We start from the raw sequence: 137,743 nt of genomic DNA, 5'->3' as shown, positions 1-137,743 counted from the left end.
ATCTAGGAGATAAGAATTTTATCAAAATCGGTATATGATAATTTTATGATGAATCATGTTGGTATTTGGGATATATGGTTATGGCAGGTTAATTGATGTTGATTATTGGTGGATTTTGATATTTGAGGATAGCTAAAATTAAGGGGAAACTCTGTCAAAATTTCCCCAAATGTCTAAGATAAATCTAATGCTCGATCTAGGTGGTTTAAGGCGTTTTAGGCATGTTTTGGGTATGAAAGTTGATATGATGTTTTATGGGTATTTTTAAATGATATTTCAATGTCTTACTGCCTTCATTGTGATGAGAAATCCATGTCATTGTCAGGATAAGCATATCAACACCTAAGACATCACTTGTTACACGGTGAAATATATTGTGGACAAAAGGTAAGTAAAGTACTCAACTGCAACACAAGAATTATGTGTTATGTGAAAGTATGCATTATATGAATATTTTGTGAGTAAGTGGTATTAACATACAGTGACACTTCATCATAAATTTGTATGCATGGCATAATAGTGATATGGTAAATTATTATATGATATAAGACCATGCATGATATTATGATGATTAATTATATGATGCATTTGCAAGTTTTGTGCAACATAAAAGAAAGTTGTAATAAGAAGTTTAAGTTCAGTGCCACTGTTTTGAAAAGGCAAATGAAAGTGTTAATAAGTGTAAACGGAGGCCTATAGTAGGCTTATAGTGGCTGCCCAATAATTTGGGCTAGGTTTAGTGAACCAATTATATTGTTTGCCATATTTCCGTTTTTATTTCTCCTCCATATGAGTTATTGTTATATGTATTGACACCACAGTGTGTGGCCGCCTTAACTCTTGAGCCTGACGGGGCAACGATGGAATAAGGTTTTTAATGTGCCCTACTATGGTGATGGCTAGCCGGAGGAGAACCCATGGGATTTTATATTGTACGTGTAACAAGCCCTGCAGGCATTGACCAATTCAAACAGTGTGCACAATATTAAGGGGCCCAAAATTTAAAAAGAAGTTGTGTATGTCCATTGATATTGGGTAATCATTAGCATTGCATGCATTACTTTGCTTACTGAGCTTTAGGCTCACAATTGTCTTGTGTTGCAGGTAGAGAAAGAAATGTGTGAATGACATGAGGAGAACTGAAGCATGGTCCTGACCCTGATTTGTACATATGAACATATCGACCTTTTGTGGGTTATTTCAGTTATCAGTGAGATGTTTGTAATAAAGTGTGAAGTTATGTTTTGAAAATAAATTGGGTTATTTAATACTTATGTATAATATGTTTGAGACCCACTTTATGTTTAATGTAAATAATGTGAAATAAGTTTTCAAGTTTTAAAAAAAAAATGTCCAAACTTTTGCAGTAATAAATTATGATATAGTTTTAAAACGTAACACCTCAAATATGGTTTTAACTAAAATAAGTGAGGGTGTTACAGTTATAAACTTGGAAACTTTAGTTACAAATTTGTAAATTTTGGTTTAAAAAAATGAATTGTTACAAATTTGTAAACTTTGCTTACAAATTTATTTTTCCATATTTAGGATTATAACCCTCCGTATTTATATATATATTTTTAGTATTTATTTAAATCTTAAGTATTTTTTGTAATCTTCTCATTTTCTAAAGAAAAGATCTTAATTGAAATTTTGATTAAAGGCATAGAACTAAAATGGTATTATCCCATAAATAAATAAAAAGCTATAGAGTGATTTTTATCCACACTTTTTTCCTTAACCATTTCTAAATACACTCATATAACAATTCAAATTTATTTTCACATATGCTATAAGTTTTTCATTTAGTATAAAATTACTTATTAATTAAAAAAAAATTGAAAATCTTTCTTTGTCACCCTTATATTTTATTTTATTTTTAATTTTCTAATCGATATTTATATCATCAACTAATATAATGAACACATATTATTATTTTATATTGTACAATTTTAATTTAAACACAATTTTCAAATAAATCACGTTTAATGTTTTCATGAACACATATTATTATTTTATCCCGAAGAAAATTTATTTAGTTTAATTTTTTCATATTATTTTATTTTAGCCTTTCAATTGTATTGTGTATTAAAAAAGAGAAAAAGAATAATGTTCAAAATAGTGTAGAAAAAATTAGAGTCTTTACTTAAATACATATATATATTTTTGTTTTTTTTAATTATTTCTAATTTTTTTCATTCAAAAATAAGTACTCAAGATTTTAAAAACACAAAATAAATCAACAAAAAATAACTAAAATAAAACAATATATATTATAATAACTAAACATCAACTTAAAAATAACAAAGAAAAAAGCAAAACCCTAAAAATATAAAATTTTACTTAAAATGTAACATTGAAGAAAAAAAAAAATTGATCCTAAAAATGTAATTTTTTTTTTAGCAAAATTGAGTGTTTTAAGTAACTATCTAAAAAAAAACCCATTAAAATGGTCCCATAAAATCTAATTATTTAACTTTATTGAATACAGCATAATTAATATTTAATTACACTAATTTTATTTTTAAATTCAGTATTTCCTCAATATTTAATTAGTATTACTGTTAATATCATATAAAGAAACGAAGCCCTCATTCCTCAACGCCCAAGCCCCCACTGCCGAAAACGCATCATAATTCCAAATCCAATTGAATGAGATTGAAGATTACTTCGGCCATGGCCATGGCCTTTCGATTTCCAGGTAATCCTTCTTCTTTGAGTTCTCTCTTACGACCTCAAACTTGTTCTTACTATCATTACACTAATACCAACACTAGAACTAGCGATCATGGTCACTTCGAGAAATCCATCTACAAACTCTGTGGATCTGGAAATCTCGATCTGAACGAAGCTCTGGGATTATTCCATTCCATGATTCAAATGCGACCACTTCCTTCTATTTGGGCAATTGATCACTTGCTTGGTGCTCTCTCCAAGAATCACCACTATTCAACTGTTGTTTCTATGTACACTCAGCTCACGATGATGGGGACTGTTCGTTTTCGACCTCGAGTCGGTACTCTGAATGTTGTCATCAAATGTCTATGTCGTTTGCGGAAAGTGGATTTGGGTTTTTCTGTTTTGGCAGTTATCTATAAATATGGCTTTTCCCCAAATGATCGTACACTAACTACACTTCTTCACGGGCTTTGCAGACAAGGCTCCATGGTTGAAGCCATGGAGTTGTTTGGTTTAATAGTGGAGAAGGGGTTCCCGTGTGATGAGTATACTTATGGAACCATCATTAATGGGCTTTGTAAAGCCGGGAAAACTAGCAAGGCATTTGAGTTGCTTGAGCAAATTCAACATCATGAGAAGCTTAATCCAACTGTTGAATGTTTTGGTCCAATAATTGATGGTTTTGGTAAAGAAGGGCAGATAGATAAGGCTGTGAGCCTATTTCAAGAGATGAACAGTTGTGGTGTTCGACCAAATGTTGTAATTTATAATTCATTGATTAATGGATTATGCAAATTTGGTAGTTTTGAAGAAGCCCATAGACTCCTAATCAACATGATTGATTCTGGAATTTCAGCTGATGTATATACATATAGTATTGTAATTGATTCTCTTTGCAAAGTAGAGAAAACTGATGAAGCAATCTTAATATTTGAGTTGATGACTAGAGAAGGTGTGGAACCTGATGTTGTTGCATTTACTTCGCTCATTTCTGCGTTGTCGAAGGAAGGAAGAACTATTGAGTCACTTTCTCTCATGGAGAGAATGAAGAACAGAGGTCTAAAGCCTGATGTCATTGCCTACAGCTCTTTAATTCATGGATTTTGTCATTCAAACCAATGGAGGGAAGCCATGGAGTTGTTGAAAGAAATGAAGGAGCAAGAGATTTCACCTGATGTGGTAACATTCAATATTATAGTGGATGCATTTTGTAAAGAGGGAAAGATGAAGGAAGCTCTTGATGTGTTTGGTCTGATGACTCAATGGGATATAAGACCAGACATTGTCACATATAACTCCTTACTATACGGATTGTCTCAGGCTGGTCATTTGGAAGAAACTGGTAAAGTTTTTGACAGCATGGTGCATCAGAATATCTATCCTGACATTATAACTCTAGATAGACTTTTGGATGCTTATTCTAAAAGAGGTATGATGGACAAAGCTCAAAAGATGTTTGATGTAATGATTCGATATGGTCAAGCGCCTGAGACAACAACTTATAGCATAATGATTAAAGGATACTTTTTGCAAGGACAAACAAATAAGATGAAAGAGTTATATGAACTGATGTTATCGAACGGGGTTCTACCAGATTCGAAGGCTATATGAAAGTTGAAAAAACAAGAGTTGCTGTCAATTTTATGAAAGAATTGATTGAGAAAGGTGTGGTTCTCGATCGTGTCAGAGAAAATATTTTGGGAAAGATTCTAACCAAAAGGCTTTAATTATGTGTGGTGGAATCTTGAATCTATTCTAACTATGTAAATATTTTATTGACAGTGAGCACGGAGTTCTCATCATATAGTTTATGTTCCACAATTAGCATTGTACAAATTAGCTAATAAGTGGCTGCATTACCCAGTTTGATTGTGTTGTGCGTACCAAGACATGAGAAACCAAGTACAATAAAGGATCGCATATATACTTCAATCAGAAAGGTACTTCAGTAAGTTGTGATTCGCTTAAATCATGCAATTGTCTTTGCTTTGCTTTGCAGTATCAATAAGCTTCTAATTCCTAGTAGTTTGAAATTCTTTGCATTGCTTTGTCTTAGGTTTTGTTTTGTGGAGAAATTCTTAACTTAGATCAACAAAATTAGTCCTTAGTTCATTTCATTATTTTTGTTAGGGGGCCATACTCGCATGTTTGAATGTAGATCGAAGCTGGCCATTTAAACTCAACTGTGCAATTTTCAGGTCGAACTCCCATGTAAGTAATAGTCCAGGTCCTCTAAATAATACTCTATTGAATTCTGTTCTCTATAGATTAGCTTGTGTACAAGAATGAAAGACAGCAGATTATGAAATATATTTAGGTACAATTCCAGTAGGTTAATGAAATTTTTAATATATCTTATGATTTTTAATTAAGAACTGAATTACTTTGTCCCAAATAGGTTTGCCTCTTTTGAAAAAAAGCTGCAGTGCAATATGCAACTATTAATAATCTAAAGTATATTACATTAATGTAAATTCTCACAGTAACACAAGTTTGTACTCTACAAATGCTAGTAATTTACTTATGTATTCTCTCTTAATCTTTTATTAGGAGTAACTCTACATATCGCGGGTTGCAGAGATGCTATTGCCGAATTCGATAGCAAGATCATGCCTCACTCGGGGGACTTCAAATTGTGGCTTGCAGAGAAGCTCCTGTCTTGTGTATTGGGTAAGAAGTAAGCCTGATAACCTTGAGTCTTCACCTGGTCACATGGTTCTACAAGAACAAATATAGAGAAAATATTGTCCATTCATTAGAGACATAAGTGGAGAATTTTGGGACACAACATATATCATAATTTTCAGTGTTTATCTTCTTTACACAATCTTGTGATTTTTTTTTCAAGTCAATTTTCTCAAGCTTCTTGATCTGTTCTAAAAGGACATTGACTTGAGAATACTTGAGAGTTGGGAAGGTAGAAATGTAATATTTTTTACCAACTATCAAAAATAACAATGAATATTAGAATTAGCTTCCAATTGAATGGAAACTAATGCCACTGAGAAACCCATGTGGATTTAAATATATAAAGAAAAAGTGGTGCATTTTATTTTTATTTTTGGCTGGAAATGGAAGAGCATTAGCTAGATGGGTACCACACTTACCTTACTTTAGGTACACTAAAAGCACCACAATGATGAAGAAGTACAGCCTTTGTTGTGACTATGTTTTTGCAGAGTTTCTGCTTACAAACCAAGAATGGCCCTTTCACACTAAGGCACCACTATTTATAATGGTGAAGTCCTAAACAACCTTTCCTAAATTCCAGCCTATGTGCATAAGGTATATTAGAGATTTAAACTATGGAATCTGAATCTGTAATCATTGTAAGAAGTGCTAGCTAGATTTTTTTTGAGGGGAAAATCAAAGTATTATTCAAGAAAGAAACCAAGGACTAAGTTCATTACATTTACAAACCCTCACGGAGAAGTCAAAATGGCAAATTATTCTCCAAAGAGACGAGCAAACGGTAACAAAGCCAATAGACCGAGAAAACGAGGCACACACGATATTCGTAGTTATAGTCGTTAGCAAGTACCACATTATCATAGACAGTAGGTAAACAAACAAAACAATGATACTAACCCCCAAATCCCTAACCATGGAATATCTAAAACTGGAACGAACAACTAAACTAAACCGAGAAAATACAAAACCAGCAAACAACAATAGTAATATAAATGTTAGATCCAAGACAAAACAAAATAAAACATAGACTTAGTCAGGAGAACCACGCGAGTAGAGGAGCAAAGCAACCACAAGCACCACCCAAACGGCGCTGGAGAAGCCACAAACCTAAGGCATGGAGAAGATGACAAAAAACTCACAGATCCAACACCCAAGATATTCATGATCTAAACTATTCCCTCATCTTGGAATTAATGTTTGGAAACTTGAAAGTGGCTGGCTTTGAATTTCTAGTCTCCAAAGTTTGTAATGTCATTTTAATCATTTTGAACTAGAACACATTCAGAGTTAGACTTCAGCTTCCTTGTCCTATAGTCCCATATTAAGATAGACGACTACTTGTGTGAATACATGATGGGCTTGAGAGGTATATTGTGAATAATGATGACTAAATTAAGTTAGTGTTAATCACGCGTGTTTTTTTAAGACTTAAACTTTTATTACTTGCAAATTTTTCAAAATTTTGTGACATTTACCTTGGTCTCTTTAGTTGTAACCAAACCCCTTATTAACATTCACAATGACCTCTACCAAAGGAAATGAAACCATTGCTTTTGCTTCATTACGATGGACTAATATAATCGCAAACATAATTCCATAATCACAATTATTAATTGGAGTGCTTACTAATTATTAATAATCATAATGAGATGATTAACATTTATTAATTGTATTTGAGGCACATCGTAGCATCCTAATGATTATAGATTAACTCATTAAATCATAGTTCACCATCTCTAACAATATGAGCCCAATAAACCAATATACCCCTCGGGTAGAAAAACACAAGGTACATATAATGCATATGTGTAGCCAAACAAAATTAAATATTATTTTTTGTTTCTCTCTCATCCATGTGACATTTTTTAAAATAAAAAAAGATTAGCAAAGTTGCCACTGCCAAGCAACGTTGCCTATCAAAGTTCCACTTTACAATGCCACTTGACAATAAGACTGAAAAAATCTGTCAAGCAATAAAAGTGGCTACTGCATTGTTGATGCTCTAAGGTGGTTCTTGGTAAGAGTTTGCTCTTCATAATTCATCTTTTGCATTTTGCATTTGATCTTGTGTATCGTTGTTGTTTTGGACAGATTAAAACTGATCAAGATGAGTATTAGAGACTCAATGTCAAGCTTAGGAGATATGTTTATCATTATGTAATTAATGTTCTAAATAAAATGCGATCTTGTTCGTTAGATGAGCATTGATAGTTGTTGTTAGATGTGATTAAGGATTCTATAATGGTGATAGTTTGTTTCTAAAACTATCATTTTTTTTATATAAAAAATTATATATATTTCTTTAATTAAACTAAGTTTTTTTGAAGTCAAATTTGGGTCAAACGTGATATTATTTGTCCAATGTTTGATCTAAAAACTTGCCAAACACAGTATATTGGATTCTATATAATCATATCTATATATAATTCTCAATTTAGTGTGTAGATTAGCCAATTCTTTTTTTTTCACCTTGAAGTACTCATACAATCCAAATTAGTTCTTTAAATAGTAATTTCACAAAGCGCATCATAAATACTCATCCCATAAATCCTAATCTTAACATAGTCCATTAATCTTCTCAAGATAATTCATTTGAAATAATTTTTATTTTTATTTTTCTTTAATGTTTAGAATTTTTTTAGTTTTCTTTCTATATTTTTTAAATTAAAGTGTTTTAATATTTTTCTACAAAACTAACTAATTAATGTGACACTTTGTCAAAAAAAAAAATTACATCAACAACAAAAAAAAATTATTAGAACATAATAAAATATGAGGATTTTTTAGTTTTTACACTAATATCCCAAAATAAGAAATATATTTTTTTTCAAAAACTTTATTTCTTTTTGGAAAGGGAGACATTAAAACATAATTAAATAAGAGGATTTTTTTTACACTTGAAAAATCCAATTCTTATATATATGAAATTAGTTTGGGAGGATTCTATGGTAGGGTTTCAAAAAGAGCCCACTGATAAGGTCCTTTTGTATTTCTGACTCGTTAACAGTTTTCGATACGAATTTTTTTATGATCGTATATATTGTAGTTATTTACAATGCCCTGAAATTTTCAGAAAATTCCGAATAATTTATAGTATTAAAAACTAGATTCAAACATGTTATTTTCCACTGACTTAACAAAAATTAGTCACGAATGCTACAACTTATTTTTAAACTAGTTTTTGATACTATAAATTATTTGGAATTTTATAAAAATTTGTAGAATGCTCTAAATAACTATAATATACATAGTCATACAAAAAAATCACGCCGAAAATTGTTTACGGGTTAAAAACACAAAAAAACCCACCGTTAAAATCTTTTTAAAGTCTTACGCCGAAAATTGTTCACATTGAAAACACAAATAAGTCCCACCAACATGATCTTTTTGAAACCCTATAAATTTCCATTAGTTTTTATAAAAAATATAAATAAATAAATAAAAAAAATTAAATTTCAAAAAATATTTTCTCAATTTTTTTTTTTTTTGGGAAGACACATTATTGATTTACACTATACATTTCCGGCAACGATTAAACCCTTCATTTCTCTTACAGTATCTTCTCTTGTCTCTTTCGGATTTTGTAGTTTGATTACAATCATTGCTGTATTTCGCTAATTTTCTTTGATACTCTTTTTCTCTTTTCTCTTTTCTTTCCATGAAAAGAGCATATTATATCATCAAATGACCAGAAATCTTTATCTTTGCCTATTATCGCTTGACCCTTCGCAGACAAGGTTGCGGCGGTCCCTTCCTTAGATCTTAAATCTTCCAACATCGCCATTTTCTAACTCTCTTCTCATGTGAGCCGAACAATTCGGGTCTTCTTCTTCTTCCAACTTCTCAGGTAAGAAGGTTGTGCTGATCCAACACTCTTTTTCTTTTTGGGCTAACGTTGTATGAATCTTCAGAACTTGTTCCCCACTGTTTTAATCAAAATCATTTTCTGGGTTTTCTTCCGAAGCTCGAATAATTGTTGGGTCCTTTTGCTTTGTCTCATATTTTGGTTTGTCTTTCAGTAGTAGTGTATTATTTTGGAGATTTTCTGATTATATTACTCGGATTTTTACTTACTAATTATAAATCTGTGATGGGTTTTTATATAATCTTTAAGTAGTATTGTGCCTATGTTGAGTAGATGTTGGCCTCGAATTTTTGTTGCTTATGTGCGGGTGCTTTTGATTATTAAGGGTGTTTGTTTTGATTACTGGTCTCATTCGTAGAGTTTTGTTGTAATTTGATTTTGTTTTAGGTAGTGATGGGGAAGAAAGTTAAGAAGAAGAGTCGAACTCCTCAAAAGGAGAAAAAAGTTACAATTAATTCCCAGAAAAATGTATCTCAACCAAGTGAGCAAAGTGCTGAGAATGTAGATAGTGCAGCTACAGTAGTTAGAGAAAGCAAACCTTGTCCTCATCTTGGTAAGGGTATTAATCTTGATAAACTGTCTGCTAAAATTGGGTTAGCAGAACCTGTTAGGTGTGAAGATTGTAGGGAAGGCGCAGTTGATCGAAGGGCAAGTAAGGGAAAGGCTAAACATGGGAAGAAGAAAGGGGGTTCTTCTGCAGATTCAAAATCTGATTCAAAAGCCACTTGGATTTGTCTGGAATGTGGGCATTATGCATGTGGAGGGGTTGGACTGCCAACAAACCCTCAATGTCATGCGCTTAGACATACCCGGCAGACTCGTCATCCATTGGTTATTCAGTTTGAAAAACCTCAGCTGCGATGGTGTTTCCCCTGCAACACGCTTGTACCAGCTGAAAAGATTGAGGAAAATGGTGAACAAAAGGATGCATTTTCAGATGTTGTGAAATTGATAAAAGGGCATACAACAGAGGGGGCAGCTGTAAATGTTGAGAATGTATGGTTTGGGAGTGGCAGTGTTACAACGGAAATCAAATCTATTGCTGTGTCAGGTGATTTAGATGGACAAGGTGGTTATGTAGTAAGGGGTTTAGTTAATCTTGGCAATACTTGCTTCTTCAATTCAGTTTTACAAAACCTTATTGCTATGGATAAGTTGCGGGATTTCTTTTTCAAGTTGGAGGCATCTGTTGGACCTCTCACTATTGCCCTGAAGAAGATCTATAATGAAACAAAACCAGAGGCAGGCTTCAAAAATGTGATAAATCCTAGAGCATTTTTTGGGTCTCTTTGTTCCAAGGCTCCTCAATTTAGGGGGTATCAACAACATGATAGTCATGAGTTGCTTCGTTGCTTACTAGATGGACTATCTTCAGAGGAGTTGGGAGTGAGGAAGCAAAGTAATTCTTCCAAGGAAAATGGTCATTCTTCTAGCCCAGGTCCTACTTTTGTGGATGCTGTATTTGGAGGTCAAGTATCAAGTACTGTTTGCTGTACTGAATGCGGACATTCTTCAACTGTATATGAGCCATTTTTAGATCTCTCCCTGCCTGTGCCAACTAAGAAACCCACGAGTAAGAAGGCCCAGCAGTTCTCCCGTACAAAAAAAGCTAAATTGCCTCCAAAGAGAGGTGGAAAACCCCGGCCAAAAGTCAGTAGAGGTCCAGATTTGATTTCAGATGCTTCAACTAGCAAAGAACTTTCTTGCCAGCCACAATCTGGTACAGCTGGCCCTACTACATTGGCTGAAGAAAACAGTTCAGTTGGACAGAATTCCTCAGCTGTTGAGCAAAGTGGAAATAAACAAGTGGTTGAGGATGCAGCTGAGCAAACATCAGCTGCAATTGATATTTTTTCGTGGTTGGATTACCTTGAGCCAGAAGCTCCATTGGATGACTATAATATGACTTCAAATGATTTTGTGGGACCAACTCTTCAAGATTCAGAAAACAAAGATACATTTATAAATGCTGAACCAGGACAAAGTGGTTTTGAATCTAGTGCGCTGGTTCTACCACTTAGTGAGGAGCCAGACACAAAAGCCCAGTTTTCTAATGTTAATCCTTGGGAGGATGAGATCCCTGTACAAGTTCAAAGTTCTCAGGTTTTATTGCTTCCATATAAAGAGGAGGACTCTACTGCTGTGGAGTTTGAAGTAGGAGAAGGTTCTTCATCAGTTTTTGCGGGTGTTCAGGAAGATTTTGAGGGCTTTGGTGGCTTATTTGACGAGCCTGAAGTATCTGCAGGGCCTTTCATTGGTCCATCTCTTGGCAATGATGTCGCAAAAACTGGGTTTGTGGCAAGCAGTGAGTCTGATCCCGATGAAGTTGACGATTCGGATTCCCCAGTTTCCGTGGAGACTTGTTTGGTTCATTACACAAAGCCGGAGCTCCTCTCCTATGAAAATGCTTGGCATTGCGAAAATTGTTCCAAAGCTCTTGTACGCCAAAAATTGGTATCTCATAAGCAGTTAAATTCTGCACCCAAAGCTTTGGTAAATGGATGTGGAACTGCAATCCAAAGTGATATAGAGTATTCCAATAAGGACCCCTGTCCTAAAGAAGCCAGACAACATGATGACAATAGTCAATGTGTTTCTAATTTGAACAAGTTTGATGCAACAATAGACTGCTCTAGTCAAAAGCACACAAAAAAGGAGAATGGTCATGCAGATGAGTTGGCTTCTTTAGTTACTCAAACGGGAGAAGGGAAGGTTGTGATGAAATATGCACAAGAGCAATCAGGTTCTTCAGGCTCTTTTCACACTTGCAAGCAAGAAAGTTTAATTGGTCAAGCAATAGATTCATGCTGTGTTGACGAAGCTAGTAGTGCTGGATCTATCGGCAATAAAGTTCAGCAGAGCGAGTCTAAGATATCAGCCCCGAACCCTGAAACTGAGGAAAATGGTGATGATGAATTAAATTCTGAATCGGTGAAGGTCAAGAGGGATGCTACCAAGAGGGTCCTTATTAATAAAGCTCCGCCTATTTTGACCATTCATCTTAAGAGGTTCAGCCAAGATGCTCGGGGTCGCTTAAGTAAATTGAATGGCCATGTTACTTTCAGAGAAATAATTGATCTTAAACCATATATGGATGCCAGGTACTTTTCTGACATTTATATTGTTTTCATTAATTGTAAAAGTCATAACAGCATAATTGTTTGATCATTATCATCATCATCTTGTTCCTAGCCCTTTTGTTCTCTTTACTAATTTTAAGTGCATAGCATAACTGCATGTGAATTTAAGTTTTAGCTTGCGATATTCGTTATCCGGAGCCTCTGTCTTGAAAAACTGTATCTTTCTAACAATTGATTGAAAGAAAACAAAAATTGACATAGGAACGTTTTATTTTTCTTTTTTGTGGAAAATGTTGGTATTCTGCTCAAGTATGTATTCACTGCATTCCTCATTTGTTAGCATCAGATGAATATGCATTTGGATCCCTAGTTTGTGTTGTTTCTGCTCTTGCTTTTCAGGGTTGATTTCCTTCATTGTTTTGGCCTTGTGCCACATAAAAAACTTTGATGCATATATTATGCTCAATGAACTAAAATAAACTCAGTTTAAGCAAAAATGTGATTGCAGGCATAACTTGGTGATAATCTCTGAGGATCCTAAGTTGAAAAAAATTCAAGGAATCAAAAAAATAATATTAGATAACGATTTCTTTTGGATCATTTGGATTGTTACAAGTTCCTTACAAGTATCCATATATTATATGATTTTAACTCCTATCTGAAGTGCGTGTCTGAAGAATAAGATAAAACTATAACTTGAAGACAGATTATCATTGCTTTTCTCTTCTCTGCTCAACTTTCGAAGCAATGTGAGCTTTTACTTATATAGCTGCTCAACTTCTTTTCATTTAGATCCACTATTATGTCTAGCTCGTTGGAATTTTTTTTTTCATATTTCATTAACAGTTTTTTGACACGTGTATTTCTTTTTGCATTTACAGTTGCACAGATGAAGGAAGATACGATTTCCGCCTCATTGGGGTTGTGGAACACCAGGGGAGCATGAGAGGCGGCCACTACATTGCATATGTGAGAGGGCATGAAAATAGCAGCAAAGGGAAAGAAAATGGCGGTTCTGTGTGGTTTCATGCGAGTGATGCTTATGTGCGCCAGACGTCCTTAGATGAGGTTCTTCGCTCCGAAGCCTATATCTTATTCTATGAAAGACTTTGAGCAGCGGATCCATTTTTCGCAGTTGATGTTTTTTCTGTCCAATAGATGCACAGTTTCGGGTTCATTAGAACATTTCTTCAAGACGAGAGAGAGAGAGGGAGGCCGAGAGAGTTTGTGACAGAGGTAAATGGAGGAGGAGGTGAGTGTACAACAAATACCTTACATTTTTATACCATTCTTTTAACATTTGACGATTTCAAAGATTGATGTATACCCTTAAAATTAGATAATCAGAAAATGGGTTTTCTTTTTGAGTTCCATTTTAACCTTTCACCATATGTTTGAGATTTTTTTAGAGGAATGCCTCTTGTGCTGCTGGGCTTGGACCAAAATTGACCTTTCTTACAATATTAGTAAGAATTTTTGTGAAACTAATGTGTGCTTTGTCTCCTATTCCCTTGCAGTGTTGGAGAGTTATATTGCTTTGTTGACACAACATACTTTTGAATATTGAGTGCAAAACACACAAATGTGAGGCTTATGATGATATTATTCTAACAAGGTTAAAGAAAATCACCCAAAGAACACCAAAATACAAGATTAATGAAATGGAACTTAAAGATTTAAGAGGGTTAGCAATGCAAACTAGATCACAGATCAACAAGCATGTCTCTAGAATTCCCAATATCTATTCCAGTTAACTCTCTTCATGGTAAAAAATATAGAACATATAAATGAAATCTCAACCAACAAATATCAACTTTACAAATTGTAATAAAGCCATGTTAACGAGTTCAATGGAATTATGGGAAAATTAATGTCATTATTTTTTTTAAAAATGGGAATTTACTTATTTGGTACCCTTTGTTTTTGCAAAGTATCGTTCTGGTATCTTCTGGTTTCAATAATGCTCATATGGTACTCCGTATTTTGAAAACATAGATATTTGGTATCGTAATTGATAAAATTTTGTCAATATAATCAAAATGTCAGTAGTTATATATAATTTATAGCTTGTATGATTGATTTAATTTGATTAAAATGGTAAAATTTTATTAATTAAATTTGAGTTTAGGGTACTAAATATGTACAATTTTAAAATACAAGACCAAATATGTACGATTTTAAAATAAAAATACAAGGCACTAAATTGTTACCTACCCAAAATTGACAATCATTCAAGTTGAAGAAATGTGGCTATTAGATATTAAATCTACATTATTAGTTTTTGTGATTAAAAAAGAGATATGAATAGTTATCATCATCCTCTCCTTCAATAATGTTTCTTTTCCTTCTAAAGAATTCCTAACATTTTTCTAATATGTTTCTAACCTTTTTCCAACAATTGTCAAAGTATTTTCTAACAAATTTCTAACATTTTTCTAATCTTGTTCTAACCTTTTTTCTAACAATTATCAAACCATTACATGAGTATTTTCTAACCTAGGAGTGCTATGATTGATAGATGTTGCTATCTCTTAGAACTAGGATTGAAATCCGTTAGAAAAATGTAAGAAAATGGTATGAAAATTGTTAGATAAAGGTTAGAACCGAGTTAGAAAAAAAAACTAAATCGTGATTTCAATTGAAAATTATTTTTTTATTGGCAAGTTTCTTATATTAGAATAGTTTGAAAAACATATATGTAAACTATTGGGGAGTTCTTTGGTTTAACCCCAAAAAGGGGCACACCGGTGCACCTCCTGGTGTTTTTGGCTCAGGAAGTATTTTCGGCGATTTTCTTTCATGACCGTGCACATTGTAGTTATTTAGAGCATCTTGCAAATTTTCATAAAATTCTAAATAGTTTACAGTGCCGAAAACTAGGTTCAAAACAAGTTGTTGCATGCATGACTAATTTTTTTATGCGCGTGTAAGGTAACATGTTTGAACCTTATTTTCGGTAATGTAAATTATTCAAAATTTTCTGAAAATTTGCAAGATGCTCTAAATAACTACAATGTACACGGTCATAAAAAAAAAATTCACCGAAAATACTGGATGAGCCAAAAACACCAAGGGTGCACCAATGTGCCCTTTTAAGGGGTGCACCCAAGAATTTACATAAACTATTATATAACACACCTATAACCTATTAATAACAATAAAACTTGCCCATTCTCAATTGCTTCACCATTAATTAAAGGTCTTCTCATAGGAGTACTTTTGTGAGGAAAAAAACATGGTATATACTTAGTATTGTAGAGATTCTCTTTTTCTATTGCATACCAACTATAGATGCATTCAATCCCATTTGCCAAATACATTTTAAGGATTATGGTACGCTTACTTACTTTTGTAAATTTAAATTCACAACATATTCTAAACCGTCCGATCCTCATCACACAGCTGAAACTCTTTGATCTCCAATCCATTTACCAAGGAATTTCCCAAAAAATAACATTCCAATCAAACAAGTTATTAAATTATAAATAAATCAAAACCCAATGCAAAACACCTATGAAAAAGAGAAATGGTAATAACACAAGTTGGGATATCATTATCAGTATTATTTAATTTTATGTCTAGTATATTTAAATTTAGTGGTGTTTACCTTGACAAATATTACTTCTATAAAAAATGAGTGTTGTTATTTGTTACTTTAAGATACTCAACAACACATGAAATAATACCATATGTTTGGTTAACTATATTTTATAATATTTATTAAATTAAAATGTGCGGGACCGATATTATATTTCACCAATATCAATACACTAGGTGTGAGACAGTAGTGGTGCCCCTTAGGTCAGCTCCAACCGGACTCCAAAACAACAAATATAATGCTAAAAATGCATAAAATCAAATCCAACCCAACTCCATTTATCCCACTGTTATGCTGTCAAGCTACAAATATGGTGGAGTATTGTAACAACGGCAAAAACAAAAGACAATACTATTTTGCTTTTTATATTAGTATTTAATAGTAAATGTGTATGTATATTATTTTATACATTAGATAAAATAATAAAATAATAAATAATATATGTTTTGGTGTAATTCTTGTGTTGTAGTTGGAATGAAAAAAAAATACGGTAACAAGATTCTTTAGTTTTGGTGTTGGTGCAACACCACATATGTTGTTATGGGTTGGAGATGACCTTAGCAATATCTCATAATATTTATTAAATTCAAACATGTGTACCCGATACTGAATCACACCAATATTAGTACCACAACTCTAGTGGGTCATTAGCAATTGATTGACACCTTAAGGTGCCTAACACCACATGAGGTGTCGCCTTATGATTGGTTAGCGATACCCCATAATCATTATTAAATTCAAATAAGTGTGACCCGATATTAGATTGCACCAATAACAGTATGTCATCTACTTATGGTGTTGGGCACCAGTGTGCGGTTAGCAATTTCATAAAAAAATATATAAAAGAGAACCAAACCAAAACACACAAATGTGAGGCTTATGATGATATTATTATAACAAGGTTAAAGAAAATCACCCAAAGAACACCAAAATACAACATTAATGAAATGGAACTTAAAGATTTAAGAGGGTTAGCAATGCAAACTAGATCACAGATCAACAAGCATATCTCTAGAATTCCCAATATCTATTCCAGTTAACTTTCTTCATGGTAAAAGTTATAGAACACATAAATGAAATCTCAGCCAACAAATATCAACTTTACAAATTGTAATAAAGCCATGTTAACGAGTTCAATGGAATTATGGTAAAATTAATGTCATTATTTTTTTAAAAAAATTGACATTCATTCAAGTTGAAGAAGTGTGACTTAAGTATTAAATCTACATTATTAGTTTTTGTGATACAAAATGAGATATGAATAGTTATCATCATCCTCTCCTTCAATAATGTTTCTTTTCCTTCTAAAGAATTCCTAACATTTTTCCAATATGTTTCCAACCTTTTTCCAACAATTGTCAAAGTATTTTCTAACATTTTTCTAATCTTGTTCTAACCTTTTTTCTAACAATTATCAAATCATTACATGAGCATTTTCTAACCTAGGAGTGCTATGATTGATAGATGTTGCTATCTCTTAGAACCAGGATAGAAATTAGTTAGAAAAATGTTGGAAAATGGTATGAAAATTGTTAGATAAAGGTTAGAACTGAGTTAGAAAAAAAAAAACTAAATTGTCGTTTCAATGGAAAATTAATTTTTTCTTGGCAAGTTTCTCATACTAGAATAGTTTGAAAAACACATATATAAACTATTGGGGAATTCTCTGGTGCAACCCCAAAAAGGGGCACACCGTGCACCCTCGGGTGATTTTGGCTCAGGAAGTATTTTCAGCAATTTTTTTATGACTGTGTGCATTGTAGTTATTTAGAGCATCCTGCAAAATTTCATAAAATTCCAAATAATTTACAGTGCCGAAAACTAGGTTCAAAACAGGTTGTTGCACGCGTGGCTAATTTTTTTATGCCCGTGTAAGGTAACATGTTTGAACCTTATTTTCGACAATGTAAATTATTCAAAATTTTCTAAATATTTGCAGGATGCTCTAAATAACTACAATGTACACGATCATAAAAAATAAATTCGCCAAAAATACTTTCCGAACCAAAAATACCAGGGGATGCACCAATATACCCTTTTAGGGGATGCACCGAGAATTTACCTAAACTATTATATAACACTTATAACCTATTAATAACAATAACACTTGCACATTCTCAATTGCTTCACCATTAATTAAAGGTCTTCTCATAAGGGGTATTTTTGTGAGGAAAAAAACATGGTATATACTTAGTAATGTAGAGATTCTCTTTTTCCATTGCATACCAACTATAGAAGCATTCAATCCCATTTGCCAAATACATTTACCTAAACTTTTTCCATTGCATACGCTTACATACTTTTTTTAAAATTTAAATTCGCAACATATTCTACACCGTCCGATCCTCATCACACAGCTGAAACTCTTTGATCTCCAATCCATTTACCAAGGAATTGCCAAAAAAAAAAAAAAACATTCCAATCAAACAAGTTATTAAATTATAAATAATTCAAAACCCAATGCAAAACACCAACATATCAAAAAGAGAATTAGTAATATCTTGTTATACCGTTATTAGTGTAATATAACTTTATGTCTCACATATTTGAATTTAATAAGTATAATGATACCGAGTAACAACTGATGTGGTGGTGTTTACCTTGACAAATATTAGTTCTATAAAAAATACGTGTTGTTATTTATTACCTTAAGATACCCAACAACATATGAGATAACACCCTATATTTGGTTAGCTATATCCCATAATATTTATTAAATTAAAATGTGCGAGACCGATATTATATTTCACCAATATCAATACACTAGGTGTGAGACATTAGTAGTGTCCCTTAGGGCAGCTCCAACCGAACTGTAAAACAGTAAATATAGTGCTGAAAAGGCACAAAATCAAATCCAACCCAACCCCATATATCCCACTATTATACAGTCAAGCTACAGTACCCCACCAAATATAATGGAGTATTGTAGCAACGACAAAAACAAAAGGCAATACTATTTTGCTTTTTATATTAATATTTAATAATAAATATATATGTATATTATTTTATATATAAGATTAAATAATAAATATTATACTTTTTGGTGTTGTGATTGTAATGGAAAAAAAATATAGTATTAGGGCAGCTCCAATCGAACTACAAAACAGCAAATATAATGCTAAAAAATCACAAAATCAAATCAAATCCAACCCAACTCTATTTATTCCACTATCATGCTATGTTACAGTACTCCACCAAATAACCGCAAAATCAAAACGCACTACTATTTTACTATTTATATTAATATTTAATAACAAATATATATGTATATTATTTTATATATAAGATAAAATAATAGAAAAAAAATATGATGCTAAAATTATTTAGTTTTAATGTAGTGCAATACCATATATAGCGTTATGGATTGAAAATAATTTTACCGATATCTCATAATATTTATTAAATTTAAACATATACTCAATACTAAATTGCATCAATAACACACCTCGAGTCCCCATTAGCAATTCTCATAAAAAAAAATATATATATATATATATATAAGAGAACAAAACCAACACACAGAAAAAGCTCTCTCTCTCTTTCTCATTCTCTCTTTCCATATCAAGATAATACTCTGTCAAGACATCTCTCTCTCCTCCTTTACCAACTCAGTGACCTACCAACTCACTCAGCCTTACTACTATATTCAACTCAAGCCCTTTAGTTTTCTTTTGACCCTTTTCTTCTCCATCCATGGCAGCATCACCAACACTCTCACAGTCACAAACCTCCTTCTCCATCACCCTAACAACTCTCTTCCTCTCCCTACTCCTCCACACCACTATCGTCGGTGCGGCGTCGACTTGGTGCGTGGCGAGGAGCGACGCCACCATCCCGGCGCTGCAGACGGCTCTGGACTACGCCTGCGGAGCCGGAGCCGACTGCATTCCGCTACAGTCGAATGGCCTGTGTTTTCTGCCGAACACCATCCAAGCTCACGCTTCGTATGCTTTCAATAGCTTTTATCAGCGCAAGGCCATGGCTCCCGGTAGCTGCGACTTCTCCGGCACCGCCACTGTAGCTCAGTCCGATCCAAGTACGATTTTTTTTTTCTTTTTTCTTATTTTTTTTGTTGGGTTTGGAAAAAACTTAATCTTTTGTTGTTTTTATATGTTGGTATTATTGTAGGTTATGGATCTTGTGTGTATCCATCTTCTTTAAGGTATGTTTTTTTTTTTTTTTGTTTTGTTTGTTTAATATTCAAAATCTTGGAAAAAGTGATGATCTTGTTGGAAAACATGAGTGTTTGTCTGTTGATTTTCGAATATAGTAAAGTCCTTATTAGGTAGTTTGTAGCACAAAAAATAACATATAATATTATTATGTATTTTTCTTGCCGAGGTAGGGTTTCTTATTCTTCACGCAAAATTGTTTTTTTTTTTTAAAAACTAAAGTATAATGGGATTAATATAAGAAGGGGCCATACTAGCTTGTCTTTCTATTTTTTCTCCAAATATGCGATTAATGTGTTTTGAAAAATAATAATGAGAAATTGGTAAAAATAATAGGGTCATTTGGTAAAACTTTTGTTTTGAATTTTTTAAATATAAAAATGTAAATATTATTTTATTTTTAAAGAATAAAAATATGTTTAGTAATTATTTTTTATTTTTGTTTTTAGAAACAAAAAATAATAAGGTTATTGATAACTTTTAATAAGGTTATTGATAGCTTTTATTTTTATTTTTTGTTTAACTGTTTAAAAAAAATTTGAAATTGAAAAAAATTCTATTTTCAAAATTTTAATTAAAATTTTATTAAATAATAAATAAAAATATAATTACCAAACATATTTTATGTTTAATTATAAAATTTTTAATTAATTAAATAAAAAATTATTTTTGTAAGTATTACCAAATAATATAAATATTTTTTTTAAGTAATTTTGTATTCTGAACTAGTTTTAGTAATTATTTATAAAATAGTCTTAATCTAAAATTTGATTTGCTGTGTAAATTTTTCGACCAACTGTCTAATATTTTCGACCGTTTGTTTGAATTTTTGGCCTACTGTTTAAATTTTTGACCAGCTATCTAAATTATGAAAGTATTTTACAAAAAATTATTAAAATTAAGCTAAAGTATAAAAAGAATTTACCCAATAATAATTTGTACACTGTGTTTTATAAAATAAATCAAAATTATATATTTTTTTAATTTTAATAAAAAAAAATTCAAATATAATTTTTCTAATATTATTAACCCATAGCATCATTAATGACTTAAAAATTAATTTTATAATTAAAATTTTGTATACAATTTGTAAAATTTAGAAAACCAATCTCTTATTAGGGAAAAAAACAGATCAACAATGTTGTTTTTCCTTATTATAATATCTAAGAAAGACAGTTTAAAACTTTAAAGCAGAGAGCTTCATATCTCTCCATTCCTCTATGTTTGTTCATGAGTGTTTGTGGAACCGTTGGATACATCACACGTGCCCAAACTGCATGGGACATCGTTGATGGTATCTAATCTGACCGTTGATTCTCTCTTCTTTCAAAACCTGGGTAGTCTCGCTAGCTTTGGTTGTCCAATTTGAGCACATTTTTCTTTTTCTTTTCTTTTCTTTTCTGTCCTTTGAATATACTGGTCCATGGTACTATTTGTTTTAGACCGTTGGATAAGTTTTTTGGGATGGTAGCCCTGAAAAATCAACGGTCAGATGTTCATGTTTGTATCTTAGAAAGTCAGGGTACGATGACTGATTTGGTCAGTAGACAGCATTTGGTGTAATGATGAGTGTGACCAGTGATAATAGGACTACTTAGCCAGGCACTTTCTAATCAATCTGAATCTATGTTCAGTTCACCCATATTATCATAATTATATTAATGGTCCACACACACATACTCTGAAACCTGTTGTTGTCAGACTTTTTAGTTTGACTTTAACTCAAGATTAACACTGATAATTAGAGAAATTATGTTGTATTAGTTTAAGGACAAATAGCAATTTTTTCTTCTGAACTAAAGACCTAGTAGAGTTTTGATTCTGAACTATTTTTTACCATAGAAATCATTTCAAAATGTCTCTTTTGTTATATTCTATTCATATTTTAAGCAGGTTGCTATGTAGCCACATGTCACGTGCATAGTTACAGTTCATGCATAGTTACAGTTTGAGAGACTAATGAGCTAACTGAAATTAGTCGAAATCGAGTTTATTGTTGCTAAATATGCAAAATTTAGTATTAAAAATGCACATACATATTTTCAAAATTTGTTATTATATCACTATGTATGTATATATTTGTCTATTTCGACTATCAAATTATGTCATATTAGCACAACATTAGTATTACATGAACAAATTGTTTTAAAAAATGAACGAAATGCAATATAAAAGTCACATTTACAATAGTTGTTATAGTTTATGAGAGAGTTTTACTACGAAAAAAAATTCAAGCGGCAAAACTCTATAGAGGCCATAGTTTATGGAAAATTTTTCCTATTTATTTTTAGGGGTGTTTGTTTTGAGTAGTTGAGTGACCTTGAGAAATGAATGTAATATTAACAAAATAGTTTACTCTACTATTAAAATACATATGGACCTTTACTTCCTAAAAATTTGAACAAAATATGAAAATTGTTTTAGATTCTCATTCCCACCATCACTTTACCCCATACCAAACACCCCATTAGTTTAACGTGAAAATATACAAATAATAATGTCAGCTTATTATTCTGTGACCCCACATGCATTTTTTTTAACTTGGTTTTGTAGTAGTTGGTATCTGGAAGTTTTTTTATTACAAATGAGATTCATCAACGCTTATAATTTAATTGACTGTTCTTAATAGTTATTAGTGTTAATCAGAACTAGTAGCATTAAACTAAAGCAAGTGTTATTGTCTTGTGTGATATTATATAGATCAAAGAAAGAACTATATTCTCAAGTTTTTTTTTTAATATTTTAGTCAAGAACATTCATCATCATCATCATAACATGCATCTGCAATAAATGTTTTCAAGCATGTGCTTGACAGCATAATAAACATTTTCTTAGTCTGTATCAAGCTAAAAGAGAGATATAATGACTGTTTTTATTCTCAAGGTTGATTAGAAAACTTCTTATTTATTCCATCTTAGTTTGTCACTTCTTATAATTTCTTACATTTGACAAAACTACATTTTTACTTGGAAGAGAATTTGTTCAATAATTCATAAGAAAGCAAGTGATGTTGGAAAAGCACTTGAAAATGCTACTATTAAATCTTCAATCTAAAGACTCTACTTTTTCTTAAGTGGTCCTTTTATTTGGTAGTTTTTCCTCAGATTTTGTTCAAGTTGGAGAAAAAGATAAGTAATAATAATAGAAATTTAAAGGGATTTTTTTTTAAAGTAAGTGTTGTCATCTTATTTCGATCCATAAATTACTTGAACCATACGTTTTGTATAAATCTAGTCTATTGTGTTTTATATGTACATTAGAGTATCTATGAACCCTTTTATTAATTAGTAGAACTTCTTAGTGAATTGGGGCAAGTTGAAATTGGAAATAATGAAGAAGATTTCACTAGCTCCCAAGTTATATGAAATAGGATAATCTTGGAGAGAATAAAATGCCTTATTTTATGTGCTTTTCTCCAAAGTGTATCAACCACAAAATAATTAACAATTAATATAAACCATTCTTTGATTTAGTTTGGATAAATACTTATTTAGTGCTCTGTGTTTTATCGAAATACTTACTTGATGCCTTATGTTTTCAATAATACTCATTTGGTACCCTGTATCTTGAAATCGTACATATTTGGTATCCCGAACTTGCATTTTATCAATATAACCAAACTGTCCTCAATTATATGAATGTCAAATTCAAATTTAATTAGTTAGTTACATATAACTGAAGGTAATTTGGTCGTATTGATAAAATTTTATTATTCAAATTTGAGTTTAGGGTATCAAATATGTACAATTTTAAATTATAGAGTACCATTATTGAAAACATAAGATATCAAGTCTCTATTTCAATAAAACACACAGTACTAACTCGTTATATTAAACATGACTTTACTTTTCTAGTAGAACTAACAAATTGTTTTTGCAGCACTGCTGGAGGGACTAGTACAACCACATCATCCACAAACAACCCTACCACAGTGACTCCTACCACAACCACACCGGGCTTTGGCAATGGCGGCACAGGTGGATTAACTCCGGGAATGACCCCAACAATCCCGGACAACGTTGACAATTCAAGAGCGTCGTCCGATCTTGTGATCCCGACATTCTTCACTATGCTCATGTTCTTATTAGTTCTCACAGTCACCTTAAAACCCATTTATGTCTTCTCTTATTAATTCATGGCAGTCAATGTACCCTAGCATGGAGAAGAGGCTTGCAAATTTTTGTTAGAAGTTGAAGCTTAAGCCATCAAGCTTATACCGAATAGGGCTTCATCTTTTGTGCTGTTTTCTATTGCTAGTGTGAGGAAAAAGCTTGTGACAAGGCTCAGATTATATTATTGGCTGATAGAAGCTTATTTAGCAAGGGTTAATCTAGGCCTTAATTAAGTTTTTTTTCTTTTCACTTTGTAGGTCAAACAGTCAAATTTTATTAATAGTTGCAAGCTTGCTTGGTCATTACACTTGACACTTTGCTTGAATTCAGCTGATTTTGTAACAAATCTTTTTCTTTTTCTCTTCTTTTAGTTGTTAAAAAATTTCTAGCTTTACTTGTATGATTTTTTATGCATTTGGAAATCTTGGGCTAAATTCTTGCTGAGCATAGAAATGATAGAATTTATTGCTTTGAGCATAGACTAGGTCAGAGGAATTGCTCTGGCTAATTTTTCCATTTTATTAAACAAAAATTTCTGTATGATAATTTTTTTTCTTCTTTTGGTTAAGAATAACTTATTTTTATTTATTGTGCTATTTTTATCTTTTGCTATATCACTCCTGTCCAACAGTACATTTCTCAGGCTCTCTCACTATGTAAATCACATCTCCAGAAACTCTGTACATATCTCTATTACGGTGCCAAGTCCATAGAGCATGAGTCTCATTTTTCACCTGCAACAGGCAAAACACAGCTCTTAAAAACATAATCACTGATTAACCTGATTAACCTCGTCACAAACATAATCACTTCGATAACAAATTATTTCATTGGAATGTCATTTCGGTGGAACGACTATCCTTTTAAAAAAAAAAATTAAAAGAAATGCCATTTCAGTGCGTTCTCTAATCGTGCTTAGCACAAAAAAGGAAACAACATAATCACTGATTAACCTCATCACAAACATAATCGCTTCGATAACAAATTATTTCATTGGAATGTCATTTCGGTGGAACGATTATTCTTTCAAAAAAAAAAATTAGAAGAAATGCCATTTCAGTGCATTCTCTATGTTGTTTCCTTTTTCGTGCTAAGCACGATTGGATTACTGAAGCCAAAACTCTCACAATCAAAACAAACTTAGCAGATACCATTAGTGTTCTTGAGACAACATGATATGTGTTAAAGAAATATAGGTATCATTTATATATCCCAAAAACAAAAAGAAGAAAAGCTTTTGAGAGAATTTTTTTGAGAAAAATTATTTAGTATAACTGGGGTGTGGGTTGTGAGAAGTGTTGTAAACACTTTGTGTATTTTTGTTTCTCAGTTTCAGTAAAAGAATTGCAGCAGATTTAGACATTTTTGTATGTGTTATTTCCGCTATTATTTTTATTCTCACTAATCTGATTCATAAAGAAATTCGCGTAATTTTCCCAACAATATGTTCATATCAAATTGTCATCATGAGTGAGTTATTTACCTCTAAAATTCCATGGCCAAAACTGCTTTCTCTGTATGCACTATATTCAGGCTGCTCATCCCAACAGAACTTTCCTGCTGCAGGACCTGAAGTGAAGTTAAAAGCACAGAAGCCACCCATGAATGGATCTGGTGTTTCTGATGGTTTTGGACAGTTGCCGGGTTCATCGGCATGCGTGATCGCCATCTTCTCCCTATTCCCACCATCACCAATTGTTATATGAACAGGACCACAAGGATCCAAATTGTAGTTGTACACTCGATTCGATCTTTCGTATGCATGAACCTGTTGATCAGTCCAAACACAACATTTTTCAGGCATTATAGACCATGTCAACACCATACATGTACTTAGGTTTTTGCATAGAACTTGTAGGGAAAAAATGATTTTTGCTCTCGAACTATTAAAACTATCTACTTTTATCCCTTATCATTGAATCCCCAAATTAATTGAACTAGCAAAAATGGATCTTTCAAGGAGCACAATACTATATAGTAGGGTTGAGCATCGATCGGTTTGGGCAATTTTTTCATATTATAAAATCCAGAATTCGATTTTCGGTCCAGATTGGTGCGATCCAAAAACCGATCGACCAAACCAATTAAAGAAAAAAAACCGACCGTTTTGGACTGCAGCAAACCGAAGTTCATTTTTATAGTATAAAGCAATAATAATTCGAAGGGTGGAACTCTACAATAAACAATATTTCAGAGGATGAAAATCTTAAATGACAATTTCTCACCACGCTATGTTAAGTTTTTAGACAGAGGATCTATTTTTGGTAGCTTAGTTAGTTTGGGGTAAAATTCCCAAGTAAGAGTAGGTAGCGTCAATAGTCAATAGTTCGAGGGGCAAAAATCATTTTTGTCCGAACTTAAATATAGCAAACTAATTAGTGACTTGGGTATGGAGTTTGTACTTACATGTCCATTGAAGACTATGTCAACTCCATACTTGTACAATATGTCTTCCATTGATACTCTCATACACTCTGCTCCTCTATAGTGTGATGTGTAGGTACTATACCAAGGAGCATGCCAAGAAGCTACCAACCATGGAGTCACTTCTCGGTCGACACTAGCCAGGTCGTCCTCCAGCCACTTGTACTGATCCGCTGTTTGAAAAGAGAGAATAAAAGTATGAACAATGTGATTTCTGATTCATCCACACGAATGACAAAGATGAAAAAGTATTGGAGACAGAGGAAAAGGACTGATGCTTGAGCTCACATGTTCGATCGTATGGAGTGTAGGCGCCAAGCATTATGAAGTGCACTCCTCCAGCATTGAAAGAATAGTAGAGTGTAGATGATGATCCACACTCTTCCGAGGGGAATGCGAATCGAGAGCTGTAAGCAACAAATGTTTGATTTTCAGCCTGTTCTTCTATGTCATGGTTCCCTTCTATCACCATTATTGGAACATTTGAAATTAGAGGCTGCATGTACCTACAAACAAAGAAAAATCTCATGTTAATGGTAAGTTGCCAAATAGGTCAAGAGTGTCAAATGAAACTAGATTGTTAGAGTGAATCACTCCCTTCTAACTTACCTCTCCTATTAGAAGAGGAATGTTATGTTTTATAATGCAAATTTTCACACCTTACTTCATCGTTGACAAAAACAAAACAAAAACGAAGAAAAAATCATTGACACTTTGATCTTAAACTCGAGGATAGTAGTAGATATTGTGGAATCATATTGAATATCTGATGATACATTCCGTACCTTACTAAAAAACTGATTATTGTTTTCCAACCACACATTGTCTAAATAAATCTAATCCTAATTTTGAATTTCGAATACATGCTATAAAAGATGAAGAGAATTGTATTCACTTTCATACACAAATTAGAGAAGTTATTCTCGGAAACTAATACAATCAGAATATCCACAACTAACCTAATTGACATCTAAAAAACTGATTCTCGTTTTCCAACCACACATTGTCTAACTAAATCTAATCCTAATTTTGAATTTCGAATACCAATCTAAGAAATCTACGATACCATGCTATAAAAGATGAAGAGAATTGTATTCACTTTCATACACAAATTAGAGAAGTTATTCTCGAAAACTAATACAATCAGAATGACACTATACATCCACACTGTAACATATCCAATTCGTATAGATTCTCCTCCCAACTAAAGAAGAGATCTTGGCAGAATCGCCACATATGAAACTGAGCACAATTTTGCAATCCATGTTTTTTCAAGCACTTTTTTACACAACAGAGCTTCCGTATCATTTTGTGTAATGTTTGATCGTATCAGACACAACAAATAAGGTTTGAGAAAAGAAGAGAAGAGCACAACTTTACCTTCCCCAGAAATCCCAACGAGGTTGGTAAGTTTCATGAATGGGAGTGTCAGGAAAAGAGCAGGTGTAACAATCAGTTCCAGTTCCATTTGTGAGGTACATATTAGCATAAGAAGCATCACCAACCAATAGAATAAGATCTGGATGATTACTTGTCAAGTGTTCAATGGTTGATGTGGTGTTGTATGTAAGCCCTAGGTCTCCCACCACTGCTATTCTGCTTGGGTAGCTCTTGGGGCCACTCTCTGGCATGGTCTTGAAGTAATAGAGATTATTACTTATTCCTTCTTCAACATCCCCACATTGGTATTGATATAATGTGTTTGGTTTTAGTCCTGCAAATGTGAATTTATCACCAAATAAGGTCTAGTTGAATTGAATTGGTTTTTATAGAAATTCATATGGATATAATGTGTTTGGTTTTAGTCCTGTAGATGTGCATTTATCACCAAATAAGTTCTAGTTGAATTGAATTGGTTTATAGAAATTCATATGGATATAATGTGTTTGGTTTGGTTTTAGTCCTGCAAATTTGAATTTATCACCAAATAAGTTCTAGTTGAATTGAATTGGTTTTTTAGAAATTCATATGGATATAATGTGTTTGGTTTGGTTTTAGTCCTGTAAATGTGCATTCATCACCAAATAAGTTCTAGTTGAATTGAATTGGTTTTTATAGAAATTCATTTGGATATAATGAGTTTGGTTTTAGTCCTGCAAGTGTGCATTTATCACCAAATAAGTTCTAGTTGAATTGAATTGGTTTATAGAAATTCATATGGATATAATGTGTTTGGTTTTAGTCCTGCAAATTTGAATTTATCACCAAATAAGTTCTAATTGAATTGAGTTGGTTTATAGAAATTCATATGGATATAATGTGTTTTGTTTGGTTTTAGTCCTGCAAATTTGAATTTATCACCAAATAAGTTCTACTTGAATTGAATTGGTTTATAGAAATTCATATGGATATAATGTGTTTGGTTTGGTTTTAGTCCTGCAAATTTGAATTTATCACCAAATAAGGTCTAGTTGAATTGAATTGGTTTATAGAAATTGATATGAATATAATGTGTTTGGTTTTAGTCCTGCAAATGTGAATTTATCACCAAATAAGTTCTAGTTGAATTGAATTGGTTTATAGAAATTCATATGGATATAATGTGTTTGGTTTGGTTTTAGTCCTACAAATTTGAATTTATCACCAAATAAGTTCTAGTTGATTTGAATTGGTTTTTATAGAAATTCATATGGATATAATGTGTTTGGTTTGGTTTTAGTCCTGCAAATTTGAATTTATCACCAAGTAAGTTCTAGTTGAATTGAATTGGTTTATAGAAACACAAACCTTAGAATGACTAGGTTTAAGACAAGACCACAAGAAGACATATCAATCAACTTTGTAAATAAGAGCCCTAGCAATGAATTATCTAAAATAGATATTACTTCAAAACATATAGAAAAAAAAAAAAAAAAAAGACTGCATCAGAATTTTTTTTTACATATTGTAATATTACTATTCACCCTTTAATTTTTTTTATAATGTTTTTCTTCTCTCATTATTTTATATTTGAGTTGAATAAAAAACATAAATATAATATTTATAAGTTATAATAAAAAAGTTTATGTATGGTGATAATCGGTGACGACTCTAGGATTTTTGTTCAACGGGGATTAAAATAAAAATTATAATTATTTTTACAAATTCTATGTATTTTATGGGTGCTTAATTGTTATAAAAATTATTTATGAAGGCTTTTTATTAATATTTGTTAAAGAAATAATAAATTAAAATATCTAATATATATTTTTCAATGTGTTTTTTTTCGATGGGGGGCTTAAGCCTCTAATGGCACCCAATTGGATCCATCCCGAGGGGCTTGAGCCTCCACCAGCACTCAATTGGGTCCATCCCTAGTGATAGTGTAATATAAAAATTAAATTGGAAAAAATAAGTTATTTCAATAATTATTTGTAAAATGACTTCTTATAATTTAGACAGCTAGTCGAAAATTTAGACAGGTGGTCGAAAAATTTAAACAACCGGTCGAAAATTTTAGACAGCTGGTCGAAAAATTTAGACAATTAGTCGAAATTTAGACAGATACAATTTTGCAAAAAAATATTAAAAGTAGGCCAGAATGCAAAACTACTTAAAAAAAAAAAAAACTATTTTCACAAATTTCTCTTTAAATAATAGAGTAAGAGTATATATACCGGTGAGTCGAACATGGTGTATAATTCCAGAAGTATAGTTTTGAAGACCTTCAAAAGGGTAGAGTTGATTGTAGACAAGAGAGTAGCCTCTTGCTCTCTTAGAGAGTGATTTTCCATAAACTCCATAGAAAACAAGGCTATCTACTCTATTAGGATCCAATGGACTTATATCCTCACCAATTTGATATTCCCCTAAAAAAAAAAAAAAGTACAAACAATATCAATAATAGAAGACAACATACTATAATACAGAAAAAAAAAACAAATATTTGTTTATTTTAAGGTCTCTTCTTATAATAAAATAAAATAAATAATTTACATTCTAATAATAACATACAGAGCACTGTTCAGAATGACATTATTAGCTTTTCCATGAATCCAAAATTGTTTTGTCATTTCATGGGCCCTATTCTTCTTCATGTCCTTACCAACTCTCCCAACTTAAAATAAAAGATTTTTAACATAAATGTTCTCTTAAGTTTTTTCTTTTTAACAATTTAGTCCTTGAAAAAAATTAATAATTAAGTCCTTGAATTTTAAAAATAATAACAATTAAACTGTTTTAGTTACTTTTTATTATAAACAAAATTCTACATTTTTAATGAGTAATTTTGACATTTTCTGAAAATACAGTTTATAACAGCAGAGACCCTAATTTAAAAAAAAAAGTATCACTTAGGTGCTTAAATTTTATTTTATATCACTTAGATTTTTAAACTTACTAAATGTTTATTATAATTGTTAGAAAACAATTTTCAAAATATACATTGAAAAATGATTTATAACCCAATTAGCTTTTATGTAATTAACTCAGGCATAAATAAGTTTGTGCTGTAAATTCTATAAATCATTTTCCAAACAATCTATGTGATACAAATTTAATAAATTTTGGGGCCTAAATGATGTAAAATAAAATTTAAGTACTGAAGTGATATTTTTAAAAAAAATTATGACTACTGTTTATATAATTCCGAAAATATAACACCTCCAAATATTTTCAAATCATATTGAATAAAAACTTAATTGCTGGTGTACATAAATATCAAGTATTTAATCGTCAAAACAAATATTTGGACACTGAATTGCCAAAGTGGTGAAACTTTGGAGGTATTTATGCAAAAATTTCTAAAATACATAAAAACTAAGAGAGAGAGACCTGTAATCCCAACTTAAAATAAAAGATTTTTAACATAAATATTCTCTTAAGTTTTTCCTTTTTAACAATTTAGTCCTTAAAAAAATTAATAATTAAGTCCTTGAATTTTAAAAATAATAACAACTAAACTCTTTTAGTTTAGTTGATATAAAATAAATGATACAAAATAAAGTTTAAAGACTGAAGTGATACTTAAAAAAATTATGACTGCTGTTTATATAATTCCGAAAATATAACACCTTCAAATATTTTCAAAAAAAAAAAAAAAAAAAAAACAATCATTCAAGACAAATTTTTTTGTAAAATAATAAAAACGTAATTGCTGTTGTATATAAATATCAAGTATTTAATCGTCCAAAAAAAAATTGGACACTGAACTGCCAAAGTGGTAAAAGTTTGGGGGCATTTATGCAAAAATTTATAAAATAAATAAAAACTAAGATATAGAGAGAGAGAGAGACCTGTAATCCAAGATATCCAAACAGAGTGGTAAGACGAAGAAAGAGAAACAGAGATTTGCTCAGGCTCGAAACCTCGAACCAATCTCTGAACACGAGGGTCAGACTCCGGCAAGTCCACGGCATGACCTCGAAAGCTTTTATCGAGACCAACGGTGATGGGCTTGAACGGCCCATCAAGGGTGGTCGGGATTGTCCCTCCTCCATTGACGAACAAGCTGGTGAAGAAGGAGAAGAAGAAGAAGCTCAACCTCAACCTCAATGGAATAAGAAGCTCAGAAGAAGAAAGTACATTGAAAATGGAGAACGATACCAAACTCATTTCTCCGGAGAACTTACGTTTGAGAACAAACAAAACACTGCAGATATCAATGGCTTTAGCAGTGGCTGTTTTTGTCTGTCACGGGTGAGCTTTGAAAAAACAAAGAAAAAAAGCAGATTACGAGTGAGAAAGACAAAGAATAAGCATGATATATAAACGCATATACACATATATATATTGTATAGTGGTGTTACAGGTGTCTGAGAACCTAGTGACGTGGCATTTTTTTTGTCTGAAATTTTATTGGGATTTTATTATTTGAGTGTGGATGGGACTCTTCTGACATTGGTAGAGTGTTAGGCTTATTTATATTGTAATTTTATTATTATTTATATTTTTAATATAAATGTTATTAAAAATATAATATAATAATTTATATCAAAGGATAATTTTATGGTAGGACATTAAAAAAGAGCCCTACCGTAGGGCTCTTTTGTGTTCTCAATCCGTGAATAGTTTTCGGCGCGATTTTTTTTTATGACCATGTATATTGTAGTTATTTAGAGCATCCTGCAAACTTTTAGAAAATACCGAATAATTTACAGTGCCGAAAACAGATTATTGCATGCGTGACTAATTTTTTTATGCGCGTGGAAAATAGCATGTTTGAACTTAGTTTTCGGCACTGTAAATTATTCAGAATTTTCTGAAAATTTGTAGGATGCTCTAAATAATTACAATATACATGGTCATAAAAAAAAATTGCGCCGAAAACTGTTTAAAGGTTGAGAACATGAAGGCCCTACTAAAAAATTTTCCTATATAAAAATATATATTTGATATAATTTATTGTTTTTTAATTATTTTATATTAAAACATATTAATTATTTTAATTTATTTTATCATTTGTGGAAACAAAATTAAATATTTTTATTAAATAGGTACCTGATTGCGCCCCGACCCTCAGACTGGGTGGGGACGGGGGAGTCATCCCTGACTGCGTCTCACCACATTTACATTTCTATACAAATTTGTAACAATACAGTTTGTAACAATATAGTTTTTTTATAACCAAAGTTTACAAATTTGTAATTTACAAGTTTGTAATTATATGATACAATTTTGCAAACAACATTTACAAATTAAATAGAAAATTGTAATAGGCGATTACAGAACCACAATAAACTGTTGTATGTAATTTTGTAATTTTTGCAAAATTCTATATTTTTCAATTTTTTTAAATTTACAGTCCTATCTGTAATTTTTTTTTTCAATATCTTTATTCACCATTTGCATATGGGGTAACATTTGTTTTTTTAAAACCCATAGGTTGTGTTTTTTTTTTCTTTTTAATATATTCTCACAACAATTTTCTTTTGACATGTTTTGTCAAGTACTGTGCATTCAAATAATTAAATCTATTATGAATATATATTATATATACATGAGTTCTTTTGGTTTCTCATATAAAATTTTATGTCTATAAATTTCGGAAGTATCTCATTCTCATGTTCTCGGTGTAATTTATATATTAAGAATTATGTGTTGGTTTAGCATGCTTTTATGTTAGACGATAAACTTTTTTGGATGAAAGAAATCTCTCTTTTGCGGGACAATATGTGTGCTAAATTACAATCTTAATCTATTTCGATATTTTTTACAAAAAATATAAATATACATAATATTTTCAAAATTTTATAACTCAAATAATTATACTTGTGTTAGAAAGATTCTAGATTAGATTATATTCAAAACAATATTAATTATTGATATACTCTTGCAAAAAGCAAATAATTTTTATTATAAATGTCTTTTGAGATTTTTATTATTTGGCAACTCAGTTCTTAAGAAAGAAATTGATAAGAGTTTTAAAAACAATAATAATTTAAAATTTTTGGATAATTTGAAATAAAATTATAATTTTTTTATAGATAATATTAACACTTTTCTTAAATATTATATACACTTCTAAATATTTTACACATTGTATTATATAGAAGAATCTAAAAACTAAATTTTATGAAAATAAATAATTAATTTTTACTACTTTGTAAAACTCAAAAAATTGAATGTCAAAAAAAGTAAAAAAAAAATTTTTTGACAAAAGCTTTTTGTCAAGGACTATAAGGTAAAACTTTGAGGATAGTTCTCTAGTGCACCTTAAAAAGCAGCCCATCAGTGTAGTTTTCTAGTTTTTTGCTCGAGAAGTATTTTCGGCGCAATTTTTTTATAGACATGTATATTATAGTTATTTAGAGCATCCTGCAAGTTTTTCGGAAAATTCTGAATAATTTATAATGTGAAAATAAAGTTTAAATAGTTTGTTGCACGTGTGACTGCTTTTTTTATGCGCGTAGAATGTAACATATTTTAACTTTATTTTTGGTACTGTAAAATATTTTTAAAAAATTTATATGATACTCTAAATAATTATAATATATACGATCATAAATAATTACAATTTAAAATAATAGGGTTTATACATTTTTAGACCTTATATTTTGTCTCATTACCTGTTTGGACCCTGTGTTTTGATAAATTACTTTTTGGACCCTATATTTTGTAAAGTGGTTAAAATAGAACCTTAAACTCGATTTTGGTCAATGTTTTCTTAACTAAAATCACAAATAATTTACCAAACTAACAATCCAGAACAAAAATAAAATCATTCTGCTTAAAAACTGTGTTGTTATATTCAATTTTTTCTTCATCAAAATTGAGTTTAAGATTTTATTTTAATAATTTTACAAAACATATGATTCAAAAAATAATTTGTTAAAATACAGAGTCCAAACAAATAATGAGACAAAACACAAAGTACAAAAAGCCGAACCGAATAATTTGGGAAGTGCACTATAAAATCTCCAAACTTTGATTACCTTTACATAAGTGCCATGTCACGAGGTTCAAGGTTCGAGGCTCACGAGGTTTGATAGCTAAATATGAACACTTGTAAGGAACGGTTACTATGTTTACAAGCCAAAACAAAACAAAAATAGAAGTGATGACGTCACTCAAATCCATACTTGTTTCTTTTCTTTTCTTTTGGCTTTTCTTTCATGTAAAGTAAATCGTTTACTTCTACTTTCTTCCTTGGGTGGTCCTTTTAGAGTAAATACCAACTGTCCAAACATTTAAAAAAAACATACCAAATGGGTCTACAATTTTAATAATGATGATGATATTTTTTATAAAAAAAAAACATATTAAATTAAAGTTTGCATTTTTATTAATTGATGGTTGATTTATTTACATTGAAATCATAAGTTTTTTTATTTACTTTGGTGTAAGAATGAAATGAAATAAATAGTGAATTATCGAAAATATATTTACTTTAATATTTTTTAAAAGTAAATTTAAGTTTTTTATACTTAATGAGGTTTTTTAAATTAAAAAAGTATTAGGTATTCTAATCATTTTAAAAAAATATCAATTTTTTTTAAAATACTCAAAATAACATTCTCGTAATTTTTCTCATTCACTTTCTCTTTTTTCTTCCCTCTCTCTCCCTCAACCCATTCCTCTCGACTTTCTCTAGAAAAAAATCCATGAATAAGGTAAAATATAAGAGAACTCAATGTAATGGCAAATATTCATCACTTAGGACACTAAAATACTACATTTCGAACAAATCTGAAGATGAATTTTTAGTATTTTTTTTTTTTTTGCAATTTTTTTGAATCTGAAACTTTGAAATTTGTAAAAAAATCGACGTGGTGCGATGGTGCTCGATGCCAGCTCGATGGGGCCTTCAAAATCAAGATTTTCATGAAAAAATCGATGTTGCTCAATTGTGTTCGATGCGATTCTTACAAGATACGTAATTTTTCACTCGGGTATCCGTTTGAGATTATTTTTTTTTTGGATATTTTTTCAAGATCTACATGTGTTGAGATGTGTAAATCTTAAAAATTTGGGAAGGAAATTTCAAAATAGTCATTTTACTTGGTATTTATTGTACCTTTTAAGATTACTTAGAAAATAATTTCCATAAGTTTCCAATGAAAAAATAAATAAAAAAAATTGCATTCCATTCCCTAGCCATATTTTATGACAAGTGGCATATTATTATTATTTTATCTAAATATGGTGGGTCTAACATTTAAATTATAGTGGTTGAAAATAATATTACATAATTTGGTGTGCCAACGGTGTCTCCTACTCTACCACACAAATACTTTTTAGTATTTCCTAAATTTTAATTTTAAATTTTACTAGCATTAATATTAAAATATGTGTTGATACTGATTATTAAAATTTTGGAAACGTCTTAACCTCTGTGCTTTTTTTAAATTAGTGGCAAAAGTTATTTATTAATGGTGAAAATTGCACTTAATATTTTTTGAGAGGGAGAGGACTATTATGTATCCTAAACCAAAATAACATACGATTTATAAGATATATTTTTTAAATATGTAATATTAGAATATTATTTAACATTTTTATTATTATTTAAATACTTTTTTATTTGATAAAATTATTATTATATTAAAATAATTATTTTAGGATTTATACATTTTTAGACCTTAAACTTGATTTTGATGAATAAAAAATTAAATATAACAACACAGATTTTAAGCAAAATGACTGTATTTTTGTTCTGAGTTGTTAGTTTGATGAATTATTTGTGATTTTAGTTTAAAAAACTTTTATCAAAATCGGGTTTAGGGATCTATTTGAATTATTTTAGAAAACACAGGGTCCAAAAAATAATTTATCAAAACACAGAGTCCAAACAGATAATAAGACAAAATACAGAGTCTAAAAATGTATAAACCCATTATTTTATACTTTATAGTACTAAATTATACCAAACACAATACACTAATATAATCCAATCCTAACTAATAAATACCAGTTAAAAGAGCATTATGTTACCAATGCCCCCAAGAACTCTAAACCCAACATTTTCCAACTCCTAAAACCTAATACAAATCATACTAATATTACATATGTATCTACATGTAACAAAAATACAAAAGTTTGACAAGAAAATAAATGATAGTACAATAATTTTAATTTCCAGAGAATATTTTCCATCATTCTAAGGTATTTTGAGCTACAAGATCTAATGAAGTCTTCTGTTAATATAATGGTATAACTGGTTAATTCTACATTGAGAATCATAACCATTTTTCTTTTTCATGAAAAAACAAGCCTGCTAAGGTACAATTGGTGGAGAAAACTCACTGAGAAACTGAATCCAAATCACCGGTCACGCTATATAACTCGCACGCTTCGGCAAATCTCAAGCCGGTAGCTCGAGTTTAACATTGTTCTTCCAACTGCATAATGTGGGAGAAGTCTCTAAACCATTTTAAGCAATTATAAACATTTATTTGAGAACTGTATTTATGACATGGAATCTTACCTCTGGAAGTAATAATAGAAGAAATCACCATAGAGCAATGTCTGGATAAGCCCGGCTATCCAAGCTGAAAAGGCCGAACCATGACATAATATGTTATACAGATGAGCTCACAATGATCAAACAAATGAGAACAAAATAAATCCATGTGAGTAGGCAACAAGGAAAAGAAAGCAGCAGCGAACGAAAGGATCATACTTATCCAATGGACATAGTGTTCCTCGGTAAAGTAGCGATAAATCCAGTTTAAGATGTACAATGCTCGATACGCACTGCAACAAGAAAAACAAATAAGTACACTAGTTCCAACCTACTACAATGATCAAGTAATCTGGATACAGAAAAATTTGTTTGATTCGGCAGGCAAGAAAAGCATTGCGTAAGGATGTCCATAAGTATTCTAAACAGCTCATCCATGGCAACCCCATTGTGTTATGCAAATGCAATCTAAAACCGCCATGTTGATTAGTGAACTATCTTTCCAGATATATTCAAATGATACTTTGAAAACATAAAATAAAATATCAGGATTGCATTCTAACTGATATCCATCAAAGCACAGAACAAAAAAATTATTGAATAAGTAAAGGTGCCAGCCCATCGTACATGATATCTAGGTCTAGGATGAGAGAAATCAAGACACAGAAGTTGTTCAGCTAAGAAAGATGGGGTCAGTTTGCATCAGACTTGTTCAAAATTCATAAACAACCAAATAAAAAGAGCCCTTTTTGCAAAATTCTTTGATGTAAATAGTCATTTGGTCATAATTCTTTGCATCTTATCTTACCAATATGTATTCCAAAATGTCTACCATATGTACTTTGAGTAAAATAGAAGCACCTCTAGACTCTTCCAATGGTCCTTTCTCACTAGTTCTCAGTTCCTTTAAAAAACTCCAATTGAGTTTATGAAACGTTGTAGGATCTTTGGAGAGTCCTCTTGTTCTGTGGATTCTCTGTTGGATAAAATTAGGTTCTGGGTTGCTACGTGGGTGTATAGATCGAAAGGTTTTGAGGGAGTTTTCTTTTTGGACCTATGTAGGGAGTGGGTGTATTTGTGGTCGTAATCTTTCTGGGTCAGGTTTTTTTCCAGGCTTTGTATCTTTCTTCATTTTTGTTACCACGGTATTCCTCCGCCAAAAGAGAGAGTTCTCATTGTTATTGAGAGGAGGTCTCTTTTGACCTCTGTCTCTTTTTCAAGAAAAAATTTTATGAAACGTTGTTGTCCCCCGCCTTTTATGGATAGATCTAGTTTTTTCTTTCCCTTGATTGCATCAAAATACCAACCAGATTCACCAGGTTCACAACATCATCCTTATGATGTACTCAATTTTTTGTTCATCTTGTCCCATTGCCAAAAATAAATATGAAGAGAACTCGTAAATAATTTGCAGGAGCAATTTGAAAGACACGTACGAATAAAAAAGGTTTCATGCTTCTAGTGTAAGACAATCTCAGTGTATACATCTATCTAACGCCAAATGATCGAAATGAGAGGAGGGGATTAAAATTAAAAAGGTAAATAATGACAGAAAAACTGTCTGGAAAAAGGGGGAAATGATGGAAATGAAGTACGATGAGCAATTTAAATTGACGATAGCTGCTTACCCGAGGAGGAAAACATATTGCCCTGTCAAGTTGTCAATGTTTCTTGTTCTTTGCAACAGAACCAATTGCGGAAGTATAGCAACAGCTTCCAAATATACGGAAAACGTCCACATTATCTGCTCAATCAAATTTGGTGAGGTGAAACTACATAAAAGTAGATAACGGGACAACAATGATCTATGCTTAGTTAAAAATAAACATAAAAATGCCAAACTATATGAACTTAGAAAAATTAAAAACAAAAAATAAACGAAAAAGCTAGCTAGCTATGATGATATGATACCAAATTGATTAATAACAAAATTACAAAGTGAAATTACATACCTCTTTGAAAGTAAACTTCTCATTTATACACATGGCAAAAATCAGGCAAGGCCAGATGAGGAAAACATAACGAAAAGTGTCTTGGTCCCTATCATATGATCTACGAACTATCTTGTGGCGTCTCATATACCAAACAATAGAGAAGGAGCTCCCGAGAAATATCAACTTCATTACGGTATTATAGACTGAGATGAAATTAGTAAATATATCCAAATATCGCGCGGCAAAGACAATAGCATAAAGTTCCTGAGTCTTCAAGGAAATTCCTACAAATTCAAAAAAGAAAAAAAAAATGTTAGAGAAAATAAGTTTGAAAGAATCACTAGAAATAAACACTGATAAGAGAGCAGAAATCATTTTCAACTATTCATGAAGTAATATATTTAAAGAACTAAAAGTACAATAGTCAGTTTTTTCAAATTGAATAGGTATATGGGACACTGGGAATCAAAGGAATCCAACAATTCCTTCAATTATATAGGTTGGTAACTCGAACAAAAAATCAAACTTAATAAAGATTTCTTCATTTTTATAATGCATCTCTGAATTAGACTTGGACTGCGTTTCAAAACCTGTCAGCTCCTTTACCAAATTAAAGCAAAGACGAGGAACGACAGAAAATGGATAGGCACTGAAAGAAAACTTATGCTCGAGCTACCATCTAAAATAAAGCAATTTGCTTGTTAAACTAATGGACTGGTAAAACTCAAATGAAAATTTATTATCATTCCAACTCCTACAGAACTCAGTTACAAAACATAGGATAATCGCTCAGAGTTCAAACCGTAGAATATGATTTAAATGCACAACCAACCAGCCATGGGATATCCATTACAAAGCAACAGTTGAATATTTTAGTGATAAAGAGCTCAATTACAAAGCATATTATCGATACTCGTTCAGAGTTCTTCAGAGCATAGAATGTGATCTGGAAACACAACCAACCAGCCACAGGATTTCAAATCAGAATATGATTAATGTTTGACAAGACCCACTAAAGTTTTCTTCTTCGAATTCAGACCTCCAACCTTTTTGCTACTGAAAGGCAGTTAGTTAGTACTCCTACAGGGTATCTTAATTCACATACAAAAAATCTAAATAAAATTTCTAACATTGTAAACAAAAAGAACACACCCAATTATCTCTCTTGGGATCATGTAATAACTGAGAATACATTGCAAAATAACAGGAAAAAATAGAGGCACAACTGTCTTTTTCTAATCCACTAAGCTAATTCTAGTGTTATAAGTTGTACAATAAAATTGAATCAGAATTACCACTAAGAATATTCTGCTTAACGATAATTCTCAAGTACCCAAAGCTTCAAGTAAGCCATTTACTCTACAGAAAAGCACAATTGAAATTTCACCAAAACCCATAAAGCCAAAAACTTTAATCATCAAATTATATACTTCAATGTCCCACCAAAGCTTATATACAAAATTCATGCCATAAATCTAACAACCCAACTTTTCTACAAGAAATTGTCGGCTCAAACATATAAATAAAAACCACAAATTCAACATCATTTCCCTTCAAAGTCCTCTCATTTTCAGCATTATTAAAATTTACAAGAGAAAAAAGAGGTGAAAATGGAGAAAGACAAACCAGCGCAGGATTTGATAGTATGGATCTTAAGAAGCAGAACAAGGACGCTGGCCAAATGGAACATGTCCCCTGCTAATCTGAATATATTCATTTTTCTTTTCGGTTAAAAGGGTGTTTGGATCTACCGGAATATACTTTCCTGGAAAGGTTCTTCAGCGGGCTTTCCCACCTTTCAGATCTCTCCGATTGATACCAGGAGAGCTTCTTTTTTTCTTTTGGGTTGTTTTCTTCCCTTTCTTTCTACGTTTCTTTTTTTCTTTTTTTAGATAGTGTTTTATTAATTTCATAACAATTCACGTGTTTGGCGTGGAAAGTTGAAAAACGACAAAAAAAGAAAGTAAAACGACAGTAAAGGGAAGATGTGACAATGAATTAAACGACAATACGAGTGTTCGTAACTAACCAAACTAATTCTGACGAATGGACAAAATCCTTTAAATATTATAGGGAAATTTGATAAATCATGCTTACATTAGCTTAATAATTAAAATTTGAACCAAAGTTAACCACCCTATGATACAAATGCTTATCTTTCATTTAATACCAAAAATACCCCTCTCATAACAAAATCCCATACCTTTCCTCTCTAAAATCTTGCAAAAAAGATACACATGGGTAAGTAATTTTCTTTGATTCTTGTTGTTGTTGGTTGTTTTTATGATTTAGATTGCTGTTTAGATGTTGGATCTGTAGTTTGTTGGTATTTTTTGCTGTTTTTTTGGTGAAAATCGTGGTCTGTGAAAATCTGCGTTTTTTTGGGTTCCTTGAATTTTTTTCTAAATGCCCGATAGTGTCCGATATAGGCCCGATGCAGGGACGATAGTTGTTGGGTTTCAAGGTTAGTGATGAGGTCCGATGGCCACCCGATGCTTGCCCGATATGTTTTGGTTACCCGATGGTCATTAAGGTTCGATGGCTACCCGATGGTTGCCCGATATTTATTTTCATTCTACAAACCCTTTAAGTACGATAATGGATCGATACGAGTCCGATGCATGCCCGATAGTTGTTATTAAGTTAATGCAGACCTATTAGTACGATTGTACACGATGGTACCCGATAAGTGCCCGATGCTTGCCCAATAGTACGATGGTACACGATTGTACCCGATGGTACACGATAGTGATAAAAAAAACTTGATAAAAACCGTACCTTTCGGCTTTTCCCCTGCCCATTTCCCGTTCCCTCCCAAATCCCAACTCTTCACTCCCACAAAACCATCGAGCAACATAAGTACTCACACCCGACGCTTCTCTCTCCCTCACCCACCATCACCCGACGCTGCTCTCTCCCTCACCCGACGGTCGGAAAAACCCCCACCGGAGACGTAGAAAAACCAAGCCCCAACCCCCACTGGAGACGAAGAAAAACCAAGCCCCAACCCCCACCGGAGACGAAGAAAAACCAAGCTCCAACCCCTCACCGGAGAAGAAAAACCGACACCCCATTGCGCAAAAATGTCTAGGGTATGTGTTTTTTTTAATCTCTTCTCCATTAAAAAATGTTATAGTATGTATTGTTGAATTTGACTGTGTTAAATCTGACTGTGTGACATCTGATAAACCGTAAAATTTTGAAAAAAATTTCTGGGTTTTTTTAGAGGTACGATAAGGTACGATAGTGGGTCGATATGGGTACGATAGTATTTGTGTTTCTCATAACTTCAGGTTGAAGATGAGTGTACGATAGGGGTACGATAGTGGTTCGATGGTGGTACGATAGGTTGTGTTTTCTGATAACTTGAGGTTGAAGATGGAGGTACGATAGGGTACGATGTTGGGTACGATGTGTGCCCGATAGTGGGAACAAATTGTTGTGTATGTTATAATACGATGGTGTACGATGTGAGGTACGATTGTGCACGATAATGTTATAGTTCCAGTTTTCCATTGGTGTCCGATATGGTGCGATAGATTCCGATAGTTGCTCGATAGTATATTGCAGAATATAAAATTTGATGTTTTTTTTTGTTATTCTATTTAATTGGGTATTTATTTGTTTTATGCAGAACTTAAGACCTCCACAACTGATAGTTCCAGTAGAGGAACATTTTACGGGACGTATCACTTGGCGCGGCAGTTGGTACTTTCCAAAGATTAAAGCAAAATTTATACAGTGTGGTTTATTGGATAGGGTGAAGGAATCCCCTTTCAAACAGTTCTTCATGGCGGAACCATTAAATTTTTCTGGTGCCTTAGTCCATCAATTGTTGTTGCACAAATTCAGAGGGGAGAAGACTGACGAAGTCCAGTTTTATATTGGGAAAAAAAGATGTAGATTTAGCCAATTGGAGTTCGCTTTAGTTACTGGTTTAAATTTTGAGGCCGGACCGTCTGAAGCTGAGATTAAAGCGAAGACCACTTCGGATCGGTTAATTCTTGAGTACTTCAATGGTCATTCCCAAGTGAGCATAGGGCAACTGCGCAGAACTTTTGAGAGTTGTCAAATAGTTGATGATGTGTACAAGATGGGTTTGTGCTTATTAGTTGAGGGTGTTTTGAAAGGTCGTGAGGAGAAGTTGATGGTTTGGACTGACATGCTGAAGATGGTAGACGATGTTGACTTCTTTTTCCAGTACCCGTGGGGGAAGATATCATACCAGAAGTTGTTACAAACTTGTCAAAAAGACTTTGTTGAAATGAAGAAGCATTTACAGAAGAAGATTGAGAAAGGAAAGACTCAAAAGGAGGCCAAGTACTCTATTTATGGGTATGCTGCAGCATTGCAGTATTGGGCTTTTGAGTCCATCATTGAGTTGGGTCAGGATCATGCTGTGAGATTGGGCCAAGGCATACCAAGAATGATCAACTGGCAGAGCAAGGAGAAAGTAGAGATACACAAAGAGCAACTTATTAAGTTGTTTGCCAAAAAGGTGAGCTTTTACTTTACTTTTGAATGTTCTATATTTTTTTCTAGATATGCAATTTTATGGGTACTGCACGATAGGAATACGATAGAGTACGATTTGAGTACGATTATGGGGTTATTTTGTGGTTTTTTGTCAACTGTTTGAAAACTGACTAAGTGGTACGATTTGGTACGATGATGGTCCGATGGGGGTACGATATGTATTCTTTGTTAATGTAGTAGTAGTGGTACGATATTGGTACGATGTTGTACGATGATGGTACGATAGTTAGCAAGCAATTCTCACTTACGGGTACGATATTGTTATGTTATGGGTACGATATGGGTACGATAATTGCATGATGTGGGTACGATATGGGTACGATTGGGGTACGATAGTTTACCAATTGACATGATATATTGTTTTACTTTCCAATCTAAATATGCATTGTTTTTTGTGGCAGTTGACAGTATACCCCTACCTGTGTGCCCGACCTGCTGAAGAACAGTATGTGAGGACCCTTACAGACAATGAAGCCCCATTGTATGTGGACATGGGGTTAGAGGAACTAGAGGTGGGTCCCGATGGACAGCCTACACAGGAAGCCTTACAGAGCCAGGCTGAAAAGCTTGCTGAAAAGTTAGCTGAGCAAGCAGAAGCAGCAAATATTTTTAAGGAGGTTCCACCAGCTCAACCTGAGGCACCTGAGGTTCCCCCATCAACACCTCATGCCAGCACCTCCTCCCAAGCTGAGCAACCAGGCTACTCTATGATTTTGGCCAGGTTGGAAAAGGTTGAAGGGCAACAAAGTGCCCTTATTAAAGGTCAGTCCGAGATCTTGGGTCAATTGCAGAAGCTTATGACAATGATGGAAGATCTTAGTAGGCCAGTTCCAGATCCACACCCTCAGTCCACTGAAGAAGGCCCTCAGTCTCCTGTAGATGAAGACATTCTCCCTAACGATTACAGACCTGATGATGTAGATGATCACATTTTTCGCACACCAGAGGATATGCAAATTACTGTAATCGGAGATACTGAAGATTCTGAAGTACAATTCTTAAACATAGCTCCACCAGCACCGGAGAAGAGGAGAGAAAGAAAGAGGCCTAGGTGGTTCGATGAGTACACTGCAATGAGGAAAAGGAATAAGAAATCGAAGACAGCAGTGAATGTGGATCCATTGAGGGTTGTTGATGGTAAATTACTTATGACCTTTCACAAGTGGTTGCTTGGCACCATTGGGAATAAATATCCGAGGGAATGCTTCTCAGGGACACACGATGCTGCTTGGTTCCTGAAACTGCATACTCCGAGGACATGGCTTTCTGACTCTGTAAGTTTTCTATAACTTCATAATTAAATAATGTTGAAAATTTATTTAAATGTTTCTATATATAGTGGTACGATATGGGTACGATATGGTACGAAAGTAGTACGATAATTATAAGTGTCAAATTATAAACTGTTTATGTCAATGGTACGATGGTGGTACGACATTAGCACGATAGTGGTACGATATAATTTGTTAAGTAGTTACTATTACCATCATAAATTTAGAATTTGTAGTGGGACAATTTAGGTACGATGGTAGTACGATAATGTACGATGATGGTACGACAGTGGGACGCTAGTGGGTACGATGGTGTATAATACTAGTTTTTGCCATAAAGGTACGATGATGGTACGACATTAACACGATATTGGTACGATAGAAGGTTTTATTGTTAATATATTCATGTACGATTGGGGTACGATAATTGTACGATTGGGGTACGATAGTTACTATATTCATGTCTGATAGTTTTTTTGTTTGTTTATTTTGGTACGATATTGTGGTTACTGACTTAATTTTCCTTTAATGTAGCATTTAGATGCAGCATTTCATCTCATGAGGAGGCGTCTAGAATTTTATCCTAACGTGTACCCTCAGAAATGTGTTGTTATGCCTACAATTTTTCCCGAATCATTGAAGGGTCGGTGGGACGCTTTTCCAGGTTCTGACTACTCTAGATTTAGTTGGGATGACAGTATATTGGACCTGGTTAGGGGTGATGCAGTCCAGTTCTTACCGAGTTGGCAGAACAAGGAGTTCATTTATTTTGCCCTCTTCTTGAAAGACCAAATGCATTGGGTAGCTGTAGAGGCAGACCTGAATGGGTGGATGCTCAACATCTTTGACTCCAGTATTGGATCAATTTCCGAAAACGATTTGATCAGCTTGATGGTTGACTGGTGTACCATTTTCCCGTCGGTCTTGCGACAGTCCGGTTTATTTGAGAACCATGACGTTATACTCGCGCCTCAGTTGACAGCATCAGAGAGTCAGGTCAGACCCTTCGATTGGAAACTCATTCCACGTGAATTCGTACCGCAAACAAAATCCAGGTGAACTTTATTAAATATCACATATTAATTATTATTTCTTAATTACAAAACTTTATTAAATTATTGTTTATTTTCTAATGCAGTGGCGATTGCGGATGTTACGTAATTGAGCATATTGAACATAAGCTTCTACAACTACCATTTGATAATGTAACTGACAATAATATGAAACTTTTTAGGCAAAGGTGGTGTGTAGACTTATTCTACCAAAACTTATGTTGAACGGTCTTAATTTTTTTGAATTGTATAATTTTTTTGATTGCTCTTTTTGTAATTACTACATTTTAATGTGCTTAATCTTTGCATCGTACTATCATCGATCACTATCGTACTCTATCGTACCCTCACTTGCCTCACAAATTTCACGAACAGTCCTGAAACCATACCATCGTACCATTATCGGACAAATATCGTACATTATCGTACCCTAATGTCGTACATTAACTATCGTACTACATCGAGCAACGTCGTACCATATTGTAAGATACATTTAAATAATCCTACAACAAACAATATCGTGCATTGTCGTACCGGCATCGTGCACTATCGAACCAACACTGGATTATTACATATTTAAGAGTTTCATAATGGAGAAAAAAATAGAAAAAAACCTGCAAAATCCAGCACATAACAAATATTACTAGTTCAAGCAGAAATAAAACATAATAGGTCAACTAGAATACAAACAAAACAAGTTAACCTCGGTACTTGCAAGACGCTTTGTTGTGCCCTTTACCACCACACTTGCTACAACATCGTTGTATCACAACCTTGTCTCCATTAGAAGGATATCGATTTTTCCTAATTCGTCCGACCTTTTGCTTCTTCGGTCGGCCTACAGGTTTCTTCTCAATCGGTACTCCAACTTGGATGTTCTTAATGTCTTCAGGCAATTCCCAATCATCCTCATCACCAACTGGCATAATTGTCCCCTCATATGTGCTCTTCCAACTCTCTCTTGTGTAATATTGAGAGCACAATGCGTACATGCTAATATTTCGTTCTTGAGCAGCAGCACATGCATGTGGACAAGGAATCTTCATGATTTGGAATAGGCCGCAACTGCATTGTCGTGCCTCCAAATCAACTATACCACCGCTCTGAACTGTTCCTCCGGGGTGGACATTAAATGTATAAGGTCCAGCTCTGTCGACGCTTAAGAACCGAGATTTCTCAAATTGACATGACAAGTCCCCCTCCATAACTGGTGATAGAGTCGTGCTACACTTTTCAGCGTTTTCCTTTCGAGTAGCAAACCATGTTTGAATAGTAAACCTGATGAATTCAACAAAAGCAGTGATCGGGAAGGCTCTTGCGTCCTTAGTTTTGCTGTTGAAACTTTCAGCCCAATTACTTGTCATTACATTGTAACGGTCCCCTGGAAAGTACGCACGAACCCATCTTTCAAATCCAATGCCCTCAAGATATAGTGCAACTCGAACATCCATTGCTTTTATCTTTTCAAATTCTCTTTCAAAATCTGTCTTCTTATACGAGTATGCACAACTGTAAATATGATCCGTGAAGCAATCAGTCTTGAACTTGCTAGCCACGTTCATAATAATGTGGTGGTAGCATGCGCCATGGGGTGCATCAGGGAAGACAAGTTCCAAAGCATGAACAATGCTTTGATGCCTATCCGATACGAATGCTAAGTTCTCAACATCACCAATCGCTTGTTTCAACTTCCTCATGAAATAGGTCCAAGAGTCGTGGTTCTCACTGTCAACCATTGCGAAAGCAATCGGAAATATGTGGCTGTCTGAATCCAATGCCACGGCACACAACATTTGGCCACCATACCTAGTTTTCAAGAAGGACCCATCAATACATATAACAGGTCGACAAAACTTGAATCCCCGCCTACAAGCACCCAGAGAAAAAAAGCAATACTTGAAGCGACCCTCGTCTACCTTGAAATCAGTAATGGAATCGGGATTGTTCAACCGCAGCATGTGCAAGTACCCAGGTAACTTCGAATATGAAGCTTCAGGCGTACCCCTAACTATGTGGAGTGCTTTCTCTCTGCATCTCCAAGCCTTCTCATAACTCATTTCGATCCCGAAAGAATTCTTCATATCTTCTCTTATTTTGGAGGCTAAATAATCTGAACCGTTAACTGAGAATTTATCCTTGATCAGTTCGGCAATACCAAAGGTGATGCTTGACGGTTATCTTTTTTTCGAACATCGAGGGAACATGTGTGTACATTTTCAAATGCTGTCACCTCGAACATGTTAGAAAGTTGCTTCTTCTTCCCTCTTAACCTCCACCCACAATCAGGATCCTTGCATGTAATATACCAAACATCAGTACCAGACTTCTTAACTATAAAGTCGAATCCCTTCTTCATTGCAAACAAGCCAGCAACCTTTTTTAAATGTTCCTTGTCTCTGAAAAACTTTCCTAAATGAATCTCCCCGCCCGATGTGCCACCCATAGATATATAGTGACTATTATCCTCAATGTCTTCTCTTGTAAACATCTGAGCTTTGAATTTACTATAATATGTCGAAGAAGAGAGTGGATCACTAAATTCTCTAGCATCATTTGTTCCGTCTGGACGACTACTACTAGTACCAGGTGTTTGGCGATCTTCTCTACGGGGTCTACTTCTACATGTTGTTTGCCTCGGTATTTGGTACGACAGTGGACTCAGGCTCAAAGCTTGAGAACGGACCTCTGTTTCTTGGTCGTCATTGCCCTCAAAATCATTTTCAGGGTCAGGACAATCAGGAAAATCATCATGAAATGGCATCTGTGCTACATGGTCAACTGTTGGTATGAAAGGGTTTGATTCAGGTACAGCAGTGGCTACCAGCACCTCCGGATTTGTTTCTGGAACATAAGTCCCAACCTCACTACGAGTATCCTTAACAGTACTTGGTGGAGGATTACGATAAACAATGATATTCTTCTCCACCAAAGTCACAAAAAGGGGAACAAATTCATCTGGCTTCTTCAAAAGCATTGACAAATATAAGCTTACACCCTTGTCATTCCTTATAAGTTCAGGCCGATACATTAACCCTTTCATGTACTTATAATTCACTTCTAATTTCAGGTCATACTGCACTTTGTCAACCTCCAGCTCTGAGTACAGAAGTTCAACAAGTTGTGAGTAAGTTATGTCCTTCTCCAACTCGAACGTTAAATTTTCGGCTCCATTAAAAACCCAATCTCTACCTTCACGCTCCCAAACACCATTATACATTAAGTACGCGAACAAAGTTGACCCTATCATGTACAAAGAAAAAAAATCAGTAAATGGCAACAAAATGTCGAAATTTAGTTCAAATGTTTGGGAATCGTACCAGTATCGGGCCATATCGGGCGGTATCGGGCAAAGTTTTATTTATGTTTTTTGATCACTTAAAACACTAATATCGGGCAAGTATCGGGTAACATCGAGTACCATCGTACTATTAGGTCAGCAATAACTTAATAATAACTATCGGGCATATATCGGACTACTATCGATCCATTATCGTACTTAAAAGGATGTGTAGATTTAAAATAATAATCGGGGCAACCATCGGGTAGCCATCGTACCCTTATAACCATCGGGTAACCAAACTATCGGGCAACCATCGGGTTGCCATCGGACCTTCATCCCTAACCTTGAAACTCAACAAATATCGTGCCTGTATCGGGTCTCTATCGGACACTATCGGGCATTTAGAAAAAAACTCAGGGAACCCAAGAAAACACAGATTTTCACATGACACGATTTTCACCCAAAAAAACAGCAAAAAATACCAACAAACTATAGATCCAACATATAAACAGCATTATGAATCATAAAAGCAACCAACAACAACAAGAATCAAAGAAAATCACTTACCCATTTAATATCTTCACTATGAGCAAAAATAACACAAAGCTTGGTGTTTCTCCTCAAACAATCCACAATGTCCGAATGTGTATCTTTCTTGCAAGATTTTAGTATAAAAATTTTGTGTGTAAAACGTATGGTGAAGAGAGAGTGAGAGAGAATGTATGGTGAAGAGAGGTATGGTGAAGAGAGGTAGAGAGGAAGAGGGAGAATAGAGAGGAAAGGTGTTATGAGAGGGGTATTTTTGGTATTAAATGAAAGATGAGCATTGATATCATATGGTGGTTAACTTTAGTTCAAATTTTAATTATTAAGCTAATGTAAGTATGATTAATCAAATTTCCCATATTATATTGTATTTTCTATGTCTCATTATCAATTAAACTTTAGACATATATGCCTTATTTTTTTTTTACAAAGGAAGGCTTTTTTTTATACGGTTAAAAAAAAGAGAAATTGGTGAAATTTTTTTTTTTTTGTAATTTTATACTCTTGTCTATTTTTTATAATTTTTTGCAAAATAACATCGGTCTAAAATTTGATAGGTTGTCTAAATTTTTTGACTAGCTATTTAAAATTTTCGACCAAATGTTTGAATTTTTCCATTTCGACCAGCTATTTGAATTTTTCGACCATTTATCTAAATTTTTAACTAGCTGTCTAATTATGAGAGGTTATTTTACAAAAAAATTATTATAATTAGGCTAGAATACAAAATAACTTTAAAAACTATGTTATTTTGCGAAGGATGCTTTAAAAAAAACGTAAATTAATAAATTATATGCACAAAAGTATATAATATGGTTTTTAAATGATATATTTTTTTTATTACCTTATAACTTTTTTTATAATTATATATATACAAAAATTGAGCCCCATAATTTATTATTGTATATGTAACTTAAAAATAAAAATTTTGCAGCAAAAGTAATAATATTTTTGTAACAATTACACTTGTATATCCATTCAAATATTTCCGTTAAGTTTCAATTGTCAACTTTTTGCCAGTTCTTAAGTCAACAATAAATTAAGTTCTTCTGAATAGTTAAACAAAAACTTATATAATAAATTTTAAGGAATAAAACAATGTTAAGAATCTAAAAAAACTTAAAATATATCTAAAATCTCATTAAAAAAAATAATTTCTTACACGATTTGGAGTTGAAGTTGAAAAAAATTTCATTAATCATTCTATGGTGGAGATTTTCAACAAATCCTCTAAGCTTATATTTTGTGGTCGAAAACTCTCTGTTGCCCTCTTTTTTACATTTTCTTTCATCCATAATTTTTAATATTTTAATATATTTTAAAATCACTAGTAGAATTGACATGTCATTCATTGATTAAAGTGAATGTAATATAGAGTGTATTTAACATTGTTGTGGAACTTTATTTCACAATCAGGTCTTGCTAGATGATTCACTTTTGAATTTGATTATTGGTACTACTTTTCCAAGCAAAAATCTTACAGCAATATATGAGTATCACTCATCATATTAAAGGTAAAAAAAAAAAAGTGCCACCAAAGAAACAATTTGCATTAATCACAACATTATTAGTACAAATCTTTGTGGCAAGGTGCTCCCCTAAAAAATTTGCACCCGTGTAAAAAGTGTAAGAACTATAAACAATTATTGTATTTGGTTCAACTGGGCATTCGAGATTCGGTTCACGTATCAATATAATCTGCAGATTGAATAGTCCTTACAAGCTCCTTCAAATTAGCTAGTACATGGCTTGGTCCTAAACTATTGACACCAATGTAATTTAAAAGCTCCTCTAAATCCTACAAGCACACAAAAAAAAAAAAAAGCAAAGAAAATGTTAAGGTCATTAAGATATCGAAAACCATTACTTTCTTTAATAATAAGAAACACACTAGCTAAATCCTCTTTTTTAGCTAAAATAGTTAAAAAAGTAACCTATTTTGTATTTTTAATCACTCCAAGAGGCTAGCTATAATTTAGCAAAAAAAAAAATAACTTTTACCTTTTCCACTCTCCAAATATAGAGAGCCTATTTTATTTTATTATTGTTATTTAATTATTATTATTATTAATAACAAGTATATTTATTGAATCATGTGATTGGAAGTGTTAAGTTAAAAGTGACTCCTAAAATAACTTTTTATTCATTTTGACTAAAATTTAACTAAAAATTAGAGAGCATGATTGGAGTTACTCTTAGTAGTTACCCATTTGACCTCTAACACCTTTCCACTAGAGCTTGCCTCGAGTGGCTATCAAAAACCATTTCAATGTCCTCATTTCTTTTTAGGGTATAAGAAACAAGTTTATTAAGTTTATGAACACCCCCCCAAAGAAAAGGGCAAGCAAAAAAGGAGGCTTAAGATTTTTAATAACCAACTAATACATGAAAGCGAACATCAAAAGCAAAATCTTATGGAGAATAGCGCACCTTGTTCAGTAAGAATACAGCATAAGCAGTTCTTGTTGTGTCATTGCCATCTAAAAAAAGGGGGAATTCAACTTGCTTTATGTTTGTCGAAGGAGATGTATTTGACTGCAAACCAGACGATGTAGAAGATGTAGGCTCTGCTGATGGTGCATAGTCAATAATATATGAACGAGAGCCACCAAAGCGCACAGGGTACCGTAGTGGAACTTTCAAGTACGAAGCTATAAGTTGAACAGCCTGCAATAGTTCAGGGATAATACAACACGTCATGGCGAGTTGGAACAACAGGTGCCAGAACTAATAAACCAACAAACCAGGGGACCCTAATGCAATGGCATTTATTAACAAGGAGACGATGATCAAACTTTGTTTAAATGCAAGGAATTGATAACTTATTAGTTTGGTTCAAATATGCAATTTCCCAATCAAATGGCTAGACAGATAAACTAGTTAAAGAAAAAATTATGATCCAACTAATCCTGAAGTAGGGGGGAAAATAGTTAATATCTTTATCGAAAGTGAAGAAGAACGCACATGACCAACATATCCCAGAGCACTTGAAGTCTTCTGAGCCTCTTTCTTGTCTGAGAAAAGAGACATCGTTTTAAAAGGAACCATTGTCAACTGCAGACCCAAAATTGCCAAAGATCCAGGATTCACAGGCTTAGTTCCAGCAGAAAGCCCTGGTAAAAAGATTTAAAAATATCAACAGAACACAATTTTAAATAACAAAATCAAAGAAGGTACATTAAATTATGCTAGTGGCAATAGCTAAAACACAGTTCACAGATTATACATTGAGTACTTTAGTGATTAGTGCAGTAATTGGATTATTTACAAAATAATTTCAATATAGGGTCATTTAGTAGATTAAAAATCCAAAAGTGGGTTATTCACTCTATCCCTGCCCGTAAAAATTATGCCAAACTTCGTCTCAAAAAATTTCTCATACTACAAAGTACATACTGGCTTTGAGATGAGGGGAAAAAAAATATAATAAATATATTTAGTTGGACTTTGACTCATGGAGCACAACTGAAACTTAAAACTAAATGGGAGCCATGGTAGAAATCTTGAATTTTAATGGTCGCAGTCAGAACTGTAAAGAAAATTTAGGGAAAATACAGAAAAAACACCATTGAGGGCCACTGCCTCCATCGTTGCAGAAGAAAAACTAGATACATAAAAGCCTTTCAACTTTAGACTGAAGTACTACCAACTGCTTATGAAATCTAAAGATGTTAAGTGAACAATTGTATTCCACACGTATAACAGTAAAAACTTTCAAACAGAAGTCAAACTCGTATCAATTAAAACTGAACTGAAGGACATATAACATCTAAAGTCATGCAGACCACTATAATGCATTTGACTCAACATAATCCAAAAACAACTGATAGAGGATACAAGAAAAAGAAATAAGAGAGAGAGAGAGAGAGAAGACAAGTGAAGAAGAACAGCTAAAATGCCTAAAACAAGAAGACATAATACATACATAATGTTCATAGAAAGGTTCACATAACATTAGCATGTACACAAATACATACATAATTGCATAACACAACTTCTCATGACAGAGGTCAGCAAATTTGACACACAAACATCTACTAACGTAGCATCCAACTATTCACAAAAAGTGCTACATAAAAGAGAGGACATCCAATCGCAAAGAAATAAATTATGGAATTGGTTGAGAGTGGCAAAGTATATACCTAGTTTGCTACTGTTAGGAAATGAATCAAGCTCCTGGTCCTGTGTAGCTCCTGCAGAGATTTTTACAGGATAGAGCAATGCAACTTGTGACACCATATGCTGCTGTCTCATTCTTAGCTTCTTTTCCACTTTTTTAAGACGAATATACCCCTTTCCTCCAGAAAGAAACTCATTTGATTCCTGTACTCGCACAGTTAGAGCTTCTAGTCCACCAGCATATATAGTGGCCTACTAATTACTCAAACCAGGCAAAAGGCACATAAAGAAGAAAATTCAAATCTTTTCTATAAAAATTGCATAGAAGACTTTTATACTAAGCCTGTTGAAAATCAAAATGAAGGAAACAAGATAAAAATACGGTTACAAAATCTCACTCAAGGGTCTACGACAGTATGAGCCTAGAAGGACAAGTGAAAGAAAATCAATGAAGAATCATGTAGAATGTAGAAACAGCCATTACCTGCAACCGGTTCCGAACAGCAGAAAGAGCAGTCCCACGAAATAATAGTGAATTAACATCACCATTTAGCTGCTCCTCTTTCTTTTTAACATTCTCCGCAGCTTTTTTATGGCACGTTGACAAGTTTTCCAACATCTTTTTCCTTAATTCCAGTTTCTCACGCATTTCCTCAAGCTCATTTGATCTATTTAGTGACTCAGCTTCAACCTGCCCACCATGTTGCCACCCGCTAATACGCGGGCTAATCAATTAAAGCTCAAGAATTTTAGGAAAAGAACATAAAAACAACATGCATCTATCAGCATCCAAATTATGATGGCACGAAAATCTAAGAAGTTACTAATCTAAAGTGGGTGTGTACATATATATACATGTGCTTGCTGGTGGGTGATTGCATGCATAAATGCTGTTTTCCATCCCTTTTAATCCAATCCATTAATTTCTTTTTTAAGCGAGTGAAAACTGAATAATTGTTTTCTTTAGTTACTTGGTTTCGTTATATAATTCTCACTCGAACCAAACTAGAACAGAAGAAAACATAAAGCTGTAAAAGAAAAATCATCTCTTCAACTAATTTCTGAAGAACAGCATCACCTGTCAAAATTATTATTTGGACAACGATTATCCTTATTGTGAAATAAATTTAATCCAATGAGGAAAAAGATTAAAGAACAACCCAGCTAGAAGTCATTGCAGCTATTTTAAATGTTCAACACTATCCTTCAAGAAGATTCATCTAAAGACGAAATGTGCAACAAGAATCTCTTTGGATTAGTTGCACTCTCTTATTATATTACGAATTCTCCATATTAAAGTTTTAATTACTTCTTTCCTTAATTCTACAAAGACCTTGAGTAACGACATCGAGAACCATAAGAAAAAGACCCTTCTAATCTTCTTGTTGTTTTTTTTTTTTTTTTTTAAAGGAATTCTAAACTAAGCAATTAAGAATACACAAAATCTTCAGCATTAAACTGAAACACAATTCAAATTCATAATAATATTTTTGAAATAAAAATCTTTCAGTTGACTTAAAGTTTTCAATACAGATAACACAAATGTATCAGAAAAAGAATAAAAACGCACAAATTTCTGCAACAATCCAAATCCCTACCTGAATAAGGGGATCGAGCTTCTGGTGAAGGCTCTGTTTCTTTTCCTTAGCTTCAGTGAGAGCAGAAGAAAGACTCCATAGTCGCGCAAGCTCTTGCTGGAAATCTTCCCAGTTTATTACTTCCCCATTTTCCGGATCCACTTTCTTCGTGTTCGAAGAAATCTTGGCTCGCTCTCCTTCCATCACAGATCAAAGAGAAATCTTTGTATGTTCTCAAAGACTTAGCAAGGTTCGACCTCATCGTCCCTGGACTGACCGGTTTAGGGCTCGGGATCACTGAACCATAATTCGTTTCGCGCTTTGTTCAATTTTCTCGAGAAAGTTAATTTTCTCTCGCGAAAATCAGTTGGGAATTTCTTTTATTTCGCGAGTGAAGAGGAAATGTTATTTTATTTTTATTTTTATTTTTTACAAATATTATTACAAAATACGAAGTCAAGGCACGTGCCCAAATTGTAAGTTATGAGGATTTTTTTGTATAATATATTTGTTATTTATTATATTACTCTAAAGGATGTCCTATTTTATTTTTTAAAATACTTTCCTAAACCATATATTTTATTATATTATACCATACATCAGCTTCTCTATATATTTATCTACATCATAAATAAATAAAAATGATAATATTAAATTATTATATAAAGGATATGTAAATGTTATGTAAATATAGATATGGATTAATTGGAGTTTGTGTATAGCTATTATAAATATATGTATAAAAGAGCAGATGAAATATGTTTTTGTAAGTTTTAACTAAATATTATAGAGAAAGTGTATTACAAAATACATCACCAAAACATATTTTTTTTATAATTTACCTCAAACTTTTACATTATACCACACATCAACTTCTCTATTTTTTCTCTACATCATTTAAATATTATATATTTTAAAAATATTTTATTCATTTTAAGAAATAAAATAATTAAATATAATAGTATCACACTCGTATATATACAAAAGTTTATAAAAAAATAAAAAAATATTTATAGCTTGATGAATAGTGTTTCACTACATATAGAAAAATACTATTCATTTAGGTCAAAAATATAACTTTACATCACCCATTTAAAACTATTTAACATTTTTTTCTCTATAATATAAAGAATTAGATATTTTACTTCATCCATTGGAAGTGCTCTTACTTGTTTAGACACTTTCTTTTATAAAATAGTTTAAATATATCTCTAAATTTAATTTGAATGAACACAAAATTGAATATAACAACTTAAACATAATGGTTGTAATTTTGTTCTAAGTTGTTAGTAAATTTTGAACAAAATCATGTTTGGGAGTCTATTTGACTCATTTCACAAAATACATAGTCCAAAAAGTAATTTGACAAAACACAAAATCCAAATAAATAATGAGACAAAATACAAAATAAAAAAATAAATAAATTAAATAAGTTATGACCATTAATTATAAAACTCAAGATGGTGTTTGGTTGAATAGATTGGTAGGAGAATGGTAATAGGAAGAGTAAATATCATTTTGGACTTTGTGTTTTGCAAAAGTTGTTTATCCAAAATGGAACAAAAGATACCATGTACCAGATTTTAATCACTTTTTTAATTAGATCAAAATTCCCTCATATTTTATTAATTAATGAATGAAATATATAATAAAAAATATATTCTAAAATAAAAAATAATTAAAAAAACTATTTAAGTCATAAAAAATTAACATAAATAGTTTTCTAAAAATTAACAAAAACATTTAGATTTAATTAAAAAACATTAAACATTTTTTTAATTAAACCTTAATGTTTTTGTTAATTTTTAGAAAACTATTTATGCTAATTTTTTCTTATTTAAAATAGTTTTTTTAATTATTTTTATTTAAAAACAATTTAATTTATTTTTTTTACTTTAAAATATACATTTTTATAATTTATTTAATTCATTAATTAATAAAATATGAGAGTATTTTGGTCATATTAAAAAAAATTAACAGAAATCTGGTCTAGGGCATTTTTTTATTACATTTTGCAAAATACATGGTCCAAATTATCATTTAACAAAATACAGGGTATGATCGGTAACTTTTGTAAAACAGAGGTTCCAAATAGTATTTACCCTAATAAGAATGATATTATGGTGTTTAATTTAATTTTAGAATGAATATTGGAATGAAAATTATTTTGGTTAGTTTTGTGTAGGAATGAAATAAGTGGTGTATCAACAAAAATATTCTACTTTATTTTATTTTTAAATATTCAATAAAAAGATTTACAACAAAATAGTCATTCCATTTTTTTCTAATATTATTTTGGAAAAGTTTCTTTCCAATAATTTCTAATGGTGTGGCATTCCAATGAAAATTTCACTAAACAAATGAATTATTATTCCGATCAAATTTCATTATCAAGCTTCAAACTCCAAATTAAACATTCGAATAGAATCTTCATTCCATTTCATTCTAACCTCTTTCCATGTAAACCAAACATGTAATTACTTGTGAAAAAAAAATATAGATAAATATCAAATTTAATTGTATATTTTTTATCTTTTTAACCATAAATAAATATTAAGGCATTTATCTATCAAAAAAAATGAGAAGGCATTCACTTACCATAGAATGAGTTTATATGGTCCACGGTGAATTGTGTACATAATATTAATTTTACAATACTGTGAATAATTTAGAAGTAATTTTGAATGGCTCGAAAAATAAAGGGGCAGAATAATGTATTAGTGATAGTTCGAGAGGCAAAAATCATAAATAGCCTTTAAAAAATCATAAACAATGTTTTAGTTTAATTTTTCATTAAATATATTTATGTTGTTTTTCATATATATATATATAATATTGTTTATTTATTTAAAATTTATATCACAAATAATATAAATAAATTGTATAAATAAAACAAAGTAAGCACATTTTTTACACATAATATTTGAATTTGAAGCATGATTTGAGTAACATAAAATATTTGGCAATTTCTATAAAAAAAAAATTGGATTATATTAATTGAGATGACAAAAATTATATAGGCTTTCCTTTCCAAGAAGAATATATATATAGAGGATATTATTAAAAGGTATGCATCAGTGCATATTTTTTGTGTTTTTTGATTCGTGAACAATTTTCGTCAAGATTTTTTTTTATGATCGTATATATTGTAGTTATTTAGAGCATTCTAAAAATTTTCAATAAATTCTGAATAATTTACAATGCCGAAAGTTAAGTTTAAACATGTTGTTTTCCACGTGCATAAAAAAAATTAGTCACGCGTGCAACAATCTATTTGAACCTAATTTTTAATACTGTAAATTATTCAAAATTTCCAGAAAATTTATAGTATGCTCTAAATCTTCTATATAAAAAATGTGTAAATAATGGAAATTTTTTGTTTTAACGGTTTTTTATTTTTTTAATGTTAGCTTTAACATAATATTCTTATATTTAATATAATATTAGTTTGTAAACAATACTTAAATTTAAATAAAATAAAATAAATAATTAAAAAAAGATATTTTTGAGATATTTTACAATAATAATTATTTAAAATTAATAAATAATTAAACAAATTAAAATAAGATACTTTTGAGATATTTTATAATGATATTTATTTAAAAATAATAAAATTATACATTTTATAAATTAAATAAAATTTAAACTCATTTATTATAATAATTTCATATTAAACGTATGATATAATCTACTATCACAAATTACTTTTTTTTTTTAAATTAGTTATGTATAATATTTAATATTCCATTAAACATATATTATATAATATTTTGTTATCACTCATAAATTCAAAAATTAAAAATAAATTTAAACAAAAATAAATAATTTATATAATTAAAATAAAATATTTATTTAAAATTTATATCACATTAATAAAACCAAAAATAAAAAAATCGAGCATAAAAATATTCATTAGACATGAATGCAGTTGCACCATTGAAATATAGTGTATATATATTTTATAATAACAAAATAAATATTTCGTGATTTATTATTAACAAATAATTATGATAAAAATCGTGATTCAGTAAAAATAAAACATTTAAAAAAAAAAAAAAATCGTGTATATATACGTCGATCCACTTACCGAACGAACACGTTTCAGCTCTTATTCCTTTGTCGCTCGCTCGCTCCTTGGCAAGGAGAGGGCATTTCTTGATTTGCAAAGACAAAGCTTTTCACCGTCATCAATGGCGGGCGTTTCTCTCAAGTGTGGGGATTGTGGTGCTCTCCTCAGGTCAGTAGAGGAAGCCCAAGAACACGCCGAGCTTACTTCTCACTCAAACTTCGCTGAGTCGACCGAGGCCGTCCTCAACCTCGTCTGCTCTACTTGCGGCAAACCTTGCCGATCCAAGACTGTATAATTCTTTTTCACATTCTCTTTAGCATATTCGATTTCAATTCCTCTTAGTGCTGCTTGGTGAAAATTTAGTTTATTTTTTTCTTTTTTGGGTTTATTGTGTTTGATCATATTGGTACCCACTACCCAGATTAGCAGAATTTGGAATGTTCTTTAGAGCATTCGTAATATTCCTGCATCTAGCGAAATTCGGAATATTCTTTTTATTTATTTTTTAATTTTTACTTCTATAGTTGAAAAGATGAAGACTTGTGTTGTTAAATTGGCTCTTAAAAATGTAAAATTGATGATTATTTGGGGTTTGATTTGTTTGATCTTGAAGGAAAGTGATTTACACACCAAACGAACTGGGCACACCGAGTTTGCTGATAAGACATCTGAGGCAGCAAAGCCAATAAGTTTGGAGGTCCCAAAGGCTGCTTCCGAGGTAGGAGAAGCGGGCGCAAGTTCTAGCCAGTCAGAAGGTAGCTTATTGTTTTCTTCTATGCATTGAATCTAGTTCATATAGTGGAGTATTTGATTCTTGTTTTGCTGTTTTATGTATTTGTCAAGTATTGTTCTTGAGTTGAATCATGGCTTTCCCCTTGGTCCCATCCCATCTACATTTTGGCATTTTACTGATGTTAATGGGAAATTTAAACAACTGCGTAGGGCTTTATTTTCTAAGGAATGGAGTGTCGAATTCTTTTTTGTTTTGGTTGGCATTATGTGATATTTGATGCAGCATATCATGGTTTAAAATCTTCTGCTGGCATTTAGAAATAGGTGTAGTAAAATGTAGTTATTTAGTAAGGTTGTCAGTAGAAGCCAGACTTTGATGCTGTGTATCAATGATTCCCCTTGTATTACCTTGGAAGTTGTCAACCAAAAGAAATTGACAGCCATTTGGCTTCAACGGCTTCTAGTGTTACTGGTTTCTAAAGTTGAACTGAAAATGAAGTGATTAGTGATGGAAATAAATTGAAGCAATGATATAATGTGACATGATCTTTTCTCTTTTCCTGGCTACTCTTTTTATGATAATTCCTTAATTATTGGAGTTCCATTTTCTTCTTCTTCTTGTTTAGAAATGATTGTTCCCGAGGTCGACAAAAAGCTACTTGAGGAACTTGAAGCAATGGGTTTTCCAACTGCTCGAGCAACCCGTGCACTTCATTTTTCTGGTGAGCTCATTACAACTATATAAGCATATTGAAAGTTTTATGAATTTTGATGATTCTTAGGAACCATTCATGTTTGTGGTTGAACATTTTCTATTGTTGTTCATGATCTTTTTGAGTGATTTACATGTATAGGGGTTAGCTCAGGCCTCAGGGTGTATGCTTTGACTTGGTTTTTGGATATTAGAAGAACCAAATTTTTATTGACTCTAATTTTGTAGGATTTTTTCTGTGTAGTATGTTCTTATATGTCTGTCATGAGAAAAAAAAATAATGATTGTTGGATTTTAAAAAAATTGATGATATTCGCCGGCTAGTGGTCTTCTGAAATTTTGTATTATATGCTCAAAATGTAATATTTATACATGAATCCTATTTCTTATTAAAATAATTTGGTCAGGTAATGGCAGCTTGGAGGCTGCGATAAATTGGGTAGTGGAACATGAGAATGATTCTGATATAGACCAGATGCCAATGGTATGGTACTTCATTTAATGTTTCTTGGGCATTTTGTCTTCCTCTTTTTTTGACTTTACTTTTATCTTCTTTACGTCTAAATACTCTTGTATAAGGAGCAGAATATGTTCGAAATAGAAAGGTTATATTGTAATGTATTATGCACTGATGAAATATGTGGTAATAAAACTAAACATATAGGCTTATGGGAGATTCGTGGAAGGATAAGTAGTATTAATAATAATTGTTGAACATCTCTTCTCAAGCCTTTTTTCCCCAATTATTTGTGTTTCATCCTTTGGTGAACCTGTAGTTGTCTCTTTTGCTTGATTGAAGGGTTTTTCTAAAGTTCACGTCATTATCTTAGAAACAATTTCACTTTGTTACTAACAACCTTTTTTCTTAGAACTGTAATGTCTGTCTCAAATACAGAACTCCTCAAAAAATTATTTGAATGTCTCTGGATGTCTAGTCATTTGTTTTTGTCTTGCTGCTTCTTGCATTTAGATACATAGAAAGGTAGAATTATCAAGAAGATAGAAAAAAATATAGAAACTTAGTTGAGATGTGCTGATGACCTCATTATGGATGAATTTTTACCTGCTTTTGTATTTTCAGGTACCAGCCAATACCAAAGTTGAGGCTCCAAAACCTTCCCTTACACCAGAGCAATTGAAAGCCAAGCAACAAGAGCTAAGGTGTTTAACTATTGATAGTGACTGTTATTGTTTAGTGTTTGTGTTTTATCATTGTGATCTTCTCTAGTTATTTTGATTTGAAGTTTTTTTAGGTTTTTTATACCATGCATCATATATATATATTGTTCTATGGTTTCAATATCTTTGGAACTAAAAGTTACATTTAAGGAAGGCTTATTTAATATTCATCATATTTTGCTGACTTTGATATTTACTCACCTTAAGGGAGAAGGCTCGCAAGAAGAAAGAAGAGGAAGAGAAGAGAACGGAAAGAGAAAGAGAAAAGGTTGTTACTGATGCCCTTTGGTTTTCAAAACTGTTAAGTTTTCTGTGTGTGTACTATTTGTATTGTTTTCATCTCAAATTATTTTTTGTGTGTTCAATTATTGGCATGCTGTGTCTTTGCTTTGTTGCTGACATTATTTGCATTCTGCTTGTTGGAAACGATCCAACATTTTATGTATTTAATTTGAAGCAAATTTCTACGAATATCTCTCTTACTACTTTCTTTGATTTTAAGCAGATTAGCTACTTTGTAACATTAAAATGAGGTGTATTCTGGAGAAAAGTTTCTAAAATGTATTGTGTGTGTGATTTATATAGTAGGGTGGTTTGAATCCAAATTTGGGAGTTGTTTTTCCAATGAATAACACGTTCTTCCTTATTTTCTTTTCACTACTGTAGGAGAGGATCCGAGTGGGAAGAGAACTGTTGGAAGCAAAAAGAATTGAAGAAGATAATGAAAGAAAGCGGTATGCTCTCACCTATTTTTATGTCTTTTGCTTCCATTTATACCTGTAGGACATCAAAAGGCCTTTTACCATCAATACTTTAACCATTTTTCCATTGGGTTGTGAATCTATTTTTATCTGACAGAATAATGGCCTTACGCAAAGCTGAGAAAGAGGAAGAGAAAAGAGCTAGGGAAAAAATTCGTCAAAAATTGGAAGAAGACAAGGTATAGATATTAACACCTTTTGATAATTTTCATTGCTGTCTATTTCATATAATTTATTTTCTTTCTCTGAAAGGGTTGTCCAAATGATTGTCTAATGAGCGCATGCCAAAATATTGTCTTATTTTTGTAAGCACTTGTTTATTAGTCAACTGTAACATCTTTTTTTTTTGGTAACATCTGATATTCTTTGGGTAATTTGTTCTACTATAATTATTATATAACATACGGTTGGGAAATCAGTTGAACATCACAGTTTTACGCTGATACTGCAATGGAAGTGTTGTAGTTTCAGTGTACATGTATAGGCAATGCCATTTAATACCACACATCTATTTGTGACATCCTTTTGGTTTTCTATTAATTCTGCTGTTTGAAGTAGCCTTGCCTATATATGCAATATTTTTATCGTCAATGTCGCTTCCTCATCTAGTATCGGAGTTCTAGTTTACCACAAGTAATTGGACTTTATATTTATTCTAGATCTACTTATAGATTGTATTCACTAGTTTGCTTATTAGATTCTGTAAGCTCTAGTTTGCTTATTAGATTGTGTAAGCCCTGGTTTGCTTATTAGATTGTGTAAGCTCTATACATATGCAGTAAATCGCATAGCATATATTCTCAATTCATTTTTTTTTTAAGTTAAGTCAGCCGGCTTCATTTGCTTATCTTCACAGGCTGAAAGAAGGCGGAGACTTGGACTGCCACCGGAAGATCCTTCAACTGCAAAACCTCCTCCACCAGTTGTAGAAGAGAAAAAGGTATGGTATCGTGTGGATGAATTATCTGTCCAATTGAATGTCAGTTGAGTTTCATGCATGAATATCTTCTCTTTGATTTCGAACTGCAGACCATGTTGCCTATTAAGCCTGTCACCAAAGTGGAGCGAATGAGGGAGTGTTTGCGTTCTCTCAAGCAGAATCACAAGGTAAAATACATAACTAAACATCACTAACATGTAACAAACCAAATGATCCTGTTCAATATCAGAGCAACTTGAAGATTTTTTGTTGCAGGGTTGATAGTTATTGCATTATTGTTCTTTAGCGTTTTAAAATAATGAATTTCCTGATTGTATCTTGTGCTTGGATAGAGTGTTGGTCAGAAAGTAGTTTAAAATGTTGCAACTTGAAAAGAAACATTGAACTGTGAACTTCATATGTTTCAACAATGGATGAAACCCATTGATGACCTGATGTTTCCCATATATCTTTAAGAAGGTTTTATTTGGAATGACCTGATGTTTCTTTCTTATGGAACGAACTAGGAGGATGATGCCAAAGTAAAGAAAGCTTTCCAGACGCTTCTAACTTATCTAGGGAATGTTGTCAAAAGTCCCGATGAGGAGAAATTCAGAAAAATAAGACTCAGCAACCAATCGTTTCAGGTAATGAAGGGTTTTTATTCCACATTGCTTGATGAAATAACCATTTTTTTTAGTCCTAACTATCACGCTGAGTCTTCATTTTAATCGTGGAGTTGCATTATTTTTAAAACACAAGCACTGTTGTAATATTTTTCTTTTTCAAAATTTCTCGAAACAAAATGTAAAATATACCGATTGTTTACCTATCATCGCAGTCCTTTCCAGGAATGTTTGGAAGTCCAAAAGAGTTGATGTTTCCTTGGTTAGTTCTCATCGGTATTGCTTGACCGAACCCCCTCACTTAAACAGGAATAGGGAAATAGATTATGCTTATCAGTTAAAGCTTAATTTAGTTTATTTTAGATAAAACCTCCGGATTGGCACCAAAAACACCACTGAAAAAGAGTTACATTTCCTAATTCATGATCCACATTGACCAATGGTGCTCATATTAAGAGCTATTTTCCTCTGCTTTCTGGGATTTTGTTTTGTTTTGTGATGTTGATTTTGTTGGGTTTAACAGGAAAGAGTTGGAGCAGTGAAAGGGGGCATAGAGTTTCTTGAGCTGTGTGGGTTTGAAAAAATTGAAGGTGGTGAGTTCTTGTTTCTCCCCAGGGACAAGGTTGACTTTCCAGTTCTTCGTTCTGCTGGTTCTGAGCTTGACTCTGCTATAAAAAACCCCTTTTTTGGAGTTCTTTAACTAGAAAAGACACTCCTTAATTATGAAATGCTACTTTCCAACTTTCAATTACAGGAAAAAAAAAAAAAAAAAAGGAAAGAAAAAAAAAAACTGTGTAATTCTCAGTCTACTATAGACCTTTTTTTTTTTAATTATGTGGTTGGAAATTGAGGTATCTTTTGATGGCCATATATTTTTCATTCTGACTAAATCGCTCTATACCTGTCCCTGTCTTTTTTTGGACCCTTAATTTAAGCTATAAATGTATCTTTTTATTTCAGGTTTTGATGTTTAATAAATGGCTTGTTCATGTGTATCAGTTTATTAATTTGGGGGTTAATTATAATATATATTAAAAATTCAAATGTGAGTTGTTTTGTTTTTAATATAATGAATAAATATAATTAGATTTAATTTTGAAACAAGATAAAATATTTCAATTTCGCAAAGTGGGTTTTTTTTAAAAAAAAAAAATCAAATATATATTTTGATTTTTGTATCCAAACCAATATCTAATCACTAATATCAGGATTAAATTTTAAAACTTGGATGTTAATTGGATTGGTTGGTTGGTGGAAATGATTATCAAATCAAATCCCAACTAAATCAGTCTAACCTAAATAAAAAATTTATATTTCAGTTGTACTTGGTGCATTACCACTGAATGGTGATATTAATAATTTTTGTTATTTTCTTTTATGTAAGATTAAAAACTGATTAAAATAATGAACCAATTTCAATTAGTGATTGGATTAGATGTTGAAGCTAAATTAGATTACTAATGTTCCTTCATCTCACATGATGTAAGAATTTTATCATGATACATGTGTGTGTGTGAGATAGTGTACTTTTATGTATGTTAAATGTGTATAACAAGTTTGAACTTAGCCCTACCGGATTTAAAGTAAAGCCCCCATAGAAAAAATACCATATATATATATATTATGATATTTCTTATATAGAGACTTCACTTAAAGTCTTACCAATAGGGCTCTCAGTGTTTTTCGACCCGTGAACAGTTTTCGGCGCGACTTTTTTTTATGACCATGTATATTGTAGCTATTTAGAGCATCCTGCAAATTTTCAGAAAATTCTGAATAATTTACAGTACCGAAAACTAGGTTCAAACATGTTGTTGCACGCGTGACTAATTTTTTTTATGTGCATAGAAAACAACATGTTTGAATCTAATTTTCGGTACTGTAAACTATTCAGAATTTTCTAAAAATTTGAAGATGGCTCTAAATAGCTACAATATACACGGTCATAAAAAAAATCGCGCCGAAAACTGTTCACGGATCGAGAAACACTGAGAATCCTACCGGTAAGGCTTAAAGTGAAGCCCTATAAAATTGTCCTATATATATATTGTTACATGTTTTATTTTTTTTTGTGCAATCAACTGATTTATTATTTGTTTGTTACACATCATTTTCGGATGTGTTGTCGCAGTATCCTCAAATTAGAGTTAAATTTCTCCCCACGTGTGTTTGAAGAACGAAGGGTCAAAGCGTAGCTTGTAGATTGAGAACGTAATGCAAGTGCGATCTGTATCCAATTCACTTTGTGGATTTTAAAGGGGTTGAGTTGAGTTGAGATTGTTTGGCCTGGATAGATAGCATGTTTATATGCAAGTTGACAAATTGCAGAATTCTTTTCTGCTCACAGAGGCTAGTTACTTGTTATCTCAAGGGCCTAGCCGGCTGTTCTAATATTACTATTGTTTAAAGGTTTTATACATTTTTGGACTCTGTGTTTTTCCCTATTACCTGTTTGGATCTTGTGTTTTGATAAATTATTTTTCGGATCTTATATTTTGTAAAATGATTAAAATAGAACCCTAAACTCAATTTTGATGAAGAAAAAATTGAATATAACAACACAGTTTTTAAGCAGAATGATTTTATTTTTGTTCTGAATTGTTAGTTTGGTAAATTATTTGTGATTTTAGTTGATAAAATATTGAAAAAAATCGGGTTTAGGGTTCTATTTTAACTATTCTACAAAACATAGAGTCTAAAAAGTAATTTGTCAAAACACAGAGTCCAAACAGATAATGAAAAAAAAATACCCTTGTTAGTTTGTCTTCTGATGTGTAATAACCTTTGAGAAGCAGATAATGTTATACCACTGTCAACCCTAGTGTTAAAATTGCTTGTAATTTCAAACATTCTCTACTAATTTAAGGATTTGCCAAATTGAATTGAACCCAGTTTTTCTTCTTTCATCTACATGAATTAATTAATGTTCATGGGAATGTAATTAAACTCGTTATTTTGCTCATCAACAATTCAAATTGCAAGTCTTCCTATGAATGAGGTCTGATCTATCCATAAACACACCAGGCATGGCATCATATCATATGAAAGAAATTCTAGTAGTACCTTGAATTCATGGATTAAATTTAAAACCATCACTAAACATACAGATGTGATTTGTATAATATTTCTCGGTTGTTATCAGGGAAAAAAACGAAAACAATTACCAAAGAAGATATAAAGTTGCATGAGTTAAACCCATTAAACAAAATTGTCGAAATTCCCTTGTAAAATGGGAGAAAGAAAACTGACCAAAAGAGTTGGAAGGAAGAGTTCCCTCCCATAGCTATAAGAGAAAAAATCTAATCAAATCAAATCAAATCTTCATCATCCTCCAGATATTCACTTTTTTCAAAATACTTCAATTGGTACACGCAAGAAAAAGGCCAATTCAGCAGATTTCTGTTCAATTTCTCATAGAGTCAAATTCTCATCGGTACGAGTCAAGGGAATGGACCCCTGTCCTTTGATTTCCATATAAAGAACACCACGAGCGTAACTACCCTCTTTAACTTCTATTCTGATCTTAATAGAGAAATAATACCCTGTATTTCTAGCAAAGAATGTTGTACCCGAATCTCCTCATCCACAGAACGCTTGAGGTTTCTAATATGATGACCATTTAAAGGCCCAGAGGCTTTAATGTCCTCACTTCTCAGCTCAAGAACCTTCTTAGTCAACCCCATTAACAATGCCGAGTAAATTGGTACAGTCGAATACCTTTGCAAAAACATCAACAGAGATCCAAGCTCCTCCGAATCCAAATTCAAAACGCATTTCAACAACTTCTTTCTCGCCACCAATTCCTCCATTACTCCCACGACATTATCTGGATGCTTACTCCCCAATAATGCCCGTTTTATTTTTTAAAAAATATATATATATATATATATTTGAATCATAAGAGGGTTATATTGTTAAAGTGTTCGGTGAAGAAGGTTATATAACTCAAAACTAGCTTAGCTCATCAAAAGCTTAAAAAGAGTGGATGAAAAAAAATGAATGAAAATAATCAAAATTGGTAGTAGACACCTATCCAATTAAGTCTCAAAATTGTTTTTATGCAAACTAAAACTGAGTCCTATATATGCATGACTCTTGTTGGGAATCATCATCCTATATGCATAAAGATGTTTAACATGTTTAAGGTATGTAGTCCCTCAAATCAGAGAGCAATAATATATTATTTATTATTTTATAAATCTCTTTGGACCGAGGGTGTGAATCATCCCCAGCCAAAAATTCATGGAATTCACCCTCTATTTCTATCAAGCTACGACCAGGACTCTTCTTGACCCCCATCTCTCTCATCTTGCTCCTAACCATCCTCACATCAGCCCATCTTTTGTTATTAGCTAAGGTATTAGCCAGCAATACATAGATACCACTGTCTTGGGGATCCATTTCTAAAAGTTTATGAGCTGAAAGCTTAGCCAGCTCAACATTTCCATGCATCCTACAAGCACTAAGAAGAGCACCCCAAGCTGATTCACATGGTAACATTGGCATATTTGTGATCAAATGATAAGCTTCGTCCAGCAGTCCGATTCGACCAAGTAAATCAATCATGCAAGCATAATGTTCTTCTTTGGGCTCTAATTTATAATCCCTTATCATGCTTTTGAAGTACTCTCTACCTTCAGAGACTAATCCACCATGGCTACAGGCTGACAAGACAGCTACGAATGTGATAGAGTCGGGCTCAAATCCTGCTCTTTTCATTTGCTCGAAGAGGATAAGTGCTTGCTTGGCATAACCATGTGAAGCATATCCCCCAATCATAGTATTCCAAGAAACCAAATTTCTCAGTGGCATTTCATTAAAGAGACTTGCAGCTGTATGAATACCCCCACTTTTGGCATACATGTCTATAAGTGCATTACTTAATATGACACTTTGTTGAACCCCTTTAGGGTTGATGCAACACCGGTGAACCCACTGGCCCAAATCCAGGCAACCCAGTTGGCCACACGCAGAGAGAACACACACTAAAGTATTCTCTATTGGAAACAAACCTGCTTTCATCATGTCCTGAAACAATTTCAGGGCTTCCTTTGGTTGATTATTTTGAGAATAGCCTGCAATCATTGCAGTCCAAGATATCACATTCTTTTCAGGCATGCAGACGAAGAAGCTTCTTGCAGAATCTAAATCTCCCCATTTAGCATACCCATTAACCATGCTAGTCCACGAAAACACATCCTTGGTTTTCATATTGTCAAAAATCTTCCTTGCTTCGATCAAGAGACCACATTTCACAAACATATCCAATGTAGCATTGAGCAAATTAAGGCTGCAATTTACATTCTCCATCGTAATATAATCATAGATACGCTTTCCCATGCGCATATCCCCTTTACTGCTGCAAGCCGAGAGCATTGCAATCATTGTAACCTCATTCGGCTTAACATTACTTAACAACATTGAATCAAATACTTGCGTAGCCTTATCCAAGCAATCATGGGCCGCGTACCCATCAATCAACGTAGTCCAAGTAACGACATCCCTAACAGAACTTTCATCAAACACTTTGCGTGCAACTAATAAACAACCACGATCAGCATAATAGTGTATAAGCCCATTTCGTACTAGCAAATCGATATCGAAACCCATCTTCCAAATCGCACAGTGGACCAAGTTTCCCTTTGAAATTCCCGGAAAGTTCCCACATGCCTTAAGCACCCAAACAAAGCTAAGCCCGTCCATTTCGACGCCTTCCCGGACCATCTGGCCAAAGAAGGAAAACCCCTTTTCAGGAACTTGAGCTTTCAAATAGCCTCTGATCATTGTATTCCACATATAAGTATTGGGTTTCTCAATCTGGTTAAAGAAAGCGTGCGCGTAGCGAATGTCGCCCGAATCAGCGAGAGCGCAGAAGGCTAAGACCCGGCTCGCCGGAAAAGTGTCGGTAATGAGGCCAGTGCGAGTCATTTGAGCTTGAATTTGCTTCATCTCGAGCATGGTGGCACAAGACTCCATGGCAAATAAAGTTGGGCTCGTAATGATCACACTGGTCTTTGGGTTCCATTTACGTTGATCTGTGGAACTTGACGAACTCAAAGACCGGCAAAGAAGTTGATATCCGATGGCGAAAGCGGATGACAGTGGCAGAGGTAGTAGAGTTGAGTCACATTTCATAAGGCGTTTCATAAGAAGTTAATTCTGAGAAACTCAGCCATTTTCAACCCCATAACAAAATATATAGTGATGCAGTAACACTAAACCTTATCACTATATATTTTCTCCATATCAAAGATTATATTCTTTATTATTTTATCTTTATTATTAAATACTAATAGAATTTTTATTTTTTTTACCGAAAAGTATATTATTTATTATTTTATCTTATATATAAAATAATATACATATATATTTATTATTAAATACTAATATAAAAAGAAAAATAGTATTTCTTTTTGTTTTTGCCGTTACTACAATACTCCATATTTAGTAAGGTATTGTAGCTTGAGAGCATAATAATGAGATAAATAGAGTTGTGTTGGATTTGATTTTGTACTATTTTAACACTATATTTACTATTTTGTAGTCCAGTTGGAGTTGCCCTCAATGGGTCCCTGTTGAGCTTCATCGCCAAATGGGTAAAGGCAAAGCTCGTTCGTTCGGTTTACCAAGCTTAAAGCACAGAGACAGAAACATGAAAAATGTTGTATTGTTGATTTCTGTAATAAAATGTAATAGAAGGAATTTGTAAAATGTTAATTGTATTTCCTATCACATTCCAAGCGAGTACAAAGAGAGTCATATATATGTGTACATCAGAAAGAAATGGACCCTAAAAGGGTAATAGGCCCAATACAGTAAAAACTAACTTTAACATAATGCAATTAACTAAAACATGTAATTAACTAAGGCTTAACATCCCCGCAAACTCAGCGGCCTGGGAAGGACACTAAGTTTGGTGCGAAGAGACAAAAAACGTGCAGTAACCAATGGTTTTGTTAAACAATTAGCAAGCTGCGATTCAGACGACGCATAAGCAAGAGTTAACTGATCAGCAGTAACTCTCTCTTGAAACAAAATGAAGATCGATCTCAATATGTTTAGAGCGATTATGAAGGATCAGATTAGAGGCTAAACTCAAAGTACTGAGATTATCACAGTAAAGCACAGGAGGCATAGACAATGGAAGTTGTAACTCAAAGGGCATATTGTGTATTGTGTTCATGGTGGCCATATAAAATACGTGCAATGCACGTTATATTTTATATTTTTTAGAAACGATATAATATTCAACAAATTAATTGGATAATAAATAACATGATTATTAAAATGTACAATATTATTTAAGTAGAAAGTTATTGTCTACGTGAAGAATTATTTTGAGACACATTTTCAAATAGTAATTGCTTCAATAACATATAATATATTAAATCTATAACTGTTTTTGTTTCTAAAGTTTGGTTTCTGTTTTGTTTTGCGTATTCTCTCTGCAATTTTTCTTAGAGGTGCTTTGGCTTCAAGAAATGTAATTTGTTGTATTTTTTGTGGTGATCTGTTTAAGAGGTGTGAATTAGAATTATATGTTTGCCTGTGTAATTTTTTTTTTTTGCATTATTATTATTATTATTTTGTATTTTCAAATTTCTTAATTGGCTTTAGATTTGCTTTCGTGGTCTTTGCTTTAGTTTTAATGAAGGGGTTGGTTTTGTAGCTTTTTTCGGCTTTGAATCGGAGTTCGAAGCATGGTCTTTTACTGAAGAGAAAGGAAATTTTGTTTAGAGAGATGAAGAGGTCCAGAGACGACGTTTACATGGGCTCTCAACTTAAACGGCCTAGAGTTTGTTGTTATCAAAATTCTATGAGTTCGTGGTCATTGATCTTAGAAAAAAATCACGTCATGTCTCTTAGTAGGTGGGCCTGTCAAGTGGAGAAAAATAAAGCTGAGGATAGTCTCTTAAGGAATATGTAAATGAGATGTTGATAAAGAGTTTGCAAGTTTTTTATGGAATAAAGTTTTACAAGAGTTCGGCGTTGATTTGTGTATGCCTTCCTCTTGTGCGCACTTGTTCCTTTCTCAATTGGAGGGAGGTAAGAGGTTGATGCGCTTATAGCAGTGTACCGTCCTCGCTACATTTTGGACTATTTGGTTGGAGAGGAATAGTAGCAACGTACAATGCACGTTTGCTTAATTTTAAAATTGTAAACATTGTCTATAATTTTAATTCATTTTTTTTAATATATATAATAAAATGAATTATAATTTTATAGTATATATAAATATTTATATAAATAATCTTTACATATATGACATCTAAACACAACGTTGACATAGATATATATTTACATGACTACATGACATATATATAAAATACAATAATATTTAAAAAGAAATTAATAATAGGAATAAAATAAGAATAGAAAAAGTCATAGTGTAGACAATAGTATACATGCATCAACTATTTTTAGTTTCTAATGTATATCAATATCCTTTGGTGAATTTGATAAAGAAAAATGGCTCCAATCACTTGATAAAACAACAAAGTATCACACAAATTTATAAAATAAAAAAACTATGTATGCCTTTATTATTTTTAAATAAATATGATTTAAATATTTAAATTATCATAAAATATCTTTAAAATATCATCTTTCAATTAATTAATTAATTTTTGTTTAAGTTTATATTTGTTCTAGTTTTTGAATTTGGCACTGACAACAAAAGATTATATATTATATGTTTAATATAATGTTAAATTTAAATTTAAGTTTAATTAAATTTTATTAGTTATAAAATATATGGTTTTATTATTTTTAAATAATCATTATTGTAAAATATCTAAAAAATATCATATTTTAATTTGTTTAATTAATTATTTATTTAGGTTTAAGTCATGTTTACAATCTACCGTTAAATGTAAGAATATTCTGTTAAATATAAGAATATTTCGTTAAAGTTAACTAAAAAAAATAAAAAACTGTTAAAACTAATAATTTCTGTTATCTACACACTTATTATATAGAAGAGATATAATGTATTTATAATATATTTATATACGTGATTATAAGTAATAAAAAAAATATAACATATTTTCGTTTTAAACATAATTGATGAAAATTTTAATAAAAATTAAGATTATGTATTATATATATGGGTACCACTATAGTAATGATTGTTTTTAATCACTATTTATAGGTATTTTAGTACTTTTGGTACATTGATAAGTTGCAAATATATTTTTTTCACATGACAGTGTATATATAATGTAGTTACAAGAGATTTTCTACAAATTTTTAAGAAATTATGAATAATTTAAAATACCATAATTAAAATTCAAATAGAATGTTGGACACATACTTATTTGATATTTATCTATTAAATTAAATATATATATAAAATCAGCTGAGATATGTTATAAAAAATCAGCAAACATTTTTCACTTCCTTCGTTAGTAAGTGTTACACCCAGATTTCGAGCCATAAGATTTGTGATCTCGAAAGCTGGATTCGTAAGGAATGGACTCGTAATGTCTGGAACACATGTCCGTAACCTAGGCACCGAGCCTGCGAAGCAGACGCAACTTCGAAGGTGGTAGCCTCGAAGCCATTACAAGCTCGAAAGACAGATACCAGAACACGTCTGATCTCGGATGGCCTCGGATCAGGGGCTCCGAACTTGACATAAGTATGAGCTCGAAGTAGCGTGATCTCCGGAAGATGTCACAGCTCGAAAGTTAATGAGAAGACCCAGGTGGGAACAGCACTGACAATGTAGATTGATAACTTGGGATATTCCAGTGAGTCATTTTAGAGAGACGCTGTCTGCATTGATTGTTGTAAATCCCCTATAATAAAGGGATATTTATTATGCAGTTATACGCCTCCTGATCTTCAGGGGACGTTTCCTTGTATATAGGATTACAGGCTTTTAATGCCATTAAATTTATTTGCATATAAAGAATAACTTCTTGAAATATGTGGGATATTATTCTGAAACCTCCTCTATAAATAGAGAGGTTGTGCACTATTGTAAGGGACCGAATTTTGGTGATCTTGAGAGAAAACTCTGGAGAATTCATTCTTGAAGAATTTCCAGAGATCATCTTAAGTTTTAATAACAAAGACTCGTGGACTAGGCAGAGTTAACTGCTGAACCACGTAAAAAATCTCATTTGTGTTATCATATTTTTCTTGGCCATAACCAATTATTGTTTTCGTACTCTTATTTTACTGTTGACGAAAAACGGCGTCAAAAAGTAAGAAATTAATATTTTAATAATTTATAATAAGAAATATATATAAATATGTGGCATATATATAATAAATAACAAAAAATAAAAATTTAAAAATATAAACATGTAAATATTTATTTAAAAAATAAAATTATAAACACTTAAGTAGAAAAAAACACATTAAATAGAAATGCAAAATCAATATTTAAAAAAATAGAAATTTATTACTAATAAAGGAGGAAGAGAAACAAGAAGAGTAACAATGAAAATACAAAAGACAAAATACACTAAGGAATCTTTTATGAATAGGGAATATTCCTAGACTAATTAGTTATCTACACTTCTATATATTACTATAGATTACTATAGAGGACAATTCTTTTACATGAGCTTCACTTTAAGCCCTACCGGTAAGACTTTTAGTATTTTTCAATCTGTGAACAGTTTTCGGCATGACTTTTTGTATGAGCGTGTATATTGTAGCTATTTAGAGCATCCTGCAAATTTTCAAAAAATTCCGAATAGTTTACAGTACCGAAAACTAGGTTCAAACATGTTGTTTTCCACGAGCATAAAAAAAATTAGTCACGCGTGCAACAACATGTTTGAACCTAGTTTTCGGTACTGTAAACTATTCGGAATTTTCTAAAAATTTGCAGGATGCTCTAAATAACTACAATATACACGGTAAAAAAAAATCGCGCCGAAAACTGTTCACGGGTTGTAAACACTGAGAGCCCTATCGGTATGGCTTAAAGTGAAGTCCCTATAAGAGAATTCCCCTATATATATATTTATGGAGTTTTTTTTGGTGTATTTTTTTTATAATCGTGTACATTATAGTTATTTAGATTATTTTGCAAATTTTAAATTTTTTGAATAATTTAAAATGTCAAAGATAAAGTTCAAACTGCTTTTCACGCCCATAAAAGAAAAATAATTAATTACGTGTGCAACAAACATTTTGAACTTATATTTGATGTTGTAAAATTCTAAATACCTACAATATACATAATCATAAATAAATTTGCTCCAAAAATATTTCATAGGCCGAAAATACGAGGAGTGCTCCGACGTGCCCCTTTTTGGGATGCATTGTAGAATCCCCTATATGTATTACTTAATCATGTATAATGCAGGGATAATGGCGGTAAAAATATCAAATATTTTCAAATACTTTCACTTATATACCAATTATTTTTTTTCGACGGCAAAAATACAAAATCTTTGTTAATAGTTCCACTTAAGTACTAAATCTTTTACTTTGGTGGTAATAATACAAAATCTTTATTAATAGTTGCACTTAACTATCAAATATTTTTGAATAATTTTTTTTATAAATAAAATTGATTTTATATATTTTATAAAAAATATTTAAAGGAATATATATTTGGCAATAATATATATTTAAAGAAAATTGGTATTTAAGTATAATTATTGATAAAAATTTGACATTATTGCCCAAAAATAAAAAAATTAATACTTAAGTGAAATTATTAATAAAAATGTAATATTTTTATCGCAAAAAAAAATTGATATATGAGTAAAAATATTTGAAATATCTAATATTTTTAAGGCCATTATCCCTATAATTGATGAATATGATAATGTTACACTCCATCTTAAATAAATCATTCACTGAATCTCTCAAAGGCCACTTGTAGGTCAGTCTACTCTAGATGTCTAGAATATACATAATAAGCAATAATTTCAAACACGTGGACCTTCACACTTTCCAACAAATACTATAATCTCAGCTCCAATAGTCCCACAATATAATGCCAGCTGCCGTTGTTGTGTATCTGTCACCTTTATTATGTGTTTTTGTAAAGTACTCTGTTTTTAATAATGCTCATATGGTACTCTATATTTTAAAATAATATATATTTGGTATTTTAAATTCAAATTTAATTAATAAAATTTTACCAATTTAATCAAACTGCTGTCAATTATGTAAGTTTCAAATTTAAATCTAATTACTTAATTACACATAACTGATGACAGTTTGATCATATTGACAAAATTTTATTTATCAAATCTGAGTTTAGGGTATCAAATATGTATAATTTTAAAATACAGGGTACCACATGAGCATTATTGAAAACAGAGGGTACCAAAATGATACTTTGCAAAAACATAGGGTACCAAATGAGTTATTTCCCTATATTTTAAGATATATATATTCTAAGAAAGACTATGATGTACTACGTCGTTATTTTCTATACCTCGATAATTTTTTTAAATAATAGTGTACATTCTAGACATTTAACACATTCTATAAATTTAAAAAAAATCGAATAATTTATAATACCAAAAATAATGTTCAAAAAATTGAATTTTACAAGCGTATATAAAAAAAAAAAATACACGTGCAAAAAACTATTTGAACTTGATTTTTGATACTATAAATTATTTCGAATTTCTTAAAAATTTGTCAATTATTTTAAATGACTACAATATACACTATCATATAAATTTTTTTTTATAAATTATTGAACACTAGAAAATAATCCACTGACTACACCGATGCATCAACCAAAAAATAGTTACACCATAGTCTTACCCCTATATATTTTATTTCATATAAATATTTCATAAATGAATCAGAGCAATAAATGGACATTAAACACCATAATGAAAATATAATATACATTTTTTAAAATTTTATTAATGTAGTAACATTGTACTTTTTATAAAAAAATAAATAAATAATGAAACTACACTTCTTATTTATGTTTTGAAATAACTTATGTATTGTTTCTAATTAGTTTATGTCACACTTACCCAACACCAAGTGAGGAGTCTTTTTCTATTAAATATTTATTGTAACTAAAGATGAAATTATTACTTAGGGGAATTATCTATTATTTTATTTTATTGTAATGTATAATAATATAGGATTGAGAAAGCTTAATGATATTTTGTGATTAATACATTTTTTTTTTGTGATTGATACATTGGATTTGATTAAGATTAATTTTTCTCAAAATATTTATTCATTATTTTATATTATAATCAATTATAACTTTAGTACTTTATATTTTCGATAATGATCATCGCTAACATGTAATATAAAAATTGGTATAAAATTGTATCTTATGTTCTTGATAATAATCATCGGTTACACTATATTTTAAAAATTTGTATAAAATGGAACCTGATATTTATGGAAAAATACTTATTTAGTATCTTATATTTTATATCAAATTTAAACTTATGGAACTATTTTATATGAATTTTTAATTAAAAAAGTATACGATGATTATTATCGAAAATATATAGTACAAAAAATCATATTTAAGATAATAATGTTACTAAGATCACTCACAGCAATAGCTGTAATATAGAGAAGATGTGATAAAAATTTGTTCGAGCAACTCCTTTATTTTTTTATATATTTTACAAAAAGCTATAGTGAGTGATCTACATTTATAGATTATTGTAGATGCATCAAATATTATTTTATTGGTAGTTAGAGATATGAAGATATTATTGATAGTTAGAGAAAATAGTTAAAATAAATAAAATATATTAAAAAATATAATATTTAAATTAAATAGAAAAGTTGTTGTATAATATTTAGTAAGAAATTGATGTAAAATAGAAAAATTAAAGTTTGAGTGATGTATTTTAAATAATAGAGAAGAAAGTTGGTCCATTAAAGTTTTTTTTCAATTTAATCACAAAATATTTAATTTAATTATAAGAGTGGTAGTATCAAAATTTGGGATTGAAATCGAAATGAGAGTATGTGTGAACTAATTTTTTTTTTTTAAATTTAAATTATTTGATTATTTATAGCAATTTTCATGCCCAAAATAGTGTTATTGGCACTTGAATAATTTTGTTTATTTATTTTTAAAGCCAAAAGAAAAGAAAAAAAATAAAAAGAAAAAGAGAAAAAAAAAAGTAAACAATTAACGTGGCTTGGCGTTGGGTTTGAGGTTATTGTCAATGGAAGCTTCTTTCATCACCTTCTTGTCAATTTGAGAGAGAAGAAAAGAAACTGAAATCAACTAAAGAAGAAGAAAAACCCTAATAGTTGGATTCCATTCCATTCCATTCGAATCTGAATCTGATTTTGATTCGAATCACTCACCAATAACAATGGTGAAGAAGAGTGTACCGGACTGGCTCAACAGTTCCCTCTGGTCCTCTACTCCGCCTCCAGACGACGATCGTTTCCAACGCTACTCCTCCAAACCCATTTCCACTACCACCGCCGCTGGAACCTCAGCCTCCGAGCCCCCGAGAGTGAATCCGCCGGTCCCCGTGCCGCCGCCTTCCGCTGTGGCGGAGAGGGAACCTCCTTCGAGGCGTGAAATTTCTGAAGATTCGCGGTTCGGTGAGGAAGTGGTTAATGGTGTGTCTAGTGCACCTTCCGCCGAGGACATTTCCCGTCAGGCACAGCTCTTGGCCGAGGTTTGATTTTTGATTTTATTACTGCTTTTATTTTATTTTTGGCTTGAATTTGTTTTGAAGAAGGAGGAATTTTGTGCTTTAGCTATCAAAGAAGACGATGAATATGCGTGAATTGAGGAGAATCGCGTCGCAGGGTATACCGGATGGTGCCGGGATTCGTTCGACGGTGTGGAAGGTGTGTGCGGAGTTTTCCTTTCTTAGTTATTGATCTTTGTTAAGTAGGAAAAAATGTGAGAGAAAAAGAGTTTCTTTTTTTGGCCATCTTTTTTAAGAGAAATGTGGTTTACAGATGCGTGTTTTCCAATCCCTTCTCGTGAATTTCAATTAGAGCACTAACTTTCTAAAAGAAAATGAAAAATGGGTTTGAGTTGTGGCATTTACCTAAAAACACTAAATATTGCTGCAGCTCTTACTGAATTATCTACCGCCGGATCGTAGTCTTTGGTCGACTGAGTTAGCTAAGAAGAGGTCACAGTACAAGCATTTCAAAGATGACCTTTTGATGAATCCTGTAAGTCATGTTGGGTATTTCATGTTTTTTGCTTGTTTTACATTATAACTGTTAGGTCTCAAAATGAGGTTTAGGATGAATCAGTAGTGGGAAATACATAAGTACAACCGACTTGGAATTTAGAATGTATTACCCATCTAAGTCATCATCATCATTATTTATGTTTTTGGTATAGTTTCTTTAAAACTTAAAAGAATATTTTATCTGTAAGTTCATGAAGGGCTACCAACACATTTAAACTGACATGGTTGACATATGACCAGAATAGATGAATTAGGACTCAGATGGTTCCGTTTATATATTGTACTCACTTTGATATACTTGGTCAGAGTGACCCTGCAGCGTGGGTTATATGTTTAGTTGATTGGTCGTTTTCTAAAATTTAGGGGAGAGATTTGGGTTCGTAATCCTTCTTGACATTTGTTAAACTTTAAATTCAGGGTCAAGTATTTAAAAGTGCTTTTATAGACTGTTTTGTGTTTCATTGATGAATACGTGAATTATTGTCTTTAATTCTCCTCTAATCGTTTGATATCAAAATATCTCTTGCTTGCTGGCTTGTCCAGCTAAGTTATGTATCAGCAAGTGAAATTCTAATGTCAAGAAAGAGTGCCAAGTTAATACTTAGAGCAAGCTAATGTTTTTCATGTATTTCACCTCTTTTGTCCCAACAAATTTGGGTTTCCTAATTTTTCTGTGGCTAGTCAGTCAGACATCACAAGGAGGCTGGAGAAATCGTCTAGTTATGACAATGATGAGTCAAGTTATGAGAGCCGCTGTTTGCTTTCAAGATCTCAAATAACTCATGGGGAGCATCCATTGAGTCTTGGAAAGACCAGCATCTGGAATCAGTTTTTTCAGGTAACTAGTGGCCTTTGCTTGAGACTGGATTTAGAGATGCGACTTAATTTTAGCTATTGCATATATAAAAAAAGTTGGAGCATGGTTGGAATTGCTGATCAGAATCAGATATACTTGTCATCCCATTTTCAATAAAATTATGGATTTTGGTGTGAGGCATGCTCTTTAAATTTTGAAGTATCTAAACTGATACGGCCTGGTGGTTCAAGGTGATAATTCTATTATCTTTTCAAAATAAAGCCTCAGAACATCTGAAAATACAATGTCTGAGTTTTGAGACCTGCGGTTGAATTTGTGTTGAGCTTTGTCATTACAAGAAAAAACTATTTATGTTGCCAAGGTATTTGCCATTGCAATAATTCAGATGTTTTACAAGTTACAACCATGCTATAACATTTCTTCTGTGAAAATAAGTAAACGATGAATTTTGATCCTGCTGATGGCCTACTTTGTGCTTTTTGATGTGTAATGAAATTAATAAAATGTCAACTGTCTAGAGTTAGCTGCTTCAGGTCTTGTCTGTAGGTCTGTGGCAAATGTATGTTGGAAAGGTTTTCTCTTGTTTGAATTTGAATGCATGTTGGTAACGTTCTAGTGAAAACATAACTTAAGCTATGGATTATGTAGGACACAGAAATCATAGAGCAAATCGACCGCGACGTGCATCGCACTCATCCGGACATGCACTTTTTCTCAGGGGACACTCAGTTTGCTAAATCTAATCAAGTATGTCCTTGATAATAGATAATCTCTTATCTTCCTGGGGTAAATCCAAGTTTGCTAAGTTTGGTGTCTTTTTTTTTTCAGGAGGCTTTAAGGAGCATATTAATGGTATTTGCCAAGTTAAATCCGGGTATAAGATATGTTCAAGGGATGAATGAGCTTTTGGCACCTTTATACTATGTATTAAAAAATGATCCCGACGAGGAAAATGTGGTAAGCATGTGTTTTTTGATTTTTTCCTCCTCTCTCTCTCTCTCTTTTAATCCATCAGTCTGGTCTTTCACATCATTTGCTTGAACCCACAATTTTTTTTTAATTAGCATTTCTTTGTGATCACTATTTAGATTTATCCTTTTATAATTGTGTTTTCAGTCTCCAATGTTGAGTAATTTGTTGTTTCTTATTGTTTTTACTGTTGAGTTGAATTATCTCATGGCCATCTTTGTAGGACGACCCTTTGGGAACTTTAGGCTTTGGTTACGTATCTTATAGATATTTGTTCTCTTAAAATATTTTCTTCAAATAAATGAGTTTAATTGCTTAAATGAATTGCCATAGTTCAAATCCAAGATTTTAAATATTAAATAACACATGGTGCTCAGTTTTCATGCTATACCTAGCACACCCTATAACCCTATGTTGAATTGTAATAATGAATAAATAAATGGAGGAAAAAAAATTTGATACCAGTTTCCATTTGCATGTTGTGTATTTTAGGATGTCAATGAGATGGGAGAGGTAATGATATAAATATATATATATATATATATATTGCTAGTTACATTTGAATTTTTTCACTGTTATATAATAGGGTGCATTGTTAGGTTTTGTTGGTTTAGAAATAATATTCTAATTAAAATGTAAGCATATTTCCTTGTACCTGGTTTAGCCTTTTGTTGTGCTTACTATTTTCTAATGATATGCAGGCTAATGCTGAAGCAGACACATTCTTTTGTTTTGTCGAGTTATTGAGTGGTTTACGGGACAACTTCTGCCAGCAGCTTGATAATAGTGTGGTTGGAATTCGTTCCACAATTACAAAGTTGTCTCAGCTTCTCAAGGAACATGATGAAGAGCTATGGCGTCATCTTGAGATCACAACCAAAGTAAGACATTATTTAAATGACCTGAGTGTGCATATATTTCTCACACCTCATATATATAGATATATTTTATCTTATTAAGATGGGTGACTGTTTGATTAGAGGAACACTCCTATGTTACCTTGAAGCTTTCTCTTTGTCTTTGGTTGAAAGGAACCTCTCGTTTTCAGACTGACATGCTCAATTAGCATAGAAAACCTAAAGCTAAATGTTATTTTAAGTTGGGTTTGTACATTTAAATTTTTTTACCTCTTTATTTCTACTTGGACCATGTTGTTTCCTCTACTAAGTTAGTTCTATTTCTTAGAGTGTAGTCTGTTGCATGATAAACAATCAATCAAAGAATGGATTAAAAGCAATGTAGTGGTGCATTCTCTACTAAATTGTAGTTTGGTTATAATTTTAGCTTTTAGCAATAGTCCTCTAAAAATTTCCTCAATTGTGCAATGTGGTCTGTCAAGTAGAAAGGTTTACATTCTAGGTCCCTTTTAAAGCAAGTACACAGGATTCACATCTTGAGAACACGAGCTATTTATGAAAGGCATTTCGGTATATTTTTTCAATACAAAAACCCATTGAAATTGATTAGCAATGCTCCACAAATCTACAACTGTTCATTTTCGCTATTGATAAGATTACTAGTTTAAGTTTGAGAGTGAAGGACCCATGCTAAAGAGTGGAGGATAGTTTAGGGGTATTGATGCTGATCACTTTAGAAATTAATTTGTGTTTATTTGATTATTAAAAAAAAAAAATTCTGTTAGCTCTTTAATGCTTAATGATTTGTTTTACAGGTCAACCCCCAATTTTACTCATTTAGATGGATCACCCTCCTCTTGACCCAGGAGTTCAATTTTGCAGACAGTCTTCACATCTGGGACTTTCTTTTAAGTGATCCTGAAGGTCCTCAGGTAGGACTTGTTCACATAGTTTTTACTTTATCGTTATTAATATTTGGCTTTCATCTTTCCTAAGATAAGGAGATTATGAGAACAGTTGCTTTAGCTTGAAAAAAAAAACTTGGGTATTTACTATTCTGCTCTTTATTGATCCCTATACCTTGTTACAATATGTCTCAATAGCTATAATTTTATGTGATATTGGTTGTGAAACTACCGAGATCTTTTTAATTGTTGCACTTTAATACTTAAATCTTATTTGATGGTATCTAAATCAAAATTTTGGTGTAACCGCGTTAACTATCCGTTAAGTATTTACGTGTCACATTTTTATTGGTCTAATGCCACATGTCACCTATTTACGTGTGCCAATGTTGCACCAAAATATGGGATTTAAGTATTATTGTCGTCAGAAAAGAAGATTTGAGAATTAAAATGTAATAATTAAGAAGATTGGAGTATTTTCACTGCGAATAATCTTAATTTTATCGTTCAAGTCTTTAACTTCTAATTTCTTTGCAACCAAATTCTTTATGCTAACCAAAATTAATATTCACAGAAAAAACATGCGCTTACCAACTGAGAATATAGTCTCTCTGTAAAAACAAAGCTGCAGTTGCCGATTTTCTTTACTTTGTAATTTGCTTTGTAATCCCAAATTGAGCTGACAAATTCTTGCTGTGTGTATGTAGGAAACCCTTCTCCGAGTGTGCTGTGCCATGTTGATTCTCATTCGAAGACGACTATTAGCCGGTGATTTCACCTCGAACCTCAAACTGTTACAGAACTACCCTCCAACGAATATCAGTCATCTTCTCTACGTCGCCAACAAGTTGCGAACGCAACCCTCTGCTTGATCGACTCGCCTTTCGTTTTCCTTTTTTCAATGAGTTTTAACTTTGTACTACTGCCTGTGCCGTGCCATTGTATAGTAGTCCATGTAAATGTTTCAAGGGAAGCCATTTAGTTTATTCTTCTCTTTGGGCATATGACTTTTATTTAGTAACAATATTTAAATTGTTAATTTTAGATTGAAGTGATAATAATTTAGTTTGGTATTTTCTATTGGTTTCTCCTTTTAAGCACCAAAACATAAAAAAAGAATGGAAACAATTAGAAGGTTCTCGATTCTTCAAATGAAATAACAATATAAGACATTCTCTCAATGTTGCATTTATGTTTATATTTTTTGTGTTGTGTTGCATAAATTATTTTTTGGACTCTCTACTTTATAAAATAGTTAAAATAGAATTTTAAACCTATTTTGATTAAATTTTTTTGAACTAAAATAACGAATAGCTTACCGAACTATCCACTAAGAACAAAAATACATGATTATTTTGCCTACCTTGTTCAAACATATAAAAACTGATGATCCAAATATATAAGACATTCTCTCAATGTTGCACATGTTTTTGTATTTTTTGTGTTGTGTTGGATATATTATTTTTTGGACTCTCTACTTTATAAAATGGTTAAAATAGATTTTTAAACCTATTTTGATCAAATTTTTTTGAACTAAAATAACGAATAGCTTACGAACTAACCACTAAGAACAAAAATAACAATTATTTTGTTATGTTGTTCAAACATATAAAAACTGATGATCCAAAAATATATAAACTTTTTTTAATATTGTACTATACTTGGTTGTGTTTCTCTGTAACAAAAGGAATTAAGTCACACAAAAGGCACTACCAAATTATCACTATAGCAATCTCTGTCAAACTCTCACATTCTCATGGGACTTAAAACATACAAGTACATGCAATTTAACCGTGTTATACACTCTAGCTAAGAAACACAACAAAGTGTCCTAAATACAAAGCTTAAAAGTAATGTGGTTTAAGACTCCTATTATCCAACAATGATAAGAGCTTTGGAAATTAAATGTGATTCACAAAAACACAACAAATTTGCAGTAATAATCAATAATCATATATCGGTTAGCATCTGCCTAATCATGTACTGCTACTCCTCTATAGCTATATACTTCTTCACATCCCTGGTGACCTGCACAACAATACAATGGATTTTCAAATAATGAATTTGCTTAATTATGCCATAAAATTATTTAAAGGAAAAAAATATATTAAGTCTTTAATTTATAGCATTAACTGAAATGTCTGTAATTTCTTGTGCTGCCTTGCTATGGCGATTGAAATGGAAATTTGCAAAAACACATTATCTCACTCAAGAAGACATTCTTTGGAGAAAAAGGTTACCTGAATGGTGAGCATGCTTTTCAAAACCCATTCCTTTTCAGTTTGGTTCAAGGGTTCAGTAGTATGATAGTATAATAATCACTCAATAAATTCGATTGCTAAGTGTTCATCTTTCTTCTGCAGATACTGAAGATTTTATTAAGTTCAATGATTCTGTATCATTTCTCACTTCTTTTTCAATCTGGCTTTCAAGCTGATCGTTAAGAATCTCCAGGACATTGTTTGGGGGACATTTATCAGCTGGATTCTTTGGTGACATCTGACAGAAACACTCCGGCCAGGGATTGGTGTAGAAAGATTCTGGTGGGATCCGTTTGTGTGGCCCCCCGAAGTTTGTTTGGAGCATGACTTTCTTTACCGCTTCTTCAAAACCTGCTGTCTTCCCGTTTTCCCGATCAATGAAGATTGGAGCAAGACCTTTCCTGTCAGGTCTGAGTGTAGTTCGGAAGCCATAGTACAGACGGTGTCCAAGGAGGTTGTTGGCGAAGTTGCTCGGGCCATCATATGTAGGCATGAAAATGTCCGAGAGGAGACATACCATGTAATCCACAGCAGATCCTAACAATCCTTGGTTGTTTCCTGCTAGCTCCTCTGTCTGTTCCACAGAATTGTGGTTTTCTAGGTGAGGGAATAGAGAGCGAAATGGTTTCATGAACTTCTCGCCGCCGAATAGTTCACCAGCTGCTAGGTATATCCTGGTCGAATTGTCGAAGCCCAAAGCACTTAAAATAAGGCCAACCTGCAGAGAAAACAGACCGACACTTTTCAGGTAAAGAGACTTGTGTGTATGTAGTAGTAAGCATCTTCAAAGCTTCTAATGGTATTATCTTTTTGTAATCTCAAATCAGTTTCTTTATGGGAAGTATATATAGTCATTTTCTTTAACCACTGATTTTAACACAGGAACTTGGCTAAACTGCTAAGCCTTCATCCAAAAGGATTTATGAAAAATAATATTACCTCTTCTGGAGTCAACGGGCATTTACCTATAGCCCTTCTTTCGTTATATATTAGCTTTTTTGGTGCAAAATTATCCTCCCGATACTTCTTTAGTATTTTTTGCTGTGCAGGAGTGAAAATATCAAAACACCTGCACCATGATTCATAAAATGGCAGATGTTTTTAGAAAGGTAATAGCCTTGTTGGACAATTAAGATGTAAAGTTTGTCATTCACCCCTCCCACGCACACACCCACAAAAATAAATAAAAGAGAGCTCACTAAAAAAGAGAAACATTCATATAGCCATACATGTATCTACACCCACCAAGAGCTCACTGCCAGAAAATAATTACAGTAATCTTGCGCATAAACCGTCACTTTACATAAATTTAACACTCTAGAAGGGGCTTCTACGAGATTTATTGCACCTTAAAATTATCAAGACATTTTTATTTGAGGGACTTTTTCATGCTAGGTTCTTTTTTTTCCCCATCCAGAAAGCTTGAATTCTTTAACTACAGTGAAACTTACAATGGTTACCTATAGTGCTATGGTTAGCAGGACATACAAAGCACTTCTATAATGTATCTGGAGTGAAAAAAGAAAAGGTCGATAATTTGCTTTTTCCCACTCCTATGTTAACCTTCTTGTTTTATAAGCAAATAATAAAGAAAAACATACAATTTGCTTAGAACAAATAAATCAGAATTGGTGTCTCTATAATATGATAACTTGATGAGAGCATACCCAGCAAATGCCAGCATATCCATCTCAAAACGAAGATGAATAGACATGAAGTGACCTTGAGTCCGGAGCTTATCAACAATAGATTGACTCAACCTCATAATCTGTGGCTTAAATCTTAAAGCATGATAGTTAACTCTGCATCGCAACCGTTGGTACTCTGGGTTGTCAATTTCTTCTGCCAAACGATGAGAAAAAGGGGTAAGGTAGATAGCACCGTGTTCTTTCATTTTCTTTAGAGCCTCTGTAGTGTACCAACTAACAGAAGCATCCCTAGGAGGACGAATCTGAAGCAATAAAGAAACAGAAAAAATGAAGAATAGTCCAACAGTTAATACCTATCAAAGAACTCAAAGATATTAAAACCATTGTTTATGGTATACCTGAAAAGCTTTTATCTTCTTGGTTTTCCCATTTTTCTTAATTTCTGGTATGCTATCCACGATATTTACATCATATTTCAATGCCTTGATAAAATGCTCAACATCGTAGATACCGTGGAAACCACTGCATATGAAAAATATGTTACGACTGTATTCACTCCCTGAGATAATTTTGTAGACTTCTAAAATCTAGATCTCAACACCAATATCAGTACGAAGAAGAAATATAAAGAACAATGTTCTGGAATTTTTAATGCCAATTCAGGACAGATAGCAGAGCTTCCCTCCAAGGTCCAAAAAGACAATTGGAAGCCATTTAGTTGGTTTATTATTTTAAATGTTATGAGACTGATGGGCTCTAGTGATAAATAATTCCCCTATATGAGTATCCTTCTAATTCCCTTTGTTAACACCTTTATTCATTTACTCACTCACCTTTAGCTACTTTTTCGATTCTTCATTCACAAACTGAAATAGACATTAGACAAAAACACTGAACTCAATCACAACCATACAGAAATTTCATTTCTTATTCTTACTTTCACAATTCTGCCAAAACAAGGAATTTTAGAACTTTAGTTTCTTATACACAAACATACATATACATGTAAAATTAACTGAGCATTATGAAAACAAGGCCTGAAAACACCAGTTCATGTAAAATAAGGTTAAAGAACAGCAAATTTATACCTGTCATCATGCCAAAATGAGTTTGCATCCAACTCTGGCAGCACAAGGGTTGCATTCATGATTCGTGCAGCTAAAACCGCATTACAAATCTATAACATCCAAGAGAACAATTGAGCGGAAATCTTTGTCAGTAAGAGCAGAAGTGCAAATTGACAAGAGTCTTACTAATTTAAAAGAAAAAAGAAAAGAAAAGCAGAGAAAGGTACAAACTGCAGTTCGTTGCTGATTGAGACCACCATTACATCGTACTCGTAGGTAGCCATTGCTTCCAATTGATGGTGCTGCCACAAAGTGATGACATAAATAATTACTTTCTTCTGCTCATTACTTCACAAAGTAAAATATTTTTCAAGAAAATGAAATGAACATACGAAGCCACTTGGAGCGGGGAGCTGATGATGGTCTCCAGCCACCGGAATTAGCACTTTCCCATAGTTCTTCTACATTTAGCTGCGCACACAATGTAAGAACATGAGCAACAAACTTCAAACAGAATTTATATAGAAAAACAAAAAAACCAAATACAGCTGTTGCCATGGTTCTTAAAAATGGTGATGCACGAACTTCTCCAGAAAGAAACACGATATGGTATGATCAGAACCTTCTTTGGCAATGACCACAATCATGGTCACAACAACCATTCTTTTTCTTTGGAACCCATTAGCCAAATTGGAATGTGAGGGTTCCAGAAACCTCAACAGTGCCATATAAAGAACACTAACTCTGTACAAAACACATACATATAGAGGCATTCTTCCCAGAAGACTCAAATCTTCAAGCATTAAACTGAGTCTTCATCTAATTCCGCCAATTGTTAGAGTTTCTAAACAATCAAATGGTAATTAAATTCACCATCCAATTTCTCCCACATTTCCCAAACAGCGATAAAATACCCGAATCCACAACACACAATAGAACATTCGCAAATGTGAAGTACAAACTAACCTGGGAACGGGATACAGATCCAGTAGCATCATTGCTGGTGAAATTAATCAAGAAAGCGATAGTACAGATCACGAGGACCACAACAGCGATCGATAGCCTCCCCACAGTACCCTTCACCGCTCCTCCTCCCCCTGGTTTCCCAGGCTGCCGGTGATGGAAACCTGGTCTGCATCAAAACACAATTGAAAAAAGTAAAATCAAATTCAGCATGTTTGGTTAGCAAGAAAATTGACATAGAAAATGAATTGAATTGAAGATTGAACCTCCGCATTGTTCCAGGAGTTTTGAAGTGTGTTGATTATATCTATCGATATACAGCTCTCGATGCAGCAGCTATGGAGATCTTCTTCAATTCCAACTCTCTCTCTTTCTCTTTCTCTGTCTCTCTCTATAGCTGTGTGCGTACTATCAACCAACTACACTCATGGATCCATATTCCACAGCAAGTAACAGAGTGTTGGCCGGGTCGGGTTTTTCGTAAACTCAGATCCATTTTCCTTAATTATTCTTACTTATTTTTCCTACATTATACTTTTATAAATTCAATTATTTTTTCACACTTTTTTTTTTTAAAATATTGTTAATATAATTTTAGAGAAATTCTAAAGTAATGGTGCCATGCCAATTTAGCACTTACTGGCATGTGTCTCTGTTTTCGGTACATAAAGAAATTATAATTTTTTTATATGACAAAATTGTAATTATAATATACATCTCGCAAATTTTTGAGAAATTTTGAATAATTTAAGGGTCAAATAATTAATTGCAAATATATATATATTTTTGTATACGTGTGTAACTAACTATTTTTAGCATTGTAAAGTACACACAAAGTTGGTAGAATGTCTATTATAATTATAATATACACGGTTATATAAAAAAATTGGATTATAATTTCTCTACATTCCGAAAACAGAGACGCCCCTACTGGTAGAGACTAAATTGGCACCCCCTACAATAGAATTTCCCAATAATTTTATATGAGAAATTTCACTATTTATACTTAATAGTGTCTAATATTACCAAAAAATCCTAGTACTATTCATCATTTTAATTTGATGCTAAACATTCCTCTCACACCCAAAAGACCTCTCTTATTATATTAAGAATCCTAAAACCTCCTCTTCATCTTTCCCTTCTCTCTCTCTCATTCTCATGAAACCCTCACCAAAACCCACATATTTGTATGATTGTTTTGCTGAAATCGTTGTTAACCATCTCCATTGTCTCTGTGAAGTCCTTAGTATCAAATGCAACATCCATTTTGAGGGTTTTTGGAAGAGAAAAATCATGGGTAAGAAGATTGTTCATTTTTTGTATTGGGTATTGTTTGTCTATTTTTTTTTGGCTATTTCGAATAGATCTAAGCCTATATTGATGTGTTTTTTGGGTTTGTTAGAGAGATTTCACGATTTGCGTTTGTCTGTAACTTTTTTACTCGATAGCAGCTTGATGATATGTAGGAGATGGTTTTTTTGTGAGCTCGATGATACTCGATAAAGTTTGATTATAGCTCGATAATTTTAGGCTTTCTTGCTCGATTGTGGTCGATGGAAACTCGATAGGGGTTCGATTGGACCCTAGAATATTTGGTTTAGTTGTTTTCTCGATATGTGCTCGATTGGAGCTCGATAGGGGCTCGATAATAGGCATATGGGTATGTTATGTTAAGAGTTTGATGATGCTCAATTATGGCTTGATGGTAGGTGTTCGATAGAGCTTGATGAAAGTTTTGGTTAAGGTTATGTTCAGTTTAAGAACTTTTAGCTCGATAAGAACTTGATTGAACTCGATAGTAATCTTTTTCATGACTTTGTGAAAAATTTATAGTTTTTTTAACAATTTCTTTGTTTTTTTTCCAACACAGATTCCATTGTCTATGGTTTTTGTATCTTACAATGATGTTTGGGAATTAGAAGGGAACAAGTGGAATTTCAAGGACCCTCAATGCATGGTGATACCGATGGAAGATAATGTAACGTACTTGCAACTTCTTGACATATTGCACAAGGAACTTAAAGTTGATAAACAGATATATGTGTTGAAATTGGAGGTTCCTTACACATGCGGCCACCAACCGTTTACACCAATTCATGTTGAAAGTGATCTTGGTGTGCATGCATTCCTAGGAGTAATATCTAAAGAAAAGTTAGCCTTGTGTGTCACTCCTATCCCTAAGATTCTCATTGCAGATCCATATTCCACTCCCGGTCCCAGTGTTAATAAAGTTCATAGTGTGGTGGGCATTTTTGTTCCAAAAAGAAATCTTGTGGGAGATCGTGCTGGACGTGAGGGAGCTACTTTTAGAGGTCCTATTGGTGACCTAAGGGACAACCAGTATGAGTACGACCCCTATGTGAATGACGATCCAGTAGGTGAACATAATGATGACTCAGGGTACGATTCAAAGGCATATTATAGTGCAGAAGTGCCGATTGACATGTTTGATGATTTGCAAGTCTAACAAGTATAAGAACAGCCAGTACGTCCTATTGCACAGGCGAACCCACAAAATCAAGGACGCCGAACACCTAGCAACAGCTCTAGTCGTCCTGGTGGAACAGAATATAACATTACAGGGAACATTCCAATATTTTCGACAGAAGATGGAGTGCTCCCATGTTTACAATAGAAGATATTATGGCATATGGCCGATCTCATACATCCTCATCCGGTGCACTGTTGGGAGAACTACACCTTGGGAAGATTTTTGAGAATAAGATGGCTTTGAAAACCAAAGCGGCTATGTTCATAATGAAGAATGATTTTGAGTTTAACTAGGTCGCCAAAATAAGTTTTTATTTGTCAATCCTAATATTGTAGCCATGCAAGGGAGTTCATTCGAAGATAGTGTTCAAAATCTGTTCAGGCGATGCAATGACGTAAAATCAACATAAAATCAACAGAACAAGTTATGCTTGTCCCTTGGAACCATGTGTAAGTTTAAAAATTTGTCATTTTTCCGACCCATATCAATACTTTCTTTGTTTAACATTTGAGTTATAATTTTTTTGTTTTTCTTATGCAGTGAACGTTGGAGGTTGCTTATTTTGGCATCATACGCATATCATGTTTATTGTTGTGATCCGGTGAATTCATATCTGAACAACCGTGAGGAGATTGTATCAGTGATTGTCAGCGCTATCAATCTTTTTTTCTTTATGAATCTTCTTGATATCGAGATCCCTGATACTCTACGCATTAAGCAACCTCAGGTAAGTTGTTGACCACATTTTTTGCCAACGACATAAGAACGTCAAAAACGATATAGCCTTCAAGAGAAATAAAATGACACAGACAGTTTTTAACATAAAGTAAATAAAACACGCAATTTTTATAGTGGTTCAGCCCCAATATGTTGGTAATAGCCTAATCCACTTAGAGATTTGATTATATACTCACACTCAAGATCAGATGAACCTGTGTCAACTGAGTTTCTTCAGTGTGAATTCTCAGAATACAAGAGTTCTCTCACGAAAAAAGCCCTTTCTCTCTCTAGAAAATCCAGACCCCAAATTTTCCAAAAGTCCCTTTCTGATCTCATAAGCCATGTATTTATAGGCTTAGGATCATACATCTGATATCCCCTAGAATCGAGATATTTTATTATTCTTATTATATTTAAATTACAAAAATATTCAAAATGTAACAGAATACCCAATTTGTAGGAAAAATGAGAGATTCCCGTGTGTGCCAAGACTGGTTCTTGTTGAAGCCGTTTATGGGAATCTTGACTTAGTCCTCCTCTATCTGGTCGACCCATATCTCCTTCAAGCTGGTCGAACACACCTTCACTGGGCAGATTGCCTGTGTTGAAGTGCACGCCAGTATACCTTATGTGCACGCCAGTATACTCTATGACTGGGCAGTCATGCACTTAGCTGGTAGGACATGCACTTGGCTGGTAGGACATGCACTTGGCTGATCGGCCAATGTCATTCCTGGGCAGCAATGTCACTCCTGGGCAGTAATGTCACTCCTAGGCAGCAATGTCACTCCTGGGCAGGAATGTCATTCCTGGTCGGTCATGCACATCTCTGGTCTAACATGACATACCTCTGGTCTAACATGGCATATCTGGTTTAACATGGCATACTAAGCTACTCCTAAGCCAAGTCACTTTATCACAACTCTGAGGAGCCAATATATTTATTGACTTATTAATGTGTCTTTTACGGACCATGTACTGCCACTTGTCATTTCTATTGCCACGTCATCGATCTCCAATTTTTGGGGATAACATAAGTAATTGCAACTTAAATTTTTGAACTATTATAATTATTAAGTAGAATAATATGTATGCATTTTTTACCAAGTTTCAATTTAATATTGAATTACTCATACTTTTAAATAATTAGTGTCCACACCAATCGGACAATGTGGCATGTGGATACTACATAATAAAGATGTTGAATGATTTGATTGAACTTGTGAGTCCCGAACATTACTTGAGAACGGTATTATTAATTAAAATTTACAAATTATTTTTGAAACCATATATATAAATGTAATCAAATAATTAATTAATATATTGTACTTTATACTTTTTGCAGCTAACAAGTACGCCATATACAGATGCACAAATTGATGAGTTGCGACAAGAATTGGCGACATATATGTTACCGACAATCCAAAGTTACCAACCTCATTGTTAGGTTTTCTTACTTTGTATCTCTTTCTTCATATACAATGCAATATTTGTTAATTTTGTATATGTCTAACAAATATTGTGTTTCTTGCAAAACAATTTAAATTTTTATTAATGAAGATTTGCCTTTTCATTTTATTAATTATGTTAATTTCAATTTAAATTAATATTAAATTGATTTCAATTTAATTAATTATTAAATCAATTTAAATTAATATTAAAATAATTTCAATTTAATTAATTATTAAATTAAATTAAAATAATATTAATTTAATTAATTTTTTTAAACCTGGAGAGGTTGAAAGTTCATTTTTTTTGGACACCTTTCATCCTCTTTCACTGGGAGACGTGAGATGTCTCTCACATCTCCCATTGAGAGACGTAAGATATACATTTATAATGACTCCACCTACAATATCTCCCCCACGAGAGATATTGTAGACTTTTAATGTCTCTCAAATAAAGTCATAAAACTCTTATATTGTTATAGTGCATGTGACAAAGGGTATAAATCTAATCAAATTCATATTATTATATCATAATCAATCTAATCCGTATTAATTAGAGATTTCATATTTTGGATCACTATATCAATCTAATCCATCATTCTTTTGTAAAAAAATTATTAAATATTTAATAATTTTTATATTTTATCACTAAAACTCACATATATACATTTTTTTTCATCAACAAAATCAATATACTAAAATAAATCATCCATTTTAGTTTTGATTCAAGAAACCTAAACTTCATAAGTCATTAAAATAAAACACAATAAGATCCAAAACTCAAAACTAACAACAACTCATAAGTCATGAATAACAACATTTTATTTTGATTTAACATGTTAATTTTAAAATATTAATTTATATATATTTATAATTTTTTCAAATATATATAAAAATAAAGTATATCAAATCCACATTATGTTAGATTTTTCAATCAAATTCAATCTATACCAAATTCACATTATTTTAATTTTTTTTTAATCAAATTCAATCTATACTTTGTGGATTAGCCTGAATTATTAGTTCGGGTAAATTTTGAATATTCTTACATGTGAGGTGTCTATCATAATAATTGTAAGACTTATTCTAGTAAATAGAATGAAACTCTAAATAAAGACTAGTTTATTATTAAAATGCAACACCTTAAGGATCTAAAAGCTTATAAAAAAAATACACGACCAATTTGTTACTCAAGTAAAAACGTGAAATGAAATAAAATGACTTGTACACATCATGAAATTAAAGGAAAACTTAGAAGAACTCCATTACTTTTCTAAACAAAAATGCATACACAACACCTAATAAAGTGATTCTTTGCTTGTCATAATATGCTTATTCTTTTGTTTTCTATGAAGTAATTTTCCTTTTAAGTAAGAATAAGTTAATTCATCAAGCAATATTTGAAAGCAAATATATTCTATATTATTTGCTTTTCTTGTAGTCTTCATGAGTTTTAAAACTTTATTTCTTTAACAAGCTTTTCTCATTTTGTTCTTATATATATGCATTGGAAAGATGTGGTAAAACACAAACCATCTACGTACAATCAAACACCATACCCAACCTTCACACCTCTTCCTTCATTATTGTTATTATTACTATTATTATTTGTTTCAATTGTCTCTTGTCACATCAACTCTCCAAAGCCATGGCCGACGCTATGATTTCCGCACTAGTAGAACAATTGGCCTCAGATGCCATAGGAGAGGTCAAACAACAAGTGGGAATGGTTATGGGAGTAAGAAAAGAAGTTTCAAAGCTCACCGATAATCTCAAAGCCATTGAAGCTGTGCTCCTCGATGTAGAGAGACGACAAGTGCATGATTCCTTTGTGGCATACTGGTTCGCTGGGCTCAAAGAGGTGTTGTACGACATGGATAATGTGTTGGATGAGTGGAACACCATCATTCTCAAATCAAAGATTAAAGGAAAGGGAAAGGAAGGTGAGAGCACTAATTACAATAATAGTGTGCCAAATAAGGTATGCTTCTTTTTACCATCTTCTTGGTTTTGTTGTCTAAATAATAAAAATAGAGTTCCAAGCTTGTATGTGCGTCATGATATTGCTCTCAAAATAAAAGATTTAAATGAAAAACTAAACGATATTACTATTAAGAAAGATAGATTTTGTTTTAGTAAAACCATAATGATGGTTGATGAAAAACTCGAACGACCAAAGACTACATCTCTTGTTGATGTTTCTGAAGTCTATGGTCGCGAGAATGAGAAGAGGGATTTAATAAACAAGTTGTTGTGTGAAAGTAACCCTATTGAGGGTGGGGCGCCAAATGTAGTCATCCCCATCATCCCTCTTGTGGGGATGGGAGGAATTGGAAAAACTACTCTGGCACAACTAGTGTATAATGATGAGAGTGTCAAGGCTCATTTCGAGCATAGAATTTGGGTTTGTGTTTCAGATCCCTTCGATGAGTTCAGGATTGCAAAAGCAATCGTTGAAGCTCTCGAAGGTAAATCTCCTAAGATATTTGAATTGGAAAATTTATTACAACATATTTACAATGTATCCATCAAGGACAAAAAGTTCCTTCTTGTCTTAGATGATGTATGGACTAAAGATGATAGTAAGTGGGAACAAATAACCAAACATCTTAGGAGTGGGGCTATAGGAAGTCGGATTTTGGTGACGACAAGAAAACAAGAAGTTGCCATTATGATGGGAGCAGAAACTCAAATAATTAATCTTACCCTTTTATCTGAGAATGATTGTTGGTTTATATTTAGTCAAATAGCATTCTCAACTAGGGATAGAATTGAGGAGTTAGAAGAAATTGGAAAGCAAATTGCATGCAAGTGCAAGGGCTTGCCTCTTGTTGCAAAGACTTTAGGGAGTCTTATGCGTTTCAAAAAGAATAATAAAGAGGGTTGGGAGGGTGTTTTGTATAATAAATTGTGGGAATTAGAAGATATTAAGCTCAAAGTCTTTGTTCCCTTCTTGTTAAGCTATTATGATTTGCCCTCTATTGAGAAACGTTGTTTCTCAATTTGCTCTATTTTTCCAAAAGATTATGTCATTCATGTGGATGACTTGATTGATTTATGGATGTCACAAGGTTATGTAACCAATGACTTCAAAATCAATCTCAAGAAAGAGGGTCAGTATCATTTTGAAAACCTAGCAATGAGATCTTTCTTTCAAGATTTTGAGAAAGACCCTTATGGGAATATCAAAAGTTGTAAGATGCATGACATCATACATAGTTTTTCTCAATTTCTCACAAAAAAAGAATGTTTAGGAATAGAGGTACGAGGTGATGATACAAGGAGAATGGAGATAACGAATGAGAATAAGATTCGACACTCGATGTTAGTAGTACAATCTTCTAATGAAAGTGAGGCTCAAATTCCTTTTTCAATTTACACCCAGAAAAATCTACGCACCCTTTCTGTTACATGCTCACATGTTATATCTAATCCTATATTAATGGTTGATTTATTCTCAAGTCTAACATGTCTTAGGGCCTTGAATGTGTGTCATTGTTCAATTCCTGAAATACCAAAGGAGGTTGATAAGTTGATACATTTGAGATATCTTAATGTGTCTGAAAACCCTAGGATCACAGAATTGCCTGATACCTTGTGTAACTTGTGTAATTTGCAAACTTTGAAAGTGACTGGGTGCCAAATAAAAAAACTACCTAAAGAGATGGGAAATCTAGTAAACTTACGACACCTATATATTTGGTCCCCTATTGTTATGTTGAATGGATTACCTAAAAGTCTTGGACGTTTAACTTCTTTGGAGACTCTTGATCAATTTGTTGTGCCTAATCAAGAAGATAATAGTCCATTTATGAAGTTAGAAGCTTTGAGTGAGTTTAAGCATCTTCAAGGGAGTATTAGCATAGCAAATTGTGGAAGATTGTATGGTGAAGAAGCTAGGAAGGCGCCATTCAAAGATAAAGAACACCTTGTAGAACTCGAGCTGAGTTTTACACAATCGCGAACCAACAACGAAAATGAGAGCTTTGTGCTTGAATCCCTAACCCCACATCCAAATTTGAAATACTTGCAAATCAGCCACTACCATGGTACCATAGTGTCCCTTAATTGGTTGACTTCATTAACTAATCTCAAACATCTTCGACTCTTCATGTGTCCATGTTTTGAGTCTTTCCCTCCTTTGGGTACATTGCCTTCTCTTGAATCACTCCAAATGGAATGGATGCAAAGTGTAGTAAAGGTAGGGCTTGAGTTTTTGGGAATAGAAAGAAATAATAGTGGAGCTCTTTACATGGTTTCTAGCTCAAATCGATCATCATCGTTTGTTTCATTCCCTAAGTTGAAAACACTCCACATATTGAGCTTGTACAATTGGAGAGAATGGGAAAACATAGGCTCAATCTTAATGGAAGGAGAAGAACAAGACATTCATTTGAAAATAATGCCTTGCCTTACCTTCTTAGAAATTAGTGAGTGCTACCGGCTTGCAGCACTACCAGATTTCTTGCAAAATAGACCCAATTTGACTGTCAAGTTGTGGCCAGAGGGAAATGATAGACTATTGTTCCAAACAATTATGGGGTGGATTTAAATGCAAGATCAGCTGAATCTGGTGAATATATATGAAGACACAACCCCAATCGAATGAGTGTTCAACAATATATATTTGTAAGTACCATGTCTTTCTTTATATAAAATAATTTTAACTTGGTTTCTTCAGTACTTTGTAATATAAACAATTGCATTAAGAAAGTTCAGGATTATAATGAATCAATTTAGCATGACTCTTGGCTAGATGAGCTCTACCCCTACGGTTATGGTGTCCAAGGTTAAATTTCAGAGTGTTGTTATATGACACTTTAAAGGTACCCAACACCACATGATATGACAAACGACTATTGGTGTAATTTAATATTAGGGTCTCATATATTCAATTTTAAAATAGAATATGTAAGATTCGATATTAAATTAGGCTAACTATTGTATGTCACATTATGTGGTGTTGGGCACCATATGGTGCCCGTAGTGATATTTTAAATTTAATCAGAATTTTATACCATTTTGGCTTCCTATATTCTAGTTTAATTCCACAATAGACCTTTTGCTTTAAAAAATATATTTTTATTGGACCCTGTATTTTGTCAAATGGTTAACAATAATCTCCTAAAATTGAATTCAGTCTTAATATTTTTGCCCTTAAGCTTTATTTATGGGGTCATCGATTGGGAAAATGTGTGGAACTCTAACATGCATCAATCTTTATAGAGTTAAATTAAAAAATATTTTGACCAAATTTGGTTTCACGAGACTAATTTTAACAATTTGAAAAAATGTAGGGTCCAAAAACATATTTTTTAAAACAGAAAATTGACAGTGGAATTAACCTAAAACATAAGAATCCAAAAAATTATAGACCCATTTAATGAAGATGATAACTTGGTCCAAGCTACCATGTTTTTTGAGGTTAAGTATAGTTTTGTTAGTATTGTTCTTTATGATTTAGTACTCCATTTATGACTGGCAGAATATATATAAACAAATGAAGTAATTAAAAAAAGTATAGAGTGCTATTTAACATGTTTACTCAACAATATAGATCTTTCTGTTTCAAAAACAATTTTACACTTTGAAACAATTTTCACTGTTTATTGCATGGCTAAAAGAATTTAGATCATTTTCTTTTTCTCTGTTTTTTCAAATCAACTATTTTTCATATAATATAGAATGAAAGAAGAAAGTACAAGTAACTTTAAATAAATTAGGAATAAATCAATCATACAAAAAATTCTCTACTATGTTCTGGTACTTTTGTGTGCAAAATTTTGAAAAATGTACTTGCTTTTGTATTGTGTTAGGGTTGCATAACAACTATATATGGACATTAATTGAGAGCAAGGAAGGTTGCAACAGCCTTGGATGTTGTACAATTAAGTAAGTTAATTATTAATGATTTTACATTCAATTTCTATTGTTGTCAATTATAAACAAATAAATTAAGAATCGAGCTAGGTAAATTCTTTCACCTTTAGCTACATTACTTGAGTAATTTGTAACTTCCTTAAATAGTTTTCATTATTCCAAATTCCTTGCTTTTTTTTTTCCTTCTATCAAGTTGATGATTTATTGATGAATTAATCACAAAATTTTAATGCCTCTCTACATGTTGGACCAAGGAGGTGATGGATTCTCATATTCTTTTCAAAGTCGTAGGTGGCATATACTTCTTCGAATATTATTCAGATTCTATAAATGTCTACGATGATGTTATCAATTTGTTTGTAATAAGTTTGTATTCCCTTAGTTTTTTTTTCGATAATCTTTTCTTTAAAGTGCTTTGTTTGGATTGTAAACATTTTCTAGAATATTTTTGTATTTTTCTTCTTTATTAATAAATCTTCAGGTCTTATGGATAGTGGACAAGTGATGAGAGTGTTAGTTGGGTGCCAACTTAGTTGGGATGCTTCTAATTCTTACTGATGTCCATTTCCTAAGTTCAATTATTATTTATAAAATTAAAAAAAAATGGTAGGAAAACATTTTTTTAGTTCTTTTTAGTTCGATATTGTTTTGTTGGCAGTGAAGGAATTTTTTGGAAGAGTAAATCAAGCCTCAACTGAATTACCCTAGCGATAATTTATTAAAATGTAATCATAATCAGAATAAATTAATAGAAAAATTAAAGGTAATAAAATATGAAAGAAAGAATTAGAATTATTATTTGTATTATGTTGTATATTAAAATTGTTTAGAAAGTAAATCATAATCATTTTATGCATCATTAGACCTAATCAAAATGCTTAAATGGACCAAATTACCCTTTTTGATTAAAAAAATATAAAGCAGTTACTTTGTCAGATATATTTTCAAAAGATAAAATTGTCTTTTAATTGGGAATAGAAGCATTCTTATTTTTTTCCTCTTATCCTCGTTCTCTCATTCTATATTTTAGTAAACATGTGAATATGAATCATTACCGTACTAATGATTCTCATTCCCCTTAAGTAAATATGCCATAAAAACTTATCAAATTTAGTTTTAGAGGAAAATGAGCATTCGGTGAGAGATTTTAACCAAATGGATATAGCATTTAATTGTGATTTCTCTCTAAGTCACTGTGTTTAACAACATATTACTAGGAGTTTATTACTTTATACTTTAGTTTACTTTATAAATTTTGATTAATTTAAAAAAATAATATAATTATATGATATTATATATTGATATATATTGTAAATATTAAAAGTTATAGGAGATATTATTGATAATTAAAGAAAATATTTGTAATAGATAAAATATATTAAAAAATATAATTTTAAATGATGTCGAAAAAAAATAAAAAAACTGTTGTATGCTTGTATGCAGGATTGTAAAAATGAGATAAAGTAGAAAAAGTGAAGTTACGGTAAAGTGTTTTAAAAAGGAAAGTAGAGAAACTGCTAGAACTACTTTAACACTAGTTCAAAATATTTGAAATATAAAACCCCAAATTTGAGTTACTATACTTATCATTACTGTGTAACATTATCATATGATATATATTGTTCTAATATGAAAGTTTGGTGCAGGCTGTTATTAGATCAATTTTCTTTAGCCATTTTTATTTGAAGGGTTTATATATTTTTAGACACTGTGTTTTGCTTTATTATTTGTTTGGATCCTATATTTTGACAAATTATTTTTTGGACCCTGTATTTTGTAAAATTATTTAAATAGACCCCTAAACCTAATTTTGATGAACAAAAAATTGAATATAAAAACACAGTTCTTAGGCAGAATTATGACTGTATTTTTGTTCTGAGTTATTAGTTTGATGAATTATTTGTGATTTTAGTTTAAAAAACTTTGATCAAAATTGAGTTTCGGGGTCTATTTGAACTATTTTAGAAAATATAGAGTCCAAAAAGTAATTTGTCAAAACACAGAGTCCAAATAGGTAATGAGACAAAACACAAGATCTAAAATGGCATAAACCCATTATTTTAATAATTAGTTCCATTTATTGGTTCCCGCTGTTTGTGATTCTTTTACACTTCAAATATAATCTTGACAATTTATTTTGGTGTTGGTATTATTCACTCTTTCCTTTTGTATTTTATGTCATTCTACACAAACACTCATTTTACACCCAATTTTATCTCTGGTTTGTTTATTTAGTAGTATGTGAGTAAAATGCCATTAGAATATAATATTTTTGGTAAAAAAGAAAAAAACATAATCAAGATTTTTTTGGGATAACCACATAAATACATTTTTTTCACATTTAATACACATAATTACTCTCTATTTAAACCATTTTTCTTAGAATATTTAACTAAAGTAGCCTTAATATATAAAAAATGTATCAAAAAAATATATTAATTTTTATTAAATTAAGATTTCAAATTTATAATTTTAAGGTAAAAAAAAAAAATTTCAAAGTATTTTTTTTAGGGGTGCACACGGGTCGGATTTTTGGGTTCGGGTTTTGCGGGTTTCGGGTTAAGAAAAATGGTACTGAAACCGATCCAAAATTTTTGGGTTTTTTCGGGTTCGGGTTCACTCGGGTTCGGGTTTCATTTCGGGTTGGCTGGGCCATTTGTGATTTTGGACCAAAAAGCCCAAATTTGCAAAAATGCCATTTTTTAAAAAAATACCATTTTTTTTCTTCAAAAATACCATCTTTTTAAAAAAAATATGGTTGTTTATTTGCTAAAAGAAAACATTGTGAGTTATAAGGCATAAACTTTTCGGGTCTGTAGCAAAATATCCACAACTTATTGTGTTCTACTTTTACATAACAATTTCTTCTATTTATGACTTTTTTTCAACTAAGATGTTGGGCTCTATCACAGTCACACTCACAGATATCTTATTTTTAACAATAAATAACAAACAAAAAAAAAGTTTCTGAATATATATATTAATGTTTCTGAATATATTATATATATATATAATCTTAAACTTAACCGAACGTAGCACCGGAACGGAGAGGCCATTTGTAATGCCCCAAATTTCCTAATAAGGTTTAGGACCTTGATAGGAGGCCGGGAGGGCCATAATTGATTTATTATAGTATTTAATGATTATATGCATGTTTACGTGAATTATATTATTATATGATGGTAAATGCATGCATATGGGTTCATATGTTAATTATGAGGGTAATTTGGTAATTTGGCCACTGTGGGCGTAATTGTATATTTTGGGTTCATGGTTGAGATTAATTAATATAGCCACATTATAAGGTGGATTGGTTCGAGCTATTCGACATGAGACGATCATGAGATGTAAGTGTTCGGTCTAGTCATAACGGGTTTAAGTTTGGGGCTCGGGGTGAATTTAATGATTAAAGCATTACCGGGAATTAACGGGTAATGGGATATGATTTATTGGTATTTGAGAATATTGAGAATAGCGGGAATTGGAGAGCGTTAATTATGATTTACGGTATAGGTTGGAAAGGACGATTTTACTCTTGGGAGTGCTTAGAAGCCTTTAAATGACCTAGGGGCATTTAGGTCATTTAGCTTGGATATACATGAGGTTTAGTAGGCTGTAGAAAACAGAATAAAAAACAGAGCCCCATCCTCATCTTCTTCTTCTCTCCCATACATGTTTTCTCCTTTGTTTTTCTTTGAATTTTGAGAGCCTAAATTGAGGAGCTAGGCTAGGAAATCCAAGGTGGGAGCTTGGGGTCGTGATTCAGCCATTAAAGGGGATTCAAAATCAAGTTTGAGGTAAATTCCAGCCATTAGTTTCATGGTATACTCTGTTTTGGGTTTAAACTTTCAGCTTGTGATTTATTGGTAGATGATTGGAATTAATGGAAGTTTGATTGATGTTTACTTTGGGTTTTGATGTGGGTAAGTTATAGATGATGTTTGGTGGTTGAATTGGGTGTTAAGTTGTGATTTGAGACATGTTTGAGGGGCTGGTTTGAGAGGAAAACACAAGGGAGAGTTGGCTGGTGCGTGCTGCCATTTTGGGAATTCTGGGTATTGAGCCGCGGCATGGCTGTGGTGCGCCGCAGCTCAAGGCGCCAGTCAGGGGGAGCCCTCTCTGTTTGAGGGGCGCGCTGCGGCCCTTAAGGCCATTTTGACCAAAAAAACATGTTTTTAGCTTGGGGATTCAAGCCATAGGTCTCGGGGTTGAACCTATCACCCGGTTAAGTGGGGATTGATGTTCCGGAGGCTAGATATTGATTTGGGAACTTGTGTTGGTCATTTTTATTAATGGTATCCTATATGTTTGGTTATGACTAGGTGACCGTTAAAGGACTAAAAGCTGATCGTTCTCAAAGGTCGTTTCTTTTATTAATTCTCGCTCGAACCCAAGGTAAGAAAACTGCACCCCATGTGTGACATGCATGGTTATGTTTGATGCATGTTGGATGTTTAATGTAAACATTGATAGCATAATGAATGCTTGGCAATCTTGCCCATTTGCATATGATTATCATTGAGACATGCTGGGTGATTAAATGTGATGCACGAGAAACATATGATTAGGGCATGCCATGAATGATGAATATGAGATTGGTCAGAGCTTGAGTCTCTGGGTTTGTGCATGATCATGATTATGCTAGCAACTGTTTAGTAAGCATGCTGAATGCCCTATTCTTGGATAACTGACATATGATACATGTTGATAGCATTGCTTACTTGTGCATGGTACTGACTAATTAGTCAGATTTGTCAAAGGTGCTAGTATCAACTGTGAAGTTGTGACTCATTAGTCAAGTTCGGCAGTGGTACTGGGCACTGGTCACGTTGCACTGACTCGTCAGTCAGAATTGGCAACGGTGTTAGTATTAGCTGTGAAGCTGTGACTTATTAGTCAAGTTCGGCAGTGATACTGGACACTGGTCACATAGCGCTGACTTATTAGTCAGAACGGCCTTAGCGTGGATCACGCAAGCCAACAGAGATTAGATCTAATCGACCATCAGCATTGAATGACTCAAATAACATTAATGCCAGACCGACCTCGAGGGTCGATGAATGAAATAAGTGCTTGGAGGCTAGTGGCTTACCTAGCAGCCACTCTCCCACTTGAATCATGTGATGCTCACTCATTGGTTTGAAAGTTTTATGGTCAGTGTGATTATAATGATAATCATTTGATAATGTTTATGTATAGTGTTATGTTTTCTTGCTGGGCTTCGGCTCACGGGTGCTATGTGGTGCAGGTAAAGGCAAGAGGAAGTTGGACCATCCTTGAGTTGAAGAGCTTAGGTGTAACGTCCCTAAGGTAGGGTACGTCTGCCACATACTCGTAATTCTAGGGTTTATGAGTATGTAAGGCACTTGACCAAAAGAATTAAATAAGATGATACGAAGAAATACAGAAAAATTTAAAACTTTTATATAAACTTATTAGAAGAAATTATTACACGTATGAATACTTTAAATTTAAGGCAGCCATATGAAAACTCTAAACCATTATTGCATTGCTACTGAGTCCGTGCTCCACAAGTTGCTCAACAGCTAAAGCCACACCTGGAAAAATGTTGGAAAATAACATAATGAGCTAACGCTCAGTAAGCAAATCTCATGCATACACATACACATGAATGTCGTGAGTTTGTAGTGCACATATACTAATATGCTGACTTATATACTTATGCATTTCATTTATTGCTCATGCACTTTCAAACTTTACTTTTATGCTCTTTCTTTTAGTTTCACATTTTTATGGGCCCAATATCACTTGTGCACACTGTTTGATTCAGCCAATGCCTGCAGGGCTTGTTACACATATCATATAGAATCCCATGGGTTCTCCTCCGGCTAGCCATCATCTCAGCTAGGCTCATCATAACACTCATTTCATCGTTGCCATAGCTGCCATACTTATTACACATATGGAGGAGAAAGACGGAAACATGGCAAACATATCTGAATGGTCAACTCTGACCTAGCCCACACTAGTGGGCAGCCACTATAAGTCTTATAGACTTCCGTCTTCTTTACTGAACTTACTTGATTGCTTCATCAAAACAGTGGCACCCTTTTTAAACATCTTATTATCACTTTGCTTAAGCCTTGTGTCATTAAAATGTTTAACTTTACATAAGACTTTTCAAGACATTTCATAACTTTTCTCATATTCATATGCATGGTCTTATATCACATAATAATGTATCACATAACTGTACATGCCATGCATACATGCTGATGCTGAAATGCCAATGTTCGTGTTCATGACTCATGTTGATGGTATTCAATCAAGGCATTGTATCACATCTCATATAACTCAAAACATCTTTAGTCATAATACATGAAGCTTTGGGTTGGTGGCGTTGTTATACCTTAACGTAGAGCTATGACTCAGGTCTAAGGTTTCCAGCCTAAAAACTTAAACGCTTCATATATCATAACATATAACAAATCATGAACATAGAGTAATCCACATATCCATCAACATAAGAACACATACTTGCACATAATTCATATCATTCTTAACCAAGTAAGACGTCTTTCACATATCACAGAATTCATCAATTACATATCACACAACACCCTTATGGTGTTCATATAACCATTTTTCACATACTTATCATATGCATCATCATCATACCATACTTAACTCATCAGATGTACACAATCAATGTAGTCATGCATCTTACACTTAAGCACAAAAGGTGAGATTTACTTACCTTAGGTCCTTAGCTTATTTTAAAATTCCTCACCAAGAGTCAATCAATCAAATCTATACAAATCCTATTCAAGGCACATCATTTATTAAATTCTATCAAAATCATAAATATACACTATTGGTAGTGTATATTAATAATACCAGAAACTATATAAATGATAATAATAAATTATTATCAACGTAATGCAAATAACTCTTCATATAAAACCATGCTTTAAACCTTGCTCATAAGATAATGTACTCTTATGATAATAATAATAATAATCCCAACAAAAATAATAATTATCGTCTATAATTAAACTTATTTCGATATTAATAACAAAATACTTCAATAGCAATACGTATATGGATGTATATATTCAAATAGTCATTTTATAAAAGAAATCATATTTTTAACATAAAGTTGTAATAATCAAAATAATGATAATAATATAAATATAAATATTTATATTATTATTAATTAGTCATAATATCAATTCCAGTGATATAATAAATATACTTTCTCCAAACTTCACTGGTCTTACAAATATCAATAACTGTAAGAAACTAATATTTGATATTATTTTAATATTCAAATATTAATATACAATAATAATGGTTAGATAATAGGTTTACTATAAATCATACTTTTCATATATATATATATATATATGAATCTGTATTCTTGATTTACTTAACAAAATAATAACAATAATAATTAAAATTACTTAATCATAATAACTTCCATATTAATATAAAATCAATTAAATATGTATTTTTATACTTTATTTAATATCTAATATTTTCTAGAAAATTAGACAGCACAACGGCTATAAAGTGGACAATTCCAAAATCAAAACCTGTATAAAAAATATATATATAATCCCAGACAGCCAGTAAATTACAGAAAATATTCCATATATCAATAATATATAATTATATACTATAAATACACATAATAACAATTACTCTAATCAATCATAATTAAATCACAATATATAGGTTAAAGAAATTATACCAAAATGATCGGGTTCCACAATAAGTCAAACGATGATTTTCTGAGACTCAAAACGTACTTCGGAACCTCGAACACTAAGTTTCGACCGTCGATCTACGGTGGATCGCGGTGGCTCGTGGTGGGCCCACCACCCAACTATGGTAGATGTAGGAACAAGTTATTGGGTTTTGAAGCCCACAACACGAGGAGCACGATGGTGGTGACGGATCGGCAAACGGATGCCCGAGGTGGCCGAATCGCAACTTTGAAGTCGCGGGGTGGCCGAACTTAAATCGAGTGGTTGAGGCGTTTAATCGGCGAGTGAGCTCTAGATTCCCGCGTGGGTCGATAGTTCGGAGGCCTCTGAATCCAACGGTCCGGCGCGTGGCTAAAAATGGTGGCCGGAAAGTACTCCTGCGTCGTCGGCAACAGTAATACGCAGAGGAGAGAGAGAGAGAGAGAGAGAGAGAGAGAGAGAGAGAGAGAGACTCAGGTAAAAAAGAAAGGCTGAAGCCTTTTCTTTTTTCTTTTTTTTTTTTTTTAAATTATTTTTAAAATTACACTTGGACCCAAAATATTAAAATTCTTTTCAAATAAGCCCTTTAGCAAAACTTTCTTAATTTTATAAAAATCCCCAATTAAAATTATATGACATTTGGGTCCAATACTTGACTACTCAAGTTTCTCTCTCTTTAATCTCATTAAAAACATAAAATCATATTTTAAACACTATTTTTCCATTACTATTTCTTAAATTTGTAAACTTGTACATTTTATGTATTAAAACTCTGATTTATTATAAATAAATGTATTATGAAAATGTTGGATATTACATTGGGTGATGATGTGTACATATACAGCTGCTCGTCCGCCACGGCCGAGGTTTAAAGTGGAACTAGGGTTGAACTCTGTTTTGCCGCTTAGAACGGCCTGTTGTAAATATTTTCTGTAATAAACTTTGAAATTATATTTTCGGGATCCCAATGTATATATTAAACGTTCTAGTGAAATGTTACACCCTAACCAAAATGTTTAATCCCTAAACCGCTAATCATACTTAGTTCACAATTTTGGCCAAATGATTCGATTAGCGAGTTCAGCACTGTTTACAAGGCACACCGTAACGGTCCCTAGAGTTGGGGCGTTACACCATTTGTGGTGCGGGTGGTGGCTGGCTGGCCGTGCGGGTGCCTAGCGACGGCGAGGCGTGTCGCATGAGTGAGGGAGAAGGAGGGAGGCGATCTGGTCTGGTGGTGGCTGGCTGGCCGTGCGGGTGGTGGTGGTGGCTTGGCTCTGTCGGTCGGCGCCGTGCTTGCGTGAGTAAGGGGCTGGCTGGACTGAAAGGTTGAAGAAGAGAAGAAAAACAAAACAAAAACTAATTTACTTTTTTTTAGAGCATATTTGTTTTTTTTATTTTAAATTTAGTTTGGGTTCATCAGGTTACACCCGAACCCGAATGTGGCATATATTTAAACCCGAACCCAACCCGATATGTTTTGAGTTTAGGTCGGGTTAAGCCCGAAATTGATGGGTTTTTAAAAAAATCGAGTTCTCGAGGTTCGGGTCGGGCAGGTTTTGCGGGTCCTGTGTGCACCCCTAATTATTTTACATTAAAAAAAGTAATTTAAAATATAGACAAAAATCAAGAACAGTAGTTTACAATTTACTTAAAAATTCAAAGGTGTAAACAAATTGTTTACATTATATTTAAATTTGAAATAGTAAACAAGTAATTTACAACTTATATTTAAGTAGGTTTGAAATTGTAAACATGTAGTTTACATTTATGTTTTTATTTATCATTTGAGTTTTTTTCATTGAAAATTAATCAAATTCATTGGAATAAAGATTCAATAATATATTTATGTTTAAATTTGAAATTACAAACAAGTGTTTTCATTATCATAGATTCTATGTTTATGGAGAAAATAATTTTTTATTTACTTACAACGAAATTGTAAATACTGAGTTTACTATTTACTGTTTATTTTAATGAAATTGCAAACAATGAGTTTACAATTTATTAAAGTAAGAATAAAATATCTATGAGTCTATATCCTGTAGAGATAACACAAAATTTTATTTAACGAAAATGTAATTAATGAGTTTACTCGTTAATTATTTCAATAAAATTGTAAGTAATGAGTTTACTTTATAATAATTTATTTTAAAAAATTCTAAACTTTCTTAACATTATATTTAAAAATATTAGTATTAATTGATATAGCAAGTTTTCATTATAACTTTTGGAAAAAAATTGAAGAACAATAATAATTTATTTTTAAAAGTGTGAACAAATAATAATATATTTGAGTAAGATATTAGAGACTATGAGAATATATGAAATTGAGAAATTTGAAAAAAAAAAAAAATCTAAGTGTGAGAGTTTGAAACAATTAAACTATTTGAAAAGGATAATTTGGGAATTTGACTAAAAAAGACAAGTATTTGTAAGGAAAAATAAAAAAAGTGGGCAATTTTATGGAGTGATGTGAAAAAAGAGACATTTGTAGCCATTTTGTTGAAAAAATGGCACAACAACCGTGTCTGATCTGTGTATTTTCCTTGGGCTTTAGGCTCAGTTTAGGTACTGATTATCAACATGTGGGCTTTAAGTCGACTGATAAAGCCCATTAAAGCACATCAACATTTGGTTCCACTACGTAGCTTTCTGTTCACCTAACACGACGTCGTTTCAGTTTTTACGCAGAGAAAAATAAAAGAAACATGACCAAAAATTAAAATTGAGATATAAATGGGTAAATAATGTATATATTAAAATTAGTTTTTCTGTATTTGAATTTTGAGTTGCTTTTAAAGATATTTATTAATTTTTAAAGGTTTAAATTAAATTTATTTAAATTAAGTCTTTTTTATTTAATATTTGGTATTTAGTTTGATTTGAAAATTTTAGGGTCTGATTGGTTCGTGATTAGAAAACTGTATTTTTGAAAAATAGAATTCTGAAATGAAAATCTGAATTTAATAACTAAAAACATATTTCTGAAAATATGATTGGTTAAGTGTCTGTAAACTGTTTTTGAGTTTTAAAAAACTGAATCTAAGATTGGTATTAAATTTGAAAATATAATAGAAACTGAATATGTGATTGGTTAAACTGAATCTGAATATAATTTTAATTTTATATATATAGGCTGTATGATATTAAATTTTGATTTATCAATAATTTAATCAAGTAAAATTTAATAATAGTGCATTGATTGAATTAATAACAACATTAATATTGTTATGAACACAAGAAAAGCAATTACACACATATGCAACATAAAGAAACCATTAGCTAGACACAATAACTCCTTAGTGAGGACACTGAAACAATTGCATGCACTTTCCAATACTTGGAAACCTATTTATACTTCATTTAAGCTTAAAGACATACATTATAAACATAGGCAAAGATAGACTAAAAACACTTATTCACAGTCTGACATGCCCACCTACAACATGAAAAGTATAAAACCTTAATCTAAAACATAAAATGTATAAATCTTAGATATGTCATAATCTGACAATGTGCCATTACATTTCTTTCTCCCTCTCTGGCTTCACAACAAGTTATCGACACTTGCTGCTCTACTTTCATTTTTAAACCTTCCATAAAATTCTTGTATATCAAGATAAAGGGGTTGGCATCCATTGGTCTCCATGATTACAGAGTCAAGACACTCTAGGCTGAGCTTTTGACCATCATTATGCGTGACACAGCGCGTGTATCATGGCTGCACAAAAGGAGACATACACCATTGTATCAAATATTTGCAAAAAAAAAAAGGTTAGAATTTCTTAGAGAGCATAAGAATTACTAACCTCCTTTCTCTCACAGTTGCAGCTAGGGGTGGCAATTCGTATTATCGTGTCATAATCGTGTCGACACGATTATGACACGACACGATTAGAGTAAACCCGTACACGACACGATTATTATTCGTGTCAGAAATCCAAAACCGTACACGACACGATTATCTTAGCGGGTCACACGTGTCGACACGATAACACGTTTAATAAATTTGTCATTTGACACAAATCTAAAACTGACACGATTAATACACAATTAAACGTGTAATGACACGACACGAAATTGACACGATTAACATAATATAAATAAAATAAAATGTTTATATAATCTTAAACGTGTCTTAAGCGTGTCATTTTCGGGTTAAGCGGGTTGACCCGAAAATGACACGTTTAATAAACGTGTTAAACGTGTCGACACGATTATGACACGAAAATTAAATGTGTCACCCAAACCTATTTATTTCGTGTCGTTTTTGAGTCGTGTCATCGTGTCGTATCGAAAATTGCCAGTCCTAGCTGCAGCACCGAGGAGTATCATCATGTTCATGGGAAAGGCAGTACTTCTGAATCCAAAATGGATGTGCCCTATATTCAATAAGACCAGCATGGTTTGTTGGAGTCTGTCGAAAGATGTATATTGCAAAAAACAACAAATTTGACAATGAGTATATGCATTGGAAAAGTTAACATCAAATTGAGTATAAGAGTATAAAAGATTGTACAATAACATCACATTGAGATCAAAACTCATGTGCTTACAAAATTGGCATGCATATATGTTCATGCATGTATATATTTATTGTACGAGTGTATGTCTATTAACATATATGCCCTGATTCAAGGTTAAAAAAAGCAGATAAATGATCATTGATCATGAACATGAACATGATGGCTTAAGGTTATAGTAAAATACTAACGAAGTGCTTGCAGACATCACATTTCCAATGATAGTTCTCCTTATAACAGGTTTTATGGTAATGATAGTTCCCAGATGTAGAAAACTGCAAAAGGGAAAATAACCACTAGTTAAATAAATATAAATCTTATGCCAATACACCATTGGTCAGATAACTCATATTATCTGTTCAGCAAGGGATAGTTGACTAGCTTTTCTCATGAGATTCCTTATTATTTTTCCTTTGTTAAATATATATACACACACAAAATGTCATGATATCATATTAAACACCAAATAAAAAAATCATTCAGTGAGATGAAAAACACTATTAGCCTAGAATCAAAGAAGAAAACAAAGCCATTTCTACTGCCATTTTTAAAGCACAAAGCAAAGTTCTCAATTCAGCCTCCAACAATGATGCACACATACTTGTATATATACATATATAACATTCAATTTTTAAAGAAAAAAAACTCTCAGAGCATATTCAAAGATATTCAAACTCAAAGCTCAAAGTGACCTTGTGGCTGATGGAAAAATGGGCAAGGAGCAGTGAGGAACCCATCAAAAACAATAAACACTATATATATTTATATGCAAATGAAAGAACAAATAAAAAATCCATGAAATGGCCAGTTGGGAGGGGAGAATTGTAGAGTCCCAGAATTTACTTAGCTAGTTAGATAGTAGTAGTAGTAGTAGTAGTAATAACTAGTATTAGTTATAGTATGTTCATTACTGTGGATTTTGGTTCAAGCCGGGACTTAGTTGGAAACTCCTAGCAATAGTTATGGATTTTATAAGTTTAACCTATAGTTTAAGAATATTAATTATAACATAAGGTTTGATTAATATTGCTGGTTATTAATATGATGATTATTATAACCTAAGGTTTAGATAGAGGCAATAGGATTATGACACTTGTCATATGCATGATTATTAAGGAGTCATTATTTTAATAAGGGAAATATAAGACTTAGTCTTCACCAGAATCTGTTATGAGCATGATATTTATTTAGATATTTAGACTCACAATTTTATTTATTTATGATTTAGATATTTTATTTATTTGTGATTTAGATAATTAAATAGATTTTTCGTAACTTTAGGGTACTGTAACTTCCGACCTATTTTTGACCTAGTTATGTTATGAATTTCGAAAAATAGTATTTCTAAAAAGTTTTAGATAATTTAATTATCTTTCTAACGGTATAAATATATTCTAAATCGGAGTCCTACAGCTCCAGATATGTTGATTTTACTGTAGGTTAGTTTAGAGTTACAAGATTTAGAAAGTTAGAAGATTTTTATTCCTTAGGATTCTATTTTAAATTTAAATTTAAATTTGGATTATAATTAGAAGATTTTTATTCCTAGAACTCTATAAATAGGACCTAGCACCAAGAATTTTTCATTCATTCATTAAGCTAAGTTCAGAGGCTGCAAGTTGCTAGGTTATTGTGAGAGTGTAAACACTTGGGTTGAGGATTATAAGCTTAATCATTTTTAAGATTACCAAACACTTGGGAAGTAAGGTTTATAACACATTTCGGTTCAAGGTTTAGATTGGTCATAAAGCATTCAAGGTATTCCAAAACTCTAGTTCATTTGGTATTATTTTCTTCAAGTTCTTATAGTTTTCTACTCAGCCCCTAACTTTATTCGTTATTCTTGGATAGGAAATCTAAGTTCTTGAACATAAGGTTTTTGGTAAGTATATTCTTAATGGTATAGTTCTTCCATTCTTTTCATCTCATTCTATTTAGTATACTCACCCTTCCATTTATGGTTTTTAGGAGTGTTCCAAAGTCCCAAAACTGTTCTCATATCCCGGTATTTTGGTAAGGAAAATAGGCTAGATCTTGTATGTTTGTATGTTATGTTATGTTTAATATGTTATGATAAGTTTATGTTTTTATATGTTATGTTATGATTTACCCTACCTCAAATATTAGACAGGGGACGTAGATGTGTTATCATACACTACATGTGATCTAACCTACCTCAAACATTAGACATGGGATGTAGATGGTTTATCACATGTCATAATGACCATTATTTGTATAGTCTTATATAGTATATGTTATGATATGTTTTTAGTGTATGTTATGATATGATTTTATGTGTATGTTTATGTTTATGTGGTTAGTAGTTTTTCCTTGCTGGGCATTAGGCTTATTCCTTTATGTTTATATGTGCAGGAAAATAGTTATGGCGGCGGAAAGATTCTTGGCAGCTTGAGGATGTGTATTGAGGCAGGATGAAATCGGTGGATTGCGCGTTCGATTCGAGGATGAAGTTTTTAAGTCTTTTAGTTATGATTTCTATGTATTATTTTTCCGCACTTAATTTTATAACCAATTTATTTAAGTTATGTTTTGTTTTCAAAACAATGGGATCCCATATCTTAAATGAATTTTTATGTATTTAACATTTACTTTACAGTTTTTAAATAAAGTTATGGTTATTTCTTATGTACGTTTTCTTAAGATTAGTATAGTAGTCATTAATGGTCCAAAGTCTAGAATAGTTGGGTCGTTACACGATGAGTCGACTAGATCGCTCATTTAGAGCAGTTGCTTTGTCAAGCTTAGAGCAATCACACCGGCGGGGAGGACATGGACGAGGAGAAGGAGAAGATCTTCTGAGAGGTGAGATGGGAAGAAGATACTCTTGTGAAATGAGGCAGAGATGATAGGAGCAGAGAGAAGTGGTTTTATGATTTTGATTTTAGGTTTTTGGAAAAAAAATCACAAAACTAAGAAAACGTGAAATGATCGTTTTCTAAATTACAACACCAAATTAGAATTTTGATTAGGATATAGTTTTTCAAAAACAATATACCAATCTGATATTTTGGTGGGTCCCCCAAATTTTGAGTTTTTAAAATCATAAAATCAAATTAGAATCCATTACCAATCAGGTCCTTAGTTTTTTAAATTTTTTTTTAATATTTTAAGAATCTGGCTGAATTTAAACAAATGAATTAAGAAATAAAGGGAAACACTAGTTTATTAAACATGTTTACTCAACAATTCAGACCTTCGTGTTTTGAAAACAATACTAATTGGAAAAAAATTCACCTTTTATTGCATGGTCTTTTATTGCATGGTTAAAAGATGTTAGATCCATTTTCTTTTTCTTTTTGAAATCAACTATTTTTCCTTGCAAACATGATCAAAAGTACATTCTATAGCAGAATTTTCAAACAATATAGAAAGATAGGAAAATGTATAAGTAAATTAAACAAAATTATTTATTCATTTCTTTTGTTATGGTGTTGTACTTCTCTTATGAGCAAAATTTTGAAAAATATACTTTTGTATTGTGTGAGGCTGCCTTAGCTAGACGAACTACCTAATGATGCATTTGGTGATGTCGATGGAGTACAATCATGTAAGTTTATTATTTATTGTTTTGCATTCAATTTCAATTGTTGTCAATTATCTAGGAACATTTTTTTACCTTTTGTTATGACTTGGCTAATCTGCTGTAATTTTCTCAAATAGTTTTCACTCTTCCAAATTCATTTTTTCTATGAACTTGAGCTTAATTAGTTGATAAACTAATCACAATTTTTTTTATTGCATATGCTTATATGCCTCTCTCTCTCTCTCTCAAGTTGATTTGACTAAACATAACTCATGGAGGCGATGGTTTCTCATATTCTTGGCATTTATGTCTTCGAATATTATTCAGATCCTATAAATATCTACTATTATGTTATTAATTTTTTCTGTGTGCTTTGTTTGGATTGTAAAAATTTCCCTAAACATTTTTGTATTATTCTTCTTCATTAATAAATCTTCAGATCTTATGGATAGTGGACAAATGATGAGAGTGTTAGTTGGGTACCAACTTAGTTGGGATGCTTATAATTCTTACTGATGTCCATCTCCTAAGCCTAGTTATTATTTATAAAAAATGAACAAACAAAATAGAGAAACATTTTCTTCTATTTTCTTGAGTTAGATTTTTTTTTTTATAGTAGTCAAGGCGAAGATGCAGAGGCTTGGAGAGGATCATAAAAAAAAGGTTGGAGGTGAATAAAGAAGAATCAAGAAGATGCAATATCATTTTACTCTAAAACCATGTTACTCTTGAATGGAAGAAAGAAATGAAATTGAATTGAAAGACAGAACACAAAGGCATCTTTATAAAAATAAAGTAATAAACTGAACTTAGTAACTAGCTTAAACAAACTCTAGGACTATAACTGTTTAGCTTAAACATTGGTGCATCTTTTTTATATTTTCGACACCGGGATAACTATCTTGAACATTTTACAAATTTGTAAGAAATTCTGAATAAATTATGCTACCGAAAACATGGTTTATACAGCTTGTTGCACACATGCTTATTTTTTTGTATACGCGTGTATAAGCCAACTGTTTAAACATTGTTTTTGACATTATAAATTATTCAAATTTTCTTGAAAATTTGTAAAATGTCTTAAATGATTACAATGTACATTGTCAAATAAATAAATTGGAAAATAAATTATCGAGGTGTAGAAAACACAAGGTGGTTGCACCGGTGTTGTCAAAAAAGTGGATGCACTGTAGTCGCTCCCTATATATATATATTATATAGAGTGATTGTAGCACATCCAAAATTTTCGCAACTCCTGTGCATTCCTCTCTTATTTTCGGCATGTAAATAGTTATGTTATCCCCAAAATTTGAAAACGATGACGTGGCAATGGAAGCGTCATGTCCGCCCGGTCAGGTGCTTGTCCAACCAGTCATATGCTTGTCCGCCCGGTCAGGTGTTTGTCCGACCAGTCACATGCTTGTCTGCCCAGGCACGACCTTGTCCGACCAGTCATATGATTGTCTGCCCAGGCATGACCTTGTCCGACCAGTCATGACCATGTCCGACCAGTCATGACAATGTCTGCCCAGCCAAAGGCATGTCTGCCCAATCAAGTGCATGTCTGCCCAGTCAAGTGCATGTATGCCCAGTGAAGGTTTGGCCGACCAGCCTGAATGTGATATGGATCGACTAGACAGAGCAGGGCTATGTGAAAAATCCCATAAATGACTTCAACAAGAATCGGTCTTGGCTTGCGCGAGAATCTCTCAGTTTATCCCATGAATATAGTGTATTGTTATATTTTGAAAATTATTGTAAATTAAATATAATGAGAATAACAAAATATCCCAATTATGAGGGACATCATCTGTACGATCCTGAGCCTATAAATACAAGGCTTATGGCATCATAAAGGAAAATTTGGACTTTTTCGAATTCTAATTTTCTAGAGAGAGAGTACTTGTATTTGAGAGAATTCTTGTATTCTTGTAATCTGCACTGAAGAAACTTAGTTGACTCAAGTTCACTTGATCTTGAGTGCAGATCTATAATCACAACTCTAAGTGGATTAGGCTATGACCAACACATTGGGGCTGAACCACTATAAAAATCGTCTGTGTCGTTTATTTCTCTTGAAGGTTTTTGTCGTTTGGACGTCTACACGTCGTTGGCCAAAAATGCGGTCAACATTTTGGTGCTTTCATTGAGAGCCCAAAGAGAAGAAGCATACGACTATCATATCGAAATGGCGCCCAAGAATACCATTATGGCATCCAAAAAGTCAGGCACGTCAAAGGAGCCTGCTAGATCTGAAGAGCCTGGACCGCAAAACCCAGAGACTGAGCCCAGGGTGTTTCTCGAGGAGACCACTCCAGAAGTTGAACAACTCCAGGAAGCAATAGGCGCTTTCCAAGAGGAGATTATGCAATTCAATGCTCGGCAGGAGTCTTTTGTTGAAGAGATGGCCAGGCAAAGAGCTGCGTTAGAGCAGCAAAGACGCGATATGGAGGCCAGAAGCGAAGAGCTCAGACAGCAACAGGAGGAGGTCAACCAGAGACATCATGAAGCAGCACTTGCTCTAGAAGCGGCTACCCAATTGGCCCAAGCCAATGCTCAAGCCACAGCATGAGCAGCCTCCCAGGGAGTAAAAAATAATAATGCTGATCGGAGGACCACTGACAGAGTCAATTCTCGTGGACCGGACAGAAGTAGGAGTAACCCCCCTGGTCGGGAAGATGATGGGGACCGATCCAGAACTGCCTCAACACAAACAGAGCACTCTAGAACCCCCTCTAGGAGCCAACGATCAGAAACTTCGAGGTCCAAAAGTCACCGATCGGGCAGTAAGAAGACCCCACCCAGGCAGGATCAGACCAGGACTCTTCGAGATAAGAGGACTTCACAATTCAAAGATGGGCATGGTCGTGATGAGGCTGATAGTCATCACACCGATCAGTCAAAGGAAAAGGAAGGCAACGACCAACAAGGAGGAAAAGACTGCCCAGGGCGTACCGAAAAGCCTCCACTGCACCCCGACCAGCAGCGTAGTAGGAGAGAGCAAGTCCCGCGTAGTAAGCCCTCTGGGAAATCGAAGAGTACGGTGTTCGATCGAGCACGAGAGCATACTTCCCGGAAGGATCTAAGGGATGTTATCACCAACAAGAGGAGGACCGTCCCGGTCGAAGGGCAAAATCTGGACCGCCCTGCCAGTCAAGTAGAAATACTTGACGACAACGCGCCAGATGGTAATGCCCGACCAGGCGGTCAAGATCTTGGAACTTCATCAGTTGCACCAGCCATCCAAGCCCACCTGGATGTACTAGCAGCTGCAGTGCAAGGTTTTTCAAAATGACCTTCCGGGATAGATGCGATAGATCACCGAGTGGCAGCCCATCTTGTGCCCAGATTAGAGCATCCCAGCCACCGACAAAATATAAAGCACCGGTTCTGTCAGTATATACAGAAAAGGCAGATCCCATCAGACATATTGGGAAGTTTGAGGACCAGATGGAATTGCTAGGAGTAAGTGACGATTATCGGTGTAGAGATTTCCTGACTACATTATCAGATACTACCCAGGAATGGTATTGGAAGTTTAAGCTGAACTCCATTACGTCTTGGGAAGCATTCAGGAAGGAGTTTTGTAGACAATTCAACACTGTCCGGACTCCACCAGTTTATGCAAACCACTTGGCTGATATCAAACAAGGAAAAGATGAGTCTCTAAAGAATTATATACAGAGATTCATGAGAGAAGCCAATAGAGCAACTGCTGTAGGAGACGAGGGGAAGATGGTTGCCATATCCGCTGGGATAACTTATTAGAGCCCTTTGTGGGATAGTATACATAGAAATCCAATTTCAACACTTCAACAATTTCTTGACCGAGCAGACAAGTATATGAAATGGGATGATGCAATCGAGAAAGAGGAGAATGACATAAAAAATCCGGGCGGATCAACTGACTCTCCTAAGGATGGTGGAAAGAAACGTGGAAATAACGGGTCTGACCACCATGAGGAAAAGAAAGTAAAGTTGAGTTCAAATGAAAAGCCAACCAAGTATGAGCCTCAGTTCACTAACTACACCACTCTCTCGGCTAGCCGAGCGGAAATATATCTTACTAGTCATGAAGAGGTTTCCTACAAGAAACCTCCACCCATCAGGAAAGAGATGAGGAAGAGAGACATGAATAAGTTTTGTCGTTTCCATGGAGATTATGGTCATGACACAAATGAATGCAATCACCTCAAGGACGAGATAGAATTTCTTCTCCGGTCGGGCAAGTTGAGGAAGTACCAAGCAGAGACACCCCAATGAGAAGGAGGCAGCATCAATCCTAGTTTCAGACGACAAAGATCTCCACCCTTGCAGCCCGGACCTGTGGACTTACCTTAGACACTATATGTGGAGGTCCACACTTGGCTGAGGAAAGCAACGAAGCAAGGGAGAGGTATGTTGAGTGGGAGTGCTAGGATCAGAAACCATTGGAGTGGCGAGCATCGGAGGATATATTATTTCTAAATACCACTTTCAGAATGGTAGCTTGATTTCGAGTTGTTTGACTTGTTATTTAAGTTTGGTTTATGAGCTGGTTATTTGCTAACCAGTCATTTTATTTTTGAACAATTTTGGTTGTTTAAGACTCGTTATTAGACATGTTTTGTCCTTTTTAATTTACGAGTAATAAAAGAGACTACGCGCAGCGTGGTCGATTCTTGCTACAAATATGCATGTGTGTTAGTTATCCGAGCAGTGTTCAACTGGTCGGTAAAATCGGACAGTGTTCAACTGGTTGATACGTTCAAGCAGTGTTCAACTGCTCAAAATTTTTCCATATATTCCATGTGTTTCACGAGTAATTAACTACTCGAACAGATTCGGTCAAGTAGCAAGTGACTAAGGATCTTTCAACCCTCGATCACCTGGGGGACACATGGGGTATACTGGTATATAATTTAACACAGGCAATAAGAGCACGAGTTAATATATCTGTTTTTAGGCTGACTTGTAAATTTTCGAAGTCCAAAAAGGCCATTAAGCTAACTTGTTTGACAAAGCTTAAGTAACTTGGAATTTTTTAAAATTTCAAGTTAGAAGCAGATATTCGTGTGACAATAAACATCATGCTCATAAAATATTAGAGCAATAAGAGTGTGAGAAAGTATACTTAGTATGGACTTATGAAATTTCTAGAATTTCTAAGTTAGAAAACTAAGTACTCATGCGAAAATATAAGGCATACACCAGAGTAACTTTACTATTCACAAAAAAACTTATAACTTTTTAAGTCTAAAAAAGGCTTAGAATGTTTTAAGTTAACAAAGAAAAGTAAAGTATAAATGCCAACAACTCACCTGTAAGAGAGAAATATCAAAGCTGCTAAGCAACAATTGTCTTCACAAGAATAAAGTGCAAACTACTAGCCGGGTACAAGGTTTAGCTGATCAGGTGCAAAGTTTTCTTGGTCGGGAGAGCAGATACAACTTCCCTGGTCGGCTAAGCATGTATCACCGATTGATTAGGAAACTCTGTTGTTTAGCATGAATAACATCGATGAGTCTCTGGAGTGAATCAAACAAACACGAGCAAATGAATGCAAAGTAAAAATATTTACTACACAGTGAAAACATTTCTTTGAGAAGAGAAGTCAATTTTTCCCAAGATTGATTGAGAGAAATCAATCTCTCAAAACACTTTTGGGAGATTCGAACAAGGTGCTTTGATGGTTTTTGGTAGGGAAAGTTTTAGGCATAGGCTTAAATGGCTATGCCATGTGCCCAAGCAGATGCCGAGTGTGCCGATGCACGCCCCCGCGCACGTCTGAGGGCTGCATCCGAGCGGTGTCCGAGAAGCTGGGTTGCTTCCGCGCGTGCGTCCGATCGGCTGGGGGACTGCATCTGAATGGCTGGCTGGGCATCCGAAGGCTGGTGTCTGAAGGTTGGTGTCCGAATGGCGCGTGTCCGAGGGCTGGTGTCCGGGCAGCCAAGGCTGCGTTCGAGTGGATTTGAGCTGCATCCGATCGGGTGTGGCTATGTTCGAGCAGCATTCGTCCGAGCGGCTGGGGTGCACCTTCAAGGAGCTGCCGCACGCGTCCGAGGAGCTAAGCCTTGGGCATCCGAGCGGATGCTGAGGCATCTGACCAACCAGCGCCGAGGTGTTCGAGTGCATGTCCGAGGAGCATCAAGGTGTCCGAGGGGCATCATGGTGACCAATCGGTGGGCATAAAAATTCAAGACTAAATCTTTTGCGTCCAAGCAGCTTGGGGCATACCCATTGTCCGAGTGGTTAGAAAAAATAATGACCAATTGGCTATAAGGTCCAAAAGGACAATAAATCTCAAGGGCATGGGGCACAAACATGTTTTCTTACTCATGGGATACTACGACAAGAACAAAAAATAGAATTTGAAGAAATCAAAAGACAAGTTCAATCGTGGGTTTATGTGAAAGTTATCAGCCGAATGGAAGCTTTTGGATGACCTCAAAAACATTTTGCTAGAAGAAAAGTTTATCATACGAGAAAATCGTATAATAAACTTGGGGGGCAAATGTTATCCCCAAAATTTGAAAACGATGATGTGGCAATGGAAGTGTAATGACCCACTAATCTAGACTAATTGGACCATTATCGAAACTATACATAAAACTTACATTTTTACAAAAATACCATAATTTATTGAGTAACTTGAAAAATAAGAGTTATTTACAAAGAAACAGAATACTAAGAAGGATTATGGGATCCCATTGTTTTTAAAACAAAACATGATTTAAAATAAAAGACATTACATAATAATGCGGAAAATACACATAAAAACCATAAAAACATAAAAGGAGACTATATCCTCGAATCGAATAACGCTCGTCCCCTTGACTCCATTCATCATCGATACACATTCTCCAAGCGTCACGAATCTTTCCGCCTCTAAACTTATTTTCCTGCACATAAACAGAAAGGAGTGAGCCTAATGCCCAGCAAGGAAAAATCTAACACAAAATCATATAAATTCATAAGAAAACATAAAGACTTAACATAACACATATAACATACACTTATTATAATGGCCATTATTACTTGGGGTCCCATAGACTAAACAAGCTTATGCCCATGAGATTAGTGGGGTCCTACCAGCTAAATAGGCTTATGCCCACAATCTTTTTGGGGTCTTGTTAGTCAAATAGGGCATAAGCCCAAGCCTACAACATACACATCAATGACATATTCATAACAAAACATAACACATTAATAACATAAAACATATAGATAACACAAGCACATAACATATTAATTCTAGCCTATTTTCCTTACCAAAGTTACCGAGATTATGGACTGAGTTGGGATTGTTGGAACACTCCTAAAACCATAAGAAAGAGTAAGTCTAAAGAAAGGAGATGAAATGAAAGAGATGGAAAGACTAAACCATAGAAAACATACTTACCGACTTATATGCTTAAAAGCTTGGATTCCCTAACCAAAATAAGAATAAGGTTAGGGGACTGAGTAGAAGGTTTTGAGAAAGGAAATAACATAAAAATACAGAAAAGAACTAGAGTCTTGGGTTTACCTCAAAGATTGCAAGACCAATCTAACATCCACCGAAATACTATAGCACTCACTTCCCAAAGTGTTTGATAAGCTTATGATGTTTAAGCTTATAGTTTTTCCCCAAACCAAGTGTTTACACTCTCACACTCACTTAACACTAGCAGCCTCTGAACTTAGAGCAAATGGTGAATAATGGCTGGGTACTAAGTCCTATTTATAGAGTTTGGGAATGAAAATATCTTGATTTTACTTGAATAAAAATAATGGCTTTTTTAAGTGAAAATCATTTGAATAATCGTTCAGCAGAGGCTGAAGACTCGTTCAAAAGATGCTGGACTGTTGAAGGAGTTTGAATGGCTGAAGGGAAAAGAATTCAAAAGTATTTGAATTCATGCTGGTGGAGGCGATATATCGCCCCCTATAGGCGATATATCGCCTGGACCTTTGTTCCCGAGGCGACCGTGCATCGATTCGTGTTTTCCGTATCTACGTGCTGCGACATATCGCCCCTTATAGTTGCGATATATCGGCATACGCTAAATATTTAAACACGAATTTACACATTTTTAGCTAAGTTTGAATGGATTAAACAGCCTTGACTAAGCCCTCAACGTACTCAAGGCTGCTGACTGACCCTATAACATTCAAATTTTACCCTTATTTAATTTAATCCTCAAAAATACTTAATCCTTAATTACCATTCATAACATGTGCTTAAAATCCTATTGGTTGATGTCTAAACCTTATAATATAATAATATAATCCTTAATATCAGTCACATTAATCAAACCTTAGGTTATACTTAATATTCTTAAACTATAGGTTAAACTTAGAAAATCTATAAGTACTACTATGAGTGTCCAAATAACTCCCGGTCTGAACCAAAAATCCAAAGTAACAATGATAACACTAAACATACTATAATACTACTAAACAATTAGCTAAGTAAAGTTCTTGGACTCTACAGGAAGCGTCATGTCCGCTCGGTCAGGTGCTTGTCCAACCAGTCACATGCTTGTCCGCCCGGTCAGGTGCTTGTTCGAACAGTCACATGCTTGTCTGCCCAGGCATGACCTTGTCCGACCAGTCATATGATTGTCTGCCCAGACATGACCATGTCCGACCAGTCATGACCTTGTCCGACCAATCATGACCATGTCCGACCAGTCATGACCATGTCTGCCCAGCCACGTGCATGTCTGCCCAGCCAAGTGCATGTCTGCCCAGCCAAGTGCATGTCTGCCCAGTGAAGGTTTGGCTGACCAGCCTGAATGTGATATGGATCGACTAGACAGAGCAGGGCTATGTGAAAAATCCCAGAAACGACTTCAACAAGAATCGGTCTTGGCTTGCGTGGGAATCTCTCAGTTTATCCCATGAATATAATGTATTGTTATATTTTGAATATTATTGTAAATTAAATATAATGAGAATAACAAAATATCCCGATTATGAGGGATATCATCTGTACGATCCTGAGCCTATAAATACAAGGCTTATGGCATCATAAATGAGACTTTTGGACTTTTTCGAATTCTAATTTTCTAGAGAGAGAGTACTTTTATTTGAGAGAATTCTTGTATTCTTGTAATCTACACTGAAAAAACTCAGTTGACTCAGGTTCATCTGATCTTGAGTGCAGATCTATAATCACAACTCTAAGTGGATTAGGCTATTACCAACACATTGGGGCTGAACCACTATAAAAATCGTCTGTGTCGTTTATTTCTCTTGAAAGTTTTTGTTGTTTGGACGTCTACACGTTGTTGGCAAAAAACGCGGTCACCAAGTTATATTATCAATTTTTTTATATGACAATGTATAATGTAGTTATTTAGAATATTTTATAAATTTTTAAGAAATTTCAAATAATTTACGATGGTGAAACAAGGTTCAAACAACATATTGCACTCGTGCTAGTTTTTTTTATATGCATGTGAAACTGGATTGTTTTAACTCTATTTTAGACACCGTAAATTATTCAAAATTTTTTAAAAATTTGCGAGATGTTGTAAATAATTATAATTTACACTATCATATTAAAAAAATTAAAATTAATATTATTCATGTGCCGAAAACAGGAAAAAAAAATGATAGTATTGCCCTATATATATGTAATTATATTCGTAGAGAAATATTTGGTGTTCTTTAAATAAATTATCATTTAAATTTCAATTGAAAAATTTGTCAAAACAGATGGGAAATTTTGTTATCGTTGTATGTTAATAATCACATTGAACAATAATTTATTTATCAAACTATAGTCTGAAAAATTATATAATAAAATGAAATGCTTTTTAAGAAGAAACCAGATTTTAATATATATATATATCACATCTTAATACAGTCTGTCTTATTATTATTTTGACAAAAGACCAATTTCATGTCTGTCTTATTATTATTATTACTATATAATAATGTGAACATTGCAAATTGCAATATTATATTCTTGAAGTCATAGGTATTATTTATCCTCTGTCTTTGCATGGTTATCACATGAGGAAAGTTTTTGAGGTTTGTCGCTATTATAACTTTTTCAAAAGTTAGAGTATATTTTTCAAGTTGAATAATATATAGGGTTTATGTTTTTTTGACTCGTTATTTTGGCTAATTACTGGTTTGAATTATGTGTTTTGATAAATTACTTTTTGTACTCTGTATTTTCTGAAATAGTTCAAATAGACTCCTAAACCCGATTTTATTGATCAAAATTTTTTGAACTAAAATCACAAATAATTCATCAAACTAACAACTCAAAATAAAAATACAGTCATTCTGCCTGTTATCCATAAAATTAGCATTGATGACGTGGCAAGTAATCCCTGGACACGTGGCTGACACCTGGAAGCGTCTGCTAGAGTATCGACCAGAGGACACATTAGAAGCAGTGTAAGCCTGTCTTACCCGCGACCAGTCTGGTCGATGGTTCTGCGTATGAGGCGACATTTATGGGAAGATCTTTATGAATCCCGAATTTATCTCATACAATCTTCTGGGTATCCGATTATTCGGGATAGAATATCTGTAACAATCTTTTGTAATCCTCCTTGAGCCTATAAATAGCAAGAGATGGCTCGAGGGAGGGGACTTTTGGCTTTTGAATCATTCGATACTATAGTAATTCTCCTAGTAATATTGTATTGTTCTTCAGAGGTTAGTGAAACTCATTGAACTCGAGTTCTTTGATCACTCTTCTGATTTTTATATCAATATCAGTCTAAGTGGACGTAGGTCATTACCAGAGCCTGGGGCCGAACCACTATAAAATTCTGTGTCTTATTCACTTTTGTCATTACGTTCTTCTCATCCCTTTCATTCATATCAAGCATATTTTGACTCCGTGTCAGTTGGCCAAATCTTGGGTCAACATTCTGGTGCTTTCATTGAGAGCTTGATTTATCGTCGTTGAGAAAACTAATGGCGAAAGCTGGAAAGAAAACCGGACAGACGGCCGCCGCTGCACCGTCAAACCCGCCACCTCCTCCTCCTCCTGCAAGCATGGCGGAAGATGAGCCACAACTGGACTTTGAGGAGGAGGAAATGGATGATGCAACACTGAAGAGTACCCTGGGCGCGTTGCAGGAAGAGCTGGCTAGTCTGAGAGCCAGTCAGGAGACTGCTGCTGAAGTTATGGCGCGGCAGCAGCAGGAGATTGAACGGCAGCACGCGGAATTGAGCGAAAGGCAGGCGGAGGTGGACCGCCGCCAGAACGAAGCCATGGCAGCCCTTGAAGCAGCCTTGCTATTGGCCAGAAATCAGATTGCACCTGCCTCGCAGCCTGACCAACCGGTGAATGGGCCACCCCAGAGGGGTCCTAACCCGAGCCCACCGATCCAGCCTTCGAATCCGCAAAGGCCCGAGCAGCCTCAGATGCCCCATGACGATGTCCCACAGGATCCTGAAGCACACCCACCGTCCCAAGCTGCTCGGGGCAACCCCCCGCGACAGAGGCAGAATAGGGCCGAGCATCAGCCTCGCAGCCCTAGACGTCGTAGGGATGATGGGCCGAACCTGCAATGACCCACTACTCTAGACTTTTGGACCATTAACGAAACTATACATACAATCCTTAATAGAACTTACATTTGCGAAAATACCATAATTTTATTAAGTAACTTGTAAAAATAAGAGTTACTTACAAAATAAATACCAAGAAGGATATGGGATCCCATTGTCTTTAAAAACAAAACATAATTTAAAATAAAAAGACATTACATAAATAGTGTGGAAAATACATGTAAAAAGACATAAAACAGAAACTACATCCTCGAATCGAATAACGCTCGGCTCCTTGACTCCATTCACCATCGATACACATTCTCTAAGCGTCCACGAATCTTACCGCCTCTTAAAGCTATTTTCCTGCACATAAAACAAAAAGGAATGAGCCTAATGCCCAGCAAGGAAAATCTAACACATAGTCATAAACATAAATTTCATAATAAACATAAAGACTTAACATAATACTTATAACATACACTTATTATAATGGCCATTATTACTTGGGGTCCCATAGACTAAACAAGCATATGCCCATGAGATTAGTGGGGTCCTACTAGCTAAGTAGGTCATATGCCCATAATCTATTTGGGGTCTTGTTAGTCATATGGGTCATATGCCCAAGCCTACAAACATACATACATACATATCATAACACATTTAATAACATAAAACATATAGATAACATAAGCATATAACATATTGATTCTAGCCTATTTTCCTTACCAAAGTTACCGGGATAAGAGGACAGCGTTGGGACTTTTTGGAACACTCCTAAAACCATATATAACAGGGTGAGTCTAATGAAGAAAAAGAGATGAAATGAAAGGAATGGAAAGACTAAACCATTGAAAGTTACACTTACCAAAACTTATGTGCTCAAGAGCTTAGATTTCCTAACCAAAATAAGAATGAGGTTAGGAGACTGAGTAGAAGATTAAGAGAAGGGAAATAACATAAAATAAATGAACTAGAGTTTTGGTTTACCTCAAAGACTTGTAAGATCAATCTACACCACAACCGAAATACTATGAAATCTTACTTCCCAAAGTGTTTGATAAACTTAAGATGATTAAGCTTATGATTTCCCCACCCAAGTGTTTAACTCTCACACTCTCTTAGCACTTGCAGCTTCTGAACTTAGAGCAAAAGGTGAATAATGGCTAGGTACTAGGTCCTATTTATAGAGTTTGGGAATGAAGGAATCTTAATTTTACTTGAATAAAAATAATAGCTTTTTAGGTGAAAATAATTTGAATAATCGTTCAGCAAAAGCTGAAGACTCGTTCAAAAGATGTTGGACTTATGAAGAAGTTGAATGGCTGAAAGGGAAAAGAATTAAAAAACATTTGAATATACACTGATGGAGGCGATATATCGCCCCCTGTAGGCGATATATCGCCTGGGCCAGTATGCCCGAGGCTGTCGTGCATCGTCTCGTGTTTTCCGTACCTACGTGCTGCGATATATCGCCCCCTATAGCTGCGATATATCGGCACACGCTGATTAATTAAACACGAAATTACACATTTTTAGCTAAGTTTGAATGGAGTAAACAGCCTTGACTAAGCCCTCAACGTATTCAAAGCTGCTGACTGACCTTATAACATTCAAACTTTACTCCTTATTAAATTTAATTCTCAAAATACTTAATCCTTAATTACCCATTCATAACATGTGCTTAAAATCCTATTGATTGATATGTAAACCTTATAGTATAACAAATATTATCCTTAATATCAGTCATATAATCAAACCTTAGGTTATACTTAATATTCTTAAACTATAGGTTAAACTTAGAAAATCAATAAGTACTACTATGAGTGTCCAAATAATTCCCGGTCTGAACCAAAAATCCACAGTTACAAAGATAATACTATACATACTATAATACTACTAAATAATTAGCTAAGTAAAGTTCTTGGACTCTACAGAACCTACCGAACAGAGGTCAGTACCCTCCTGGCAACAGGAGAGATTCAGAGTTAGGCTCTGCGGTCCGGGGCCCCCCACGGCATGATGATGCACGGGGACACCACGACCAGCGCAGGCCATCCTCTAACGCTCGGGATGGTTCAGCTAGGAACGGACCTCGAGGGAACAGTCGATCTCACCATAGCCAATCGAGGTTCAGAGATGGCCACGGATACAATGAGGCTGACTCAGGCAAGGGAAATGCCGGTGGGAGGAATGGAGAAAGAGGTAAAAGCAGGAGCCAGGTACCTCAAGATGACCAACCAAATAGACAGGACGCTGGGGGGCAGCCCAGACAAAATAATGTCTTCAACCGGCTCGGGGTAGCGAGCAGCGGAGAAGAGAAGAAGACTTGAGAGATGTACTCAATGATCGCCGCGAGAGGCACGGCGAGAACGTCCCCCCGGCAACAGAGGCCACAACGATTCCTATCGCAGTACAAGCCCAGATAGACGCCCTCAACCAGGCTGTGCAGCAATTGGTCGGCGGAAGGACTTCTTACATCGACCACGATAGGAGAAAAGGCACTCCTTTCGTACAAAGGATAGCTAACGCCGAAACTCCCAGCAAATTCAAGATGCCTACGCTTCCAAACTTTGACGGCTATGGAGACCCAGTCTCGCACGTCAATAAGTTTGAAATTCAGATGGATATTCAGAAAGTGTCTGAAGACGCTCGGTGCAGGATCTTCCCTGCAACACTTTCTGAAGCTGCGCAGGAGTGGTTCTTCAAGTTCCTTCCCGCTAGCATTGTTTCCTGGGAAATGTTCATACGGGAGTTCTACAGACAGTTCTATGCTGGTCATGTGCACCCAACCGAAGCGAACCAGTTAGTCGAAATTCGCCAGCAGGACGGGGAGTCAGTGAAGGATTACGTCCAGCGCTTTATGCAAGCGGCATCTGGAGCAAAAACAGTAGGAGACGAAGGCAAGATGATGGCCATTACCGCAGGGTTTAAACGTTGCTCTCCCCTCTGGAAAAGTCTCCGAAAAGAAGGAGTGAGAACTACCCAAGAATTCTTAGACCGAGCTGACCACTACATCAAGCTCGAAGAAGCCATTGCTGATGATGGAAAACCCTCGAACAAGGGTAAGAAGGCCGCCGAACCCGCCAAAGCCGCCAACGGTTCCAAACCGAATGGCAACGACAAAGGCAATGGGAACGGCAACGGTAATGGCAAGAATGGTGGAAAACGGCCGTATAACGAGCTTTCCACCTCCGACAACAAACGAGCTAAGGGAAATCGTTATGAGCCTCGGTTCACTAACTACACTGCCCTCGTTGAGTCTCGGGGAGAGGTTTACCAGGCCACAAGCTCCAGTGTGCCATACAAGAAACCTGGACCCATTCGGAAGGACATTTCAAAAAGTGACACTACCAAGTTCTGTCGTTACCATAACGACTACGGACATGACACTAATGAATGCAACTAGTTAAAAGACGAAATCGAGTTCCTTATTAGACAAGGACAGTTGAGAAGATACGTACGGGCCTCGGGAAATTCCCAACGAGAAGCTCCAGGTGGCAACGAGCAGGCGTCCACACGCCAACGCTCGCCACCATTACAGCCTGCCCCCGTGGCTGGAACACTCTTAACCATCTGTGGAGGCCCGCACCTCGCAAGAAACAGCGGAAAAGCCAGAGAACGATATGCTCGGACTCTGCGCCACGACCAGGACATCGAGATGATGACTGTGGAGGACCGTGCACCGAAAAAGGCTCGGTCAGAGGAAGGTGAGATAACCTTCTCTGATAGCGATGCCCAACACGTCCGGTTCCCACATTCCGATCTGCTGGTCGTGGACATCCAGATGGCCAATATGATGGTGAAGAGAGTACTGGTCGATACAGGAAGTTCAGTGAACATCCTGTATAAGTCAACACTGGAACGCATGAAATTGTCCATAAAAGACTTGGAACCCTGCAATCAAACGATATACGGCTTCTCTGGAGAAGGACTCGCCTCAGCCGGAATGATCAAACTCCCAGTAACGACAGGTACAGCGCCTGCAAAAAGGACATTACTCGCCACTTTTATAGTGGTCGATTGTCCTTCGGCGTACAACGCCGTTATTGGAAAGCCCATACTGGTTGATCTACGGGCCGTCATCTCTATGTGGCACCTGGCCATGAAGTTCCCAACAGACGCGGGGGTAGGACGTGTTTTGGGAAACCAAAGAGAAGCCAGAGAGTGCTACAACGCCTCGATCACAAAGACGAAAAGCGGAACACCGAGGAGCACTGCCCCAGATAGATTGCAGATGACAGTTGATACGCAAGCCCAATCAAGTGATGAAGTCACCAAATAGGGTGTTGCCCAAAGTGAGGATGGAGATTTGGATCCTCGCTTTGGGGATTTTGAAGAAAATGTTAGACCCGTCGAGGACCTGGAAGAGGTCCAACTCAACAAAGAAGACCCAACCAGAGTCATAAAGGTTGGGAAAAACTTAGAGCCTACCACGAAGCACGCACTGGTGGAATTCTTGCGAGAGAACCAGGAGGTTTTCGCCTGGTCGCATAAAGACATGGTTGGGATAGATCCTGCAATAATCAGCCATGTCCTGAATATAGATAAGACCTTTCCACCCGTGCAACAAAAAAGAAGGCTGCTCGATAAAGACAGATCACGAGCCTTAAAAGAAGAAGTGGAAAGGCTAAAGGAGAATGGATTCATAAGGGTGGCTTTTTATCCGTCGTGGGTCTCCAATCCGGTGCTGGTCCCCGAGCCTAACGGCAAGTGGCGGACCTGTGTGGATTTTACAGACCTCAATAAAGCCTGCCCAAAAGACTACTTCCCACTCCCAAGGATCGACCAACTGGTCGATGCTACTGCAGGGCATGAGATCCTCTCATTCATGGATGCATATTCAGGTTATAACCAGATTAGCATGCATTCCCCAGATGAGGATCACACCAGCTTTCGGACCGATACGGGCTTGTATTGCTACAGAGTAATGCCCTTCGGACTGAAAAACGCAGGTGCGACTTACCAACGGCTGGTCAACCACATGTTCAAAGAACAAATTGGAGTAAACATGGAGGTATATGTGGATGACATGCTGGTAAATTCTAAGAAAGCAGAAGGGCATGTGAGGGATTTACAAGAGTGCTTTAATGTGTTAAACAAGTACCAAATGAAATTAAATCCCCTCAAGTGTTCCTTTAGAGTCGGATCAGGGAAGTTTCTAGGGTTTATCGTAAATTCAAGGGGAATCGAGGCCAACCCCGACAAGATAAAAGCCCTGATCGACATGAAGTCGCCAGAAAGGATCAAAGATGTACAAAGTTTAACCGGAAGAATCGCAGCCCTAAGTAGATTCATTTCAAAATCAACAGACAAGTGCGTCCCGTTCTTCAATCTACTTAGGGGGAACAAAAAATTTGAGTGGACAGAACACTGTGAGCAAGCATTTCAGGAGCTGAAAGCTCACATGGCACAGCCCCCCATCTTATCAAAGCCGATCAAGGAGAAACTTTGTTTATTTATCTGGCGATTACTGAAGTTGCTGCCATCGCGGTGCTAGTACGAGAAGAAGACGGTGCACAAAAAGCAGTCTACTATGTCAGCAAGAGACTGATCAGGGCAGAATTGAGATATCCACCAATCGAGAGGTTAGCATATTGCTTGATCCTTGCCTCTAGAAAGCTGCGCCCCTACTTCCAAGCTCATCCTATCACGGTTCTAACTGATCAGCCCCTTCGGCAAGTCCTCCAAAAACCCGAGGCGGCTGGGCGATTGCTAAAATGGGCAGTCGAGTTAGGGCAGTTCGACATAACCTATTCACCGCAAGCAGCAGTAAAAGGACAAGTCTTAGCCGATCTTATTGCGGAGTTCACCGAACTCCCAGATAGCGAGCAGTGCGAACAGCCTGAAGCACCCGGGCCTCAAGACAAAACTCCTTCGTGGAAGCTATTCACGGATGGTTCATCCAACGAATCCCACGCTGGAGCAGGAGTGATATTGATAACGCCGGAAGGGCATCGATTTCACTGCGCCATCAGGTTCGGCTTCACTGCATCAAACAATGAAGCAGAATACGAAGCACTCCTCGCTGGATTGAGAATGGCAAAGGATATGAGCATAAAGACGCTTGATATCTACAGTGATTCACAGCTGGTGGTGAATCAGGTCCTTGGAGAATATCAAGTGCAAGGTTTGAAAATGGTAGCCTACTTAAATAAAACAAAGGATCTGCTAGCCCAGTTCACGAAGTACACCCTTCAACAGATCCCGCGAGATCAGAATTCAAACGCAGACGCCTTAGCCAAACTCGCGAGCGCAAAGGATGCTGACACTTTGAACATTGTGCTAGTAGAAAGACTGAGTAAGCCGAGCATACAAGCAACTGAGTCCAGTATGGAGATTCGAATGGAGGATACATGGATGGCGCCTTACTTGGAGTATCTGACAAATGGTACGCTCCCAACAGATAGGAACAAAGCCAGAACTCTGCAAAGAAGAGTCGCTAGGTACATACTGGTCGATGGTGTTATGTACCGAAGAGGATTCTCAATGCCACTACTCAGGTGCGTTACACCAGAAAAGGCTAAGGAGCTCATGAAGGAGGTGCATGAAGGCTTCTGCGGGGATCACGCTGGGGGGCAGAGTTTGGCAAAAAAGATTCTAAGGCAAGGCTACTTCTGGCCAACGATGAACGAGGATTCGATGGAGTATGTACGAAGATGTGATAAATGTCAAAGGTTCTCCAAGATTCCACGAGCAGCTCCAAACGAACTGAAGCAGATGCAGAGCCCGTGGCCTTTTGCAGTATGGGGGATAGATTTAATTGGATCCCTGCCTACAGGGAAAGGCGGAGTAAAGTACGCAGTTGTGGCAGTTGATTACTTCACCAAATGGGCCGAAGTTGAACCACTCGCAACCATTACGACCAAGAAAGTTCTTGACTTCATCATCAAGAACATTGTATGCAGATATGGTTTGCTCAGGAAGATAGTTTCAGACAACGGGACCCAATTTGACAGCGACTTATTCACCGATTTCTGCGAGAGGCATGGAGTTATTAAAAGCTTTTCTTCAGTTGCACACCCCTAAGCAAACGGGCAGGTCGAAGCCGTAAACAAGACTCTTAAAGACACCCTGAAGAAAAGACTTGAAGAAGCTAAAGGAGCGTGGCCAGAGCAGTTGCCTGAAGTCCTCTGGTCGTATAGAACGTCTCACCGTACAGCAACAGGACATACTCCATTTTCCCTAGCCTACGAATATGAAGCCATGTTACCTGTTGAGTTAGATCCTCCCTCACATCGGCGTTTGACTTACGATCAAGATCAGAACAGCCAACTAATGATGGAGTCCCTAGACTCTATCGATGAGATACGAGAGAAATCTCAACTCTGAGTTGCTGCATACCAGCAAAAAGTCGCCCGGTACTTTAACTCCAAAGTTAAAGAAAGAAAATTCAACGTCGGAGATTTGGTGCTACGACGAGTTTTCTTAAATACCCGCGACCCTACTGCTGGAGTGCTCGGACCTAATTGGGAGGGACCTTACCAGATTGAAGAAGTCCTTCACCCAGGCACATACAAACTTGCACGCTTAAACAGAGATCTCGTTCCACGTTACTGGAATGGAGAACACCTACGCAAGTATTATCAATGAACAGTCCTTTTTAAAGAACTCGCTTGTGTTAATAATTTTTTATTTTTACAAGTTTTGCAAAGAGGGTTAGCCACCCTGTATGACTAACTGCTCGTATATGTAAGGTTCTATTATAGAATCACTCGTAAAGACATGTTTAGTCCATTTTTAATACGAGATTATAAGGGACTGTGTGCAGCCAGTCATTCTTGCCAACCATTGTGAATTTACATTTACAAGTATTTGTTCATTACATGTGTTGTTTTGTTGTATTACAAGTATCATTTTTCGCACGAACAGGAATGTTCGAACAGGCCATGGTCAGGGCAAGTGACCAAGGGCCTAAAGCACCTCGATCACTTGGGGGGCATATAAGGCACATCGATAGCAAAGCATACTCGCAAGGTATGTAAACTCATGAACAAAATGAGTGAAAGCATGCTACAGTACTTAGAATATTTTTCAAAATTTATGTTTTGTTAAGTTATGCCAAAGTACTATGCTAAGTTCGGTCATACAGACAAATGTTATAAAGATATTATAGCATCAAGATTTAAGCTTTTACACCGCAAGCATCGCTGCTTGGATGTAACTGTTCGAGTAAAAGAAAAAAGGGTTTACTACCCATGCACCAAAGTTTAAAAAGAAATTATTGTCTTTACACCACGACCCGTGGGTCGTATAGCCAAAAAAAAAGAAAAAATAAATGAGAAAGTTTAAGAGGCATTCGGGGCCGGAGGGTCCTGGGCAGCATCCTGGGTGGTCGCGTCCTCGACAACTTCTTCTTCTTCCACACCAACGATGCTTGGAGAGGCAGGGATCCTCAATCTTGCCTCCTCCTCGACCAGTTGGGCGGTGCAGCGAGCCAACTCAGCAGCCCTGACTTCCTCCGAAAGATAGCTAAAGTCGGCACCCTGATTATGTTTCCAGAAGTTGTAGAAACATCGGAACGTCGTCCTCTTGTACTTTTAAGATTTTTGGAGTTGTCAAGCTCCAGCTGCTTCACCTTGCCTCCAAGAGTGACAATAGCCTCATCCTTGGACTTGAGTATCTCTCCCAGATGCTTGATCTCGCGAAGATGAGCTTGATTGAACTCTCGATACTCTTGCCTCAACTTCACGGCGGCATCTTTTGCGGCTTCAGCCTCTGACAGTTTGGTCACCGCAGCATCCCTCTCTCGAGCCAGTGCCTCCAACTCTTTGGCGTGCCTGGCCTCGGCAGCCGAAAGCTCCTCAGCCGCCTTCACTTGATGACTCTCAGTGGCCTTTGCCTTGGCCTGCTCGATGGTAGCCTGGATACGGGTGCGAGCAGTGATAGCAGATAGCAAAGCCTGCGAACAAAGGAAAAAGTTAGAGCCTGCCGTGAAGAATAAAAGACTAAGGTTTAAAAAAGTGAAGAAGTACTCACACTAGAGATTTCATTCAAAGCCCTATTCAGAACCAGGTCAGCCCCCAAGTTTTCAGCCTCGACCATTGCGTCCCTGACACGGTCACCTTTGTCAATGCGGTCAAGGCGATCCCTGGCTGATCGAAGGGTACGGCTCATGAGTTTAGCCCCAAGAGCTTCGTCACGAACAACTTCATCTCTGACGGATGCAGCCGGAGGATTCGGTGGGGGAGGAGGAGTCTGCTTCTCAGTTGGAGCTGGTGGATGAGTTTGCCCCGTTGGCCCAGGAGTCTGCCCAGTTGGCGCGTCCTTGGGAAGGTCTTCTGTTCAACCCTTCTTTGCCGGAGGGCCTCGGCTGGATTCGCCAGTTCTCCTCTTGGATCTCCGTTGGAGTTGGGGAACCTCCTCTTCTTCCTCGGCCTGGTACATGTCAAAGATATTGGGAGTAGCCATATCTGCATGCAAGTAAACACAGGAAACTGATAAGAATAAGAGGCAGATGAAAATATATTATATGCAACAGAAGAAAGGCAACAAAGTGAATACCCGAGCTACAACTACTGGTCGCTACACTATTGACTCTATTAGTCATATACTCATTATCTTGCATGAAGAAGTCTGGCCCTAATTTTGGAGTATACGTAAAATTGCCTTCCCCGTCGAACAAATGACAGGGAATTGGCAAACCATTTAAAAGTAAAATTGTGTTACCATTATCATCAGAGGACTCTCCCAAGTCCACAGCTGGTTCTTTGGCCTTTTGTTTCCCCTTGCCTTGGGGAGCAGAAGGCCTTTCTGCGGAAGGATTGCCCGTGGGCTCCCTAATAGTAATCCCCGCTGGCCTCCTCCGGGAAGGAGACACGGGAGGTTGCTGCTCGGGAACCCCCTCGGCAGTGGCTTCGTCCACCACGGACCCTCTATTTTCATGGCGAGGAGCTAGGAGGCCAGACCGCCTCAAGTTTCCTTCAGTCACCAGGATCTTGACGCCTTTTGCTGCGTCGGACATCCTGGCCAGAGTGTAATGCCCCAAATTTCCTAATAAGATTTAGGACCTTGATTAGGAGGCCGGGAGGGCCATAATTGATTTATTATGATATTTAATGATTATATGCATGTTTATGTGAATTATAATATTATATGATGGTGAATGCATGCATATGGGCTCATATTTTAAATGCAAGGGCATTTTGGTAATTTGGCCACTGTGGGCGTAATTGTATATTTTGGGTGCATGGTTGAGATTAATTATAATTTTACCACGTTGTATGTGGATTGGTTCGAGCTTTTCGACATGAGACGATCATGTGATGAAAGTGTTCGGTCTAGTCATAACGGGCTTAAGTTCGGGGCTCGGGGTGAGTCTCGGGGTGATGTTAATGATTAGAGCATTACCGGGAATTAAAGGGTAATGGGATGTGATTTATTGGTATTTGAGAATATGGAGATTAGTGGGAATTGGGAAGCGTTAATTATGATTAACGGAATAGGCGGAAAGTACCAATTTTACCCTTGAAAATGGTTTAGAGGCTTTTGTTGGCTTAAGGGTATTTTGGTCATTTTGGGTTTTGGATATATATAACATAGGAAAGCTGTGGAAAC

General features: G+C 33.9%; 12 protein-coding genes and 1 long non-coding RNA gene across 26 annotated transcripts in view; 8 read left to right on the top strand and 5 right to left on the bottom strand.

Annotated features, from left to right (window-relative positions):
* LOC133819853 (uncharacterized) overlaps nucleotides 1–1,274 on the top strand; it is a 1,794-nt gene extending 520 nt beyond the window's left edge. Inside the window, exons 3-4 of the long non-coding RNA XR_009886466.1 lie at nucleotides 326–387; nucleotides 1,105–1,274. This is a non-coding gene — a long non-coding RNA (uncharacterized LOC133819853). The remainder of the gene's footprint in view (nucleotides 1–325; nucleotides 388–1,104) is intronic.
* A 1,304-nt stretch (nucleotides 1,275–2,578) lies between these two features.
* LOC133819852 (pentatricopeptide repeat-containing protein At1g62670, mitochondrial-like) lies at nucleotides 2,579–5,735 on the top strand. 6 transcript variants are annotated; one of them, XM_062253221.1, is made up of 4 exons: nucleotides 2,579–2,701; nucleotides 2,778–4,619; nucleotides 4,810–4,890; nucleotides 5,230–5,735. In XM_062253221.1, exon 2 carries the CDS (start codon nucleotides 2,872–2,874, stop codon nucleotides 4,288–4,290), a length of 1,419 nt encoding a protein of 472 aa, XP_062109205.1. In that variant the 5' UTR covers nucleotides 2,579–2,701; nucleotides 2,778–2,871; the 3' UTR covers nucleotides 4,291–4,619; nucleotides 4,810–4,890; nucleotides 5,230–5,735. The 6 variants fall into 6 exon arrangements, with proteins under 6 accessions (XP_062109205.1, XP_062109201.1, XP_062109200.1 ...); XM_062253216.1 differs by having other exon boundaries at nucleotides 2,596–4,344; nucleotides 4,462–4,619; XM_062253217.1 differs by having other exon boundaries at nucleotides 2,590–4,619.
* A 3,162-nt stretch (nucleotides 5,736–8,897) lies between these two features.
* On the top strand, nucleotides 8,898–13,803 carry LOC133819851 (ubiquitin carboxyl-terminal hydrolase 2). Of its 4 annotated transcripts, XR_009886465.1 has the most exons (4): nucleotides 8,898–9,217; nucleotides 9,623–12,336; nucleotides 12,824–13,064; nucleotides 13,197–13,334. XR_009886465.1 is itself a non-coding variant. In XM_062253215.1 (3 exons), exons 2-3 carry the CDS (start codon nucleotides 9,629–9,631, stop codon nucleotides 13,426–13,428), a joined length of 2,940 nt encoding a protein of 979 aa, XP_062109199.1. In that variant the 5' UTR covers nucleotides 8,901–9,217; nucleotides 9,627–9,628; the 3' UTR covers nucleotides 13,429–13,803. The 4 variants fall into 4 exon arrangements, 3 of the variants coding, with proteins under 3 accessions (XP_062109199.1, XP_062109198.1, XP_062109197.1); XM_062253215.1 differs by lacking the exon at nucleotides 12,824–13,064 and having other exon boundaries at nucleotides 8,901–9,217; nucleotides 9,627–12,336; nucleotides 13,197–13,803; XM_062253214.1 differs by lacking the exon at nucleotides 12,824–13,064 and having other exon boundaries at nucleotides 8,901–9,225; nucleotides 13,197–13,803.
* A 5,639-nt stretch (nucleotides 13,804–19,442) lies between these two features.
* On the top strand, nucleotides 19,443–24,783 carry LOC133819850 (PLASMODESMATA CALLOSE-BINDING PROTEIN 3-like). The gene is made up of 3 exons (XM_062253211.1): nucleotides 19,443–19,949; nucleotides 20,042–20,075; nucleotides 23,965–24,783. The coding sequence occupies exons 1-3, from the start codon at nucleotides 19,607–19,609 to the stop codon at nucleotides 24,215–24,217; spliced, it is 630 nt and encodes a 209-aa protein (XP_062109195.1). The 5' UTR covers nucleotides 19,443–19,606; the 3' UTR covers nucleotides 24,218–24,783.
* LOC133819848 (purple acid phosphatase 15-like) lies at nucleotides 24,680–32,300 on the bottom strand. The gene is made up of 7 exons (XM_062253209.1): nucleotides 31,835–32,300; nucleotides 30,218–30,409; nucleotides 28,002–28,335; nucleotides 26,910–27,127; nucleotides 26,604–26,794; nucleotides 25,681–25,965; nucleotides 24,680–24,931 (listed from the first exon to the last, which is right to left on the bottom strand). The coding sequence occupies exons 1-7, from the start codon at nucleotides 32,151–32,153 to the stop codon at nucleotides 24,812–24,814; spliced, it is 1,659 nt and encodes a 552-aa protein (XP_062109193.1). The 5' UTR covers nucleotides 32,154–32,300; the 3' UTR covers nucleotides 24,680–24,811.
* Nucleotides 32,301–36,855: 4,555 nt separating this feature from the next.
* On the bottom strand, nucleotides 36,856–41,250 carry LOC133819849 (ER lumen protein-retaining receptor-like). The gene is made up of 6 exons (XM_062253210.1): nucleotides 41,001–41,250; nucleotides 39,393–39,658; nucleotides 39,069–39,184; nucleotides 37,660–37,733; nucleotides 37,465–37,528; nucleotides 36,856–37,378 (listed from the first exon to the last, which is right to left on the bottom strand). The coding sequence occupies exons 1-6, from the start codon at nucleotides 41,089–41,091 to the stop codon at nucleotides 37,342–37,344; spliced, it is 648 nt and encodes a 215-aa protein (XP_062109194.1). The 5' UTR covers nucleotides 41,092–41,250; the 3' UTR covers nucleotides 36,856–37,341.
* A 3,620-nt stretch (nucleotides 41,251–44,870) lies between these two features.
* On the top strand, nucleotides 44,871–46,680 carry LOC133819847 (uncharacterized). The gene is made up of 2 exons (XM_062253208.1): nucleotides 44,871–45,184; nucleotides 45,716–46,680. Exons 1-2 carry the CDS (start codon nucleotides 44,984–44,986, stop codon nucleotides 46,238–46,240), a joined length of 726 nt encoding a protein of 241 aa, XP_062109192.1. The 5' UTR covers nucleotides 44,871–44,983; the 3' UTR covers nucleotides 46,241–46,680.
* Nucleotides 46,681–51,588: 4,908 nt separating this feature from the next.
* Nucleotides 51,589–56,153, bottom strand: LOC133819846 (vacuolar protein sorting 38). The gene is made up of 6 exons (XM_062253207.1): nucleotides 55,777–56,153; nucleotides 54,663–54,869; nucleotides 54,202–54,382; nucleotides 53,024–53,172; nucleotides 52,490–52,726; nucleotides 51,589–51,857 (listed from the first exon to the last, which is right to left on the bottom strand). Exons 1-6 carry the CDS (start codon nucleotides 55,957–55,959, stop codon nucleotides 51,741–51,743), a joined length of 1,074 nt encoding a protein of 357 aa, XP_062109191.1. The 5' UTR covers nucleotides 55,960–56,153; the 3' UTR covers nucleotides 51,589–51,740.
* Nucleotides 56,154–59,848: 3,695 nt separating this feature from the next.
* LOC133819845 (vicilin-like seed storage protein At2g18540) lies at nucleotides 59,849–65,748 on the top strand. The gene is made up of 12 exons (XM_062253206.1): nucleotides 59,849–60,113; nucleotides 60,438–60,579; nucleotides 61,183–61,278; nucleotides 61,676–61,752; nucleotides 62,350–62,429; nucleotides 62,655–62,715; nucleotides 63,114–63,181; nucleotides 63,306–63,387; nucleotides 64,065–64,148; nucleotides 64,238–64,315; nucleotides 64,655–64,774; nucleotides 65,277–65,748. Exons 1-12 carry the CDS (start codon nucleotides 59,946–59,948, stop codon nucleotides 65,451–65,453), a joined length of 1,233 nt encoding a protein of 410 aa, XP_062109190.1. The 5' UTR covers nucleotides 59,849–59,945; the 3' UTR covers nucleotides 65,454–65,748.
* A 1,972-nt stretch (nucleotides 65,749–67,720) lies between these two features.
* LOC133819844 (pentatricopeptide repeat-containing protein At2g22410, mitochondrial-like) lies at nucleotides 67,721–70,930 on the bottom strand. Its single transcript, XM_062253205.1, has one exon. It carries the CDS (start codon nucleotides 70,898–70,900, stop codon nucleotides 68,894–68,896), a length of 2,007 nt encoding a protein of 668 aa, XP_062109189.1. The 5' UTR covers nucleotides 70,901–70,930; the 3' UTR covers nucleotides 67,721–68,893.
* A 7,956-nt stretch (nucleotides 70,931–78,886) lies between these two features.
* LOC133819843 (uncharacterized) lies at nucleotides 78,887–84,524 on the top strand. Its single transcript, XM_062253204.1, has 9 exons — nucleotides 78,887–79,362; nucleotides 79,445–79,537; nucleotides 79,769–79,873; nucleotides 80,582–80,734; nucleotides 81,362–81,460; nucleotides 81,542–81,670; nucleotides 82,384–82,563; nucleotides 83,355–83,471; nucleotides 84,152–84,524. The coding sequence occupies exons 1-9, from the start codon at nucleotides 79,048–79,050 to the stop codon at nucleotides 84,314–84,316; spliced, it is 1,356 nt and encodes a 451-aa protein (XP_062109188.1). The 5' UTR covers nucleotides 78,887–79,047; the 3' UTR covers nucleotides 84,317–84,524.
* A 637-nt stretch (nucleotides 84,525–85,161) lies between these two features.
* LOC133819842 (O-fucosyltransferase 1) lies at nucleotides 85,162–89,831 on the bottom strand. The gene is made up of 10 exons (XM_062253203.1): nucleotides 89,651–89,831; nucleotides 89,388–89,553; nucleotides 88,814–88,892; nucleotides 88,653–88,723; nucleotides 88,443–88,531; nucleotides 87,753–87,876; nucleotides 87,373–87,656; nucleotides 86,645–86,774; nucleotides 85,685–86,423; nucleotides 85,162–85,472 (listed from the first exon to the last, which is right to left on the bottom strand). Exons 1-9 carry the CDS (start codon nucleotides 89,656–89,658, stop codon nucleotides 85,791–85,793), a joined length of 1,584 nt encoding a protein of 527 aa, XP_062109187.1. The 5' UTR covers nucleotides 89,659–89,831; the 3' UTR covers nucleotides 85,162–85,472; nucleotides 85,685–85,790.
* Nucleotides 89,832–95,589: 5,758 nt separating this feature from the next.
* LOC133819841 (putative disease resistance protein RGA3) lies at nucleotides 95,590–100,507 on the top strand. 6 transcript variants are annotated; one of them, XM_062253200.1, is made up of 3 exons: nucleotides 95,590–95,986; nucleotides 99,860–99,935; nucleotides 100,181–100,507. In XM_062253200.1, exons 1-3 carry the CDS (start codon nucleotides 95,692–95,694, stop codon nucleotides 100,182–100,184), a joined length of 375 nt encoding a protein of 124 aa, XP_062109184.1. In that variant the 5' UTR covers nucleotides 95,590–95,691; the 3' UTR covers nucleotides 100,185–100,507. The 6 variants fall into 6 exon arrangements, with proteins under 6 accessions (XP_062109184.1, XP_062109183.1, XP_062109185.1 ...); XM_062253199.1 differs by having other exon boundaries at nucleotides 100,178–100,507; XM_062253201.1 differs by having other exon boundaries at nucleotides 95,590–96,024.
* Nucleotides 100,508–137,743: the final 37,236 nt, after the last annotated feature.

The sequence above is a fragment of the Humulus lupulus genome, chromosome 2, assembly GCF_963169125.1.
Source record: "Humulus lupulus chromosome 2, drHumLupu1.1, whole genome shotgun sequence".
In the NCBI taxonomy this organism is placed as follows: domain Eukaryota; kingdom Viridiplantae; phylum Streptophyta; class Magnoliopsida; order Rosales; family Cannabaceae; genus Humulus; species Humulus lupulus.
Note: the sequence above shows the minus strand (reverse complement) of the source record. Positions and strands in the feature narration are given on the sequence as shown.

Coding starts and splice junctions, on each gene's coding strand:
- LOC133819852 (XM_062253217.1), top strand. CDS start 2,653: ATGAGATTGAAGATTACTTCGGCCATGGCCATGGCCTTTCGATTTCCA.
- LOC133819847 (XM_062253208.1), top strand. CDS start 44,984: ATGAGGAAAAGGAATAAGAAATCGAAGACAGCAGTGAATGTGGATCCA. Junction 45,185..45,715: donor GGACATGGCTTTCTGACTCT/GTAAGTTTTCTA, acceptor CCTTTAATGTAG/CATTTAGATGCAGCATTTCA.
- LOC133819849 (XM_062253210.1), bottom strand. CDS start 41,091: ATGAATATATTCAGATTAGCAGGGGACATGTTCCATTTGGCCAGCGTC. Junction 37,529..37,659: donor ACACTATGTCCATTGGATAA/GTATGATCCTTT, acceptor CGGCCTTTTCAG/CTTGGATAGCCGGGCTTATC. Junction 37,379..37,464: donor TTCTATTATTACTTCCAGAG/GTAAGATTCCAT, acceptor CACATTATGCAG/TTGGAAGAACAATGTTAAAC.
- LOC133819843 (XM_062253204.1), top strand. CDS start 79,048: ATGGTGAAGAAGAGTGTACCGGACTGGCTCAACAGTTCCCTCTGGTCC. Junction 80,735..81,361: donor TCTGGAATCAGTTTTTTCAG/GTAACTAGTGGC, acceptor TGGATTATGTAG/GACACAGAAATCATAGAGCA. Junction 83,472..84,151: donor GTGATCCTGAAGGTCCTCAG/GTAGGACTTGTT, acceptor GTGTGTATGTAG/GAAACCCTTCTCCGAGTGTG.
- LOC133819844 (XM_062253205.1), bottom strand. CDS start 70,900: ATGAAACGCCTTATGAAATGTGACTCAACTCTACTACCTCTGCCACTG.
- LOC133819845 (XM_062253206.1), top strand. CDS start 59,946: ATGGCGGGCGTTTCTCTCAAGTGTGGGGATTGTGGTGCTCTCCTCAGG. Junction 60,114..60,437: donor AACCTTGCCGATCCAAGACT/GTATAATTCTTT, acceptor TTGATCTTGAAG/GAAAGTGATTTACACACCAA. Junction 62,716..63,113: donor CGGAAAGAGAAAGAGAAAAG/GTTGTTACTGAT, acceptor TCACTACTGTAG/GAGAGGATCCGAGTGGGAAG.
- LOC133819850 (XM_062253211.1), top strand. CDS start 19,607: ATGGCAGCATCACCAACACTCTCACAGTCACAAACCTCCTTCTCCATC. Junction 19,950..20,041: donor TGTAGCTCAGTCCGATCCAA/GTACGATTTTTT, acceptor GTATTATTGTAG/GTTATGGATCTTGTGTGTAT. Junction 20,076..23,964: donor GTGTATCCATCTTCTTTAAG/GTATGTTTTTTT, acceptor TTGTTTTTGCAG/CACTGCTGGAGGGACTAGTA.
- LOC133819846 (XM_062253207.1), bottom strand. CDS start 55,959: ATGGAAGGAGAGCGAGCCAAGATTTCTTCGAACACGAAGAAAGTGGAT. Junction 54,870..55,776: donor AGCTCGATCCCCTTATTCAG/GTAGGGATTTGG, acceptor CATGGTGGGCAG/GTTGAAGCTGAGTCACTAAA. Junction 54,383..54,662: donor CTGTTCGGAACCGGTTGCAG/GTAATGGCTGTT, acceptor GTGCGAGTACAG/GAATCAAATGAGTTTCTTTC.
- LOC133819841 (XM_062253197.1), top strand. CDS start 96,190: ATGATGGTTGATGAAAAACTCGAACGACCAAAGACTACATCTCTTGTT.
- LOC133819851 (XM_062253215.1), top strand. CDS start 9,629: ATGGGGAAGAAAGTTAAGAAGAAGAGTCGAACTCCTCAAAAGGAGAAA. Junction 12,337..13,196: donor AAACCATATATGGATGCCAG/GTACTTTTCTGA, acceptor TTGCATTTACAG/TTGCACAGATGAAGGAAGAT.
- LOC133819848 (XM_062253209.1), bottom strand. CDS start 32,153: ATGAGTTTGGTATCGTTCTCCATTTTCAATGTACTTTCTTCTTCTGAG. Junction 28,336..30,217: donor ACACCATGTTCGACTCACCG/GTATATATACTC, acceptor TCACATTTGCAG/GACTAAAACCAAACACATTA. Junction 25,966..26,603: donor ACATAGTCTTCAATGGACAT/GTAAGTACAAAC, acceptor ACTGATCAACAG/GTTCATGCATACGAAAGATC.
- LOC133819842 (XM_062253203.1), bottom strand. Junction 88,724..88,813: donor TCCCCGCTCCAAGTGGCTTC/GTATGTTCATTT, acceptor ACTTTGTGGCAG/CACCATCAATTGGAAGCAAT. Junction 87,657..87,752: donor AGAAGATAAAAGCTTTTCAG/GTATACCATAAA, acceptor TTATTGCTTCAG/ATTCGTCCTCCTAGGGATGC.